This window comes from Lissotriton vulgaris, chromosome 9, assembly GCF_964263255.1.
Source record: "Lissotriton vulgaris chromosome 9, aLisVul1.2, whole genome shotgun sequence".
NCBI lineage: Eukaryota > Metazoa > Chordata > Amphibia > Caudata > Salamandridae > Lissotriton > Lissotriton vulgaris.
The window spans coordinates 1,048,936,155-1,049,080,333 of record NC_141697.1 but is presented as its reverse complement, the minus strand read 5'-3'; the positions used below and the strand labels follow the sequence as shown (position 1 = coordinate 1,049,080,333).

Genomic DNA, 144,179 nt, shown 5'->3' with positions numbered 1-144,179 from the left:
ATGATTTGGGAGGAATTGTGCGTTGATCGCCCTTTCATCGAGGAAACTAATTCTCACCTACAAATGTTGGATGATAAATGTATCCTCGTTGGAATTAGAGATCTCTCAGCTCAAAAGAGCGTCCGAGGACTTGGAAAACAGAAATCGTCGTAATAATCTGCGTATTTATGGGCTTCCCGAGGGTCTTGAGGGGGAGGATTCCGTCACATACTTTACGTTTTTTTACCTCCGTTTTTGGACCTACCTGCCACCACCAAATTAAACATTCAGCGTGCTCATAGACTAGGTCCTCGTCTCTCCTCCTCATCTGCACCTGCTAAGCCTGTGGCATAATTATTTTTTTTGCAATTCACTGACCTTCTCTTGGTTCTTAATGCAGCTAAAACCAAAAAGAACCTATCCTGGCATGGTACCAAAGTTTTTATTTCTCAAGATGACACTCTACATTGACTGCTAAACGTCGCAAAGAATTTCTGGATATTCGTCCTCCTCTTCGTTCCTTAGGTGCAAGATATCAGATATGGTTTATTCCATCCATGTCTCTTCAAAGTCACCTTTCTCAACAAGACTTCTACCTTTGAGGACCCAGCTGAACTTCGAAAATGTATTCAATCCTACTCTTCTATGTCAATGGAGGCTTCTACTTCTTTGTCTGGTTCTTGACTTTCCTATTGTATTTTGATTGCACTACTTCATTGGTCTAATTAGCTCATATTATTTTTACTAATTATATTGTTATCTTTTTAAGTCCGTTTTAATTAACTTATTCTTTCCTTTGCAGGTACACCGGTGTTATTTTCATCCTTGTCTTCTATATATTTATCTCTTTATTTTATTTCTATTAAGTATTCTATTATCGTATATGCATCCTTGTATTTGATTTAATTTATGTTATTCACTCCTATTTACAGGCTTAATGTATTCTCCAGCTTCCATCCGTGTTCCGTGTTCCCCCTCCGGCTCCTAGTTCTTTTTTATGGATGTCCTGACGTGTTGTGTCGCCCCTTGTTGGATGTGCTGTCTTTATTGTCCTTTGCCACTTCCCATTCTCTCTCTGCTCCTTAAGGTACGTACTGCAGTGATCGTTTGACATGTACTGTCTGCTTTGTTTCTCCTCTTTCTTTCCTCTCTTCCTTTTTTCCGTTTTCTTTCCTCTTTCCTTGTCTACCTCACGGTTTTTGTATCTCTTTGGTTTTCTACTGGTGTTTTTATCTCTTTGCTCTGTTTATTTTTTTATTCACTTCATTCTTTCATTTCACATATATGTTTAATATGTTTTCTTGATACCTTGAGTTCAGAGTTATTTTTTGGAACGTAAAAGAAATTATTAATCCCATTAAAATACAAAGAATATTGTCTCATCTTGCCTCTTACAACCCTCACTTGGTCCTTTTACAAGACACCCATCTTACAGAACCTGAGGCATTAAAGTTAAAGCGTGGTTGGGTGGGCTCAGTTTTATACTCCCCTTCCCTAAACAAGAAAAATGGTGTTATCATTTTATGTCACAAAAATTTGAATTGCAAAGTTTTATCGCAAGAGACTGATTCTGAAGGGAGATGGTTATTAGCTAAGTTGTTAATAAATACAATTTCTTTAACAGTTTTTAATGTTTATGGGCCTACACATTCAGATTCTTCTTTCTGGCCCTTAATTACACAGAAATGCATTCAATTCAAAGACCAAATATTTTATTTTAGGAGGTGATTGTAATCAAGTTGTTGACCCCTTTGTTGACTGCCAATCACAAGTTCGCTTCACTCCCCACAAAGCACATAAACAATTTCGTCATACCATTTCTAAAGTTCATCTTGTGGATTCTTGGAGACTCTCCCAACCTGATTCTCTGGACTTCCCCTTCTTTTCAACTCCTCACAATTCCCTCTCTCATTTAGACTACATCTTTCTCTCTCAATCCTTGTCTCAAAATCTTTTATCTCCCTCTCTTGAACCTATTGTTATCTCTGATCATGCTCCACTCATAACTGATCTTGATTTCCTTCCACCACACCCCAGACCCTCCCGTTGGCGTTTTAATAATTCTCTCCTTCAAGATCTTGTTTTTTCCTCCTCCTTTATTACTTTTGCTAATGACTTATTTGATTTAAACACCAATACGTCTTCTTCTCCCCATATTCTATAGGGACTCCTTTAAAGCCACTGTAAGAGACTTTATTATAGACCATGTTTCGAAAAAGAAGAAACGCTTCCTTCAGCAACATAAAACTACCCTAGCCCATATTAAATCTTTAGAGCATGAGTTCTATACGTCATCGACAGATTCCGTACTTCCAGCCTTGATACGTGCCAAGTTAGCGTTTAACAAAACGTCCACTGATAATGCTTCTTCTATCCATTTACGCAGCAGCGCTCGTTGCTATGGAGGTCGAAATAAAGTTGGGAAGCTTTTAGCAAACTATTTAAAAACACGTAGGGATCGTACTCTGATTGACTCTATTTACTCTCCAGATGGTTCCCTGCTGCACAAAGATCAAGATATTCTTGACACATTCAAATTGTTTTATATGAATCTTTATACTCCGGAGTCCCCTCCCCTGAACTCCCTTGTCCAATACTATCTAGATACTATACCACCACCTTCTACCTCCCATCTTAATCTAAAAGATCTTGAGACTGACTTATCTTTAACTTAGTTGTCCTCTGCTCTAAGACTTTTAAAAAAAGGCAAAACTCCTGGGCCAGATTGCTTCTCTGTTGAATTTTATTTACATTTTTCTACATTGTTGCTCCCTAAACTTTTAAATCTTTTTCATTGTTTTTATCTTTCTGGGAAAACGGAGGGCACTTTTCAGGAAGCCACCATATGCCTTATTCACAAGGACGGACGAGACCCCATGTTTTGTAAAAACTATCGTCCGATCTCTTTGGTTAATGTAGATTATAAACTCTTTGCCAAAATACTTGCACTAAGTTTAGACCCTCTTATGCCACACTTGGTCGGTAAAGAGCAGTGTGGTTTTGTCAAAGGTAGATTCACTTTGGATAACTCTCGCCTTTTTCTTAATGTTTTAAATATGGTTCCCTCCCTCTCCGCATCTTTAGCGGCTATTTCTGTCGATGCCGAGAAGGCATTTGATAGAGTGGATTGGTCTTTTTTATTTGCGGCTCTCAAGTGGCATGGTTTTGCTCCCAAATGTATCTTGCTTATTTCCCTATTATACTCCGCCCCTAGAGTATTAATCAATGGTTCCGTTTCCTCCTATTTTCCCCTTCAGCGTGGAGTTCGTCAAGGTTGTCCCCTTTCCCCTCCGCTCTTTGTCCTTACTCTTGAACCTTTCTTATCTTCCATTCGTAATAATACTTCTATTTCTGGCTTTTCTTACGGTGATCAACATTTAAAACTTTCCGCTTATGCAGATGATATTTTACTTTTTATTTCTGACCTGGATATCTCTATCCCCTCGCTATTGTGTGAATTCGCTTCTTTTTCCCTTGTCTCTGGATATAAAATTAACTTGGATAAGACAGAAATACTCCCTCTCACAAACGAATGCCTTCCACATTCAATTTCTTCTACTGGTTTTGCTTGGAGTGGTTCCAAAATCAAATATTTAGGTATGTGGATCTCTTATTCCATTTCTTCTACCGTCAAATTAAATATGTCCGGGATTCTATCCCTAATTGATCAACTCCTGGTTTCTTGGAATCTTCTTTTTCTTTCATGGTGGGGCCGTTTAGACTCAATCAAGATGATTATTACCCCTATTTTAATCTCTGCCCTCTCTATGCTTCCTGTCCATATCCCTGCCTGCTATTTTAAAAAGATTGACTCCCGTTTATCCAAATTCCTTTGGAAAGGTAAAAGGGCCAGAATATCCCTATCTTTCTTACGTAAATCAAAAACTAATGGAGGTGTTAACTTTCCTGATTGCCGTCTTTATCACAAATCATTTACCCTTCGCCAATCCTCAAAATGGCTTATCTCCGAAACCTCCCCTTTCACTCCCCTCTGGCTTTCCATCGAACATACCCTCTTGTTGCCTTTTTCCTTTAAGGATGTTATCACTTTTTCTGTAAAAACCTCTTACACTTCTTCACCTATTTTCTGGAAGGCTTGGCGACTGAAAGGTATAATTTGGGTTAAACATATTTTTAATGGCACATCTCCTTATTCCTTTCCACAATTCCAATATACTTTTCAATGTCCTCGCACATTCTTCTCTCTTTCCTCCTGTTGCTCCAAATCCTCTTTTACATATCCTCCTTTTGCTCCCCAAGGCTTCTCTTATTTATAAATTCTTTGTGGCCCCCAACCCAAAAGGTCTTATGACTAAAATGGAACTCTCATGGGAATCTGACCTGGGATGTGAGTGGAGTATTTCCTTTTGGGATCAACTTTGGTTCCCTTCCCTTAAAATTTCTCGCTCTGCTTCTCTTACTCAATGTTCTTTCTTTATCACAGATTTTATCTCACCCCTATCTCCTAGCTTGTTTTTTTCTGTCCACTGATAATAATTGCTGGTCTTGTGGTTCCTCTAATGCTGATTTTAAGCATCTTCGTTTCGTTTGTTCTTCAGTTTCTATTTTCTGGGAGAAAGTTTGGTCCTATATCTCTCGTATATTTAACATTTCTGTTCCTTATTCTATCCCTATTCTTTTTTCTGGTAGTCTGTTGGATTCTTTAGATCTTTTCCCTCACACAAGGTCTCTTTGACCTCATGCTTGCTTTAGCCTTCCAGGATATCACACTTACCTGGAAAACACTCAACAAGTTTTCTATACAGCATTGGTTGAACAGTCTCTGTCACTTTCATCGACTTGATATTGCTTTCGCCTCCTCTTGCAAACCAACTCTAAACAGAGACCTCTTCTGGTCACCACTTACTACTTATTTAGACAGCTTAACGTCAACACTTAATTGCCGTTCAAATGTTGCGAATTTTAAACCTCCTTGAATCTCCGCTCAGTTCTTTTGATTCCTATAGTCTAATGCTTTAGTAGATATATTAATTTGTTGAGACTTCTTCTCATCTTCTCTGAAGTATGCATTTATTTGTTCATCTCAAGTTATATGCCTTATTGGTTTATGAATTTTCCTTCTTCCTCCCTTCCCCTCTTTCCCTTCTGCTTTCCCCTTAAAATATTGAAATAGCTTTCTCTTCTGTTTTTAAATTCCAGTTTGTTAGCGTTATAATGCTTGTTTTGCATTTTTTCTCTGTATTGCTGGTTTGCTGTAATATCTGCAATTCTTTCAATAAAGCTTCTTAAACAAAAAAAGAAAAAGAAACCAATTCAAGCTCCCTTTAGAAAACAACATTGACCACGTCGCTCCTTCCCTGTACCCATAATTAAATGATGTGAAAAGTACTAAAATCATTGTGAAAATGCACTGTGCAGGGAGACTGCTCCATTTAAGATATCTGAATCAAAAAGTGCTCGGAGAGCTCTTAAAACAGAAAAGCAAACAAGTAAATGGTGCATGATGACACAAGAGAATGAAATGCAAAACACAAAACGCACATTCACATCTTCAAGGAAAGACGAGGAAAACAATTCAACCCGAGTGGCGGAAGTTTCAATACACCTCATTCACAGGAATTGCTCTCCATAGATTAAGGGGTGAACGTTTGGGCAACAATTGAGAGAAACAGCCCAGGTCTCCCTGAAATTGAGCGAGTCTCCTTCGCACTAATGTCAAATCTCATTAAAACTCGACCAGTCACCTTCAAAATTACCCTGAAGCCTACTGCATTTTTGCAAGAGATAATAAATTAAGGGTGGGCAGAACTCCACAGAATCTCACAGAGTTTTTATGAAACTCTGCAGAATTCCGCTGAGTAAAACTTTGAGAGTTCCACCCTGCCCTAATCTGTAAATGGAGGAGGTCTAGAGTTCAAAAGCTCACTTATAAATGTATCATCATCATCAAATTAATCTGCATGTTCTCTTTTCCTTTTCGTTTTATCTTTATCCCACTCTTCTTTTTTTGTATCTCTATGTAATGTTTTTGCAGTCACTCATTTCTTCTCTCCAACATTCCTCTTGTCTATCCCTTTTACTCTCAAGCCAGTATCTAAATTGTCTCTTCACCTGCTTTGATGCTTTCTTTCTCTCATTTTCTATTGCCACATATTCCCACTTATTAAGCGCTTGACACTTTGCAGCTCTAGGCATCCGATTCATGTCATACATGGTTGGCCTAAATAAATCGAACTTTCTGACATTAATGGTACTCTTTAATGGAAATTGTAAAGCTTCATCATGTGCAGTGTATTTATTCCAGTCGGAAATCCCGGCACATGTGTAATACACAATCTCTTTAATCATTTCATAGGCTGGCATTCCATCCACAGGTAATTTCTGGCCCTCGCTAGATCCTACAGTAACATTAGGTTTTATTAACAAAATTCCCATCCTTTTTTCTACTCGAACAACCTGAAAATCAATTCAAAATCACAACAACCAACCTAGTGAGCAATGATCAATTGCAGTGCAGCTATGTCAAAGGTCAACCTATCACAGCACAGCTACCCACCAACCAGAACATTGCTTTGTGGGGATGTCTCATCAATCCTAGTGTGGCTCCCTAGCTGGGCAACCAATCACAGCACGACTTATGCATGACCAGGAAAACATCCACTAAATCTCTTTAACCTCAAATAACAAAATAATCCCTCATCTGTTTGCTCTAGAATGGAAGAAAAAGCTAATAAATCAAATACAACAATTCAATTGAAACAATGAGACTTCAGAAGCAAGAGTGAAACTCCTAATCAAGAACAGAAAACGGAAAGTTCAGTTTAAACCAAGTTCCATACTAGGTACACTCCATTCCAGTAGGAATCTGCCCTAGGCAATGCGCTTGCTCTGTGCACAAGAACAAAATACATCATCAAGAATTAGACATACAACCTAGAAAAAGAAATGTGTTAATTCAGAATCTCTACCAATGTGTAAGCGGCACCTCGCTCTACAGTCCACAATTACAGACAAGTAATATGAATGTATCTCGAGATCTAGGATTTCAATGAATCCGATAACCAAATTAATCAATAAACCAATAAAACCACAAATGAGTTTACAAATATAAATAATACATCTACCCAACAGTGATCAATCCACCAATTGAACCCACACTCATCATCTCATACCCAAACAACTGACAACAGAAACAGAAATCTACCTCTCAAACTCACACTTCAATATGCCTTGATAAAATCAATTCCCTCTATTCATACTTACATTCTAAATTGTACAGGAACGCTCAGCACTTCTTAGGAGTCTCTACAACACCGGACTTTGGGCACAATTCCAAAAACTCTTTTCTCCCTCGGACCAGGCATTAAGACTCGAAAACCCATGGGAAAATCTCTGGACATACCTTGGGATCCCCACAAGTAAGGAGGTGCTTTTATGCACCCATCCTCTGCAACCAAATTTGTGGGAACCTAAACCCAAATATTTTGATCATCCCAAAATTTGCCTCTGGCACCCTTGATCTAGCATTAAGAGACACCACCCTGCCTGATATCAGACCAAGCAATATAGCAGAGTAAATTCAATAGTGATTGGGACCACTCAAGAGCTGATTCTAGATCAATAAAAAGTAAAAGACTTGTATTATAAAAAATTGGACTTGCAATGAAAAATAATGAAAGCTGCTCACCATGAAAACAAAATCAGAAATCAGTATCAATAAATGTTAGGTCCATAAAGAACAGGTAGCATTTTCTAATTAAGAAGGAATACTTTTAATAAAATAACAGAGCTGTGAGGAAATATTAAAGTCTTGTTCAAAAAGACATAGTTCTGTGAAAAATAAAACTCATCCCTATCCACATAAAACCAGGGAGTTTTATACACATTTTAAGCATAAATAATGAAGAAGAATTGTAAATTCATCATGGCATTATTATCATATGTAATCACAAACAAGAGGGGCGCCTGTGCACCCCAATCCGCTGGCACAGCCACAGTTGCAATTTGCAATATTCTTTCTTCCAATTTAGCTTTTACTCCTCTTAACACAATGTGTACTCAATTTTTTATCATGCTTTGCCACTTTCCAAACTTTCATGCAAGCGAAAGCAATTTTCATAGGCTTCTCATGCTCAAAACGGGTCATCCGAACCTCAAATTCAGAACACGTACAAATGCTGTATTCTTCAAAAGAAGTTTAATGTACCCCAATGCATTTCGGGCCGGACTTGGCCCTTCGTCAGGGGAAACTGAAATATACAATAACATGAATTTAGACTCATTTCATGTATGTGACAATAGACTTATTTCAATATTGGTGACTAATTCATAATCATGCTTGTATTGCCTTGATTGACCAGTGCTATTTGAAATCTATGTGAGGGGGGCTATGGGTAAACAACCATATTTACTGCATTATGCTTGAAGCATTAAACTTTTCTATATGTCTAAGTTACAAATCAGGAATTGGTTCGTCACAATAAAGATTATAACACTATCCTAATACTAAGAATAATCAAGAATCCCCCATTACCTTCAACTGCAACAGAAATATAGAGATTTAAAACACAATATTAAACATTCTCTAACAAAGAACAACACACTAATACATTAGCAGGCTGGCATCGGGACATCAAGTGGAAGTGTCTTTTAAAACGTTATACCAGGAACATGATGACAGTTTTCATTCACACTACATGTTCTTTTAACGTCAGCTATGTCACGTTGCTTTGTGTTCCTCGAAGATTGTGGGGAGAGAAGATTTGCAGGGAGACATTGACTGGGGGGAATGAGTAGGAGCAGAATGAACAAAACTTTAGAAACTGCATCCATTTTAAAATAATGGTGTCTTCACAAACAATGTGGCATATCAAAACTACATTATTAATCACACTTTTAAACATTACCATTAATTTGTTTTATGTGTAACATCATTAGTCCATCGTTTATGGCCATATAAATTATAAAAATCATCATTTCGCACACTTTCATTATTATTCAAAACAGCACACAGAAAAAAACGCTAACATGTGTAGTAAACGGACAGTTGCTGTTACTTGTTGGCCTGGGAACATGATCACAAGGTTAACGCCTGAATAAAGCATTTTCAATCCACAGAAAATTGTGTGGATCTCATTACAGAATGTTTGAGGAGAAGTCCCATAGACATTGGAGATGCTCCTAGAATGGGGAGAGGATACCACAGGCAATGTAAACGCTTCCTTAGGATCATAGTTGAAACCACAACCCCTTAGCTGAGCCCCATTGAATTGTACAGTATTACATTTTGCTGTTATTTTCATTTTTACTAAGATAAGCACTGGTCTGGACAATGCATTAGTTTGTTAGTTTACTGTTGATGTATGAGGTTTCCTTCCCCCAACATACTGCTTCCTGTGAAAGTCTTTGACTGCTCACCCTTGTTACCTTGAGTCAAGTGTGGAAATGGTGTAGGCGTAAAGTACCCCAACATTTTAGACACCTCAAAATTTTACCTCAAACAGAATGTCCATATTCACTGGATCAGCGACGGTGTTCAATCTCAATTTCATGAGGCAATGTGTCCCCACATTAAGACACTTCTCAATGCATCAAATATGAGCAATACAACTTAATAAATAAGGGCCATATGTATCAAGTCTTTTTCCCATTTGCAAACAGGCAGATTCTCAGATTCGGCCCGTTTGCGAATTGGAAAAAGCCTTTTGGGATGTATCATTCCAAAAGCTGGGTATGCGAGCGCTGTACAAATGTTTTTAAATTCAAATTCAAATTCAAATCATCCCAAAAGGCCATAGCAAAATAGAGAATTGCAAAATTTGCGAATCTCTATTTTTCCAATGCAATTAAGGAATTGCAAATTGCGATTCATTAAATCACCAAAAATTTGCTATTTAACCTTAAGGAATTGCAAATTACCATCAACTTCAAGATGGTGGTAATTTGCGATTTTCTTTAAAAAAGCACTTTTTGGATTTTTTAAAAGTGCCATATGTCGCACATACATGCCCTTAGGGTATGTATGTGTGCAAAATGTGCACACATGCATATTTCAGGGGTGCAACAGGGTGTCCTTTTGACACCCTTGCAACTTGCATTCTCAATTTGCGATTCTCTAATTGGTAATCGCAAATTGAGAATGTCTTCCCATTCATTCCTAAGGGCCTCCTAGCCCATAGGAATGACTGGGAAGGTATTCCTTAAATGCGAATTGCAATTTGTGATTTGCAAATAAGGAATATGTAGGACTCGCAAAAATTTTTGCAAATCCTACATACATTGCATTTTGTGATTTTCTAACTGCGATTAGGTAAAAATCACAATTTGAGAATCACAAAACTCTTTTTTGATACATATGGCCCTAGATGGGCCCACTCAATAACTTAGTTCTAGATCAATAATACAAAATTCAAAAGTAAAGTGGTACAAAGTCAAAGCCATGAAAGCTATTAATGAAGGGGCTATATCAGAAATTATTCTTAAGTCCAAAGTGGACAGCAAATTCAGGAGAATAATGGACAGCGTCCCTAGAAGAATAGGAAATTCTTCTGGCTCCTCCCCAAATTCAACAGTTTTTATACAATATTTTTGCAAATAAATTACAGAAACAGCATAATCACTGTGGTGTGAGAAAATGTATATTTCATTAGCTAATCAGAGCACATGAAAAACAAAAGTGTGATTGCCTTAACACCTTAGACCTATCCCACTATATGAATAATTATTCAGCACCTTCTATGCTTATGTCATGCAAAGATGCTAGAACATACTAGATAAATTAACATGATACGGGGATTCCTAAATCTCAAACGTCTGGTTTAATCATTATACAAACCCGCCACTGGTTGTATGGACATTTTTTCATCTACATAAAGACAGATCTAGGAGCAATCATTTACATTCATTTACATAAACAGTGAACCCCGATGGGGCTCCACAGGAAATGACAAAGAGAATTACTGTAAGTATTACAAAAATTTAATAACAAATTTAGTTAAATTACATTCAGTAATTCATTAGGTATTCAGATGTAAGCATCAAAAGACAAGGGAAATAGAACATTAACAATATTTATGCAAATAAAATAAAATGTGGAAAAAAGTGTGTTCCATAAACGAAAACACAAATCTGAATTAAGTTGGAATAAATTGGGAAAAGGCATTTGGTTAGAAAATATAAGGTAAAGTACCAGCTTCAGAAAACCAAACAAAGGTTTCTGATGAGAGAATATGAATGCCTAGGCATAAAGCGTTTGAACTCGGGAAGTGGAGATTAGCAGTAGTAAGAAGGATCTTCTCAGTTCGAAGTCAGCGAGCATTTCCTCTCCAATCTAAGGAATATAGACTATTATTATTCAACATGGTACTAGATTTCAACATTACAGCTTGCTCGCACTCTCAGGAGCCAATCATATTACTCCAGACTCCGGGAGCAGGTAAAAAAAAATACATACCAGCACTCTCACCTTTGGGGAGAGGATATGACCGCTAGGGCGGTCGACTTTAACTCTGGGAAACTGGGTTCGAGACTTGGCAAGGAAGCACAACATCCTGTGATTCTGAGCAAATCACTAAATCTCCCCGTGCTTAACAAAAATGTATGTGTCCTCATGTAACGCAACTGGTGCTTATGTAAAGCACTCCGATACCTTTGCGTCAAGTTTGCGCTATATAAAACTTTGTAAAGAAAAATGTAACTCCCCTCTTTCTTAGGGCAATACAATGTCCCATTCACGGCTATGCCCTAGAATTCTTACACTGGGCAGACTGTTGGGTACAGTCAGCTTTTCCCTCAAATCTCTCTACCATCCTGGCATTTTCTTCTTTCGATGAGAACCATCCTATCAGTTGTCTAATACATAACAATAAACTATTTACTAGCTAGCAAAAGGCATCTAAAAAAACATCTGCAGTGGAAAAACACACCATGGGCAAAACAAACGGAAATGAAATGTGCAGGCCTCTTAGCTTTAACATGTAAAAAATGGCACTACAAATGTTGCTAACTTTAAATTTACACTTCATGTTTACTTGGGTGCTGCTCATATTGGCTAAATGTGGTCACCTACTGCAAATTATATCATTAATATGCACACTATTTAACAATGTAATCACATGTGTTAATTATGAACATTTAATAATGCGCTCCTCCCACAATAACGATATATATGAACGAATAGTGCATAGTGTACCAGAGGACAGACCTTGAAACTAAAGTTCCAGGTTGTCACTAAGCCGGGGAAGCTTCATCGAGAGCAGAATAAACAATGATAGTAAAATAAACCAGTACATCTCAGCTTCACAGTGTACTGCAGAACTTTGCGAGGACTGACATGGCTGGGGGGTGGGGTGAGGGTGGAAACATGAGTGACATGGAAGACTTTAATCGTAGACAAGATTGCATTTATACCTAAATTGAGGCCTAGTTAACACCAACTCACATGGTGCCACAGTGTGTCACGATATTGGCTCCCTTCCCTCAGTCACCAGGTGAGTAGCCGACATCACACAGTAGCAGACAAGGCAAGATGGAAACCACTGCATATAGTGGATTTTCAGCAGCGGATGTCCTTTATGAGGTGTGAAAACATCAGTAGCAGCTGCTACCGGCCAGGAGTGGTGAGGCGGGGTGGGTGAGGGAAGAGGAGGGGGAACGAGGCAGGGGGAATAATAAAAACAAATTGTACTTATCTCTTTACCGCCTACCGCCGCCTTTTTTCTCCATTCTCCTCTCTTCAGGAAGCACACGGCCTCGCAGAATCCCCTGACCAATCATTGGTCTGAACACCGTGGTTCGGCACTCAGACAAGGGCTGGCAGGCTGTGCATGTTCTCCACCCAGGCTATAATACAGCCTGGGTGGAGAACATGCAGAGTGCGCATGATGCTTTGGCTGGCCAGAGACAGCCGGCAAAGTGTCATGCGCACTTTAGGTGCTGCCACCATTCCCCCCCCCCCCCCGTGACATAGGGAACCCAGCCCCGCCCACCTGGCTTCAGCTGCAAGCTGAATACAAAAAACAAAATGATAATAAAGAACGCCATTATAATTTTATTTTTTTATTCAGCTTGCAGGTTCAGCAGTGGGGCGACGCTCCTCCAGCTTAGCGGAGGAGCTGACACTGGACGACTGCCCAGGACATCGGCAGCCATTTGTTTATTTTTTAGGGTGGGCAGGGTATTTCTTAAGTAGGCACCACCTCATCCAAGGCTCCAGCCATCCTCACACAGTGAAATTTATTTACAGGTTGGCAGGTCAGTTAACATATATAAGAAAAACGCATTTCTACAATCATAGAAAATATGTTCCATAAGCAACAATAATATGTCAGTTGTATAGGTGTGTAATCAAGTATAAAAACACATTCTACATGATACAAAAAATATATATAAATGCATAAAAATATTTTACAATGGTGTACTTGCCACAGATTACAGAGCCATTTCGGGCTGTCACAGACCAAGTACCCAATTTCCTTGAAGTTGATGGAATCTGTAGTTTCAAGGAGGAGGAGGAAATGAAAGGTATGCTGAGATTTCTATTCAAGATCTTTGACTTAATCTAAGCTTTTGCCTGGCTTAGGGGGAAATCACTCCCCTGACTCCTTTATATTTGGATTTTGCACACCGGCATACATGCTTGATTATAAATGATTAATGTTTTGGCATCGCTTGAAGTCCGTTAAAGAGCTAGCTCCATATCGAACATCAGTGATTGGCCTTCTGTATCATCCCCAGGTAACCTCAATCCCCTGGTTTAGTTCTTTGAGAGGTCTACTTCGGCGATTAGGGTTTTAGGCCTTTTGGTCAAATCCTGAAAGCCTATCTTCAAAACCAAAGGCAAGAGCCAAATTGATCTATTGGGGAACAATTGTTGAGAAGGAAGCACTGTACCCGGCGGGTACCCTGACTGGGGATTTTATAGATTTTAAGCCTGCCGCTAGTTATGAAGAAACAATCGATGAAATGGTTTCTCCACTGGCTCAGAAAATGTTTATAGAGTTTTGTTACAAGACTCTGCCAACCAAAGTGTTTTACAGTAAATGGAGCTGTAATGCTTCCTCAGACATCCTCTGCCCATTTTGTAAAGCCAGTACAGAATCTATAGTCCACCTGCCATTTTTTTGCCCCTACTAAAAAAACTTGAGGCGCAAGTGGATTATTCCATTGTGCAGACTGGTTGGTCGGGGCCACTATCTTGAGGTGCTCAGAATTCTGTCTACTGATACTAGCAGGACAACTGTATTCTGCCTGGCCAAATATTGGCATGCACTTTGGATTAAGCGCGCCAAAAATATTGAATGAATTGCTTTTACATTTTTATTCTACATATTGTATTTTATGACTGATATGTCTTTTATTATATTAATCTTGTGAGGTGTTTTGTACTTTTTAAGATCAAGGTGATCGAAATAAAGTTTTAATGATGATGATGATGATGAAATCATACCACACAAAAAAGAGCCTGAGGAGGTTTCAGGACCTGTATGGGGCAAATCACCAAATTCAAAGTCACAAAACATAGCAAGGCCACCTAGGTCTACATAAAGAGATAGGAAATGAAAAGATGTGCAGGGATATCCCTTTCAAATGGCGCTTCCCCTCACCCACCCATAGGTGGCATGCTTCATCATAGGGAAACATCCTCGCATTGCAAACCTAGTTGCAATGCGGGCTAGTACCCTCCTCTCTGAGAGGGAGGAGCTAATGGATGTTTTCAATGTGCTCAAGAGAGTTCTCCTAAAACCAATGAGTTGAACAGGATGTGGTGAGGTAAAGGAAGGAAGTGTGTGAGATAAATCTAACTCTAGGGTAGGCCAAATAAGTTTTATTGGGGCATCCGTAGGTTAGGAGTAAAAACGGAATACTATGAGAGGAGGGGATACAACCTGTCATATATAGGTGATGTTCAACATGTTTCGGGCGGCTTATGGCCTGTGTCCGTGGAGGTGCAGTAGCTTTTGTCAGGACCAAACGGAAATATTTGTGAAAAACAAAAAGAAAAAAAAGAGGGGCGGGTGGTTGGTATGCGAATGTCCCAACCAACCTTAAACATGAAATACTACACAAGCGGTTGGAGTGAATCTTCACAGACAGAGGTCGACTGGTGATTGTGTTTTACCTGCAAAGGAATATTGAAAACACATATCACTAAAGTCATTTATACTTTCCGATCTATGAGATCAATTTCATATTCAACCAAATTAATTGACTCAACATGTGAGGAGTATGTATGTTTATTGTTTACCCGCTGAGTCAGGTAATCAATACCACCTCTACATTGGCCAATATCCTTATTCTTTGGTAGGCAGGTCAGCCAAGAGAGCCAGAAACAATCATTGTGAATCTCTCCTGGAAATTACACCTGCTAATGAATCTACTGAAAGAATGGTATGTGTGAACACCTTCAGTAACAAATCGACCCTTATCCAAAAATGTATCAACAAAAACTGGAACTTTCTGAATAAAGAACGCTAACTTTATCTAAACCCATGTTCGCCTTCAAACGAAGTACAAACCTTCATAATAAACTGGTACATACTAGACCCTGTACCCCAGACAACAGCAAACAAGACACTCTTTTTTTTGTTATTTAAAGAGTTTTATGTAGTGCTGGCTAGACCCAAAGGTATCAGAGCGCTTTACATAAGGTTCAACAATGTAACAAAAAAAGATCAACAATTACACATGACGTCAAAAAATAAGCAATACATTAAGAGAGGAGAGAAAGGAGAGAGAAAAGTAGTGGAGGGGCGATGGGGAGGTGAGAAAGGGAGGATGAGGGAAGAGACAACAGGAGAGACGAAAGGAAGTCTGTCTAAAGACCGACTGGGTAGGTGACGTCCAAGGAGGGAATCCACGGCCCGTCTCCCCTTTAGCTAAACCAGGTAGCTCCATCGGGCATTGGACAAAATAGTTCGGTCTCAAGTGGCGAGGGAAGAAGTTCACAGAAAAAGAGGGTGGGGACAAAGGGCAAGGGTAGGTGAGGGCAAAGGTCAGAAGCTGGAAAGAATAAGAGCGGAGAGGGGTGAGGGGCGGGGGAAGGGAGAGGGGGAGATAAGTTCAGGAGAGACGCAAAGAGTTTGCTGGGTAGGTGATGGTCAAGGAGGGAGTACAAAGTCCATCTCCCCTTTAGCTCGCGAGGTAGCTCTACCGGGCATCAGACAAAAATAGCTAGGTCTCAGCTGTCTAGGGAAGTTAGCGGGGTAAACGTCCTGGTGGGTGGGCGGGGACAGGACTTGGTGAAGGCTGGTTGAGGACCCGACAGTGATCAATGATTAAAGACCAGGGGAGGAAAGAGCATGGCAGAGGGTCTCACTGAGTCGGCCATCTAGAACTCAGGCAGGGGGTACGAGCCATTGCGAGTTCAGGTGCAGTCAGTCCCCATGAATATCTATGGCCCAGAAGCGAAGTGTTAGGGCGGCCATCTTAAGATCCGGTTGAAAACGCTGGGGCAGAGAAAATTAGAGCCATTTGCAATATAAAGTTTGTCTGGGAGACAAAAGCGGCCCCACATTGATAGGCATCTCCCAATCAGTGGGCACAGGTACAGCAACGATCATCCAGCATGCCCAGGTCACCTCGCGCAGCACCCCAGGAGAGGATGAGACGCCATTTTAGGGTCAGGCATCATCCACGAGGAGATCATCGAGGAGACAAAAAATGGCCTCACAATGAAGCGCACCTCACAGCCAACAGGCAGCGTCAGCGCAACTGACCAAAATCGCCCTGACTTCAGCGACAGTACAGTGATAGCGTGCCCCTCCCCCCCATCCCCACCCCCGGGGGAGATCTCACCTCAGTTAGGACTCGGTGTAACCTCGAGGTGTCCCGCTCGTCATTCAGGCAGTTGGCCGCAGTGAGTAGCCCCCCGATCCAGAGGTGGACCCAGGGAGAGGGAATTGATAGATGGGCGAACACGGAAGACAGCAGCCACACGGTGCAGCTCCCATGCACTGGGCAAGACCTCACTTTTCTTTGGGGCTTTCCACCCATTAAAGGTCACTTTTCCTGTGGATTGTGCAATGTATGTCCCCAAACAGCTCAGACTTCACACGTCAATATAGGCACAGATACACCGTGGCACTTGAGACATCCTACAAATTGTAATTCAGGCCACCTCATCTACCAGATCATCTGCCCATGCGGTTTAAAATACGTTGGCATGACAACTCGAAAAATTAAAACACGGATCATGGAACATAAAGTACTATCCAGTGCAAAAGACAAGTTATAAACTGACTCCGCACTTACTGGAAAAAGGGCATGAGGCCGAGGAACTAAAAAAGTTGGTGGTTCTAGATAAACCAACAATTTCACAAACCAGGAACACTACTTGGTACCTCTTCATGATTGAACAAAGTTGGGTCTTTAGACTACATTCTGCTAGGCAAGGTCTTAACAATGACATCCCTTGGTTCAGTCTATCCTCTTCCTAGACCATGTACTGTCTACAGGTCTCACTCCGACTAACAAACTTTCTGACCACGACGCTCATATGACGCATTGACTCCCATCATGAAGATCGTATTACTTTTTAGAAACTCCTTGAGACTATCATTTGCTGTGTTTGGTTCAGCATTCTTCTAAACGACATCTTGCAGTATGCACCTTATTTTTCAGTATAATATAAAATGACACACACCTAAATCTGTCTCCATTGGACAGTACTACCTCTGCTTTTAGGCCTTTCAATGGACACCTGTATATAAATACAGGTTGCATTTTCGCATGTTTAGGAAACAAGTCAGTCTACATGATTATTTGAATTTGAAGTATTGACCAATACACAGCATTCTTACACCCATACACATCATAACCCATATGCTTGATATTCCTGTATTAAAACAAGAGTATTAACTGCAGGTTCAATGACCGTCATTTCACGTTCTCTCCCCCCCTCCAAAATATTTCCCTTTAAAATGGAGGTTTGTTATATACTGATTGTATTTAGGATGCTTCCCAGCCTAGCTGTTTCCTAGCTGCTCAGCCAGAGTGAGAGTTAGTATTGTAATGTTGGTGTGACTGTGATGCGTGGAATGCTTGGGTGCCTGTGTGGATGAGTGGTGACAGTTGGAGATGGGCTGAGGAGCAGGGAGGCTGCTCCTGGTGGGGCTGGCGTATGAGCTGAAGAAGCTGGAGTATAAGGATTGGCAGACATATAGACAGATGTATATATATACCATCCTGCAACTAAGAAGTTAATAAAGAAATACTTGAAAGACAACTCGACTACGATTGGTAAGCCACAACAAGGTTCATCCAGCTTTAACCGTGACCCCGGTGCCACGTTTCGCAATCGCACTCCCTGCACGTTGATGGACAAACAAACTACAATGTCCATCAACCGTTGTAGTTGTAGTTTTCCACACCCAACACTGCCCTTGGCTGGGCATAGAGGTTTGTGAGGTCAATGCCTTGACTCCTGTAGTTTAACTTCCAGAGCACGGATTTCTTTCCTGTCCTACCGAGGCACAAGCAAGCGCCCAAGGCAGTCTCCTCAAGGAAGGTACGTGTTTGCGCTGTCTTTCACTGGCATTTTGTGTTTTTGATTAGTCACTGTGGCTTAACAATAGACCATATGGTTTTGTCCGCTTTGGACATGTATATTTACTTTGTGATGCCGCAGTTCTCTGATTAACCATTCGCTTGACATGATTCCATTCTAGATGCTATTAAGTTTTGATGACTAGAGATACCTGATCCAAATTAGAATTATTTTACATTCATTTCCTATAAATGGCACATTCGTTTTCATGAGTATAGATAATGCCTCATTTGTAGGTCTCACCTACGCAGCGCGCATACGCTGCTTAGGAAAAAGACCTTTTGCAATTGATTCGCTTTTCAGGTCAAAAACGTGCACGTGTTGCATTGCTTTGAATGCAAGGCGTGCACGTTTGCGATTCCCTTGTGGGAGCGAGCTTTATCATATGATACCTGCTTGCTCCCGCAAGGAAAACAGCCATAGGCCCCCTCCTCTCTCCTCTCTCCTCTCCCCCTGCTGCCTCCTCCTCCCCCATCTCATTTTTTTTTTTAACTTTCAGCGCGAGGCCCGCACTGGTTCTTTTTTGGATCCATTTCACAGGGAAGCAATTAAATGAAAGAAGGAAAAAGATGTTGTGAACCGTTTCTTAAAGTCACGGTTTTCAGTAAGTTATGATTAAATATGGAACACAAATGATTTTTTTCCGTATGCAGTGCATGTAGGCAGGTTCAAACCCAGGTCTTGCTGAACAAGAGGTACGTACATGTAAGTGACTAAAAACACATATCTAAGTGGCTCAACAGAAGACAACTGTTGCTTGCTCGTACCCCTCAAGAAGTAGTTTGCACGTTATCACGATGTTTGTTTTCGGAGGCGCCTGTGGGATTTCAGCTGGTAAAACAAGCTTTTTTGTGCTTAGAACGTCTGGGAAAGTGTCCGCCGGTCTCTGGGAGAGGTGCAAGCACAGTCACCCCGTTCAAAGGCAGTTTGGGGGTTTCATTGAGTGAGAAATGTTCTCGGCGTAAAGACTTCCGGCGCTGACACTCATTTCATGTGCACGGCTGGTGACAACGACGAAAAATATTCAAAGAAGGTTTTGTATGAATTTATTGAGGTTATGAACGGTGTCTGCAGGGCTCTGTAGGACGAACTCGGAAAAAATAGTGAACTGCAGACTGTAAAGACTGCTGGATGAGGCACAGAGCCTGGGCCCGGGCCACCAGAGCTGGCATTGCAACTGGCCCGGGGGCAGGAAGGATGCTAGTGGCTTGGGCCGCGTAGGCAGGCTTAGTTACTGGGCAGCAGTGGTGCAACATAAGCCAGCGGTGCGAGACGGGGCGAACTCCAGCCCCCCCCTCCCTCAGGGGAGGACGGCGGCCTCCGTACACTTTTTGGAGGGAGAGGGGTGCTCCAGTTTCGTTACGTAACTTGTCAGGTGCACGGGTGCGAGTACAGTGGCTGCACCTTGGGTCTCGTCAACACTCCTGGTGACTGAGCTCACCTCTGTGCCAATGGAGAAGGGATATTGACAAAGCGCTCTGCGCGGATGCAGCCAGAGTAACTAGGCCAGGGGTTCACTCGAGCAGGCACCGCGACTGGGCGACTGTGCCCTGTGTGTGCGGAGCAGGTATAGTGCCTGTGCAGGCAGCGTGACTGGGCGTTGCGTTGAGCCTCTTAAGGTAGCATGGTGACTGTGCCCTGTGCCTCTGGAGCAGGCTCAGCGATTGGGCACTCTGCACTGGTGCACGCACGGTGATTGGGCGTTGGGCCTCTTGAGCAGGCACTGCGACTCTGCCCTCTGCTATTGGAACAGCCACACTCGGGCAGGCCCCGAGAATGGACCTTGCACCACTTAGGTAGGCATGGTGACTAATCAGTCTGCTGGATCAGTCAGAGTGACACTATACAGCGAACCAGCACAGTGATTGGATGACTCTGCACCACTGCGGCAGGCAGAGCAGAGAGCTGGTGTTGGACAACAGTTGTAACATTTATAGAGTGCCAACCAGGGTTTTAAGAGATATGAAACAAGCATTTGCAATGCAATACGTCTCGCATTTACGCTAATTTGAGCCATTGAGATTGTAAATGACAATGCCTTTTTTTTGTTTTAGTTTTTTAAAACATAAATATAAGGTATTGTCATTTATAATGCCAATAGCTCAAACTCGCGTAATTGCGAGACCTATTGCATTGCAAATGCTTGTTTTTTTCTCTTTTTGCTTTTCACAAAAATGTCCTTCGGGGCCTAACGAAAGCCGCTGCACTTCCCCGGAGGGCATAAGGCAGAAACCCGTGGACCATCACCTATCTATCACTGGTTGAATCCTCTCCTCTCAAAGTATTCAGTTTTTAGTCCTAACCTTTGTAGGGCCCCAATAAAACGTATTCAGACTACCTTAGAGTTAGTTTTATCTCACCCACTTCCTTCCTTTTCCTCACCCCACCCTGCTCACATAATTGGTTTTAGGAGACCTCTCTTGAACACACTGAAAACATCCTTGAGCTCCTTCCTCACAGAGAGGGGGTTGTAGCCCGTATTGCAGCTAGGTTTGCATTGGGAGAAGGTTCCCCTATAATGAAGCATGCCAACTACGGGTAGCTGAGGGGAACCCTACTATAAAAAGGATATCCCAGCACAAATTTTCATCTTCTAGCTCTCCATGTAGTCCCGGGTGGCCTTGCTGTGTTTTGTGTTGTTACCGTGAAATCATACTGCTTTTTTTAGTAATTTGAACTGAAGCTGTTTTACAATGCTTTTTTTAGTAATTTGAACTGAAGCTGTTTTACAAGCCAAGTAAAAACAGTTCGCACATCAATAGAATACGTATTAACCACCTCTTTTGAATTTTGTGTCTACAGCTGGTCATCGTATATTCCGCAGTGCACCTGAAGGGCAGACATCTGAGTCATTGCTTTGTTTCTTAACATTTTATTGGAGCCCAAGAAGACAGGTCAGACAAGTTTGGAAACACCCCTGTTGTGTTCTAGTGTTCCTACGCCAGTGATGCAACGGGCTTAGTACGTCAGGACAAGTGATGTGTTACAATAAAAAGGGTCTCTGCCCCCGCGTACGCCAGTTGGTGATGCCGGGCAGACCAGTAACCCGAGGCCCTGTGTCCGTGTCATTATTGTGGATCTCCACGTGTAGTGCCACTCGTCAACAGTGTGTCGCCCACCCACAACACAACAGCTGGCGACAAGGGTGGGATCGCCCTCGCTGCATGGTGGACCGGCATCAGGGCGGACGCGAGCGTGAACGTCCGCTCGAGGTGCTTGTGCCCTGGAGGCCTATAGTGATGCCGCATCGACGGCAAACGGGAGAGGTGAGCCGCTGTGCCCCTGAGACCTGCCACGACCCTCATCTCGGCCAGGCACACATCGCGCACTCATTGCCCCGAGCCGCGGTGCCGAGCAGAAGACAATCGCCGAGCCTCCGGGCGGTGGACACACCCCCAGACGTTGTGCATGATACAGGGAGCCGCGGAGCACTCACCCAGCCTGCAGGAGCGGGCAGCCACGTGGGAGCACGTGCCCCGGGACCCAGAGGCAACCCCAGACTGCCGAAGGGGCAGGAAAGCGCGTCGAGATCCTAGTCAGCCCCAACACAGCTTAGAAGGCGGGCCACAGGAGGCGAGAGGGCAGCAAAGGGAGAAAAAAAAAACAGCAGCCAAAAGGCATTGTCAAACCCAAGCACAGGACATAACCACCAACTAGCCTTGGCACAACCAAGTGCAGAATCGGCTTAACAGCACAGTGGAAACACCATACGACCACCAGCACGCACATGTGAACGGTGCGCTGCTTCAAGAGACATGGCCACCATACCCCCGATCGAACCATTCATTGCGGAAGGCTCTCCATCGTCCTTGGCCCCGAAGTGGAAGGACTGGGTAGATCGCCTGTTAATATTTTTCGAAGCTACCAAAGTGCACAAGGACCAAAAAGGTGCCATGGTCCTTCACTTGGGAGGGAAAGATATCCACAACATAGCGAAGACCTTAGTGGAAGTGCCACCAAAGAACCACCACTCGCTGATTAATGCTTTGAACGCGCACTTTGAGCCCATGGCCAATCAGGACTATGAGCGATTCATATTCCGTCAGGCAAGGCAACTACCGGAAGAGTCGCTAGACACGTATCACACCCGGTTAAAGAACCTAGCCTCCACATGTGGATTCGCAGACACCACCGAGGAAATACGCGGCCAGATAATACAGCCTCTGCCAAGCTCAGGGAGCGCATTCTCGAAGAATCCGGCGTTCGCTAGCGGACATCCTGACCTTGGGGCGCACCAAGGAGATATCAAAGGCCCGAGTGGCCCACATTGAAGCGGCACTGCAAGCGCCAGTGAAGGCTGAGCCGGTCAACAAGGTAACCGTCAGGTCCCTGACAAAATGGACTAAGAAAGGTACAGGTGCCGCCAAAGAGACATCGCCGAAGATGTGTGGATACTGCGAGGGAACACCACACCCCGCGACAGAGTGCCCAGCCTTGGGAAGAAGGTGCTCCGGGTGTGGGCGCTTTAACCACTTCGAAAAGGTTTGTCGGTCGAAGAAGTTTCGCAGGCCTCGACAGGTGGTAAACGCTGTGCCGGAGGGGGATCCCAGCCAAAGTGACATGGACGATGACGAGGAGGAAGAGAGGACAGTGCAGAAGGTGCACATGATTGGCAACACCACCCAAAGAGCCCGACGACCGCCGCAGTGCAGTATCCGGGTAGGTGCTCAGGAAACCATGCCCATCGTCGACACTGGAGCGACCATAAATCTCATGGCCTCCACCCTACATCAGACGCTAGATCCACCGCCGGTGCTGAGTCCCTCGAACATTACTGTATTCACATATGGGCAGGACACCCCACTGAAAATTCATGGAAAGTTCAAGACATCCATTTCACATGGTGAAAGGGCCGTCACCGCCAACGTGTTTGTGTCCGCGGATGGGCAAGGAATGCTCCTGGGCTGCCGAGCAACGGAAGACCTCGGGGTGGTTACATTCGCCTTTGGGGTGCATCAGGAATCAATCCAGCAGCTGATAACGGAATTCTCTGATGTGTTCAAAGGAATCAGGAAGTTCACCGGGAAGGAGGTGCATCTCCACGTTGATCCGACCGTGCAGCCTGTAGCCCTGAGACATCGCCGAATTGCGTTCCACCTGAGACCGTTGGTTGAAAAAGAACTTAAAAAGCCGGAGGCGGCCGGGATCATAGAGAAAGTGTATGGCCCCACTCCATGGGTATCGCCCATTGTGGTCACGAGAAAACCCAAACAACCAGGAGCAGTGCGAATTTGTGTAGACATGCGTCTCCCCAACGCCGCCATCAAGAGGGAGGGACACATAACACCCACCATCGACGACTTGATTATGGAGATGGCTGGAGCCAGCTGGTTCTCCAAATTGGATATGCGGTCTGGCTACCATCAGCTAGTGCTGGATGAGGAGTCACGCAACATCACTACTTTTTCCACACACCTGGGGCTCCGCCGATACACACGTCTCAGCTTCCGAGTATCCAGTGTGGCCGAGGTATTCCAAAACGTGATACAAGAACTCATTGATGACATACCAGGCGTGATCAATGTCAGCGATGACATCACGGTGCACGCCAGGACCATACCGGAGCACACCAGTTGCTTGACCCAGGTACTTCGGAGATTGCGGGAAGCGGGCCTCACGCTACATCGCGAGAAGTGTGAATTCCTGTAGCGAAAATTACAGTTCTTTGGATATAACTTCTCCATCAACGGCCTCAATCCGGATACGGACAAGGTCAAGGACATTAAGGAAGCCGCAGCCCCCACCTCAGTCACGGAGGTCCGGAGCTTCCTGGGCATGGTAAACTACTGTGGACGATTCATCCGGGATCTGGCTAACCTAACACTGCCGTTGAGAGACTCACGAAAGACGCCGTGCCCTGGAAGTGGGGACCGGAGCAATCCAAAGCTTTTCAGAAAATAAAAGACGCACTCTCCGAAGCCACAACATTGGCCTTCTTCGATCCCCGGAAGCTGGCGCTGGTGGCAGTAGATGCTGGACTTGTGGGACTAGGAGCCGTTTTGATGCAAAGGCAGAGGGCAGATGAAGACTGGACCCCGGTAGCGTTCGCCAGCCGGTCCCTCACAGACTATGAAAGAAGATCTTCCCAAATTGAAAAGGAGACGATAGCCGTCCACTGGGGGTGCCGACACTTCCATCTGTACATTTATGGGAAGCCTTTCTTAGTTGCCACAGACCACAAGTCCCTAGTGGCTCTATTTTTGGGGACCTCCACAAAACCTCCACCCCGCATCGAAACATGGATGCTACAATTACAAGAGTACAACTGTAAAGTAGAGTACCAACCGGGATCTCGAAACCCGGCTGATTACTTGTCCCGACATCCCCGAGCAGCTACCCCCGGAGAAATGGAGGAGACCGCCGACACAGAAGAATACGTAAGATGTGTCACTGCCAGGTCGTGCCCCCTGCCAATGTCCATAGAGAGCATTGCGGAAGCTACCCGGAGGGATGAGTGCCTACAAAGGGCCAGGACAGCGCTTGGGAGCAGAAACTGGCACAATGCCAGGGAAGGATGGAAAATTCTGACCCCTGAGGCACAGAGAATCATGGACAGCCTCTACCAGGTGCGAGGAGAGCTCAATGAAGACAACACTGGGTGTCTATTGCGCGGTCACCGGCTGGTGATCCCGTCCGCCATGACTGCCCAGGTGGTGCAGCTAGCTCATGTAGGCCACCAAGGAATGGTCAAGACCAAATCGAGACTGCGAACAAAGGTATCGTTCCCCCTAAGGACGACCTCGTAGAAGCCACGGTGAGATCCTGTTCGGCCTGCCAGGTGATGGGGGAAGGGCCTCGAGCAACACCGGTAATCGTGGAGCCTCGGCCGCACTCTCCCTGGGAGTGCGTCAGCCTCGACTTTGGCCGCCTTCCAGATGGCAGACACACCCTGGTAGCCATCGACGACCACTCCAAGTACCCCGAGGTGGAAATAGTATCCACCACGAGCGCCACAGAAGTCATCCCCAAGTTGGAGAAAATCATGGCTGCCCACGGGTTGATGAGAGAACTACGAATGAACAACGGTCCTCCTTTTCAGGGACAAAGCGCTAGGTATTCAACATTGCCGAATAACCCCGAGATGGCCCCAAGCCAATGGCGAAGTGGAGAGGTTCATGCGAACACTCAACAAAGTCATCCGCATTGCCCAAGACAAAGGGCAGTCACTGGAGCTGGCCATATTCACATTCTTGAGGAGCAATCGGCAGACTCCCCACACCACTATGGGGGTCGCCCCTGGACACCTCCTCATGGGACGGGTTGTCACCGACTCCATACCCCATCACCCACAGTGGCGCACTGATGCCGCAAATGAATGCCAAATCAAAGCACACCGGAGGAAAGCTTACGCCTAAGTCAGCCAGTGGAGAAGGGCCAGAGCTCCGCAGATCACACAAGGCGACGTAGTACTACTAAAGGATCGCGCCATGGGCGGGAAGTTCAGACTGCCCTATGAGACAAGGCCATGGACAGTGATTAACGTGAAGGGAACCCGGGTCATTGCCGCCAGGGGCCGAGAGACGGTGACTCGCAACGTATCGCACTTCAAGAAGTACTACCCTGAAGAAGACACTATCGCTGCCCCAGCGGCTCAAGAACTTTAGACACCACCTGGCCCAGAACAGGGAAGCTCGCCCACGACCCAGAACCTGGTGTGCTTCCGAGAAAGTCCGGAGGCGCCGGCCGGTGAGGATACCTGTCCAGCTGAAGCGGAGAGCCCTGAGGGGGACCGACTGGTGGGCGATCCTGAGCCCGTTCTCCAAGAGGTTCCATCCCCGGCTGGGGCTGGCCGCACCCCGGGCCGAGGGGCCTCTCACCACCGGCTAAGAAGAAACCCCGCGCCCTTGTGTCGATTCCGAGATCATTTCACGTAAGACTGTTCTTTTACATAATTGAATTATTGTATGGTATTCGTTTGTCAAAGCAGAACTGAGAACTCTGGGACTGCCAATTTAAAAGAGTAAGGTCCGAAAGCGTCAATGTTAATTTTTGTTTGGTTGGGGAGGAATGTTGTGCTCTAGTGTTCCTATGCCAGTGATGCAACGGGCGTAGTACATCAGGACACATGATGTGTTACAATAAAAAGGGTCTCCGCCCCTGCGTACGCCAGTTGGGGACGCCGGGCCGACCAGTAACCAGAGGCCCTGTGTCCGTGTCATTATTGTGGATCTCCACGTGTAGGGCCTAGCGTCAACAGTGTGTCGCCCAACTACGACACAACAGCACACAACACCCCCCAAAGTTGCAGTGTCACGCACACCTCGTGATCTTTTTATACACAAAACACACCAGGTAAACAAGAAACTGAAGCCACCGACAACAGCGACGTTTAAAAAAAGTATTTGATGAAGGTCTTTTGACATGTTTATCATTATGTAGGTTAAACTTGTCATTGATCACCAACCAACGAGACTGATTTATAAGCGGTTCCACTCGCACAATTGTAAGATGTCTATCCACAGCTGAGAATCAGCCGACCCAACAATTTAGCTGCTGCCTCGAAGGCAGATTGTATTTCTGCTTTGGCTTTTTTATTTTCAAAAAAACATAAAAGCCTGTGTTGTATCTTACTTATGCCACCCCCCCTGTACCCCAGCGCATGGTACCTTCCACTCCCCAGCGCGTGAGCTCCCTCTGAGTTCTCCTCTTCCCCATTGGTTCCCCCCACATTCCATTCCCTCCCAGCTGATCCCCGGTGACACCAACTGTCATTACTGATGTTCCGCTGACCCACGCACCACCACAAGTGTGGGGCTGTTCTAATAAACCTATCTTGGTACTACTACTGCATCCAGTCTGCTTTGTAACAGTGGCGACGAGCGGTTACCAGCGGAACTACAGCCTCCCACCGTGGTACAGCTGACGGACATTAACTTTGCTGAGATCAGTAATCGATCGACAGATCGGAACAATTCCTCATACCTTGGGAATTCCGGTGTCTTCTCATCATAAGCGGATGAAGATGAGGACCACATAGCTGTGTGCCTTGATCCGAGATTTGAGTGTCTCAGAACGGCCAGTTGCAGCGCCACACGGAGGTAGGGCCTCTACGTCACTTGAGGGATCTCCTCCACGTGTGCACCCTGAAGGTGTTCGACGTTCTTCCCTGGCAGCGGCTGTCCTTGCGCGCACCAACTCCTGTCAGCTGTGTATGCGCTTGCCGTGCGCATTCGTAAAAGGAAATTCCTGTCAGCTGTTTTCGCGCTTCTGATTCTTCACATCTGCGCATGCTTGGTGACGCGTGACGTCACTGAAACGCAGCGCTGGGGGCCATTTTAAGAAAAAAATTCATGTGAAATTGATCGTATTTTTCAAGCCCAGTGTTCGAGCCTGGCCCAAGCTCTGCATTCATATAACATTGCGCAATGTGTTTATAAGGGACAAATAAGGATACAAGTGTAACTTAATGAAGCAAGCACTGTCCTAAGGACTATTCTGAATGAATGAAGGTGACAGCTGTTAACACATAAAAAAGAGGTGTATAAAGTGACATTCACTACTACATTAGAACCTATCACAGTGAGGACTTGAGCCAACAGTTTGTCCACCGTTATGTGTGCTCTCAGTTCCTTGAATCTTTCGCAACCTCAGGCGTTTCTACCTCTCAAAGGTGCACCATGCATGCCTTGGAAAGAGTGGAAAGAGTATTTTATTAATTATATTGAGACAGTTGAGGATGATGATTTCACTGCTGTAAAGAAGAAAAAAGTACTTTTGTACTGTTTGGGTCCTGGCGGAGTTATGACCTACAACAACATAGAGAAGAAAGTGAGAACAGGTGATGATGTTTACCAACATGCCTTAGATGATCTGGACGATCACTTCTCGCCAATTGTGTGTGTCGCTGTTGACCGGTACAAATTCTCTAGAAGGAAGCAAGGGAAAGAAGAAAGCATTAAAGATTACGTTGCTGCCTTGAACAACTTAGCCTTAACCTGCAGATTTGGAGCACTGCAAGAAGAGTTTGTGCGTGGTCAAATAATTATGCACGCGAGCAACCCCAATATCCAGGACAAACTTTGGGTCAATGGCGAGGCTTCTTTGAAGGAGGTTGTTGCCCTTGTCAAGAAAGCTGAACTTACAGGCAGATGTGCCAAAGCAGTTATGGATGAACCAACGGAAATTAAAGCTATAAGGTCCTCCAATGCAAGCAAACTAAAACAGAAAGGAAACAAAAAAGAAACGAGTCATGATTATCACAAATGAAGTGAACCAAGCAGATCAAAGCATAGCAGTGATAGACGTGGTAATACAAGGGACAATGATCTTCCTGAACTTAAATGTTATCGCTGTGGGTCTCCAACCCATCTAGCTGATTCAAGAAGGTGTCCAGCTATACATCAAAAATGCTTGTCATGCGGAATGACTGAACACATTGCTACGGTTTGCAATAGGAAGTTGTACAAACAAAGCAGACAGGTCCGACAAATTCAAGAAGAGAGTGATTCCACAGAAGAGGATTCGGAGTATTCTGACTCCGACAGCGTCAGTTATGTTTTCTCAATTGAATATGACGTGTTAGAACTCACGCCAACAAAGAAGAAAAAACCCATGTGTGATGTAAATTTGGGAGGTGTGACAGTCAATCTGATGGCAGACTCTGGGTCTCCCTTCACGATTATCAACGAGAATGTTTGGAAGCAATTCACGGATAAAATTGGCTCAACTCTTGAAAAACCTAAGGTTATTGCTAGAAGCTACACGGGAAACAACATAGAATTCCTAGGAACACGTGATCTGGAATTTGAATTTAAAAACAGGAGAGCATTTTGCCGACTTTATGTTGCTAAAAAAGGCCCCTCTGTCCTTGGCTGGAGTGACCAGGCTGATCTAGGCATCATGCTTGATCCCAACAGTGATGATCCGGTCTTGTCCATAAATGATTCCAGTAAACTGGCGATACAAAAAGATTTTCCTGAAGTGTTCTCAGGTAAAGTTGGTCTTCTCAACAGTTTCGAACATAACATTGAACTAAAGGACTCAGCTGTTCCTTGCATTCACAAGGTAAGACATCTACCAGTGTCAGTGAGATGTGATGTTCAAGCAGAATTAAACAGACTTGTCAAGGATGGCATTATAGAAGTGGTGGAATCGGCGGAGTGGGTTTCCCCCTTGGTAGTTGTGAAACGTCCCAATGGGAAAATTAGACTCTGCATCGATCTCAGGGACCTCAATAAAAACATTATTGTTGATCAATATCCTCTACCACGCATATGTGAAATGTTTAGTGCCACCAATGATATGTGTGTATTTTCCATAATAGACTTGAAATCCGAATATCACCAAATCCCTCTGCATGCGGACAGTAAAAAATTCACAACCTTTATCACACCCTTTGGTTGTTATCGGTTTACCAGGGTACCTTTTGGATTGGCCGCTGCCGCAGCACTTTTCCAAAGGGTCATGACATCCATCCTGGAAGGTGTTGATGGCATCAGGTTTTTCCAGGATGATATCCTGGTCATGGGCAGCAACCAATTGGAACATGACACACGCCTTAGGCAAGTATTTTGCAAACTGAAAATGCATGGTTTAACCGTAGAATTAGACAAATGTAAAATCTCACAAGACAAAGTGATTTACCTTGGGCACACCATCAGCCGAGAAGGAATTAAACCCAAACAAGGTTTAGTGGACGCAATCCTCAATGCCCCATGTCCCTCAAGCAAAGAAGATGTAAGAGCCTTTCTCGGCTTGACGGAGTATTACTCCAAATTTATAAGGAATTTCTCTGAAAAAACCTACAGTATAAGACAATTACTGAAAAATAAAACCAAATTTGTCTGGTCACCTGACTGTCAGAACACCTTTGATACCATCAAAAAGGAAATCAGCGAGGCGCCTTTCCTCAAAGGTTTTGACCCCAAAGCAGAAATCTACCTAACTACTGATGCTAGCAACAAAGGTATAGGAGCTGTGCTAGCACAGAAGGACTCATCGAACCAAGAATGGGTTGTAGCCTTTGCCTCCAGGTCGCTCACCTCTGCAGAGGAAAAGTACTCAGTCATTGAGCGCGAAATGCTGGCTTGTTCATGGGCGCTCAATTACTTCAGAGCATATGTGTGGGGATACAAAATCCATCTTCGCACAGACCACAAACCATTAATCAAGATACTATCTGCCTCTGGTCTACAAAATGCTTCACCAAGACTGAGCAAAATGTCAATCAAGTTATTGGATTACAACTACTCGGCGGAATATTGGCCTGGAGTGAAAAACAAAATTGCAGATTTCCTCAGCAGACTACCTCTGCCTCACACGGAAAGCATGGTCACACAAGAAGACGAGGAGAAGGTAGCTCTGCTCTTCAACACCGACCTGGATGGAATATCAGCGGAAGAATGGGGTCAACACATGTCGCGCGACTCTACACTGCATGAGGTATGCCAATTCGTCAACTCTGCATGGCCAGATAAGCGCAACCTACATGACAATGTCAAGGCGTACTGGGAAACAAGGAATGAACTCAGTTTGGAAAACGGTGTGTTGTACAGAATGGGTAAAGCCATAGCCCCTGCCACGCTCAGAGACAAAATCCTAAGTTTGTGTCACGTTGGCCACCTTGGCATCACCAAAACTAAGCAGAGAGTCAGGTCAAGTTATTGGTGGCCGGGTATTGACAAGCAAATTGAGGTCCAGGTCAGGAACTGTGTTGAATGCTGTGACTCAGACAAAACTCTCAAAACTTCAAAAGTCAGTCTCTCTCCAATTCAACCCCCTCAAATGGCATGGGAGAAATTGGGCTTAGACATTGTGGGGCCCATCGAAGGACATGACGGAGATATCAAGTACATCCTCGTGGCAATAGATCATTTCTCCAAGTGGCCGGAAATTAAAATTGTTGAGGAAATTGACAGCTCAAAATGTATTGATTTCTTGGACAAACTGTTTCTAAGTGAAGGATTACCCAAATCAGTGCTCCCCGATAATGGTCCGCAATTCTGTTCAGAGGCATTCAAGTCATTCCTAGCTAGGAACTGTATCACCCATCACACCACTTCAATTTATCATCCAGAAGGTAATGGCCTCACTGAACGTTTCAACCGTGTATTGAAGGGACACATACAACTATCCAGAAATGCAAACCTAAACTGGGAAGAAGAAGTATACAAACTTATCTGGGCATTCAGGATAGCTCCTTGTGCAAGCACACGCACAGCACCGTTTGTTCTCATGAGAAGCAGACAGCCTTTGAGCATTGACCTGGGGTGGATGTCTGAATCTAAACAAATTGAATGGTCACCAGAAAACATAAGGAATAACATTATCAAAGCACAGAAATACTACAAGGAATGGTATGATTCGAAACACAGCGCAAAGGATCATACATTTAAGGTTGGCGACCTTGTGAAAGTTCGTTTGGAAAAAAAAGTAAAGAAAGGAGAAAGCAGATTCACTGCCCCTCTTCACATTGATGAATTGTTTAACAATGCGGCAAGACTCAGCGATGGAAAAGTATGGCACATGAGCAGACTGGCAAATTATCATCCTGGAGGCAAGGCTCACAATCAACAGCAACATGTTACGGTTAGCAATGATTTGTGGGTGTATGTTGATAGGTCTTGTGTTGAAGAGAGTAATATGTCTAGAAATGACAGCACACATGATCTCCAACCTGACTCTGACTCTGATGATGGTCAATCGACAGATCGGTCTGTAGGTGTCAATCCCAGCACTTCGACATATAATCGGAGTTGTCACGATGACCCTCATTCTGATTCTGAAGTTGCGTCTGATGGTCACAGGCTCAGAGGTAGGTTCGGCAGACTAGCTATGATTCCCATTCTGACACCGAATGTGCACCTAACTTACCGTCGGTCTCTGGAAGGTTTGGTAGAACCATCCGTAGACCAAAACGTTTGGATGACTTTGTTTGTGACGAATTGCCCACCAGTTTATGTACCCACTTGTTAATGGTTACCACATTCCGTGGCACAGTTGTCAAAACTCTCAAGAGAGGAAGATGTGTTGTATCTTACTTATGCCACCCCCCCTGTACCCCAGCGCATGGTACCTTCCCCTCCCCAGCGCGTGAGCTCCCTCTGAGTTCTCCTCTTCCCCATTGGTTCCCCCCACATTCCATTCCCTCCCAGCTGATCCCCGGTGACACCAACTGTCATTACTGATGTTCCGCTGACCCACGCACCACCACCGGTGTGGGGCTGTTCTAATAAACCTATCTTGGTACTACTACTGCATCCAGTCTGCTTTGTAACAGCCTGGAGCCTGTTACTTCAATTTAGGGAGCCATTTTTAAAGAGATTGTTTTGCTTGTTTTCCTATGCATAGTGAGACTAAAAATGAAACAGTGACTCCTTGAAGCTATGGAACAACAACAATTGATCTTAATATTTTACAAAAGTTGAAGCTGTATTTTGATTTTCCATATAAACTTAGAAAGTGTTCCTTTTCTTATTGAAGCTTATCGAGAAATGTGTAATTTGAATTGTACTTTCTTTTGAATTCCATAAATGAGTTTTTCTCCAACATGGGTGACTTTGTTGGTTAGTGTAAAAAAGTGTTATTTTATAAGATTGGGGTCCCTCCTAGCCAACATTGAACGAAGACGCAAATAAAGCTTTCCGTTTCAGATTGACACATTTTATCATTCATTTCCTACGCATCTAAAAAGTAGACTAGTACATATAGCTTTAATGTGGGAGCAAACGATTTTAATACAAACAAATATAACATGTGGTTTCCAGTTTTCCCTTGGGATAATATATGTATTAGTACTTCAAGAAACTACATTAGAATATCGTCAAAGAACAATTTCACTCAATAAAGGGTTAATAAATACAGCTTTACATTTGCTTTTGTAATATATTATGGGAGAATGATTTATTCCAAGATGGCCGACATGCTGACGTTTGCAGACAGCTGTTTCCATTGAGTTACAGGGATCTAGTCCCTTTTCTCTGTCTCCGGCAGCACAGTTTCAGTGAATGTTTCGGAGTTCCGCGTTGTCAGTTCCGCAGGTGCAGGCATACTCCACGTCAGTGACAGCGGCAACGCTAGCGACTTTGCCCTCAGTTCCAAGACGACACAGTCACAGCATAAAAAGGATATCTGTAAAGAGTGCTTCTTCCGTCACAGAGTTCGCTCCAGAAAGATCTTTTCCTATTGAAACAGCTCAATACCTACTCCACATAAGTAACTTTAGATCCCCATGCTCCATAAGTGTACTCTGACAACTCCACATGTAACTTAGAAGTATTTTAGAAAGGAACCGGAATAGAAGCTTAACCGACAGAAGCCCTCGAAGTTCACTCAAACAGCTTCTGGAAGACATGGTGAGCTGTTCTATACTCAAAGCAGTATTTTCTGACCTCAGAAAGGCATCTCTAGTTCCATCTGTACTTCACCGAGGCTACTGCGAAGAGCCAGAACCGATTCGATATTAAGCAACAGAAGGAAACCTTCTACGACCCAAATGAATACTGCACTAAGCAGCCTTCCTCCGTAGAAAGTTGTGACTAGACATTGCAAAGCAGGTTATTCTTGAAACTATTGTGTGGATCCCAGTTAATTATCCTTCTATCATCTTCTGCGCCCTGAGGTAGTCCTTTTAGTTTGCTGATTATCTGTGTTATATACAGTGCAAGCATTAAGACAATATTTGGGCATGGCCGCCTCTCAGCCCTCCTCACCATCCCCTGCTGCCCTGGATCCTGACGATGGCTATGACTTCCTTTTCAAGATCGTACTGATTGGTGATGCTGGTGTGGGCAAGACCTGTATTGTCCAACGTTTCAAGACCGGCATCTTCGTGGAGCGTCAAGGAAGCACCATTGGTGTGGATTTCACAATGAAGACCCTAGAGATCCAGGGCAAGCGTGTCAAGGTAAGATATTGGAGGTAGGTGGGATAAGGGGTGCTCCAGTATCTTCCTATATCAGTTATACAGGTCCCAACTTTACTTGAATTTGCATTTACAACGTAGGAAATGTGGGGATCCTGCCTCATCCCAAATCTGACAGCTGTTATTGAGCTAGAACTGGGATCTATGCCTGCCCCTGTTAAATGTGGTAATTTCATCCCAGTGTAATTTGCCGAAACCAGGGCACATATTCATCCTTCGTCCACAAGTTATCTGCTTCCCATTCGGAGTACCCACCTGCGAGAGTTGGGGGGTCTTATTTCCACTTCCACCTGGACCCAACACAAAGGCATCAGTTACAGGGCCACCAGCCCTCTTTTTATTGGAACCTCATTTTGTCTAATAGCTGTCTAGAGCCAAATACCTAGATGCCTGCGCAATGGAGACAAACAAAGGGACTCAGCATGTTATCACTACCTTTAATTCAGAGATAATTGTTATTTTATTTTGTTCAATCTCTTAATATAAGCGAGATGAATGAATTGAAAGAAAGTCAGATGTTTCCGCCTGTTTGAGTAGTTGACTAACAGCAATATGAATAGCATTTAATATTGTTTTATTTAATTCAATTTGTTTTAGAACACTTTATTCTTATTTATGATGTGAGAACTCTACATAAGACACACACGTTATACAGAGTCTTCATACAAATATGTAACTCAGTGTACAAGAAGTGGTACATAAAACAATGAGGGTTACAAGGTGTAGGAGTCTCATATCCTCGGCACTTGGCACAGTATGTTAAGACTGCTTAGTCAGGAGCAACACAGATTCAGAATTTGAAACGTAATACAGTGGTTGGGTATGGTCGGTAATCCTAAATCCACTACACAAAGTACAAATCTGTGATCTGCATGTTCAACATTGTGGTTTGCAAAATGCACATCAACTGTCCATGCTACTTTGTGATGAGTCAAAACTATAACTAAACAAAACACATATGTGTCCAGTAGGTGCAATTACTGCCAGGTTTATTTTACCACGATTACTAGGCACCGAAAACATTTGGGCACACAAAGATCTCTGCAGCAGGAGCCTTAACCACCTCTCAAGCTTTTTGAAAATGCAGCCTGTTAAAGTGAGCTAGAACAGATTAACTGTCATATTTACCCCTGTTGCCAGTCTTTAGAAATTAAAGGTATAAGTTCAGACTGCGTTTTTCATGACTCTGTCCCAAGTAAGTCCACCACCTTTGTGTTGCCAAAGCTTAACTAGCAATTTATGGGATCCTGTAGTAATTTTATTTCCGTTTTCAGCGTTGGGCATTTACATGTAGCCCAGTGTGGTCAGTACGAGAGTATTTTGCCTCAGAAGGTTTAGTATGAGCAAAAACTGGACACATCATACCCTCGTGTAAAACTAGGACCACTTGGCAGTCTTCAAAACCCTTTCTGACTCACTTTGCAAATACTTACTTTTCGGACCGATTTTGCAAGTCCCGACTGTGGGAAATTGTTTAACAATTCTTTTTTATAGCATTGTTCCCAAAAGTAGAACGCACATTGAACCTGCAGTGCACTCTTCTAGTCTGTCTGACGCAGCTCCCTTGTAATAAAAGAACACTAGGCACATTTGGCTTCAAGAACAAGAGAACTTGAGTTATTTTGTTGTTTTTGGCACATCCTTCCTTTCCTCTGCCTTTCACTTAAAAAAACACAAGATCTCCGCTTCTTGTTCCTGCTTAAAGAATATCTTGGTTTGTGACCCTTTTTTCCTTTGAAATAGTCATTACCACCACGTGCACCTACCTGAATGCCTGCGCAGACAGGACTTTAGAGATTCAACAGGAAAAAATCTATTCGAAAAAATAGAACAGAGATGCGCGCACACGCTGAAATCTAATGGGTTTCATTCCTGAGCAGAGGAGGTTAGACCGCAATTTAGTTTATATTGCTGCTTACTTCACCCTTTCATTTCCTGGTAACTTTTATTTCCTCGCTATATGAGGACGAGACACGTTTACGCAGACGTTTTCCGTGTGTACCCGGTTTCCATACTTAAACTTGATTTGTTTACACGTTTTCTTAAGTTCCTGTAGTAAAGGTTCGACTTGAATTTTTTTTTCCTGTTGCTATAGAACGCAACCGACATAGAGGGAACAAGGTTTATCGTGATGTGTATTGAAGTGCCTTTGTTCTTGAACATCAATTTTATTTTTGTTTGAATAAAAAGCCAATAACATTAGAAGTGGACTGAGCAGGGTGTACTTATTATGGATGTCATTTTACTTTCTGTAAAAACAGATCATCATTGCATAACGTGCAACTGGTCTCGCGATAATATTCGAGCGCTCTGCCTTCAGTGTGATAGTGAGTTTCCCCACACCTTGTTACTTTTAGCCTCCTCCTCTCCGTCGATGGTATATTTAGATTGCGGGACAGTAGATAAGAAAGAAAAGTGAATGCAAAACAACTCAAGAGTCTATAATAAAAGTCGTGTTGAGGCCCTACTTCAAATCTGTATGCCCAAAAGCAATACACGCCTTGTTTAATTATCCAAGGTAAATGAGTCATCTAATTCGACTCGCTATTACATTTAATCATCTGACAAGTTCCAGAAGCTGCCTCTCGGTCATATTTCCCTTCATTAATCTGCCGTGAGTTTAACCGGTTAAACATTTAAGTTGCCCCTCTGCCCCAGTAGTGCGCTCATGCTTCTTCCTAGGGGTGAAGGTGTTCCAGCACGACTTGTAATTGTATTTTTGTACCTTACAAAGCACTTTATTTGCCTAAAAATGGCGCATACATAGAAGTTACATTTGTCCTTTTTTGGGGACGTGGACTAAATCTGAACATTTCGTAACCAAAGAGTAGAAAAGCATTACAGATATAAGTGACTTTTGTACGTCTCGTAATGCTTTTCAGGGTGGCAGGTGATGTCAGATACAAGGTCATGCCAGTGTTAAGCAAAATGACTACACTTATGATGTTGCAATTTAAATTGAAAACGCTGTAACCTATATTTCGTAAGAGAGATTCATGATTTTTCTTGAGCGAATTTCTATTCTATGATGCACAGAGAGTAGATAGCTTTTATTTTTAATTTGTGTTTATAGTTTGCTTCAAAAGTGGGTTGGGGAACCAGAATATGAGAAACGGAAAAATACCCAAATCACTCTTAACCGAGAAGGACCCCCCACAAGGCACAGTTTGTTTATTCTCTTCAATTGTCGCAGATACATGCAATAGCCCTGGATTATGTGGCAAGAGAGGGCCAAATTATGCAGCAAAATTGACTAAATTATGTGGCAAGAAAAGCCAAATTATGCGGGCTATCATTGAAAGAAGTGATCCAAGCACTACAAGTGCCGTAATGATCTGCCTGCATTGGTTTTCTCAGGCTTTGAAACTATCATCAATGGGATCCTGTCTGATCAATGTAATCCAGAAGGTGATGCAAAATTGGTTGAAGTTTAAGCATGATTTGGTTGTGGGATCTCAGATCTTTTGTGTACGGGCATTGGAGAACCTGGGTTATTCCTGATTAAATGAAGTTCAGACTTTTCCTTGGACCTAGGAGCACACATTTGTGCCAATCGCTGCGATTAAGGGTAGCAGCTGCCACCTTTGAATTGCGTCTTGGTACCTTTTGTCACTGACCTTGCCACCCCTACTCTAGAGATCATGAAGGCAATGCATAATCAAAGTAAATGGAGCTTGGTTTACTGTAGTTTACACTCTATTCCATAGACACCAAGTAGCAAATGGGGGGTATTTAAATGGCCAGGGGTGCAACAGAGGGTCAACATTGTCATGTAAGTGGGGGTTAAAGGGTGCATGATGCTATTTGTCTGCTACACCTGAAACTGATAAATTGAAGTCTATAGCAATGCTTCTCTAAGTTTTTGTATGTGGCGTAAGCCATGTGCTATATTGAGTCACAAAATTTGTGAACTTGTCGGACTCATGAAAATTACTGATTTTCTGTTCAGTTCACAGGGTAGTGCTTTCTCACTTCAGAAATGACATCTAATGCCTAATGTACAGGCCGTCTGTGTAGTGTCAAAGGTGCGTAGCCCCCTTTTTCTAGAAGTATGATGCATACTTTTTTGTTGTGGTTTTTCCCTATATGTTGATTTTACTTACTTTTCCTTTTTATTTATAAATACATAAAGTTATAAATATATAACGTTTTCTACAAGAATAGTTCAGTTCTGCTGTTGATTTATAAAAGGTTAAAAAGAAAGAGTGTGAGGGGGAACAAACAGCTATCCGTTCATTAATATCTATCCGGTAGCTAGACCTTGAAATTCCACCAAAACACAGCTTTGCAGTAGCCTGAACTGAAGTAGAGCTTGTTCCATACTGTTGTGGGCACTATAAACATCCCCTAATAATGGCAAGTCTACTTCTCTTCTCTGCTCACGCATTGCGCCCACATCCGCACCTGCATCCGCAAGTCTACCAAGGGCTTGAGGACTCTGGATTTAGCATGTTGGCCCGCTGGGATGCCTGAGGCCCAGGTTGCTTGATACATAAATTAGCGGCGACAAATTGGAAGCGGCACCAGTGACCTAAGGTGAGGGGAGAAGGCGTGGGAAAGGAAGTGGTGTAGCACGCTGGCCCGGTAGGGCTCCCTTGCTCCCCCGCGCCCGCCCGAACCCCTGCCATCACACACGTCCCTACATACAAGTTGGAAGTGCCTCTTTAAGCAGACTACATACAGCGGGTTCTTCAGCCCGCCGTTCGCTCACATGCCCTCCGAGAGCTCCGGTGTCTGGTCCTTTGAAGCCACCTGGGGCTCGGGGGTTCCGGGCGTGCTTGCTCGTTTCTTTCACAGTGGTTTAGTGGTACAGTGCTTAGAGAGGAAGCAAGGAGGACGAAAGTAGGATGTATGGAAGACACCTTCTCGTCTTCATCACTCAGCGGGGTTAGAGCAAAGTCAGCATAAATCCAAGCCTCGCTACAGCTCTGTGTGCATGGTCAAGCGCGTTGACTCCATCGACAAATGCAGCAAAAGAATAAACAAAAGAATAATAAAAGAATAAAACTGCATAAAACTGCGTCTACTACTGGTGCCCAACAATAGTACACTCAATCATACTTGTGCATACTTAATATTCCCAAACTATTATTCAAACCAGCAAAACAGGCCCAAATCGAAGACTATGATTGGAATTCTTCAATCTGGGTAGACCGGTCAGCGGGAGCAGCAAGCGCCTGACCAAAAAGCCACCCTCAATTGCCACAGGCATAGCCAAACGAGGCAACAAAAATCACATGAGCGGGCTAAAGACTGGGCACGCGGGTTAAGGTTTTATGCCTCAGCATTTCACACTAATTGGAATCTCTCATATAAAGTATTCACAGCAGGTAGGAATCAGACAACCATCGAGATCCCCGTGAGAAAAATGAGGGGTACCGGATCTGCCTACAAGGGAACAAGAGCAAGGCAACAACAGGGTACCACAAAAGGCCCAAAGAACATGCCAGACTCAGGCAATCCCCCAATTGGGTTCGCACAATACATAAATACTTCACAAGGTTAAAGTCTGAATCCAAAACCGATTGCCCCTGGTATAGGGGGGAAGAGGAGATCACCATCGGCCCAGGGCTTAGCCAGGAAGTAGCAACTTAAGGGGAAGAGCCCCCCCCCCCTCGTCTCAAATCAAGCCGAGATTAGCCTGGGTGAATCAATAGTACTTGAGATCGAGGGACTAGCAGAGTTAGTAGCATCCGCCATGGATAGGAACGACTCCTCAAATACCAACTACCAACTCAAAGGCTATAATAAAAATCACAACATAGTAGAACATTGGGTTGAGCAAACTGAGATCATCGAGATTTCATAGGCCTTAAACAACGGCGAATCCTCAACTAATTTACAGGGTCCATCAACATCGGCAGACACCCGTATCAAAAACGCGATTGAAATAGAGGCTCTTATCCATCATACAAATGAACATCACCGGGAAACACTGGAAGGTGCTATAAATCTATGTGGCCAGGGGTCAAAAAAGAACTGCTCCACACCTATTAAGTAATTCGCAAATAACAGGAATTCCTGGGATTTGTATCAGGCCAACATCCCGAAATACAGTACGACCTGCAAGATTTAGTAAATAAAGATGGCTCTGAATCCATTCTAAATACAATATATACATCACTTCTGGCAGCAGTAAAGGTCCTCACATGACAATCGCACAAACTAGAGATACAGATGGACTTGATACATATGCTTGTGCAAAGTGGCTGGACAATCAACCAAAAGGTGGGCTCGATAAATTCAAAAATGGACCAGTGGTCCTCCAGAGAAACAGGCCAAGGGGGGATCACAAGCCCACTAAAAAATCTTAATGAGGCAGTAGTGGAAAAATTAGCCTCACTGCCTGACCTATTAAAAACCATAATAATAGAATGCAACGAAATAGGATTAAGCAAAACACAAAGCAAAATAAAGACAGAAAAGGGAACTCGCACTCCGGACAAGAAATAACATCCAATAAATCAGAAATTAAAGAGGGCATATCAAGTACAATCAATAAAAAACTATCGGACAAATGCTGGAGCTCAACACCCAGCTTAGAGGCCAGAGATGATGGCGGGATATCAGATCAAAGACCAATTGAAGGGCAACTATCCAGATGGCAAAAGAAAAAACTTCGTAAATCTCTGAAAACAAACAAAAGCAAAAGTGCAATGGCACTCCTACAGAAAATGAATGAAAAGCCGTCCGTACTCAGACCAAACAGACAGGGAGACAAGGGTGCAACTAGCCCTGACAAGGGCCTAATGTACTGTCCCATCTTTAAATAGAAAAATAGTACCACATTTGAGGCCCCGTCAGTAAACCCTAGCCAGGAAACCTCATCACCAAACCATTTAAATGGAAACCCAACAGAGGGTCCCGCCAAGGTGACCACCATGCAGCATAAAACAGAGACTGACCTTCACACAGCCAAGTAAATGCGCCACAGCCCAAATCAAAAAGGTTAATACTCTAGCCCTCTCGGAATCTTACGTTCAACAAAAGCTAAGGATGACCGCTCCATTCGCTACTGTGCAGCTAGTAGGACTGGAAAAAAGAGTAGACTATATGGCAAGTCTTGGGCAGAATGGGCAGTGCACTGTCCTCTATGGTACGAGCTATCACGCTGCACTCTGATAAACTAGATGTAAATTACAATCTTGCAAACAATAACCTCTTTGATAACAGCAATTGATAGAGTATAACATGGTTTGCCTTTCCAGTTTTCTGAGCCCAAGGCTCTGCGATAATGAGGCAAGAGAGGTGAACATGTGTATGTAGCCCTTTGACTAAGAAACTACCGTCCCACCTGTCATTATGACAACCCTGATGAACAACCTGAAAGGAAAAAGCAGCAAGGGTAAGAGGCTTGCAGAATCCTTTTCAATGCAGTGAGAGACAAAAAGAACTACAACCTACATGAGAGCCCAATCTAGTGAGCCCTTCATGAGTCGCATCAATGGATGGGTGGGGGCACGTCACCAACCCACTGCCCCCTTCGGATCAACACAGTCCACAGGCAGTCCACAGCGAACTCCAGATATCAGGTGGTCGGACAACTGATGACGCCAGAATTGGGAGGATACCCCATAACCTGGACAGGGAACTACTCCCTGACTTGGAACTATTTCTGTCAAGGAAAAATAACAGCCTTAGAAGCTGAATAAAAGCAGGGGTAAAAACGTCATTCTAAACCAGCAAAGGATCAAATTCTTTGCTCCACATACTCACCTGGGCCCATATATCTATATATTAACTACACACTCTATTCAATTGGGGTTTCTTACCATTAGGAGTTTTATACCATTTATCATACCAATCCAAGTCACCAATACCTAGAGTCCTAAAGGATCAAGGGAGTTGGAGAGAAATAGATGGCAATAATGACATTTAGCATTTCATAAATAACCACAAACTCAGAAAGGTTTTAAAATCTTTATCTAAGTAAATCTCTGAAAGACTTATAAAACATGAAACTCAAATTAATTTCTTATTATGTTTTAGACTAATGCAGATTTAAAACAAACATTGCAATAACTTTGGAGAGAAATTGTTATTAAACACTTGAACAGAGGGTGGGTAAGAGAAAAAGGAAAACAGTACAATGACAAACCCACACTTAATAGTTACCTATTCCGGTGTGATGACCAACCCTGGTCATAGGCTGAGACAAATAAATTAGATCCCAAAGTACAGCTGCCCGCAGAAAAGAACAGGTGCAAGCCAGAATCATAGCCAGGACAGGATACGGACCAATTTGGATCAAGACAGGACCACCACAGGTTAAGACTTGCACCAGAGTCAAATTTTAAAACGCCAGCGTTAAAAAACCCTCTCTGCAGCTAACAGTCGAACCCCGATTGGGTCATCGATCTTTTTCCCAATAACCCCGATTGGATTATCAAATCTTCTGACAGAGTGCTCCGCCAGCAACTCTGCTCTCGATCACCTATTGAGTGCGTTGGGTCAGTGACAGGTCAGCTATTCGGACAAGTCGGTCAATCTAGCTAGCTAAGTCTACCCTTGTTATACTATTTTTCAGGTCAGTGTACCATCCCAAAATGTGGCAAATGTGTTAATCCCACAATTTTATTGGCCAAGAACGAGGAGTAGCCATCACACCATATTTTTTTCTAGAGGCAACTTGTCAATCATTTATTCATGACATCCCCTCCCATAACTTTATCAACCCATGTTCTTTTTATTCCTCCGGGTAATGAAATGTATCAAATGTTTTATTCTAATAAACAATTTTTAGCAATTCAGCTTCCTCTGTCAAGGCAAGAAGTTTATTCTTCTCTGCCTTCCATGTCCGTCTTGGCCATGATTCAAGGCTACAGCTTCTGTAACTTCAGGACTTGTCGCGCAGTCGCAGTTTCTCCAAAGATGGACTTCAGCAAAGCATTTAGGCCCATTCAGTTTATCATGTAAAAATAGAAAAGAACAGTTTTAGAGACACAGAATAAATGAATACACTGTATACCACTGCTTTCTACTCTACTCCCATTATTTTATTTTATACTATTGCGTTAGAGATTATGCGAAACAGACAGCTTAGCAAGGCAGTGGTGCAAGCTTCTTGCACGTTAGGACACATAACGGCCATCTTAGTTCTATTGCGCAGAAGCAGAAGTTTTCCCTCAAAGCATACCACATGGGCATGACAGACGTATGCGCAGTAGAAAATCCAGCGTAGCAGCAGCCACTTTAGTGCAAGCGGGCCGAAGACAGCTGTAATGCCAGAAACCGGTCCCTGGAAGCCTGTTTCCTTTCCAGTTAAAGAATTGGCTTGGTAGTTTCGTCTGCCCTGTTCCCATGATGCATGTAGCCAGGTTCTGAGCTGGGATGGTGCAGTGAGCTAAAAAACGGTGATGGATTAAGCCCTGATCTGTTGACTTGGTACGAGTATTCTGCTTAATTCAGATGCTCTGTCCATCACCAACCCCTTTTTCTTACTAGAAAAGGATGGCAAAAAAAAGGCAATAACTTACTTAAGGTCAGTTGATACTGTATCATTACAAGAGATTCGGTCACTCTAATCGGCCCCTTGGCCTGATTTCACGGCCTATGAATACTCCATAATATCAAAATCGGGTGCCCATATTTCAGGGAAAGTTTCAATTCAAGTGAGATGAGCTGGCCATAGCGACTGCTATATCCACAGTGGGAATGGTGATTACATCATCATCATATTAACTTAATCCAACAGCCATAGTTATAGCAGTGTTTCATTAATGGTCACAGGGAGCGTTTACTTACACACCACAAAGGATAAAATGGCAGAGATTCTAATTTGTTTACTCCCCGTATTTGGGGATCTAAAAATGGCTTACCAAAGTTTATATGGCTAATAATGGGCAGCTTTAATGCCACTTTAATTAATGTCAGGCAAGCAATATGTGGTAGGAGTTCGACATTCAAATTTGGAACGTCCCCGAACTTCAGATGTAATTCCAAACATGGGTCATGCATGGTCAAGAAGTCAGTACTGTCATCAATGACATGGGCCTGCACCTCCTGAATGGCAGATTCAAATCAGACTTGCCTGCCGCTTTCATGCACTTCTCGCCCAACAGGATGGCAATGCTTGATTATATTTGGGCATCAATAGCCCACTTCCATCAAATAAGTTAATTTGAAGTCCACCCATCAGTGGCTAGTGATAATGCCAAGTTGAAATGCGGAGTGGCTCCCTCTGGGTGCTCTCCGCCCGAAGCTAAGCCGCAACGATGGCCAGGAGAAACTGGAGCACATTAGGTAAATCAAATGGCTCAGGTCTTTATTGGTGCAGATTTTAGAGGAGTCCCTTAGTAAAGCATTAGGTCTCAGCCAGGAACCATGGAAAGCCCTGAAATTGTCCCTCCAGGAGGCAGATGAAGATGGCAAGAAACCAGACAGGTCAAGCAACAAATGGCAAAACAGCATTATGCAGTCAGGTAGGCTTGAAGAGGAAATATGCCAGCTGAAAACAAAACTGAACAGAGCCCTCATAGCCCAATGCTGGAGTAAAGGTGGCAATCTGTCTGTAAAAACAAAGTTAAATGCTGGGTAACAACCTACAGGAAAATGATACAGGTCAACAAAATGGAAGAGAAAGCAAATATATGGCTGCAACTCCATGAGATAATTAAATCAAACGACCAGAAGAAATTGTGGTTATGGATCAACAATATGGTGGCTGCCAAATTTCACCTAGGCGTGACCGCCATTCCCTTCCCTTATCCTCCCCTCCCACCAGCTTACTGGGAAGCATGCATTAAGAACCTATATACCTACCCTGCGGCAATTAGTTTTATTTTAACAATGTCTATTAATGGCGAAAAAGATACAATCCCTGAAGTAGCAAGCAAACGGGTGGAAAAAGTGATCCGCACCATGCGTTTAAATGGTGCCCCTGGACTAAATGGTCTGCCCGCAACAGTATTCAAATGGTTTCCTAGTAAATGGGCATAGGTCTTGTCCCCAGTATTCCAATCATGTATTTTTGACTGCTCAATCCGGGCAGTTGGAGTGGATTGTTGTTAGTACTCTTTCATAAACAAGCATTGGCATAGCCAATGGGTCCCGCTTTTGGAACCTTCTAAGTATATAGTTATGCAGCACAATATCCTTGGTGCAACAACATCAACTGTTGCGTGGCTAAACACTTATAAGGGCCCAAAGGCGAGACCTATTGGCTATGCCAATGTTTGTTATTTTTTGTTCTTGGGGGAAACCGGGCTAGTGCCAGGAGGGTCAAGGGTGAGTGGCAGGGAGGTGAGGAGTGAATGCCAAGAGGTACAAGGGTGACTGTCAAGCCATGGGGGTGAAGGGTGAGTGCCAGAGAGGTGAGGAATGAGTGCCAGGGAGATGAGACGTAAGAGTCAGGAGGATCAAGAGTGAGTGCCAGGTAGGGGAAGGGTGAGTGCAGAGAAGGGGGACGTATGAGTGTCAGGGTTGAGGGGTAGCTGCCAGGCCAGGGGGGGTGAAGGGCTAGTGCCACGGAGGTGAAGGTTGAGTGCCAGGTCAGGGGATGAAGGGTGAGAGTTAGGGAGATGAAGGTTGAGTGCCATGGAGGTGAGACGTAAGAGTCAGGAGGGTCAAGGGTGAGTCCCAGGGAGGGGAAAGGTGAGTGCAAGGGGTGAAGGGTAGCTGACGGGCCAGGGGGATGAAGGGCTCGTGCCATGGAGGTGACGGGTGAGTAAAAATAAATAACAATGGAGGGAGGGAGAGAAAACGTGGATTCGGTCTCCACGGATATATTTCATAAACAAAATAGAATCCACTAAGACAGTGGGGGTGGTGGTCCCTACTATAGGCGGGAGCACACAGTGTTGTTTAAATGCCCCTCACACACCAACAGGCCCCTTGGTGTCATACTTCATCATCGGGGTCTTTGCACCCCGGTGCTACGACCGACGACTACGTGGGAGCACTAACTGTGGACTATATGTGAATGTGTGTGCCCTCTTCCCCTCAACGCGGCTCCGCTGGTTGTTTCGCTGAACGTAGCCAGCCGGGGCTTAATAAAAGTTTATTTTTCACCCCAAGAACCAGGTATTTTTTAACTCTCACCACTCCACCACTCACATTCATTACCCCACACACATTCACACATAGCCCACAGATAGTGCTCCCACGTAGTCGTCGGTCATAGCACGCCGCATCCCGTAGAGGGGTGTGAAGACCCCGATGATGAAGCATGACACCAAGAGGCCTGTTGGTGTGTGAGGGGTATTTAAACAACACTGTGTGCTCCCCACCATAGTAGGGACCACCACCCCCACTGTCTTAGTGGATTCTATTTTGTTTATGAAAAAGGTGAAGGGTGAGTGCCAAGGGGGCGAGTAGTGAATGCCAAGAGGGACCTGGGTGAGTGTCAGGGAGGTGACAGTTGAGTGTCACGCAGAGTCAATGCTGAGTGCCAGAGCGGGAGAAGTGTGAGTGACAGGTGCATGGAGTGACTGCCAGGCCTGAGGGGTGAAGGGTGAGTGCCAGGGAGGAGAGGGGTGAGTGACAGACTGCAAACAGTAGTGAGCTTGGGTCTAGAAGGAGATGGGGTCTAGAAGGAGGTGCGGAGATCATCACCCGGTGTGTGCCAGACTGGGACGCACCAGTGCCAGGCCAGACTTGTGTGGATGCAAGAACCTCTTAAAGGCAGGTGCCAGGTCACTCGTAACCTTAGTACAGGAGTGGGGTGCGCAGGAGAGAGTAACATCTTAAAACAAGAAACTGAATACTCCACTTTATGGTCTTGCAACCTTATGTGGACAATAATTAGCAAATTAATGGGATTCCGTAGCGGACTTGCAGCTTGTTAAAGCAACTTATTGAGATAAAGTTTCCATTACAAATAAGCCAAAGCTAACCCAATTTGAATTAGTAACGGTTAGATTCGCAATGAACTAGAGACAAGTTAAAAAAGCACCCAGAATTAACCAGGAATATAGAATAATAAAAAATGGGGGCAATACTGGTCTCCTTTTCACAGCTGACAGCCAAAAAAACAGGGTGTTGTGTAGGACTCGGATTCTGGTGGAATAACATTTTTAAAAAGTCAATTTTTCATAAAACCTTTTGTTGTGGTTGTGTGGGTGTTTGTGGGTGGTTGTAGTTGTGTGTATGTGGTTGCGTGGTTGTGTGTGTGTGGTTGTGTGGTTGTATGTGTGTGGTTGTATGTGTGTGGTTGTATGTGTGTGGTTGTATGTGTGTGGTTGTATGTGTGTGGTTGTATGTGTGTGGTTTTGTGTGTGTGGTTTTGTGTCTACTTTAAATCTTATTCTGATTCTGTCATCAGCAGAGCATCTACAATTTGTAAGGTAGCTTTTACTGTGCAGTAGCATGATCAGATGCGCGATTGGTAGTCTTGCAGGAGATAGCTGGTGTTAATGGAATCTTGGAGTTGAGCACAGACTGTTTTTCTGATGATCTTGCAGATGAAGGGTAAGTGGGCAAATGACCTGTAATCGGTAAGGTCATCAGGGACTGGTGTAAGTTTCTGTTGCAGAGCTTGTCTTTGGAGCTTCTAGAAAGATGCCTTGAATGAGGGCGGTGTTGACAAGGTTGAGAGAGCTTCTACGGACATAGCTTTGATGAAGGACAATGGTAAGACATATGAGGAGGTTGAGTATGTGACCAAGATAGTGCCTTGAATTATGACCATTGCTAGGGTGGTTGTGTCTAAGAGAAGAAGTAGGCTTGATGTTGTCTTGTGTTCTTGACTGTTTTCAGTTTTTTCACTGCAGAAGATGTTAATGTCATTACAGTTGCCTGTGGAGAGTGGGATAGGAGGGTCAGAAAGGGAGCTGATGCAGTGTATGAATGTCTTCAACAGTGTTCTGTTTCTGTTGGCAGCTTTATTGATGGTGTTGCTCTTAATGCAAGAAATGTGATATTTGTCGACCTATTACTATGTCATACGTGTACCTTATTAACCGCTTCGCTGTGTCCGGAATTCCCTCTCGGTGCTGAAGAATTCCACGTGTGCGCAGTTTGAACGGCCCTTGGCTGTCCTCCGCACATGCCCAATGTGACGTCAGACGGCCAGGGGCCGTCCGACGCTCGGAAGAGGTTAATATATCTCTGTGTGTGCCACAACTGATTTTAAATTAACTGTAGCCGGTTGTATGTTTTAAAAAAAAAAAAGTCTTAATTCCAATGTGTTCTGATTTGTACGTATATTCACGGATTCATCAGGTCAGGCAGGTATGCAGACAGTGCCATAAAGGATCCGTTAGCATTTACTTGTCTGCTGTTTTTAGGTCTGATTTCTGTGTTTTTCTGAGTGGGCTTCCCACTGTTGACCTTTTAACCATCTCATAAACGAGGCAATGTGAACATGCCCAGCAGCTTTCAAAGTCTTGTGAATAAATGCATTTCTGATGAGACACTAGATCTTCAGAAATATATTAATCACTGTAATGTTATGTCTGTGTATTTGTTGCATGCATGTAGATGGTGGAATGTAAGAATGTGAGTAGAGTTGGAATGTGGAATTTGGATCCTGGTGACTGGTATTGAAGTTGGATCTTGATACTGGAATAGAAAGACCATTGAAAATGAATGATGTCCTGTATCCCAGAGCTCCTGAATACCCATAAGCATTCACTCTTCATCACTGCGCTGGATAAAGCTGAAGCCACCTACTGTCAAAACCTCATCTCTTCTCTCCAACTTTATCCCTAAATCTGTCACAAATCACCCAGTCGCTAATTTCCCTACCTTGTACCACAGTCACTTCGTCCACTTTCACAGCCAACGACTTTGTTATTTTTACTGAAAATTCCACACTGTCTAAACTCCCACTCTTGAACTGTATCCCATTTCACCCGACTCAGAGAGTCAGAGTGCACCTCCTTCACATTACAGCGGACAAAATCTCCTACTGATGTCCTCCATATTCTGAAATCGGACCTTCACTTTTCCAGTTATAAAATCTCTTCCCCTCTGGTGCCACCCCCCCCCTTCCCACCTTTCTCATCCTTTTCCTTCTCAGTGGGGTACACCCGCTGTTGCATCAATTCTGTGATGATACTAAGGGGCCCATTAGGATGACGGGCGGACTTTAACCGCCCGTCATCCTACCACACCACTGGAGTCAAGCTATCCAGGTTGATGAAGGCTGATAGCCAGAAACCGGTCCTTGGATGCTTGATTCCGGTCTGGGAAAGACATGGCTTGGTAGTTCGGACTGGACTGTTCCCATGAGGCACAGGGTCAGAGCTGATTTGCATATAGCCAGTGTCTAACCCAGAGTGGTGTGGAGTGCAAAAAAACGATGGATGTAGGCCCAGATCCTTGCACTGGGGTGAATGTATGACATTGTTCTACATTTTGTCCATCAACTGTGTTTTTTGCAATGGTAATAAATGTGGCACCAATTAAAAAGTTCCTCTTTTTAGAGCAACATCAACGTGGACTGAACATGTGCTAAGAAAAAAAATAATTTTTTCACTGAGAAGAGTAAAGACATTAAGTTAGCCATGGAACTCACCTTTGCACTGCTGATAATGTGAGCTGATTTCCTTGCTGTTATTAATCTCAAATTTTACACCTGGACTTCCAACATCATACTTTGTCACCTTTAGAATATGGCTAAAATTTATGGTCTGCCCGTTATTTGGTGAGGTCATCAAGCATTTTGAGTGCAATCTCGTGGCAAGCTTGCCAAATTACAGTGAAGGTCAAGGCGAACTCAGCAAGAAATTCTGAAGTCTCTGACGTTGCTTTAATAAAGGAGAAACTTGTGTTACGCTAGAGGTCGTAGTTGCCTCTTAGTCGTGAAGCATAGTTCTATCAGCAATAATTGTTATCTGTAGTAGGGGTAAACCTCTGCACACACATTTTTTTATGCTGATCTAGAAGATTCCAAAATAGAACAACTAGGGGTGCACCTATACCTCGAATTTTTAGAAAGCACAATTGATTTCAGATCTATAGACAAACACCTAAGATTTTTGTTTATCATGGTATTTTTATTTTACCTTTTCTTCTTTTATTTAGAATTTGTTTATGTATTAACACATGGAGAGTGAAAACATTGTCAAATCATACCCACATAACAGAATGTTTCATAAAACATTTCGAATATACAAATGATTAATTGTGCTCTACAAAAGACATCACAGAATTTTTGATTAACATTTGTGACTAAAACAATATACAAAAACAAGCATCTACTGCTTATATCATATCTCAATAGGTCATCTAATTTTTACAAATTTTCCTTAATGTTTTTCAATAAAGTTTGAACAAGAAGGGATTTAGTCCTTATTTGAACAGTGGAATTTAACCACAATCCCTCGATATTTCCTGTATCAAATGCTCTGAGATACTAAACATGTACTAAAGCTGTAACTACCTGTAAAGAAAAATAACTTGTATTCCTGCGAATCAATCTTTGATGTAGATATCTTATCAGTGGCTCTTTATATGCAAAAAGAAGAAATGAACACATCATGGGCACGCACCTCACACGCACTTTTCTCAAGCCACACGTTACCCACCACAATGTTTGAAGGAACTTGCGTCACATGGGGGTTTGCTACCCGACACACCATAAGCCCCTGCTAGGAAGAAAGAATCACAAGAACCACATGAAGTCTTCAGGAATAAGTATCACCATAAATGAATAAACTGTACTGGCATTAACCTCTCATGCCTTGTACTTAGTTAGCTGTTTACTCACAGCAATTGTCACAAGTGGAGAATCCCATAAGGAATCGCATCTCTGCTTAATCGATATGTAACTGATATTACACACACTGGAAAACATTGGAGGTATGAGAGTTCCTCCACCTGGTTATAAGATTCAAAATAAAGAGCAAATTGTTCCCAGATAGCTTTCACTTGAAGTAGTATTGCATGCTCACGAGTGGTGACAACGTTAACCTCTACCACACGTAGCGTACGTCCAAAATGCCAAGGATTACTTCCAGCGTTGCTCTCTCCCTATCCAGCGTCTGCTAGTCCAGAATTAGCAGCACCGCACTGCCGCTGCTCGGATTAAGAGGCTTCCAGGTGGGTGCGTCTTCATTGCACGCGCGCGCCTACCCGAAAGTAGGGATCATGGGGATTGTATTTCGGGCGTGAAATGAGACGCTTCAACCTCGTTTGTTTCACGCCAGAGAATTATTTGGTGTTCTGGTGCAGGGGAAGTGTGACAATATTATAGTCTGGTATCTCTACCAAGTATTTATATTTCTTCTTGTTTTGGATCCTCAAGTTACGCATGCTGTCAACTTAAAGCTTCATGCCGAGAACATTTGAAAGGAGACCTATTGTGTTAAAGCAAGCACCGCAGTTACTGTTTCTAGCCACTACCATGGTGTGATTTTATAGATCAGCATGACACAAAATAACACAGCTAAATGCGGTAATTATGACAAAGCGGTTAAACATAGCTTTGCGGTATTCTTTTTACCAGAATTCTTTAAAAAAAATCTTTTATCTTGAATTTTTTGTTGGTTCTCAAATAATTATAATTAATGCCAAAAAATTCATTACATAACCAACACATTGCATGTTTTTATTTCATATCATGCCATTCACATTTCTAGATATTCATCTCTTTAATCAAATTATTAGCTGGTGCATTGGGGAACATGCCTCTATTTTCAGGTTCATGATACTGTTCACGTAACTAGAGGTATTACTGTAGTTGTCTTCTATATATTGTCATTTCATAAACGTATTATTATCGGGGCTACCAAACCTATATAGGTTAATTGCCTGCTCTGAAATGTTGTGTCTTTCTTAGAAGCCAGTTTTTTAAATTTTGATTGTCTGGACCTTTTCATGTGTTCTGTATCTCTTAGTGAGACTCTTTGTATTCAGCCGCACAATCTTCCTTAATCCTAGCCAATAAACCATTGGTTTGTAATAACCAGGTTTTGTGGTCACTACTATATACTGATGACTTCCATAACCTCTGTTGTATACTAGTTTAGCACAAGACCTTACCATTTACAGACATTTCTGCATTTGCCTGTCAATTTTCAACATCCCATACCAGCCACAAGTTATTAGCACTCTTTTCCATTGAGTTAGTGTGTTCTGTTACTTTGATTATCTCGAATTTCTCCTCCGTATCTTCTTATCCTTTGGCGTGTGCACAGTATGTTCTATGTTGCAGTGTTTCTCTGGGCGTTATCGGGGTTTTGCATTATACTTCAAAACTGTTGTTTTAAATCTTTTGGTGTCCAGTTGTATTGGTCCGTTATCCTTTATTGCGCATATTTCAAGTCTGTTCCTGTGACACATATTCTTGTCCTTCTACGTTACTGTCAGTCTGTAAGTTCTGCACCCAATCTTGCATCTGATTGTTTCTTCCGCTTTCTCTTAATGCCATGATATTTTTAATGCCTGTGAACGTGCTTTACTGTGTGGATGAAAAGTCACCTGTAACTCCACCTTATATCTCTGTCTTTGTATAGGTAGGAGCAGAGTTTCCAGTCTCTTATCCTTTTCTCTATTCCTTCTGTATCAGGTAATGTTTTAGTTGCATGTTTCTGTGTCTTGCTAATATGTATTGCAAACTTTTTTTGTGTCTGCTGAGATGTAGCTATCCTTCCTTGCCTGTTTATTCCTTATATTCCAATGTCAATAACCTTTTCCTTTCCTGACTATTATATTTTGTTGTTTGCTAACCTTCTGTTTAATAAACCACATATTTTTCATATACTTGATATCACCCAAACCCTTTGCAGTATATTAGTTCGGACCTCAATTTGAAAGATCCTGAAATACTTAACTGTCATTTCCCTTTTTTAGGGCGAGCCTAGTGGCAGCGCGCATGCTCTGTGTGGCATGCTGTTGTAGGGAATGCTGTGGAAGCCTTGTCCACTCTCCGCCCATATTTGTCATTGGCTTTGTGTCATTGTCCTTCGAAAATGCTGGCTATTGATTGATTATGAGGCTTGTTAGTCCCGCCTTGTTACCGCCTTGAATCCATTTGTAAACGCCCTGGACCTTTTACTTGGCTTGCTACATGGTGGGCTTTATCTGGTGGGTGAGCACTATTTTGAGAATGGACACTGATGGGGACAATGGCGAGTGCAGTACTATGCGCTCTAAATTGTGTGCTTTTTACTTTGAGTGCAGGGCCCGCTTGAAGGACACCGCGCTTGCTTAATTTATTTATATTTAACATTTATGTTGAACGCGGCGTCCACTTCTGGGACATAGCGCTCTTGTTTGTTTTTTGTTTTTCTTACTTTTAAACTGTTTGCAGCGCCGCTTCAAAGACACCGCGCCTGGTTTCTTTATATTTTTTTTAACTTTAACACTGGGCGCTGCACCAGCTTCAAGGACACCGCACTCAGTGTTAAAGTTTAAAAGCACGGTGTTCTTGAAGCGGCGCTGCACTCAGTTTTAAACGTAACCACTTGCAATGCAATAGGTCTCGCATTTACGCAAGTTTAAGCTATTGGCATTGTATATGACAATGCCTTTTATTTATGTTTTAAAAATCAAAAATAATAGGCATTGTCATTTACAATGCCAATAGCTTAAACTCGTGTAAATGTGAGACCTATTGCATTGCAAATTCTTGGTTTTTTTCTGCCTGCCTTACAAGGAAGCACATAAAACAGACTTTCCGGATGCATAAAGGGCTGCCGCAAATTTTGTTGTCCCTTTTTCTGCACCACTTACAATATTTCTTTGCACACTGCTTTTATTTACATTATCTTGTGTCTCTTATTTATTCCATTTATATAACATATCTATCAAAAGGACTTAACATGATTAAATCAGTTGGTTGTTTTGACATTGGGATATGCGAGTAAGTACTAATAAGATGCTTTTCAATATTTAGGACAAGTCAGGATGTAAGAAAAGTTAATAATGATCAAACACAGTAAGGGAAGTTAAGAAGCAAATGAATAAAGAAAAGTCCATTGCAGAGTCTCAAGCATTGAAAAGGTGGATGCAGGGAAAACAGAGGTTGATAATGGGATACAAATGAAGAACTCTAAAATATGCAGGCATTGGAGACCTTTAAAACCCATAAATGGCCATTGAAATTGAAAATTACAAGAACCAGCGAGGCCAGTGTTCAATGAAAGCAGGTGTGATTTGAGAAGGATAAAAGTGCCACCAGAACAAGGACCGCAGAATGAAGAAAAGATTGAAAGGGAAAATAGTGTAAGCTTGAAGAATAACACAGACGTAGCAGTAATGGTTGAGCCAAAAGGTACAAGAGTTTGAATTTTAAGGTTGAATGTTCTTAATGTTGTGTAGCTTGATGTGAAGTGTCTATAACACAATACTTTAATTCATTACAGGAACAATAGTGTTAAAAAAGTCTCGCTTTGCAGAATGAATATTATAGGTTCCCCCCTTTTGCAGTATTCTGCAACCTAGTGGTTCAGTTTGGATTTGTGAGATGTATTTTTTATAGAAAATAAATGTGGGCATTGGCTATGGCCAAGCCTGTAATTTGACCCCTGCATGACTTCAACCAAAAAGGGTACACACTTTGGTTCTAGTTTTAGATAGTTGATTCCACTATTGTGTTCTGTCCAGTTGTTTTGTTGAAACAAAAACTAAAAATATTTACCTAAGGGTAGATTGAAAATATTTTTTTCAGAATTCAGTAGAAAATTCTAGGAAGGTTAAAAAAAATCTTTTCAATGATAACATCATATTCTGAAGCAGAAGGTGTGCAGAAACGTCAGGTGCGTGGAACTCTCTTGTCTTAGTTGTGTAACCGATTTGTGGCCATTTTCTTTTCTAAACTTTACCAACACACTCTGCACCATACACCAAGACCCTAGTGTTGTCAACATTTGAGGTAAATAATGGAGCAAATGTTTAGTGCCTGGTGTGTTCAAGGTCAACAGCTTCCCTTCTCATGTCACACAAATATAAAATCAAAAAATCTTTTTGAGGCACCAAAAAGCTATCAATTCCTATTTATTATTTAGCATAAACTAGTTATTATGTACTGTATTGAAATACCCATAGTGAAGAAACTTTTTCATGATTTTTATTTTTATTTTACATTAAACTAATTTAAAAGACAATCCGAATTCCAAAATCTGTTCCACATATCTTTATAAATAATAAGTATTTCACTAGTATACATATGTTTAAGAAATCAGTAACTTCCGACAGCATGCTTCCCAGCACATAGCTGCTTTTTCAAGGCTCTTATTCAGGATAAGTTTGTTCTCCAAATACAATATATTTTAAAGTAAGGTTAATCCAGTTATCAATTTCCAATGTGGTCCAATCCTTCTATATATCAGCTTCACGGTGACTTGATCCTTGTCCGTAAAATCCAGGTTGGACTGATAAAAAATTACTATCTGATTGAACCTCTACCAATGTTAACATCATTTTAAAAGGAAGTAAACCACTGATGCAGTCCAACAGAGGTTCCCCTTCTTCCCTAAACAGGCAAGGGAGACTGGATACTTGGCAAATCAAGATTATTGTCCCAAAGAATTTGAGTCCCAGTAGATACTGAAATGATAACCAGGCACTGATGAGTACCCGACTCCGTACCTAACTCAAAACGTGAATATGGTAATGCTCATTTTCCAGAGAGACCAATCACAAACATTGTCATAGGTGTGACTGCCAATTCCAGGACAAAAAAACACACAAGTGTAATTCTATAAAATGCATGCAGTGAGACAGCAGATTGGTTGAGCGCAAGGGTTTATGGCTCAGTTAGTAAAGCCTAAGTATCACAGTTCTACTGACTTACACAAAGGCCCTCCACTGAGGCTCCCCATTTAAGATACCAGTGATATGTTAATTTTTAGAACAGATTAAAGAACGTTCCCACTAAATGCAAAATCAGCACCAAAATGGGCAATGAAAGTGATTCTCATTAGGTTGTGGGGGTCACTGTTGGAGCCATGACACAACTGTAGTAGCAAACAGTTGTCATGCACATTTTATTTAATAGACTGAATCATTTCTGCAAAAGAATGTGTGAACATCAACCACCTTGAGTGTAGCCCTTGAGATCATTCCACAAGAAGGAATTCAGCTAAGCTGGCTTACCATGGACATATTACAAGAGATTTGCACATATCAAATGTGGATTCAAATTGTAGGAATATGCACCCCAGTTAAGCAGTGCTTAAATATTATATTTAATATTGCAACAATCTCAACAGCCTTTCTTACCTTTTTGCAGATTAATTTGCACTTGATGAACAGCATGTGAATTTGTAATGGATTCACAACTCAAAAGAAACAAATTATTTAACTGTCATATTATCTGTGCAGCTCAGTGTTGGCCATAAACAGGTGTGCAACCCACCAGATCTCCCCAGAAGGTTCAGAGGCTTATTGGATGTTTTCTAAGACATCTTCAGGAGACCAGTGGCTTGAGGTTTGTAATAATGCCTTTCAAATCATACAGGATGTTTGTTATAGACACACCCATAGTTCACATTTTCTATGGATGCAGGGAATAATTATATAAGGACAGGCAGAAGAGAAAACCTGATGTCAAGGGAAGACCTGAAGGCCCTTTTTCTGTCAAACTCCAAATTGATCAAAGACTGTTCGGCTACATTAGCTCTAGAGGACAACATTGTAAACCATGGTCTATGTGAACCCCAGCTAAGCACTATTAAGGAGGTTCAAGAAAAAAATGGGGACACGTTAAAGATCCAAAGAATCCCTTAAAGCCTACAAAAAAGTTCACAGGAATATGCTTCTGTTTGCAAAAGGCTGATCGTGAACTCAAGGAACCACAAATTAGTCCTGTTTGTTACTCTCAAGCACACTGTGTCCTCTTCCACCATTCCTTCAGTAGGAATAGTCAACAGCACTGCCACATTTATTGCTGAGATCAAAGTTTAACTTCAAACCATCAAGAGCATGAGCTCTTGAACTGCCTAACACTGCATGTATTTTCTTTGTTGTTAGCCTTCTGTCAAATTGATCTTCTCATCAACACCCTGTCAACCAAATATTATTAATTCCTAGATAGTGCTACTGTAACTGCGCAGGTCAAATTCTGTTGTTCAGAGACATGGAGTCTTGACCTTAAAATCCTCAATGCATTCCTCTCTCAATGCATCTTCTCCCATCTGAAACTCTGCAAAAAAGCTCAACCCTAATAAGCACAACCTGCAAAAGATTAGCTGGTTCCCTTCTGCTGTTGTTTCATTTATTAGACCTATTGACTGGCCTTTTAACACCTTCTGGAGGCAAGATTAGTCTCAAATGTTGTTATTGTATATACACTCGGCGATAGATTTTCTATAATATTTCTTACAGGGCAATATTATCCTGAGTGGCTGCATGCATACAAACTCTGATAACTTCCACACCCTTCAAATTTACTAATGGGGTTACTTGCAAAGTCTGTGTTTGTGATACAAAGGTGCCAGACAAAATTAATATTGTGTGGGAACTTTTTTATTTGTCTGCCGCTGTCCTTCCTTCGTTCCTATCCCTGCATTCAACTCTGAATAACTCTGTTGGCTGATGCCATAGATATAGAGTTTCCAGTTCAGAAATAGTAAAACAATTCCTCGCTCCCAAAACAACAACTTCCTAAACAGCATTTCCCACCCCAGACTCAGTGTATGTAGAATGAGAAGACTCTTGATGTCTATTCCGATATCCACCAGAAACCAGTATTCAGTCAAAAACACCGTTCAGTTTTCAAGACTAATTAAAGACCCAGCTGCTTTTTAGTGGTGACGGATGTAGTTGATAAGTACAAACTTGTAGAGACCATATCTCAAAAGGCCACTGATGGTGAATACTTTTTAGTTCCAGCAGCATCATTCACAGGACTGCAGCTTCCAAGTGGAACCCAAACGGTATGTCAGTTTCTTAAGGCTAACTGAACTTTAGGGTTATGAACTTCAAGTGGTGATCTCTCTAGAAAGGTAAATGCTAGAAACACAGTTCAAATAGCTCTGGAATTGGGCAGCCTACTGAAGCCAACAGCATCACATTATATGCCCATGTATCAAGGTATTGATCCTCCAGTTCCATCCTTCCCCTCGTAAGGCGGATATGGCAGGCCTAAAGGTACAACAGGGAGGATGTAAGGTGATTAGTATTGATATATGAAAGTATCTCTGTAGTTACACGATCCAGTTCATGCAGGTCTGTGTCTTTGTCTTGCTTCCAAGCTTGCCAGGCTACATAAATAAAGTTAAGATTACTTTATGATCTCTTTACTACTGCAATCCACTTCGAATAATCCCCAAATATATAATGTATTACTGCCCCTAAAGCTTTTATTCGAATTCCAACAGTCATGAGATACTCACCTTCACATTCTTTATATTCTATATTGCAGCAGTAGGTTACACATTAAATAATTCATTCCATTCCATATGTTCTTTGTATTCTTGCATTCTTAATTTGGAAATGCACCCATTTTCTTTGAAGGTTAGAGCTCTGCAATGTATATGTACTTGCATAATTCATCACTTAAATAAATACGTTGCTAAAAGTATAAAAGCAGCTCAAGCCCATTGGAATCATATTCCACAGCCAAATGTGCTGAGAAGCATGTCCATTCTGTAATGATTGATTGGATGCTTTGTTTCTAGGGCACACTAATACTAGAAATACATCCTGGTTTATTTTCTTCAAGAGACAAAGAAAACGCTTAAACCTATAGGATGCATGTTTACTCCATGACTAGCTATATAGAAAGGTTTTTAAAGTGTTTATGAAAGAAGAATGGCGTTCAGTACTTCGAAGAGGCAAAAGAAACACAGCCTTATTTTTTGTCCCCTCAACACGCAGGCTTAACATGTGGGAGTTGGAGATAGAATTACCTGCATGAGCAGAGAGCTCTTGCAGGTGTTTTATACAAAATTCTCAGATAGACTGACTGGACCATTCCTATAGAGTGTCTGCCTGCTCAGTCGATGACAAGAGAAGTCCTCTCTGTCCTGTGGACACATGAACAAACTTACTCAAGTGAGTAACTATTCTAACTGCAGAATTTTTAATTCTGGGAATAGGAGACCTGGTCCTTATACACGCTGTTGAAGTAATCTAATCTGGAAAGCACACAGAAAGGTATCCCAGTGCATGTTGCTATCTTGGTAGAAAAGGTAGAGCCTTGAGGAGCCAAAGTATTTGCATGCAGGAGTGGGCCACCATATCCCTATGAGCTTTGAGGGAAAGGACTCGCAGGGATTTGACACTCAACACAAGGTTCAGTTGGTCACGAGTGCTAGAAGGATAGAGATTATGCCAATAAACAACCCCTCGCCTGTACGACAGAACCAAAGGCCTATTTGTACAGATGAATGACTAGCTGCGTGTTATAAGTATAAATTAGAGCAAAACCCTAGAACAACCTTGTCATTTAATTTATAGGCCTCAATGGTATATGACTCTTTCGGATTGGAACGGGAACTTTGAGAGAAAGAATGCATTTGATCTTTGTGAAGAGAAATAAACAACCAAGACACTGTCTTAAATCCTACCTTTCTCTGGTCTCTCAATGCAGTTAGTGTAAGTACAGTGTTGGGAGCAGTGAATTGATGTAAATGAATAACTTCTGTAGTGTCTCCCATATCTAAGATGGGCACACATTTTATCCACAGCGACAGTTAGGTCATTTTCCCTCCTACTGCCAATGTAAAAAACAGGTTGCCTTGTTAAGAGGTTTAAATAAACACAATTACCAATAGTAGTCACACAAGGTCTATCCGAGACACAGACAAAGAGTGATACACAATTGTTGAAACATGAGTAATGAAGGAGGGAGGAAGGAGAAAAAATAAAGGCTGAGGGGAGGTGATGTGAGAGAAAAAGAGAATTTAACCCAAAAATGGGAGAGGGGAAGAAAGGGAAATAAAACATGGTAGAAGATAACTAAACTGTATTCAGTTTACTGAACACAGACCACACCTTCTCATATTCACCTTCTCAAGTTCACAGAATGTTTTATTCACTGGTGCATACATAATGTTATGGCATTTTTCAAATACTAGTACATCTAGAATGTAATCCATTGATGATCAAGATTTCTAAACATCCAGTATTTGTTTTTAACCGTAACTAAAGCTTCAGGTACCCTTGTTTTCTGAGCAATGGTAAGCGCATGAAGTTTACCGATCAAAATGAAATAAGACCGTCATCAGTGCTCTTGCTAACCTTGTAGCAAGTTCCAGGTCCCTTTCACAAAGTACCTAAACCTAGAACATATCATCCTTTGATATGCCGAAAACATTTGTTAAAAAATACCTGGAAACAGCCTGCATCCCTACACATCTGAATCCCTCAATTCAAGCCTGGCTCTGCGGATAGGTTGCAGGCAGAGTCTGTATAAAACTACACATTGATTCAACTTATGGTAAACCATATCATTACATCTCTTACCCTATTGAGTCATGTCACTGTTCATCCCAATTTCCTCACTCCTGTGAATTTTGATTTTTTCCAAATTAACTTTATCCGTATAGTCAACTTTTAAAGATCGTTTGTAAAGGGCATATGCCGGAAGTAACCTTTTCTGTTGCTGTAGGAAACAGGGTAGGCCAACTGCTGTGCTACCAAAAGGAGACCACAAAGGATGAGCCAGCACTCCATCAAGTCCACATTTCCTGTGACAACACTTTAATTCATGTATTCAAAGGTATCAGATAGATTCCCCCCTCTGTAAGAGCTAAACCTTTTCAGTATCCAACCTTTCGTACAATGATTCCAACTTAGCATTTTATTGTTGAGTTGCAAAGATGCATTTCGAAAGTGTAAATGAGAACATATCACATTTCACAGGCATTCTTTCCAGTTCTTAACTATATGCCTCAATGACAATATAATCACATTTGTTTACTTAACATAACCTATTTTGCTATTTTATCGTGACCTATATCTCCAGGAATAAAACTTTAAAGTTTCTGTATGGAATTTGGAAGTTAAGACAGCACTGGAGACAGCAGCACTTTGAAGCGATCTAGGGATTCAGGCGGCAAAGCCATTTCCAAAGCACTTTCCTTAGCCAAAACGTCAGCACAGTGATCATTTTTAATGTTCAACTCCATCTTCTCCAGTATTGTTATAATATTGGTCTATGTCAAGCGCTTCGCTGCAGCTTTACACCCAGATATCTCAACCCCTTCATAGCCCATTTCAAATGTCATTGTGAAATTGCTCCTTCTGGCAACCTAAGGAATAGGGAGCACAACTGTTTTTTTCATCTTGAGAGCAGATAAAGTACCGTAGTTGGTCTTGTGCGCATTATGGATCCAAAAGATTAATTTGGTATTGAGTTATAAGCTCAAGAATTTAGTGCTACGGGTGAGTTGCTGTGTGAAGCCATCCAGTACCTCATCATACCATGTTTAGTTTATCTTCAGATAGGCCTTGAACCTCTTGCTGGTAGGCTTGCAAGACCTTTTCAGCTGTGTAGTGTTTTTGCTGGATAAGGCTTTCGGGTAAAATTGAGTCTCACTGGTGTGGGAGAATGCTAAGGTTCTTGTTTTCTGGTAGAGATCCTCTTGCTCCCTATCTACCAGTACAATTTCCAGGGGCTCCATGTACACTTCAAATATTACGGGTGAGAGGAGGGGGTTTTTGAGGATTCTGCAAATTCTGGGCATGAGCTTCAACCTGGAAGAGCCCATAATGAAGGCACCATTCTTTAAATACATTGCAGGAACAGGCTGTTAAAACCCGTTATTGGTGCAGGTATGCCAGTTATGGCTTGATGATCTACTCTGTTGAAGGCTATGGAGAGGAGAGGATTTTGACCCGATTGCTATATGGAACGTTTAAACACTCTGGAGGAACTGGCTTTTAAAGAGTTGTTAAAGTATACTTTAGTGTGTATGGCAGGGGATGAGCAATGAGTTTTGCACACCATGGCAGGCATGTTGAAGTGGTGAGAACAGCGGAGTAATACGTAAATAGAAATCAAGTCTTGATTATAAACCAAGTTATAATATATATAGTTATCATATGGCAGCTTATGTTCTGAAAATCATTTGATTACTTATTTTTTTCTATACAATGAATCACCAGTAAAATTCGAAAGATTTAGACCCAGTTGGCATTTGGGATGTTTATACACTCTGGAGTGACATCCTAGTCAAGAGTTATTTAAACAGTATATTTTAGTGTATATGGCAAGTAACACTCTGGAGTGACATTCTAATTAAGGGGTATTATACAGTAAATTTTAGGGCATATGGCACGGGACGAGCAATGACAAGTTCTGCAATACGAGGTCGCCCTGTAGAAACAGAAAGAGCTATTGAGAGATACATCAGTTGGAACAAATCCTTAATTGATGATGGCCATTGCTGTTAGTGGTTATGAATCTGATATGATCTTTCTTTGTTGAACTTGTGTCTTTCTTTGTTGAACTTGTGTCTTAACTGTTAGGTTATAGTAGCAGTGTCTGGGGTATTTTTGAAACTTTTCTGCTTTTTCTTTTATATTTTGTCTGTGGCCTCTTTTCTTTAAACAGTGTTAAATTTTTCTTTTGTTAAATTTTTAACTCTTTTTCTTTACCCCTCCCCTGCTGGTGGCGGAACCGCTCCGTCACCAGCCGCGGTCGCACTGTGCTGATGACGGAGCGGTTCCGTCACGGCCCGCTCGGCACGCCTGCGCGGCGCGGATTCCGCGCATGCGCTGAGCGTTCCATTAAGTGGGCGGGGCCGTGACGGAACCGCTCCGTCATGAGCACAGCGCGACCGCTGCGGGTGACGGAGCGGTTCCGTCACCAGCATGGGCGCGCCGCGCGGCCCCCCCGCCCCCTTAGCGCTGCGGCGGAATAGCCGCAGCAGCGAAGGGGTTAATACAGTTTCTATACTTCCATCTCAATTCGCCTTTTGGGATGTTTTGTATTGTTTTAAATGGGTGACAACTCTTTGCATGAAATATTAAATTCAGTGTTGTGTATTTCCTATGGGTTTCACACTGTCCTTAATTATTCTCAATGTAGATGTTGAGATCAAGGAACTCACCATAATGTTTTTAAATAGACAATGTTATTTGGATTTCTCATCAGTAATCCTCTGGGTCCCTAGGAGTCCTTGCGATCCCAGCCAGGTGACGAGAATGTCTGTGTCCCCAGTATATTGTATTGTATTATAATTGCATTTATATAGCGCTTACTACCACTGACGTGGCATCAAAGCGCTTTTTCGGTGGGTAGCACGCTACTCCGGGATCCATAGAGGATTAGTGTTGCATTAGTATAGTGAAACATGCAAGTACATTTTAAGTGGTGGATAGGTTAGTCAGTTATTTGGATTTGGAATGATAGCAGAAGAATAGAGGAAGAAAAAAAGTTTGTATTTATATAGCGCTTGTTAGCCCTGATGGGGTGTTGAAACATGCTATTCAGGAAGCCCATAAAGGATTAGTGGTGAATTAATATGGTGAAATATGAAAGTAATTTCAGTGCTGGATATTAGTTATTTGGAGTGAGAAGGATAGCGGAGGGATAACAGGGGAAGAAAGGTTTGCATTCATATAGCACTTGTTACCCCTGATGGATGTTGAAACACTTTTCTGACGAGTAGCACGCCACTCCGGAACTCATAAAGGATTAGTGTTGAAAATTAGTATAGTAAAATATGAAGTAATTTGAGTAGTGGATATGTTATTCAGTTCTTTGGGTAGAGCAGGATAGGTGGCTGGATAGTGAAGGGAAAGAGGTGTGTATTTATATAGCGCTTGCTACCCCTATTGGGGTTTTGAAGCGCAAGTAGCACGCTACTCTGGAACCCATCAGGATTAGTGTTGAATTAGTATGGTGAAACATGAAAGTAATTTTAGTTGTGGATATGTTAGTTATTTGGATTGAGAAGGATTGGAGAGGGGTAGAAAAGAGGGAAGAGTTTAGAAAGGTTTGTTTTGGGGGATCGGTACAGTAAAAGAGATGTAAGATGATGCAAGGAGGGGTAGAGTAGGAGAGAGTCTAGAAAGGGTAATTTTGGGGATCATAGTAGTGGTATGGGGTTAAATGAGAGTGGATGTAGAGGATATATTGAGCGAAGTATAGGCTGAGAAATAGGGAAGTGCATTGGAAATGCTAAATTAGAAGAAAGTGATAAATATATAGATCCATAAGTACATTGAAAGTATATAGATGCATAATGGAGGTATGTATATTTGGCAGCATTTCTGGCCCTGGCCCTGGTCAGGCTCAAACAGGAAACTGCCCTTGTCCTCTCCGCCCTTAAGAGGCTCAAACAGGCAACTGCCCTTGTCCTCTCTGCCCTTAACAGGCTCAAATAGGCAACTGCCTTTCTCCTCTCCACCTTTAGTCTCAACGCCTGGGCTGAGATGCCCTAAGCCTGGCCTTTTATAGCCCTAGTAATCAGGTGACCCCGTCAGTCAATGGGAACCCTAGCCCTGACACTATCCAATCACAACACTAGCCCTAAAATTCAAGAACCAATAGGAGACCAGGACCTTACAGCCAATCTTAGCCCTAGTCCAAGCATCCAATTAGTTCAAAAACCCTAATCTCTACGTGCAATAGAGGCCCTAGCCCTACCAGTAGTCCCACCCCAAGTCCAAGCAACCAATTGCACTGGAAGCCCTTGTCACTACTTCCAATAGAAAGCCTAACCCAACTCTTAGTCCCACAACCAGTCCAGCAACCAATCAAACCAGAAGCCCTAATCGCTACTTCCAATTAAAAGTCTAACCGTAGCCCTAGTCCCACCCTAGTCCCAACAACCAATAACACAGGAAACCCTAGTTCCTACTTCCAATAGAATTCATAACCCTTACCCTAGTCCCAACCCTACATTGATTGAATCAACGACCCAGAAACCAACCAGAACACTCAAATACCCAACCAATGAGGACACTAACCCTAATCCAATAGAAACATCAGATACAACCACCAATCAGTGTACACATGTACCAAATAATATCAGACCATAAAAGGTCCCAGCGACCTCAGACAAGGTTTGCTGGCCAGGGAGTTGGAAGCTGCTTTTCCTGTTCAGAATCTCCTATGAGACCGACAGGCTCAATCCACACTTTAGACTTCTGCAGGTAAAGGCCTCACTAACTTGAAATCTAACAATACTGTTTGAATGAAACTTTACTCCCTCTACTGGCCAAAAAACGAAGTGCACAGTCCCTAGTAAACACAGTCAGACCCCCCAGCTTTTCGCGATGTCGCGATTCACGAAAAAATCGCGAAATCAGCTGAAAAGCGCGATTGCCGCGATATTTACCATTTCGGCCGCGAAATAGGTGTCCCAGCTGCAATTTAAAAAAATGGTGGCTTCTCATTGGATGTACGCAAATACGTCATTACGTGTTTCCGTACACCATTCGGCAAATGGGGTCCACAAACATCAGTGGAGAAAAGAGGGGCAGAGTAGTTGGGAGCTGAGAGAATGAAAGGTAGCGCCGATTGCTGTATTTAATTTAAATGAAATGATCGTTTATTTTGCCCTCTTGATAATGCTGTTTTTGTGATGCAAGTTATCAGGTAGCGCCACCTGCTGGAATGTTGCTAGAAACAGTGAAATGAACGCATGTTCGTCGTCATATTTCTCCTTCCTCCATCTACACTGCCACAAGCACATTCAACGCAACCAGTCTCTGGCTGTGCGTGTGGTAAGCCTGCTCATCACAAAGAGCAGGCAGGTCATATTTTTTAGGCACGTCACTTTGGCTTTGGCTTCAGTGACCTTTGAAATCCCAGGCCCCTTCTCATCCTCTGCTCCCTTTCTGTAGGTAGAGGGGCCAGTGAGGAGAGGTGCTGGAGAGGGGAGCGGTGAAAGAAGGTGCTGGAGAGGAGAGCTGGAGAGGAGGGGGGAGCTGTGAGGGCCTTGTGTGAGAGGGGGACAAGTAGATAGGGAGGCAAGTGAAGAGGAGAGATGCAATAAAAGGGTCTGTAAAAGCGAGAGAAACTGCTTCTACAGGAGGGGGTAATGAATGTAGACAGGTGGGGAGCGGAGGTTAAGCGGAGGTGATGGCAGAGGAGGAAGTGAAGGTAGTGCCCAGGGTGACGGAGGAGACGAAGCAGGGAGAAGGTCTGGCAGGTGGATGAGGCTAGAAAAAGGAAAGCTCACCAGGAGAGGCTTACTACTGCTGGGCGTAGGCCTTGTTAGTCGCTCATTGCAGTATTTAGGTGTCAAACTGATAGTATTAAGATGACACCTTTGCCCAGAGAGTTAAAAAGTAAAAATTACAAAACTACTGTCACAATGTCACGTTACGCCACATATTTTGCTTGTGTTGATGAATAATTTAGACAGTGCACCTGCTAATTTGTGCCTACCTTGCGAATAATTCCAGTGCCCTTGCATAAAATGGACGCAAAACCTCTGTCAACTTTTAAAGTTAATATGCACAGTACGCCTGAAAGTATCGAAGTACTGTATTAAATTGCATTTCTGCAACGTAATGAAGTTGTGCAGGATATGTAGCATATTACAATATTTACTAACAGTGAACAAAACATTACATGTTTTCCCATCTATTGGACTCAGTATGTCCACCATGGCGTTGAGCAATATTTAACATTCTTACATTAGCCGTGGCAATGCGCCTCCACCCACTAAGACCCTGAGCCCTAGGGCACCTGAGGAAGAGGAGTCGTGCCTCATGGGTCCAGGAGGCAGCGGTACCCCCAGCGGGGGTGCGTACAAGGGTGCTAGAACATCACGGGGAGAAATAGGACACCCCTTAAACGAGGTTAGGATTGGATCTGTGCTTCCGTAGAGCGGCAGAACTTTAAACATACCTATTTTAAGTGTAATATTCTGCTAAAACATTTTCTATTGATTTAAGGCTGAAAATAAATGCTTATGAGTAAAATACAGTGCCGCAAAAATGCCGCTAAATTTCCATATTTGTGCCGCTAAATTTCCATATTTGTGCCGCTAAATTTGCTAATCCATGCCGCAATATCCTGGGGGGTCTGCACAGTTTAAACAGCTCACAGTAGCACCCTCTGATGTAGAATATCCCTGTTGCTGGGGGACGGGGGGCAGGGGGGCTGGTTTCACTGGCTTGTGAACACAAAATGGTGGCTCGGGGTGCACTGTTTTAACATACAGGTCTTAGCACAGAGTAAAGGAGAAATTTGGAGGGAAAACTGAAAGTCATCAGCAATGAGAGGGGAAAAACTACAGAGTTTGGACTGCAAATCACACAATTCAAGAAGTTAAATGGAAGCAATCATGGGCAGGAATCCCCAGTCCTGGGTCTGCAGGAAAAACACAAGTTTAAAACACAAAACAGGTGATAAAATATCCAATCACAAGCAGGTTAAAACTACAATTTTTAAACTGTAACAACCACAGGCAAAGACAGAAATCACAGAAAGGGAAAATCGTTTTTTTTTAAACTTTTGTTTTGGGGAAGAGACACGTATTAATTACAAACAGATTACATCTTTCATCAAACAGAGCTGAACTGATGCAAAATGGGCAGCTCTGGTTGAGGCATCAAAAGACAAGGATTCGCAGACCTTCTGGCACATCTTTGCACATCGTGCCCTCCTATTGAACTCTCTGTGCAACCGCAGCAGTGGATGGATCATTCTCAAAAAAGTATGCTGAACCATGTGCACAAGGGCTGATGCAAGAATGACTAAAGTCCAGACTTCTGGGCCAACTGATGATAACAACTCCATTCAATTTACAATGAACGAAACTCAGAGTCCCTGCAATCTGGGAAAGCACAGGGCCCATATAAAGTTCCAGGTGATCTGTTTCACTCCGAACCCACTGAATGGGGTCCGTACAAAAATTCACTGCCATATAGGATTTTGGCAGGTGGTAAAATTCCTGATTCTTGGTGCTGCGCTGAGATCATCCCCATGTACAAAAAAAGGAGATAGAACAGTCGCTGACAACTACGAAAGCATCAATTAATTTGCATAAGGTGTTCTGCCGCAAAGTTCTTGATAGCATACTCAAGTGGATTGATGAGGCCGACATTCTCTCTCTTTTTCAGGCAGGCTTTCGCTCTATGGTGAGCACGACTGACTAGATTTAACCTTATTGTTTAGAAATACCATAGTTTTTCTCAGGACCACTTATACCAGGCATTCGTGGACTTTATGGCGGTCTATGGTCTCGTTTGGAGACAGTAATTGTGGTCACCTTGGTTAAATAGGAATTAATCCTGCTCTATTAGATTTACTCATTAGATACCATGAGAGTAACTGTATGCAAGCAAGATGGGGTGGGAGGAGTGAGTTGACTAATCGTATACCAGTCAAAAGAGGAGAGTGCCAGGGATGCATACTCGGCCCAACCTTGTTCTCATTCTACGTAAATGATGTAGTCAGACAATTGAGTGCCTGCATTCATTAGTGCCTCCACTAGTCCGGCTGGTTCCGCCATCCCAGTGTTGCTAATTGCAAACGACACCCTTCTCCTACCACGTGCTCCGTCTGGGCTTCAAATTTTGCTCAACGAATTAGTACATTTTTGTAACCTCATATATTTTTGTAATCCTCGTGGCCTAGAAATGAACACCATAAAAACCAAGATCATGGTGTTCAAACCCCATAGAACATATAGTGCCGGGTTTCAGATGATGGGGTAGAATCTGCAAATTTGCGATAAATTTGACTACTTGGGGGTCAGGATTGACAAAACCTGTACGTGGAAATACCACATCCAAAAATGTGAACTAACCTTACTAAATAGTGCGTTGACACTAACGAAGATACAAAGCCACCACCCCCAAAACTCTTTCTCCTGCAATTGAAGTGTACAGAGTAATGGTCCAGGCAGCTTCCCTGAGAGGGGCAGAAATCTGCGGGGGTTGAGAATTCTAGCTGCTTGACTATTACAGAAAACAAGTTTTGGGAGTTTCCTATCGGGCTTACCCAATAGCACCCTTTTGATCCCGCTATTCTTTGATACAGGGCTTGAAAGGATTAGTGAAGTAGCCTCTCTGAAACCTCTTTATTATTGGGACAGGTTGTGGTCCACTCTCCAATTACAGCATCATATACACTTGCTGCTGCAGATGTCCTGAGCACGGGCAAATACCATCTTAACCCTTGGTTTTCGCACATTAAATCCGACCTAAATAGCCTAGGACTAAACATTTATTGGAGCAACCCCTCTCTAATTGATAAAAGTATCAAGGCCATAAAAAAGCTGCCTTTTGGAATAACAAGATCAATGCCTACTACCAAAACCCAACATCTGGGGTCCTGGTGGGAGAATGTTTATCCATCAAACCTGTTTCGGCCTTGGAACCTAATGTGGATGTAATCCAATCTGAACAGGCCTGCATTTCGCAAAATTTAGGCTGGGAACATTATTGGTAATTTATTGGTAGTATACAAGCAACTGGAAATCAAACTGTACCGAATCGTCACTTTGCAACAACATGACTGAGGATGTTGAACAGGTTTTATTTTTTTTGTCTCATGTATTAAAAACTAAGGAGGATATGGATCAAGCCAATTAGCATTGCCCTCGGCATGCACCATTTTAAAGAAGCCTTCCGCATTTCAAGATATGTTACTATCTCCATCATAGTTTTTGGACTCAGCCGTTACTTGTAAAGAGTTTGGTTAGTAAGGAAAGGGTTCTTGCTATGACACACAAATGATCTGTATCCTTTAAATCTCTTTTTTAACAATTGATCAATTCATTAGTATGTTGGCATGCCAAAATTAATTTGGTTCCACACAAGTTGAATACAGCACTTACTGTATCTAATTAACAGAGTTTATGAACCACTCGGGCCTAGCACCTATATGCTCATAAATTGAAATGTCGCAATATTTTTTATATTTTCTTATGCGCTCTGTCCAATCGACTGTGTATGAAACCTGGCCATTGTACAGCTTAGACCTGCAGCGCTTTATGTTATGTTATACTATCTCTTATACTTCTCTGCATTATTGGCTGCTTTAAACATTTTAATGTTAAAAACAATTAAACAAGCTATCTTATGTATTAATAATTTTTCTAAATGTGATCAATTTTTATCTTATGATGTACGATATGTTTTATGTGCTTGTTCCCAAAATAAACACTATTTAACCAAAAACACTATGCTTTCTTCACAAGACTGGACTCCTCTTCCTATCCAATTCATTGGCCCTTAAGTTCTAAGGAGAATTGTAAGGTCTGATGCTCCCATCTTCTGAAAATGTCCTGCTTTAAGCAATACCTTCTTGAGGTGGGTAATATAGCATCTCAAGTTGTAGGCTTAAAACTATGGAATGCTTTCCTGTTCGTACTGCTCCAGTTTCACAGATGATCTTCAGTTCTTCACAGCCAGTATTTTTCCACTTCTTCCATTGGGATGCATGCATAAAGGTGGTGCAAATGTTGCAACCTTGCAGTGCCTTGCTTCTTTAGGTATATATCCCCATTAAAAGAAAATACATTGTTTGAAAAACAGAGGCCCAACATTTCTGTAATCCTTTTGTTTGCTTCCCAAAAGTGGGCGGATCTTGTTGAGAGCACTTAATTGCATCTTGATGTTTTATGTATGAAGACTCACCCTGTCAGTTAAGGCCAGGATGAAGTCTTCTTGCCAAGCCACTTGTTTCTCGAATGTAGGAGAGTAAGCTCCTCATATATGGGTCTGTCCAGTTGTTGTTGTTGTCCTATTTCTCTGATGTAATCATCTGTATGAAATATACCAATATTGTCTCTTTTGTAAGCTTCCTTAATGGCAATCTTGGCATTCGAATTCAATTGGTTTATTGTTTGTCTCTCTTGTTTACTTGTATTTGATAGAATGTATTTTTTCTTCTTATAGTATTTGGTAAATTCTTTCCAGGTCCGGTAGGACTGCTGCATATAATAAATCTGTGGTATTCCTGGGTGGTAATGTTGGTGTGAAGGTCAATTGGTGTTTTAGTCCACTATCTAATGCAATGTCTATTTCAAGTTCCTCTGTTGTAGTGGTTTCATTGTCGAGGTCATCTGTTTGTCCTGTGATAACGTTGTCTGATAGAGTAGACATGACTTGTACCGTCTTGAAGAAGACTGCCTTAACCTCTGTAATTATCAGGATGTGATAGGTGTGGAGTTCTTTCAGTGAGATTAGATCATTTATTAAGTATATATGTGTGTCTCTACATCTTTTTCTTGAGACTGGGTTTTTTTGGCTGGCAAACTGCTACCTGTACTAAGGTGAGTTATTTGGCTTTCACGGAGGAGAGTTTTATTGGGGCATAAAAATCCAGTGTTGTCTGTCAGGGACTGCTGATGTCCGCTAGCAGGGTTTCAGCATCTTTCCTGCTGTCAAATGAGGCTGCCAGGGCTTTTGTTTCAGAATAGAGAGACTATTGTGGTTAGGTCCGGAAGAAACTACTGATATTCTTTATCAGTTTTGGTTATACTTATGGAGTATTGGAGGTAAAGTCTAGGATAATATGAGTGGTCCAGTTGATATGCAGTAGGGTCTGTCATGTAATGTTGGTGAGGGCTGTGCAGAATGTGTTTATGTTAATGTGGACGAAAAGTGTGACAATACATTATGCTTGCTATGCCTATCAGGTTTAAGAAGACCCCCTTGATGACCTTGTTAGCTGCACCATTTGGAAGTTCAGACTCATTGAGGATGTTGTTGTTTTTTTGGCTTTTGGGGGCCTCTTTGATGTGGCTGTATATATATGTGTTATATGCTAGATTGGAGCCGACTAGTAGGCGAGATGGATTGTGATTTTCTGTGTAGCTGTCTAAAAGAGGCATGTGAGAAGTTCAAACGGGCTAAACATAAGTTGCTTCTAAAATGTACAGTGACTCAGTATGGATTCACCTCTTCCTGGCGGATTTATCAAGTTGCTGTGCTGGGTCTTGTAGTTTTGTGAGCTGGATACATCTATAATTTAGGTTGTGTTTGAAGTGAACCATTTAAAAACATTTTTTTTTTAAAGATGGTATTGAATTTATTAGCAGTAATGTATTTAGATCTGTTGGCTCTATGCAGGACAATTGAGCGTTCGTTCATGAGCATGAGAAGTTGAGTTTGTTTGCTGTGTTTGGCAGTGAGAGGAGTGTCGATGAGGTTGTTTAGTTCTCAGATGAAAGGTTTATTTTGTGAGAGTTTGTGGGGTGGCAGTGTTTGTAGTAGTAGTAGTAGTAGCTTTATTCGATAAAAACATATCATAAAAGCATTTACACATCATATTTAAAAAAAACATTTTTACAACAATCATCAACATAAAAACATTTCATATCCAGAACAGCATATTAGGTAAATAGGCCCATTTACTGGATTAACAGTTTTCTTGCAGTTCTTAGACGCCAAGCCCACCCCAAGAATTTTGCCAAGCAAATGGCGAATAAGGGTCTAGCATCTGTCCGTAAAATACGGAGGGCTTCCAAGTGAGAGCGAGTTCCCAAACTTCTGCAGAGGGGCTTCAACCACCTACGCCTCGGGGCTACATAGACACTGCATTCGAACAGCATGTGGGGCACAGACTCTACCCTTAGATCGCAAAAGGGGCAATAGGGTACAGTTTGGGCGGGCGGTTTCCATGTAGAAGTAAACTCACATAATGGAAGCACCCCCAACCTGAACTTGATGTACAATGCCCTGTCCCTCGGGTTTTGAATGGTGTCTAAATAAGGTTCCCTTAGCGGTAACTCCTTGGCTGACAAAAACAAAACTACAGATTTACAATGGGTTGTGGATCGTGCCCTCTCACTGTCTACCCATGCCCAATAGACCTTCTTTAGCTGTTGTTTCGTGGGTACAGATTTAGTAGACCAAGCCTCTCCTAGGCCTAGTTTGTGAAGCAGCTTTTTAACCTCCCTAAGCCAGGTGATCTTATGAGAGCCCGGTAATGACAAAATGTCGGATAAGGCATCTGCGTAACTACTTAATTCCTGCACATTCCAGATTCTGGACCATAACAGGAGTGGGCGTAGTTTCGCTTGGTCGCAGATTGCCCGGGTACCTGCATCTATCAGCAATGGAATTGTTGGTGTGCTGTGGGGCAAACCCATTGGATCTTTGTGAAAGTTGTTTTCAAGGTGGGCCAGAGTGTCAACTTTTTGAGTGCCCCACAGCTCAGCACCGTAAAGTGCCGCACTTACAACCCTTGCCCTATAGATATCTAGGGGAGCCCCAATAGGTTTTAATGATGATGCTCGCTGCTCCTTGAGCAGCGCACCTGCCACCCTTTTGTGGGTAAGGAAGACTTTTTGGTGGTGTGACTTCCAGCTCATAGTATCACTGATGCGTATACCCAAGTAATCAAATTCTTTCACGCGATCAAGTGGAACGGAATCCAGGACCGGGGGATAAACAGATTTTTTTGGCGGGTTAAGAACTAAAAACTTAGTTTTGCCTATATTTATTGCCAAACCCCTTTCGTTGCAGAAGGTTTGAAACCTAGAAAGCAACGATTGGATGCCCATCGGTGATTTTGAAATTAGGAGGGTATCGTCGGCGAACAGAAGCGTTGGGATCTTCCTTCCAGCCAGGGTGGGTGCATCTGATGGTTGTTGTAGGAGATGCTCCACCACTCCGTTAATGTAAAGAGAAAACAGAGTGGGGGCAAGCACACACCCCTGGCGGACGCCTCTGTCCACGGGGATACGATATGTTTTCTCTCCCTGTCTACCCCATCTAATTTGGGCAAAATTCCTATCGTGGAATTTAACAAGCAATGACAGCAAATAGGGGGGGAGGCCTAACCCGTCGAGGACGTTCCATAGGAGCGTGCGTGGTAACAGGTCGAAGGCAGTCCGCAGGTCAATGAAGACTAGATACAAACTGCCCCCTCCCAGCACCACCACTTTCCAATAGATCATAAGAAGGCGGAACGTCTGCTCGATTGTGCCTGTTCCTGTTCTGAAGCCTGCTTGGAGATCTGACAGGATATGATTTTCATCTGCCCACTCAATGATCCTGCCCAGTACCACCTTCCCTGCTACCTTTTGAGAAGAATCCAATAAGCTAATTGGGCGGTAGTTTGCTGGGTCGTCCCTAGAGCCTTTTTTAAAAATCGGTACGACCTCAGCGCCCCTCCAAGAGTCAGGAAAGACTCCACCCAACATCACTTCATTCAGAAGCAAGGCGATTAGTCTACTCCAAGGAGATGGGTAGTTCTTAATTAGGTCTCCTGGGATTCCATCCGGACCCGCTGCCTTGTTCGGGACAATGCATTGGATTGCTTTTTCTACTTCTAAGTTGGTAAATAGGCCATCATGGCACGGGAGGTTAGTTGTAAGACCCATAAATGGGCAAGCTACCTGGGCTGGACCTGAGGGAGCAGAGTACAGTTGTGAAAAATGTTCGAACCATGCACCCCCTGTAATGTTGCATGTTAGCTGCTGGTCTATGGGCTTTTCCCTAGATCTTAATAGGTCCCAAAACCTCTTGGCATCCTTGCTAGCGCTGGCCTCTACTAGATCTCCCCAGAAATTGGAATCATAAATCTGTTTGGCTTCAGTTACGATTTTTTTATAAAATTTTCTAGCAGCCCTAATAGCAACCGCATCTTTAGACTTTAATGTCACAACAAGTTCCTTCTTGGCCTCGCGACATTTTGGAGTATACCACTTGTCTGACTGTTTAGGCAATGATTTTGGGATACCCCTTCGTGTGGTTTGGGGAACAATAAATAAGTCACTTAGCGCCAGAACAGTCCTATTGAATAGAGGTAGGATCTTGTTATCATTTTGGTTAGGAGTGATCATCCGGGACTCCACCTCTTCCAAAATTGTTCCTGCTTGGGCAATTCTTGTATCATCTGCTAAGACTTTGGCCCACTTTAACCGCCTGCTGCAATTTGTAGGGACTATTTCATGGGAGGATTTCCACTTATGACCGGTTAGGCCTTACCTTTCAGCCTGCCAAGGGGATGAAATAGATAGCGATAAGGCGTTGTGGTCGCTATCACCCGACGCTATAACCTCCATATCTAGATGGTGTTGCCAGAGGTTGTAATTAAGCATGATATAGTCAATCCTAGACGTGTGATCTTGTCTGTTATAGGTGTGGGCTCCCATATGGTCAGATTTGGATCGTCCATTTGTCGGTCGCAAGTTATGCTCCATGCACAGAGCGTTGATCTCTATTGCATTTTGCGACCATTTGGGGATCGGGGCAAGATTCAAAATGGGAATGCCTCTCCTACTGTCCTCCTCAAAAGTGTCCAAGATATCTTCATTGGCCAAGGGCTCAAAACAGCAGTTGAAATCCCCAGCAAGCAATATATGGGAATCCGCATCACAGGCGGCCAGGTTGCAGTTTAGGCCTGTGGATGGTAAATGGGATGCACCGCCTTTGGCACCCCTCAGGTAGATGTTAAAGACTTCCAGTCTTTTTCCCCCTTTGTGTGTTACCGTTAGCCACTGGAGATCCGAAGATTGGGTGTTTCTTTCTTTTACCCTAAAGCCTAAAGCAATACTAATCCATATTATAAGGCCGCCTGACGGACGACCTTTGGATCCTTGTTCCTGGACTGCGGGGATAAAAAAAGTGGAGAATCCCACTCGGTGTCTTGGCTCCGGACACCAGGTTTCCTGCAAAAGGCAGATGTGGAAGGGTTCCAGGAAGTCGCTCCATTCAGGGATGTCAAAGTTGCGACCAAGACCAGCCACATTCCAAGATAGAATTTTTAGGGCAGAGTCAGCTGGTGGAGAAGCCCTGATGTGGTCGATAGTCATCGGCGTAGGAGAAACAGTCGCACCCACAGATTTTGAAGACCTCACAAGCGGCTCGATTTGCGGGAGATTGGAGGGCACATAGGGGGCAGGGCAGGAAGGATCCAATTGATCAAGAGAAGTGGATGCAGGGAGGGTCGTGCAAAGCGGATTTGGCCAGTCTTCCCTGTTACAATTTGCTATTATGTCCGATGACATTGTCACACCATCAACCCTTGCGTTGCTGGATCGTCCTACTCGGCTTGTTGCAGATTCAGGGGCGGCACAATCAGTGGAATGATGCCTTCGCGAAGTTAAGAATACCTTACGAGATTGCTTGGCTGCTTGCACACAGTCAATCCACCTCCTCCAGACCACCAAATCTGTTGTAGGTAGAGAGGCCATTCCAGTGTAGCAAGGTCTCCCTGTGGCCCCGGGACTTATTCAGCCGTTGATGGTGCTTGACCAATGTCCAATTGTCCCCCTGATTACCGCTAGGTCGGGGAGGATAGAAAAAGGATAATGGCTTGGGTTTGACTAAGGAGTCATCATTACTGGGCCAACTGCAAATGTAGTGCGCCGTGTGTGGATCTTCGAAGGTCACTACTATGCAGTCCCCCGGACTAGATTTCAAAGTTGGCCCTACCCAAGGGGTTCTACGAACCATCAATACCCTACTTTTTCTGCCATTGGGGATAGGTCTGTTGACATCTAACCAGTGCATTATTTTATTTTTGAGTGACCAGTGGTTTTCAGATTGGCCATTACCTAACGTTGGAACACCCGTCAATACAACGACATAGTCGTTTGCCTCTGGGGGGAGGTCAATATAGCCACCTCTAAAGTTGTCTTTAACTGGGGGGACCTGAGTGTCACTAGGAACCGGTCTAGTTGATGTTTCGTGTTTGGGGTTTTGCGAGTTGCGTGTGGAGCCTCGTGGAGGTGCTTTTGGTTTAACACGAGCTTGCTCCACCGTGACTGTCCTTGGTTTGGGAACAGGTTTTATAGTAGGTGGTGCTGAAGGGGGAGCTAGATTGATTTGGGGTGCGGTAGGTTGTGGCATTGGGTCAGCTGCAATAATGCCCTGGTTTTCCAGACTTTTCAACCCAAGAGTGGCCAACGCAATAATGCTCTTCTCCATTTCTAACAAATTATTTTCTATCCTTGATAGTCTTAGGTCCAGGGGTGACAAGAGTTTTTTAAGTGTGTCCCAAACCACCTCTATAAATTCTTTATTGTTGTTGGTTAGCCCATCTACTTCAGGGTCCTCGCCTGTTGTGGTATTAGGGAGGGGAATAGATGCATTGTTTCCCTGTCCCTCACTACAAGACTGGGTATTAGGGGTAGACTCAGCTCCAGCATTGGATGCTGTGATGCTATTCGTGGGCAAATCTTTGGGAACAGCAATTTTCGCTTTCTTACGAAAATAAGCTGAGCGAGAATTGCGTTTCCTCTTTGGTTGTTTGCCACTGGAGATGTTATCGGGCAGGTTCGGGAAAGATACAATGGGAGTAGGGATTTGCACACTAAGAGGTGTCAGTGGAATATCCTCAACCTTACTTCCTGATGCAGATATGGGATTGGCCGGGGTCGGTGAATGATGGATATCTGCCTGAGCGACTATGCAATGCGGGCGAGCTGGGCGCTCAGGGGTAACAGAAGTTGCTATGTGGCCTAGGGAGGATTTTTTGGTAAGTGCAATTACTTGGGACACTCTTCTTGCGGCGTCTAGTTCTAGCGACACCCGGGTTTGGAGCTTAGATATTTCCTTATCTACAGCTATGTTAGTGCGGGTTATAAAGTCATCCATGGGGCCACTAACTAGTGACCCACGTTTAGAGGACTTGCTACGGGTTACCCTTGGATCCATTGTACTGGGGCACTGGGACGAGAGTAGATCTATTCCCCCTCAGGTAATGATTTAGTTATCAAAATATTGAGCCAAGGGGGGTGGGCCAGTCCAGTCCTCGAACGGCCTCAAACGGTCCCGCCCTTGTCCCGGGCTTCTCCCGGCGCCCTCCCGCGCGGCTGAACACTTGGCTCTAAAAATACTGACTGGAGGTAAGGGGGAGGAGCCGTTGAAAGTCAGGTGGGGCTGGGCGGGGCGGTCAGGGAGAGCGGGCCAGCTGGAAACGGCCTGGGCAACCCGGGACTCCTGGGATACTGAGTCTGGGTTGCTGCTCGCAGCCCTGTCGCACACTCACCGCCCAGCAGCAGAGCGGAGCACAGCCTCGGGTTACCCCCTCCTGCGACGCGGGACCCGCGAAGCGGGTTCCGCTAGGTGTAAGGCAAAGTCCGTGGGGCACCAACAGAGAAACGGCAGCAGCAAGGAAACGGCGTCCGTGTGAATCCCAAGGCTGAAGGGAAACACTGCCGCTTTTGAGTCAGGTGGGGCTGGGCGGGGCGGTCAGGGAGAGCGGGCCAGCTGGAAACGGCCTGGGCAACCCGGGACTCCTGGGATACTGAGTCCGGGTTGCTGCTCGCAGCCCTGTCGCACACTCACCGCCCAGCAGCAGAGCAGAGCACAGCCTCGGGTTACCCCCTCCTGCGACGCGGGACCCGCGAAGCGGGTTCCGCTAGGTGTAAGGCAAAGTCCGTGGGGCACCAACTGAGAAACGGCAGCAGCAAGGAAACGGCGTCCGTGTGAATCCCAAGGCTGAAGGGAAACACTGCCGCTTTTGAGTCAGGTGGGGCTGGGCGGGGCGGTCTGGGAGAGCGGGCTAGCTGGAAACGGCCTGGGCAACCCGGGACTCCTGGGATACTGAGTCCGGGTTGCTGCTCGCAGCCCTGTCGCACACTCACCGCCCAGCAGCAGAGCAGAGCACAGCCTCGGGTTACCCCCTCCTGCGACGCGGGACCCGCGAAGCGGGTTCCGCTAGGTGTAAGGCAAAGTCCATGGGGCACCAACAGAGAAACGGCAGCAGCAAGGAAACGGCGTCCGTGTGAATCCCCAGTGTTTGTGATGTGGAGCTGTCTGGAAGATGAGAAGTATTTCTTCTATCCCACAGGCCCTTATCCTATAAACAAAGGACTCGACTTGTGGTACCCTTGTCTTCTATTTAATGTGGACACCGGATGAGGTTGCAGATAAACAAGGAAATAGAGCAGGTGGTCGGGACCTTTAGGTACGCAGAGCCTGTGCTCTAGGACCATCATGTGCCCTGACTCCCATCAGGGACACGCACTGCTTTTATACTACAGTGGCATTAAGGGTTTATTCCTGGTAGTTAATCAGTCAGTCAATTGATCATTGTTCGGCAAATATGCCATAAAATAGAGTAAATAAATACATCAATTCATCATAGCCATTAAAAAACCTCATATAATTCAGACAGCTATTTCCTATTAATGTTATGAACACTATTTATTAAATAGGTTGGATAACCATGTTCCTAATTCAAGCAGATAATTAATCTCCATAGTGCTTCCTGATGCTAATAGCCATTCTAATAAAGTTAATCACAGCATTGCAGATAAGTGTGGAACATAAAAACTGTAAATAGGGTTATATGCGTAATATGGGGACTAAAAAGGATTTCCAGGGCTGCATATAATGGGCAAAACATTATCAAATGTACAGTGCTTTGGTCTGACAACATATCGCAAAGGCATTCTGGGAGTGTATTTGACCATGATACCTTGAAATGTAGAATACCCAGACGTTATCAGGTACGATAGTATCTATAATGGGGACTGGGTATTAAAATAGGTAAAGTTTGCTCCCAAGTTTTGAGGAAACGGGCAGGTGACAGCAAACAGATTTCATGGTTTGTGCCTTCTTGATAGATTCATTGTAACACCACTGATGATAAAGAGTTTTTTCAAGTTTCTTTGATCTAGCGTCAATTCTGGCAGGGTTCTGAAAAAGCTCAGGTATGCCCAACTTGATAAAGGTTTGTTTTACATAGGTTATCCAGGGTATACAGTCCTTGTTGTTTAGGCCCAGGCAGTCAGTCAAGAATAAGCAAGCTAAACCTGCCTTAGGCTTAAGCCATATGTTAATCCACAGCAGCAAGGGGACCAAGGCCACTGTATCAGCAATAAATGTTGAGCCTAGCTCGGTGTGGCCAATAAAGGTAGCCGTGCTGTGTGGCATTGTGAGGAGTCTACAGATAAATCTATTCTCAAACCTTTGTAATAACAATTATTGTAGCCCTATAGTCCTGCTCCATAAAGATCCCTGATACACATTGCCTTTTATAAACCTGTACCAGTTCACGCACTGGTTTGGCTCCAAACCTAGAAGTTAAAGGAAATGGAGCCTCAGTAGCATCTTCAAATTGTTGGGATCTTAACTTTAAGAGTGATTTCCACCTTATCTCCGAGTTAAAAATAATACCCAGGTAATCAAAAGATTTTATTTTAGCCACCGAGGTTTCCGCTATAAAGTACATTTTAGTTTTGTTTTGTGAGGGCCACATGTCATAATAAATGATTTAGAGAAATTACCCTTTACATCCAAGTCTTCCATAAATATTACAAACAAGTCTAAAAGCAATTGAAGATCCTTAGCTCTCCTTGCAATAAGGACAGCAGCATTAACATATAGCAAAATTGGTATATGGCGATTTCCCCTCTTGGGCAAATCCTTGCCTATAGACGATAAAAAGCTCTCAACAAGGTGAAAGGCGCAGGAGAGGTCCATAAAAGCTCAATTTAGCCCCTCTACTAGGCTAAACATATTTACCAGTTAGTAAGTATAGATTAAAACACTGGTCCACTGTGCCTTTTACTGAGCAGAAGTGGAACTGGACTTAGAATATGATATTCTGTTTTTCCGCCCACGATTCCAGGAAGGATAACACACACCCATGAATTTGGAGATAGAGTCTAAAAGTGAGGTGGGGGTGATAACAAAAAGGTTGGGACCTTATTTAAAAATGTGGACTATTGTTGCATCTTTCCTTGAGTTTTTATATGGGACTTACCACAGCTGATTTCAATGTATTAGTGATCGGAGGGGCCCAAAAAGAGATTTTACATTTGAAAATGTTGACTGGGACCCCGTTGTGACCATGAGGCCTTGTCTGAGGGGCTCTGTTTTATTGTGTTCGTGACCTCAGAAATAGAAATATAGAGTTGCCATGTTGATTCTGAGGCTCTTACGAGACTTCGCCTAGGTAGGCGAAGTACGCCCCAAGCTAATCGGGGGGAGAAAATGTCTGAGAAGAGTTATACCCAATCTTCCATGGGATTTAAGGCTTCTATATTCGATGTCTGTGAAAAGATAATACATTTCCAGAACTTTGAGCTATCCTTTAAGTTTGCTGCCTCCATGAGCTCATTTTGCTTTCCACTCTGATACGATTTATTTACACTCCCTAAGTGCAATATTCCCCTCTGATGTAGAGCTAGAGTAAGAGTGTAAACGTTTTTCCAGTTTCTATGAGTTGCAGAGCAAATTGAATTGAACCATCTATGTAAATGGATAGGAGTTCCGGATGGTTCTGCAGATAGTTTAGTGTCTACAAAGTGACATAACTAGGCAATAATAGTGCATGAATCAACATCAGAGTCTAAGCAAGCCAGTCGAGAGGATATTTGTAACTAATTCATGAAAAAAGAGATCCCAGCTAATTTTGTCCGACCTTGTTCTTACTCACTTATTAGGGAAGAATCAAAAATTTGCTAGCATTCGCGACAAGAATTTTCAATTCTATTAAGGACACGGAGGCGAGGATTATGCTTCTCAAACTTTACTGCATCAACACAGCAGCCACTGAAAATATATTATTTTCTCAAGTAAACAATAAATAACTACATTTCCCATGAACACCATGGTTATAGGCACGCCCCCACAGTCCATAAGAACCCCTTGCGTGCACATCACTTCCTCTTTCTTTGAGGCGATAAGTCCATAACGTGAACCAAACAATCAGTCCATAACTTGAACTAAACAAATCCTCCAACGTGGAAGAAGAACTTCAGGTTGTCATCTCAACGCCAGTCGTCTGTCAGTCCGACTTTTTCTCAGCTCCTGAAATAAAGGAATAACACCACCGTAAACACTGAAAATATGGGTGGGTAAGCGTTTGATATACAATACAGTACGCCGGGTGGGATAATCCTCGCCTCCGTGTCCTTAATAGAATTGAAAATTCTTGTCGCGAATGCTAGCAAATTTTTGATTCTATTACAGGACCGGAGGCTTCAGATTATGCTTGGTTTAACGCTGAGTAAACACAACAGAAGTAATGTCACCCACCGGCTTATAATAAAAGGTTTTAAATGTCGATTCAGACGACCAATCTGCACAACGCATGATATCCTGGATACTTGATCCCAAACTATATGATTTAGACGCCATAGCGCCTCTCACAGAAAGAGCACCAAAAAGTTGCGTATCTATACCAGCTTCTTTCATCACATCACAAAGCCACCTCGCTATAGTGGCTGCCACCACTGGTTTAAAGGGTTTTTTAACAGCAATTAATAATTGATTACAACCCTGCGGCCGCAAGGCCTTAGTACATTCCTTGTAACATTTTAAGCATTGAACCACACATAATTTTTCATTTGCAGGAAAAGCATTGTATGAAATATGTCTCGATAAAGTTTTTGTGCAACCTGTAATATGAAAAGAAACCCCTTCCGGGGAAAACACTCTACCTGTAACGTCGAGCGCTCTCACATCAGAAGTCCGTCTGCAAGATGATAAGCACAGCAACATAGCTAACTTTGCCGACAATTGTTTTCTAGAAAGAAGATTATTGACCGGCCATTTGTTGAATAGATCCAGAACCAATGAAACATCCCATAACCCAGTGTACTTGGGTTTGGGCGGGTTGGCGACCCTGACGCCTTTTAGGAGTTTGCATACCATTGGATGCATACCCACCGGTTTGCCGTCAATCTGCTTATGACCCGCAGAAATTGCTGAACGGAAGTTGTTCACCGACCTGTACGCCAGGCCGCCCCCCGCCTTTTCGGTTAGAAAATTCAAAACGTGGGACAACTCTGCCCCCACGGGATCCAGGTGTCGTCCCAAGCACCAATCCACCCAGCCTTTCCAGGCCGAGGAATAACGCTTCCTGGTGGAAGGTGCCCATGCCTGCTTGATGAGCTCGGCAGCCTGTCCCGAAATGCCTGGCAACTGCCACTGTTGCCTGAAAGCCTCCATGCCATCAGCGACATCCTGCCCTCTACTAGTAACGGATGCTGTTCCTGTTGAGGGCCCTGCAATAACCAACTCGAGTCCGGGAGCATCCTCGGACTGTCGCAGCTCCATTGAAGGAGCTTGGGAAACCACGCTTGTGACGACCACCACGGCGTCACCATGACAATTTCCGCCTTCTGTTTGATCACTTGCGTCATCACCCTGGGGATCAATAAGAACGGGGGAAAGGCATATTGGGTCCCCCGAGACCGGTCTTGAAGAAAGGCATCCGTCGCCGCTGCCAATGGATCCGGTCTCCAGCTGAAGAACCGGGGAATCTGAAAAGTCAGCCTGGAGGCAAACAGGTCCGTCTGAAACGGTCCCCATGTCTCCTGCAGCCAATGGAAGACACGAGGGAACAGCTTCCAATCGCTGTAATCCCTCAAGTGCCTGGAATTCCAGTCCGCCACCTGATTGGCCTGGCCCGGAATATATTCCGCTATTACCGAAATTTGATTCTGCAGACAATAGTGCCAAAAATCCTTGGCTATCTGAACAAGCATGGATGACCTCGTGCCGCCCAACTTGTTGATATACCTCACCGCCGACACATTGTCCAGGCGGAGGAGGATGCAACAGGATGTCCGCTTCGGGGATAACGTGCGAATCGCGAACGACCCCGCCAGCAGTTCCAAACAGTTGATGTGCATCTCGAGCTCTTGAGCCGACCATCTGCCGCCTGTAGAAACCTCTCCACAGCGCGCGCCCCAGCCCCACCGGCTGGCGTCGGACTCGATTACTACTTCCGGTAGGGATCCAAAGATCGCCCTGCTGTTCCATGCGTCTACGTGACTGAGCCACCACTGTAGTTCCGTCCGAACCTCTTCCGACAGAGGAACCGAATCGGTATAAGAAAGGCCTCTTTGTAGATGCTGGATCTTGAGGCGTTGGAGCGCCCTGTAGTGCAACGGCCCCGGGAATATGGCCTGGATGGACGATGCCAGTATACCCACAACTCTGGCCAGCGTCCTGAGGGTCACTACTTGCCTGTCTAGCAACTTCCTTATTTCCTGTTTTAAGTCCCGTAACTTGGTCTGAGGAAGACGTAGTTGCGAGGTCTGGGAATCGATCATGAATCCCAAGAAGTCTATCATTTGTGTCGGAGACATCACTGATTTCTTCAGATTGATCACAAACCCTAAACTTTGCAGCAAGGCTGTAGTCATGTTCAGATGTCGTGAAAGACTGACCTGGTCTTGCGCCATGATTAAGATGTCATCCAGATATATAATTAGTCTTATACCTCGTTCCCTGAGGAATGCTACCACCGGCTTCATCACCTTTGTAAAGCACCATGGAGCCGAGGAAAGACCGAAGGGAAGAGCCGAGTACTCGTAACACTGGTTCTCCCACATGAATTGTAGAAACCTGCGATGAGGTGGAAAAATCGGTATAGATAGATATGCATCCTTGAGGTCTAGGCGTACGAACCAATCCCCTGCTTGCAGCAAGTCTGCCAGGAGGTGAATACCCTCCATCTTGAAATGGTTGTACGTCAAGTATTGGTTGAACTCCCCCAGGTTTAGCACCAACCTGTTGCCGCCCCCTTTTTTCTGGACAAGGAAGACGTTGCTGAGGAAAGTACGGGGGCCCTGTCTGCAACGAGAGATCGCCCCTTTCTTCAGTAAATCTTCCACCTGCTCGCTTATTAAACTGCGCTCTTGTAGGGAAAAATGGAGAGGTGGAGGGGGAAACGCCTGCGCTGGGCTGGAGTAGAACTCTAGGCGAAACCCCTGAACCGTCTGTAGCACCCACGCATCCTGCGTCAATGTCCGCCACTGCGCCATGCAATGCTGCGTGCGCCCCCCCAAAGGAAGAAGGGAAACATCTGAGGCACTCACCGGTATTCTGGTGTGATTTGAAGCTGGCTCTATTGTTTCCCGACTGGAAACGTCCGCGGTTGAACTTCCTCTTGGACGGGTAGAAAGTGCCACCACGGGTGGAGTCCCACTCCCCACGTCCGCGGCCAAAGTCACCACGTTGGGAGCCTTGCTGGTATCCTCGGCCTGACGAGCGACCCCCGCCTCGTCCGGCCCTGGTGAAAACCCCTTGTGTAAGGGCTCTCTTTATTCCACTTTGGGCTTTGTCTAGGGCAGTAAAAGTACCGACGTACTTTGTGACGTCTTTGACAAACCTATCTCCAAAAAGGAAACCTCCGGCCAGAGGTCCCGGCTCCGCATCTGCCAGCTCCGTCAAATTGCTGTCCATCCGGAGCAATAGGGATTTGCGCCTCTCCGAGGAGATTGCGCAGTTGGCGTTGCCAATCAGGCAAATGGCACGCTGAGCCCAGCCCGCCAAGATATCCGGGTTTACTGTTCCTTGACCTTCCTTGGCCTTCAAGGCCGTTTCCAAGATTTTAGCCAGGGGCCCCACTACGTCCAACATTTTGTCTTGGCAGCCCCGCCAAGCCCTGTCTAATCCCCTTTTGGGGTCCTTGGAGAATTTTCTCAAGAAGGTAACCATACTTGCGTCGATCTCGGGAGTGTCTGCCACTCCGTCCGGGAGCTCAGGGCGTGGACATTCTGACCGTAAGCGGTTTCGAACTTCTCTACCAAAGCCCTTCCGTAGGTTTTCGTGCAAATACTCAGAGACCGCCGAATCCAATCCGAAGATCGGGGGTGGACTATCTCTGAGGGGTCAAAATTAAATGTCCTGATCCTGTCCTCAGCCGGCTTAGGATCAACTCTGGCTTTCTTCGGGGGAGGAGGGAGTTCCTCCGATGTATCAGTATCGGTCCCTGTGTCCGTGTTAGTAGTGGTAGTGTCAGTGTCCACAGGGATAGGGCGTTTAGCCTTGGCCTTGCCACCCATATACTGGGAACTATATGACTCTTTCGGCGGCAGAGAAGCCAACGATTGAGCGTGCGGCCATTGAACTGCGTCTGCTGAGTTTGCTGCGGAAGAAGTGGCTGCCTGCTTCTTCTTCTTCTTATCCCCATAACCGTGACGCTTAGCAAACCCTTCCAGTTGCTTTCGAATGGGTCGTAGTGCCTCCGCCAGTGCCTGCTGCACAGTCTGTGGGACCTTAGTCTCCATAGCTTTATTTACTGAAGCCTGGACCGAGGCATCCAAGGCTTCGACAATGTTGTCTTCAAGGACAGCCTCCTGCTGTCCATCCATAATTTCCTCCCCATCATTGTATTCCTCATCAGGATATTTCACCCAACCTTCCATGGTGAAGGCACACAATCTGCAAAGCAGTCCAAGAAATAACACTGGGTGTATAGGGGGTATTGGGGGGGGGTCAGCCCAAGCACACAGAATAATGAGGCAATGTTTCCCAAACCCCCTCAGCAATGCTGTAATCAAAGGGATCAAAGATCCTGGCCCTGAAATACCTAGAGCGTGTGCGCACTCTGGGCCTAATATTTTACTACCAGTCGATCAATTGAGGCTGGCGGTCACACAGGGTATCCTACCGGAATGCGGAGAGCGCGAAAATGCGCTCTCTGAATGCCGAGGAGTCGGAGCGAGGCGCGCCGCCCAAACGCTACCAAAAACCTACTAAAATATAGCCCAAATTGGCAGCGTTTGGGCGCGCGCGTCGACCGAGAGCCACCCGGCCTGAGCGTCAGGGCCGACTAGGGAAGCCTCTGCGTGCCTCTAAGGCTGCCGGTACCGGGCTCCGTGGACAACGCGGTGGACCCCTGCCGGTCAAAGGACCGTAACAAATCGGCACTCCTTAGGCGCGATGTCAAGCGGGCAGAGCCCGATCGGCGGTAAGGAAAAGTGGTTCTGAAAGGAAAAACGAGCTAAGTGCTATAGCGCTCGCAAGCGCCCACAGATAAACACTAGAAACAACAGCACAAAACACATGAAACGGAGCGTTTGGCTCCAAGTAAATAAACGCCCTGAACGGGACAATCAGCAATATATAAACCCCACAGGTAAGAACCCAAACACAAACAGAGTGAGGGGACCCCAGGGGAGGTGCACTTAACTCTGGCTTGAGCAGCAAAGAAAGAGGAAGTGATGTGCACGCAAGGGGTTCTTATGGACTGTGGGGGCGTGCCTATAACCATGGTGTTCATGGGAAATGTAGTTATTTATTGTTTACTTGAGAAAATAATATATTTTCATTGGCTGCTGTGTTGATGCAGTAGAGTTTGAGAAGCATAATCTGAAGCCTCCGGTCCTGTAATAGAATCTAATTGATCCAGACCTTTTTATGTTGTGAGGCACCTGTGAAGTAATGTTCCGCTCAAGGCCGATGGGGTTATGATTGCTAATTCAGTTACTAATAACTGAGAAGTTCAAAACCTTTGTATAACAGTGTGTGGAAACTAAGACGTTATCAATTGTGCTTGCTATCCCATTGCCAATATAGGTTGGGCGAGTGGGATCTTGTGGGGACCATAGTCCGCAACGAATGATAAATTATATTTTAAAATTAAATCATTTAATAACTCGGCTTTCGTATAGTATTGGGAGTTGTTAATATCCTCGGAACTTATGGCTTTGAAGCCACATACTGATTTATCACAAAGCTTGCAGATTTGGATGTTAAAATCACCACCTCAAATTATATACATGTTCTATTTACAAGTCGAAAAAAACTTTCTAAAAAGGTAGCAAAGTTGACAATAGCATCGGTGTTTCTGATTAAAAATGTTGTCATAAAAATTTACAAGTTACCTAGCGTGAGGCGAGAAGACTTTATTTGAAGTAAGCATAGCCAAACTTCCCTTTGCTCTACTTGATAATGAATTTGTAACTTGATGAATAAAAGAAGAGTAGCCTTCCACATATAGGTTATCCTTAGTCCATGTTTCTTGTAAAAAAAATGTATTTCTTAATAAATAGCAGCCAGTGTGTATTTAATAATTTGTTGTGGGCACCAGCAATATTCCATGAAAGGATCATAAGATGTACCGCTTGTGGGTGGGCCCTATAGGTTGTTGATTAAGTGTGAGGGTGCAGTGTTGGGCTCCTTATGTTAAGGGCTGGTGGAGAAGATGTATAAGAAGGAGTAAGACGGTAAATAAATAAATCGTAAATCATACGTTCTTATATAGCGCCTTTCACCGTAAGGTCTCAAGGCGCTTGCTTTGGGAACCCGTCCTGGCCTTTCCCTGCGAGATTACCCCTACTGGGCATCCCCAAGGTGAAGACCAGGCATCCCATCGCGGTGGGGCCGTAGTGGAGATTAAGCAAGCTATTGCCCAGAGTTGCAGAGTGTGAACCCACGATTTGAGTAGGCACCGAGGCGAGAATTATCGAGTCCGTGGACATTTTGAGCTCAAGGCCCTGCCTCGTCGGGGATTGAACCCTGGTCCCGGGTCTGACCTCTGCATCATGGACTGCCTCCTCTAACCGGTGAGCCATACTTCTCCAGTAAGACAGGTTAGGTCAGATGAATCATTATCATAGCTGGGCAGTCCATCTACTTCATTTAAGGACGTTATCTATCAAATCTGTTATAAGTTGCCACATTGTGTATAGCTTGCTTTTCCAGTGACTGTCTATTAAGGTAGTCTTTTTGAGGGGTGTGGTCGGTTCGATTCGGGTGAGGTCTATAAAAATACCCCAGAGGGTTGAGCATGGATGGCTTTTCCGTCATCTACTAGGTACCTTTATGAGGATAACAAAAACATGCAGGGATTTCATAGGTTAATCACAATACAATCTCTTGGAATTTTGGTGGTGTAGGCCAACCCACCCCACCCTATGGGCGAAAAGAACTTAGTTTCCGAAATCACCCCAACACCCGAGGATTTCTTCAGCCAATAGGTAGTTTTGCGTTTATGGGGCATACCATCTTCCTTGTTACTATGATGTATAGGTGCTAATTTTCTAAAACAATAACCTATGGGTTACAAGTAGGACAGCTGTGTGAAGTTGCAGTGTTCACATGATAGGCCTGATAGCCTGGTATAAGAGACCTTTTTTCCTGTAAAGCAGGCCGAATGTGCCCAATAATACCCGGGTCAGTACTTCCAGTGTTCTTGCTATTACCATAATTTGAAACAGTTATAGCCTGGGATGATGGGGATGTAGTAGTAGGCAATGTGGTGGAAGGGAATGTGGTCTTTCGGGAGGTCACCTGCTGTGTTGACTGATTTTTCTATCCTCAAGGACAATTTCAACTCCAACTTTTCTTTAAATAGAGACAGCATTAGATTCTCAAGATACTGCAATCATCCATGAGTTCCTTGTTTATGGCTTTTATCACGTCTTCACAAAAATGTGGCTACTTTGGTCATTATTGTGATGACCCCTTGTTAAAACGTCGCAGGAATGAGTTATCTAACAATTTCATGCAAACACAAGATGCTGTCTCCCTCTTCTTTTTATTTGGGGGGAAGGGGCAAGGTGATATTTTCTTCCTCAATATTTTTCAGGAGACTTGTTTGGGTCACTGTCACCCCTATTATCCTCATTAGACTGTGAAGTCCCTTGGTGGTAGCTTGAAGTAGTATTTTTAATGTTGCTCCTCTCTTCTCCCAATACACAGCCTCCATCATTTACCTCTGTGACTGTATAATCTGTTTGTGATTGCTGGGATTAACGTTGACTGCCTCACTCCACTCTTCAACGTTTTCAATGTCCAAACTAATAATAGCCCCCATTACAGTTGACAAGTAGTTTGTGATAGAAGATGTAGCCTTCGAGGTGCCCACTTAATGCGCTCTCGAAGGGGTCGCCTTTATCTTCTGCATATCAAAGATAGCCTACCTTAAGTCAATGAGGAAAAAACGGTGGAACAACGGTGGAAAAACAGTGGAAAAAAGGCCCAAAGGTGGGGGATGGGGGGGTTCTGGGGAGGGGGTTGTAGGGTGCAGACTTGGACAGGCAAAGATGGATCTGCTGCATGTCCGTGCACGTCTCGCGGTGAGGCCTTGGTGCTTGACAGCCCCATTTGTGAGAATCCGTGTAGCCCCACCTCCTGGAAGCAGAGAGAGTTCTAGGGCTTGAGGTCCTGCCGGGGCACTGCGTGAAAGCACTTTCCGTGCCGCGGTGAAACCTTGGTGATTTTAAGTGCCCGCTCAGCTTGAATCCGGGTGGCTCACCTCCTGGAAGCAGAGATAGGTCTGTGGGACAGCCCTGGCACTGAAAGTCCTTATCCTACCTCGCAGCCAAGACCTAGAACGGTCTCTCCCTTCATCTCCGGCGAAGCCTGACTCTGCACCAATTCAGGAATGACCTCAAGACCTGCCTCTTCCAACGACCCCAACAGGCTGCTCACACCAACCCCTCAACGCCTTGAGACCCTAACGGGTGAGCAGTGCTCTCTACAAAACTCTGATTGATTGATTGATTGATTGAGTGAAGGCACATCCTGCGTTTCGGTGAGGCCTTGGTGCTTAAAAGCGCCGCCTTGGCGGGAATCCGGGTCACCCCACCTCCTGGAAGCAGAGCAAATTCTGGGGCTTGTGGTCCAGTCCCGACACTGAGTGAAGATGCGTCCCGGTGAGGCCTTGGTGCTTAAAAGTGTCTGCTCAGTGTGAATCTGGGTGGCCCGCCTCCTGGAAGAGTTCTGGAGGCTGTGGTCCAGCCCCGACATTGAGTTTTTGATGTGGTAGTTTTTTTGGTAGCCTTAATGTGGTGGAAGGAACAGCCGAGCCAGGCCTTGAGTGGCTGACTGATAGTGGAGTCAGAGACCTGGTTGTTCGTCCTTGATCAGACCAATATAAATCTCAGATGTTTGTTGAATAATTTTAGTGTCTGTTCTTTTCACAGCTGGTTTAAGGTTAATGTACAATAATACAAAATCTTTGTCCTCTTCCAGTATACCAAGATGCCTCCTTATTTTGAAAGAATCCAAAAATAGAAGTATTACTCTTGATTGATTCTCTAATTGACCCATTTGAATGTAATATGTGATGGACTTTTCATATACAAATCAACTACAGAATAGAGACTGTGGAACAGACTATCCTCCGCTTTAAGCCAGCAGATGAGTTATGCTGGGAACATTGTTCAAGGAGCAGAACGGTCAAAATAGTGTCTTAACTTATCTGCTCAGCCCCTGTATTTGGGCATGTGTATCGTCTAGATCTAAAAAGGACAGCATTAAAGTACAGTTTTGTAAAGCAATTTTCTTCCTGTAACGTCTACCTCTGGAATCCATGAACTTAAAGTTATTCCCAAAATAGGCCTTCCAGTGATTGATACCACAGTACATCTCAAAACCCAAGCAGACATCAAACAAAGAAACATTCTAGAATGTGGCCTTAAAGCCCTCCAAAGCGGGCTATACCGACCATTAAAGGCCTGCTCCAGCTTTCGGCCCCGGCCTTTAACAAGGGAGCGACCCTGGTCAGTATAGCCCAGCTACTACAGGCTGTTAGAATATTCCTCCACTAGAGGGCAGAATGTTCTAACAAATAAAACAAAGACCTCAGTGCGCCCGAGGGGATTTAATTTCTCTCCGGCTCATGAGGCCTTTGTTCTCAGCAATAGCTGTGAATGACAAAGATTATAATGTTGGAGCTCCAGACGTTTACCAGCCATTGTCTTCAGTGGAGCTCCCAACATTTCTTTTTTAATTTTTTTATTATATACCTATAAAGCCAATTACAGTACATTGATTCATTAATTCATACAGAGTAAGGCAGTGTGTTATATCTATGAAGAATATATATATATATATATATATATATATATATATATATATATATATCCTACTCGCGGTCGCCAGTAGGTAGTTATAGTTAGGATCTACTTTCCATAGGAAATCCGCAACATTCTATTGGGAATAACTTCGGCGCCGGTGGACGAATGAAAGCAAATTTCTCCAAGAAAATGGCCCGCTCCGCTCCTTCCCTGAAAGTTTGGGGGGGATTCGTCAAGCGGGGGCCGAGATAAAAGGGGGGTCCCAAAACGTGTTTTCCCCATGTTAATTTCCATAGGGCGGTCGAACTCACTTTTAGCCCGAACGGTTGAATGGATTTCCACCAAACTTGGCAAAATTGTAGGGACTGGTAGCCCGATGTGCCTTTGCTGTGTCTCAAGATATGTGCTCCAGTGGATTTTGAGTAATTTAGGTCCAAAAAAATATATATATCTATGGCAGCGCCCCGGTACGCGCACCGGTCGCGCCACGCGACTTGCGCACGGAAAGCTGATTGGCTCTCGGGTGTCTGTAAACATTCGAAACAGTCCGGAGCGGCCGCCATCTTGTGTCTCGGTAGAATCGAGACACAAGAGGTGGGTAAAACAAAGGGGGAAATGACCATAAGGGGGAAGAGTAGACCCCCCTTGACCCCCTAGGTTTGATGTGGGGGCTATAAAAGGGCCCCACGGGCAAAAAAATATATTTTTTTTTTTTGATTTGCGCAGGGGGGGCGCCCGGGACGCGCACCGGGGAGCGGACCGGGGAGCGTCCCATGGGGAAAAAAGAATGATAGAGTTTTTAAAAAATGTTGCCTTTTTTTAGAAATTGGAGGTAGTTCTAAAAAGAACTTTTTCTTTTCTTTGTTTTGTTTTATATTTTTTTTGGTTTTTTGAACATTTTGTAATTTTTTTGGCTTTTATGAACTATTTTGTATTTTTTTTGGTATTTTTTTATGAGGAGAAACAAAAAACAGGGAATTCAAAATGGCTCAACAGGAGCAAAAAAAAATCAGGAAAAAATTAGGGTTTCTTGGGACATTTGTGGTTGTCACCACAAAGGAGGATCAGCTTTATGCTCTGTTCACCATACGAGATGGTCTTTCCACAAAAAATACAGGTGACCCTAAATTCTCCGAAACGTGGTTGAATGCAAGGGATTGTCTCCCTTGTTTCTGGTCCCGATGGAGTTGGTTGTTTTTGTTTGGAGGTGCTGGGTGTAGATTGGGGAAGGTTGCTGGCCAGTTCTCTCATTTCTGCAGCTGAATAGTTAATAGGATGCTTGCGCTGCATATGCCTTATCATGGTATTGTTCCCAAATGAATATTTTTTATTTGGGTTCCCCCTTGAGAGTTCCATGCTACAGATATACAGTCATGAGTGATGTCACTGACCATGTCATGAGTGATGTAATATGTGATGTCATCAGCAGTGCATTACACGCGCAAGTTATAGTGAGTCCAACTAACTATAACGTGGGAATTTCAATGGTTTTATGTCAGTAAAATTTCCAGCTAACTATAACTGGTGTGAAACCTATGTTTTTTTCAGTGAATTTAATAGGTTTTTTAAATGCTAATTCCTAACTATAACTGGTGTGAAACCTATGGTTTTTTCAGTGAATATATATATATATATATATATACACACAGATAATTCTTAAAAATATTTAGTTCAGCCTTGAAAGGGAGTTTATCATTCATATTACAAACATAATAAATACAGTACGAAATAGACACTCGGTAAAAAACATTTGAGTAGGTAGGACTGGATAATAGCAGATCCTGAATGTATATAATCACTTAGTATATCATAGTTTGTCACATCCCAGATTCCTCTGCTGCTTCTTCTATCGGGGCAACCCACGTTCTTTCTCCACCTTGCGATGGGTGACCAAATTTGCTCACCCAAGTTTCCTTGACTCACTCTTACCCCTGCACGAATATAGTGTGGTCTCTTGGTTATAGAACCCCAGGAGGCGTGTTAGCCACATTTGAAAGGTGGGGGGATCCACATTCTTCCCATTCCATGTTCTAATATCTTTTATTGGTGATTGTTACAAATGCAGGTCTGATTAAAGAGAACTGTTTTTGTCTCTGCACTTGGTGGTGTCTGCAATTGGATCACAAACCACATTAAAATAGCCTACATCTTATTGATTAAGAATTAACCATCTTGCGTTCTTAATATATTCTCCTAGAAGTTGATTCTGGAAAAAAAGAAAACACTGCAGAGGAATGGCATGTCGCAGTTTCATAGCTGTGATTCTGATTAAGGTAGCTACAGTAAAATGACATTTCCTTGCAGCCAAGCTCACTATCTTTGTAATTCTTTGCACACTCGCAGCCAGAACACCATCCGACTGGTGACTTAGAAGAATAAAAAGGAAAAAACAAGGCAGCAGTCCTTTTGCATCTGTGCACCCAGAATCTTGAACAGCATTTGTGTATCCATCAAGACGTTCCCAATGCTGCTTTAATTTTGGAAAGAGGTGAATACTCACCACTTTAAAGAACTGTACATCACAATGCAATATACCCTTTACAACGCCGCTACCTCTCCTACCATTCGTTGACTTTATGCTTGTCTCTGACCGTTGCCTTTTGCAAAGATTTACACTATAGAAATACCATTTAAATACATAAATTGACATTTTAACAAGTTAGACATACCAGACAGTATAGAGTACTGTGTGATTTCGTTGGTGTTAAAAAAGATATGTGTAATTGAACGTAAGATTTGGTCCAATAGGAACATAGAAAGGATACCTTACTACAGAAATATGCAGGAAATACATAACTTGTTATAAGTAAAAGGGAGCATAATTGAAAAAGACAATTTCCAAATATGATGCTTGTGCTGAAAGGATTACTTCTGAACTTTATGATAACTCCTTTATGCAAATAAATATTTTGTATTTGTTTACAATTAAATATAGCCTTGGGCTATACTGGTCATTAAAGACCTGGGGCCAGATGTAGGTCGACATTTACCGACCGGTAACTGCCGATTCGGCCGTTACTGACCGGTAAATGGCTATTCGAGATGTAGGTGGCATATTTTACAGATTCGGTAAATTTACCGAATCGGTAAATTTACCGAATCTGTAAAATACTGATTTGGTATTATTACCGATTCGGTAATTTTGAGATGTAGGTGGGACTCTTCTGAGTCCCACAGGCCTTACCGAATCGGTATTTTACCACCCAATCCAATTGGGTGGTAAAATACTGATTCCAGGTGTGCATGCACATGTGTGCATGCACACCTATGGCATGTGACAGACAGACGTGCCCTTAGGGCATGTCTGTGTGCCACATGCCACACATGCCTTAAATCAGGGTGCTAGAGGGTGTCAAAGTGACACCCCCTGCACCCTTGCAAAAATCGGTATTTACCGAATCGGTAAATACCGATTCGGTAATGCCCATTGATTCCTATGGGCATTGAAGCCCATAGGAATCAATGGGCATTACCGAATCGGTATTTACCGATTCGGTAAATACCGATTCTTACAGAATCGGTAATTCAATTACCGATTCTTTCTACATCTCCCCCCTCCTATTTTACCGATTCATAAATACCGAATCGGTAAAATTCGGTATTTATGATTCGGTAAAATTACCTTACCTACATCTGGGCCCTGGTCCTCAGCGGGACTTTAATGGCCTTATTAGCCCAGCTATGGAGGGCTCTAAAGCTAATAAAACATTCCGCCACTAGATGGCAGAATGTTCGAAAAAATAAAAACAAAGGCCTCAGGCACCCTGAGGTCTTTGTTCACTGCAACAGCTGTGAACGACAACATTGGAATGTTGGAGCTTCGTGATTTTACTGGCCATTAGAAGCCTGGAGCACTCCATTGTTTTCAATTGAGCTCCCAATATTTAAATGTTCTAATGTATTGTAATACGTTTACAGTTTGCATTACAAGATAGCAATGTTTTAAAAGATGTGAACTTTTATGATACAAGGCTAATAACCTATAGTGCATGTGTGGTATCTTCATGTCTATGCCATGTATTCTGTCCTTAGATGTATGTTCAGCCACTGTGAGTTTGAGGTAATAGAATGGTGATGTGTGCCTGATGGAGTGAATGAGAGTTGGAGTGTGTTGGCTGAGCAGCAAGGATGCTACTCCCTGTAGGGCTTTCCTGAAACCTTCTTACCATCTGTACCCGTAACCTGAGACTCGTACTTTGAGAATAAACTTTATCCTGTTTTACCATTACTACTGGCTACCCTGCATCTTCATTTACCACAATGGCAACTAGCAGAAAAAGGACCTAGCATTAATACTACAGAGCTACTGCAGAAACATGAGAGTTGGGGAGATTACATCAGAAGATTACCTGAAACGAAACAAGAGACCTAATACTAAAACCAGTGCAAACTGAAGGAATTGAAGTGCCCTGAAGGCCCCACCGATGTCTCTAGCATCTGATCGACCACAGTTTGGGGTGTTTACCCTTATGTTCATTTATTTCATTAACAAGCAAAGACTGTTTCTGTGGACATTTTTTACCAACATCAGTTAGGTTGGCGACAGTCCTGCTAATGAAAGGAGTGCAGGAAGTGCGGCAGGCGAAGTGAGCAGGTGGCAGCACTTTACTGAACTGGCAGCATTTAATTAGATTCTCTTTGGAGTGGACTGGCGGCGTGCTTTGATGTCAATCAGCAGCCTGCTTTCAACATACATTTTATGGTCTGCAACTGCAGAAGATTTGGCCTGCTGAACCCTCATTGTACTCCTGTGATTTATGGCAGTTATCAGCGATGAGTCTGCATCTGCAGCACTGTAAGGTGAATGTCTAGGTAATTAAATCACTACGGACTGTGTCCCCAAGCGCAGCTGGACATGTAATGAGTCCCGTATCTCGAGAGCGTGAGTTCTATTTCAATCGACATGGCCAAAATTTCTACCATTGCACCGCGTGATCAGCGCAAAACTGATATTGCAGAAGCGCTTACCAGGTGGCCAGTTACTAGAAGCGTCTTCTGAAACTGTGAGCGCGCTCTACCTTCTGTTCTAAAGCAGCCAGAACGACGGCTGTAGAGCGTCAAAGGAAAGCAGCCACTTTCTTCATGCTCCTCGTTTCCCTGGTGATGGTGTCGTGTAGTTCCTATAAATCTATGTAGGATCTACACGTTTAGACAACATAAACTGTGGCACTAGTGTCCAGACTGATTTCAAACACGATGCTAACCCTCACTAGATGTACCTAAATGTACCTGGAATGTACGTAGGTGTATAGCCAAGAATCCCCCTAGGATGGAGCCAACCCCATTACCTGAAGTGAGATAACAGAGGACACTGTCTTCCTCTCGAGATGGACACCCCGTGAGGGATGTCAGTGCACTGCGTGCAGGAACCTCAGTGTCTCGTGTCAGCATGTAAATCTTTCTCCTCTCTCTGTCCCAACAAAGATATGGTTCTTATATACCCAAAAGATGCCCTCAAGGGTTCTACTTTGCTGTGTCATGTCAGCCGAGGATGACGATACGGATGACCCTTATACATAGTTATTATGCAGAAGATGGTACTTCTGCTGTGATTCTGAGAAACCTTGTGCATAATAAATTAGGCTAGTTTTCGGAAAACAAAATTGCACAACATTCATGTAGCACCTAACTAGGTAAAAGGTCAGCACATACCCTTTATTTAGGACACTGGTACTGTAAATGTAGGTGAATGGTTAATTGACTACCCAGGCCTATATTGGGGTACATTACATGGGGTCATAACAATGGCTCACTCTACTGTGCACCCGCCTCTGCTCGTGATGTTGCGGCGTTTGTGACTTGTGTGGCCTCTCGTCAGTGGTAGCCCTGCTTGTGACGCTTATGACTTATTCTTTTGATTATGTGCATTGATGGTAACCTTGGTAAGCATGGCTTGTTAGGACTCTGGATAGTGAGTTGTGAGAAATTTACAGCTGAAGTGCTTTGTGCTGCCATGTTGCAGGCAGACTTAAATGGCACTTTTCAGTTTGGGTCTAGCGTGATCATGGGTTTTACACAGTTATCATTCATGACAATATTACTGACAAAGTGTGCATGCTGCCAGCATGGATAACGATGAACACATGAACACAAGAATACAATATATCAATTCATTGGACATATAATTAAATCATGATTAATGGCATTGGAGAGGGGTCAGCATATCAGTTCATTACTGTCACGAAATTATACCATTCTTCAGCTGTATTTAAACCATTTTTGTAGCATCACAGGTGTCTATCCATTTGTATTCCAGTCTTTGTAGGAGGTATTTGATGTCTCCTCCTCTGGGTGGTAGAGCCTCTTGCTCCAGAACTTTCCATTTGATGTTATCTACTGTGTGCTTTTTCTCCAGGAAATGGGCAACCACAGGTGCGATGACGACAGAGCATGGGATTCTGCTTATGTGTTGGGAAATCCTTGCTCTGATTTGTTGAATTGTCTGGCAAATATAGATTAATTCACAAGGAGACCATGTGCAGTATACACGATTAGTGGACACACAATTCATATGTTGTTGTAACGTTGTTTTGGCACACCCATGTGTGAACGTTTTAGTGTTCAAAGTGAAATCACCTGAGGTACAGCCCCCACATCTGTAGTTGCCTTTGATAGGTTCAAGGCCCCTTGTGGACAGGATGGTGTTGTTCTGTTTGATCTTGTCTGTGTTGACATTAACCAGAGATTGTTTGCTATTTCTTCCCTTTCCCTTCCCTTTTGTGAGAAAAGAGGGAAGTTAATTAAAGGTCTCCATTGTGTTGAGTATAGACCAGTGCTTCTTGATGATTTTCACTATCTTATTGGTCTCTGGGCAAAATGTGGTAACGCAGACAACTTTTTCCATTTTAGGTTTGGGCTGTGTCTAAAGAATCTGTTCCCTTGGTCTATACTAAGCTCTTTTCATAGAGTTCCGCACGAGGCATTTGGGTAGCCTCTTACACAAAGTTTGTAACTAACGATGGTCCATTCACTGAAGAAATCTTCCTTAAGGGTACAATTCCTGCACAGTCTAAGGAACTGTCCATAAGGAAGATCATCTTTCTAGGCTGTAGGGTGAAGGCTTCTATATTGGAATATGGTATTACGTTCTTTAGGCTTCCTATAGAGTGAGACAATGAGATGGTTTTCTTAGTATCTTATCTCCAAATCAAGTAAAGAAATATTCTGATTGCTACGGTTAGATGTAAATTTAAAAAAGGGTTGACTTTTGTTAAGATATTGTATGAATGCGCACAAGTCAGATTGGGTGCCTTTCCATACCAGAAAAATATCTCAACATACCTCTTCCAGCATTGGATATTGGTTAGGAACGGGTTTTGCTCATTCGTGACAAACTCCTTTTCAAATTGGCCTACATGAAGATTGGCTAGATTTGGAGCAACAATTGCTCCGATAGAAGTGCCTGGGCACTGCTGGTTATAATCTTGGTTAAACAGAAAGTAGTTTGTCGTGAGAGCTATCTAAAGAATTTCTCTGATGAAGTCAGTGGGTACATTAACCCTGAGCTGGTTGGGTTTTGAGGATCTTTTTTTATTACCTCAATACACTCTTGTTGTATAATGTTATTGTCGGCCCATTCTATGTCTAGAGTCACTAATATTTCTTGTGTGGCATCAAATGCCTGATCCTCAATGAGGTTAATCATGAAGGTACTGTCACGTACATACGTGTTAAGGAGGGACACAGAATCTTTGATGAAGACATTTATATTTTCTCCCAGTGGTTCGACTATCAAGCCACACCCTGATAACATCAGTCTCCCCAGTGGGGAGCTAGAATCTCTCTGTATTTTTGGATGTGTATAAAGAACAGGGGTCCGGGGAGATTTTTTATTAAAAACGTCAAATTCATGCTTCGTGAGAAAACCTGAGTCTAAGGCTTGGGTTGCGGATTCTAGTAGTCTAGTCCTTATCTCCGGAATAGGTTCTGAGAGCAATTATTTATAGTGGTTGATATTAGACAGTTGTCTCATTATTTAAGCCTCATAGCTTTCTCTATCTTGAATAACGATTCCACCACCTTTGGCTGCTGGATTAATAATAATAGAGTCCTCTTTTTTAAAGTTTATTCAGTGCCTGTCTTTCTGGCAATGTGATGTTGTATGGTGTGAAAGATCTTGCTGTTCTTAGGGTATTAATGTCATTAAGGTCTGATTTCTCAAACGCCTGTATTTCTGCTGGCATTGTTGCATTGGGAGGAATGAGGCCTAAGGAGGTATGCAGAAACAGGAGGAGGGGTATCTTTGTCAGAAAAGAATTGTTTAAGTCTGACTGTTCTGAAGACTCTATATATTTGAGATTGTAGTTTAAAGTAGTCTGTTGTTTTCTGTAGGGATAAAGGATATGCCTTTGCTAAATAAGGATACTGCCTCTGTGCTAAGTATGTGAAGGGATAGATTAAAGATAGGGACACACTGGGAGGTGTCGATTGTCTCTGTAACATCTACAGCTTGTCGTCTGGACCGCATCTGTGGTGTTATCTCTGTGCTATCTTCTACTGGCCTTCCAGACCCCATTTGTAGAATCACCTACAAGTCTGGCAATCCCCTGAATATTGGTTCTAGGTCCTGTCTCTTTTCCCCTTGCCTCTTTCTGTACCTTTCGGGGTTTAGCCTAAAAAAAGATTAGGGCCCTGGTTGATAACGTCTTCGCTGGTTCCTTCTCCTAGGTCCTCTGAGCTCTCTGTACCCCCGAGTACTCTGAAAAGGTAATGAACTTGTTGCCTTTATATCTGCCCCAAGACACTTGTCTGCATGGTGGTTGGGCATGATGTCTAGTTGGCTGATGTGTAGATGCTTTTCATTGATGTGAATGCACTACTAACCAAGCATTTGCAATGCAATGGTCTCGGCATCATTAAAGGTAGAGCTATTGGCATTGCTCATGACATTTCTTTTTTTTTCTTTAAATCATAAATAAATGGCATTGTCATTTACATTGCCAATACACAGCACTCTGCACTCAACAGCACACACCACTCTGCACCTGCACTCACTGCTCTGCACACTCACTCTGCACTCACTACTCTGCACTCACTATTCTGCATTCTGCACACTCACTCTGCACTCACTACTCTGCACTCACTACTCTGCACTCACTACTCTGCACTCACTATTCTGCATTCTGCACACTCACTCTGCACTCACTACTCTGCACTCTGCACTCACTACTCTGCACTCTGCACTCACTACTCTGCACTCACTACTCTTCACTCTGCACTCACTACTCTGCACTTTGCACACTCACTCTGCACTCACTACTCTGCACTCACTACTCTGCACTCACTACTCTGCACTCACTACTCTGCACTCACTACTCTGCACTCACTACTCTGCACTCTGCACTCACTACTCTGCACTCACTACTCTGCACTCACTACTCACTACTCTGCACTCACTACTCTGCACTCACTACTCACTACTCTGCACTCACTACTCTGCACTCACTACTCACTACTCTGCACTCTCTACTCTGCACTCACTACTCACTACTCTGCACTCACTACTCACTACTCTGCACTCACTACTCACTACTCTGCACTCACTACTCACTACTCTGCACTCACTACTCTGCACTCACTACTCACTACTCTGCACTCACTACTCACTACTCTGCACTCACTACTCACTACTCTGCACTCACTACTCTGCACTCACTATTCTGCACTCACTACTCTGCACTCACTACTCTGCACTCACTATTCTGCATTCTGCACACTCACTCTGCACTCACTACTCTGCACTCACTACTCTGCACTCACTACTCTGCACTCACTATTCTGCATTCTGCACACTCACTCTGCACTCACTACTCTGCACTCTGCACTCACTACTCTGCACTCTGCACTCACTACTCTGCACTCACTACTCTGCACTCTGCACTCACTATTCTGCACTTTGCACACTCTGCACTCACTACTCTGCACTGTAAGTTTACGTTTTAGGAGAGAATTATTCTGTCCTGCAATTTCCTGGAAAACAGCAGTGTTTACAAAAGCTTGTCAGTGAAAAAGCGGTCCGTTTGTTGGTTATCATAGTTCTGTAGCCTGTGCTCCCAGCCAAAACCAGCCTAGCAACTCAGAGGTGAAAAACAAAGGAAGCCGACCACCTCCGACCCAGACAAAACAAGATAGAGACTCAAGCACTGGCACACACTAAACATAAAATCACACAGTGAGGGCATGCCAAGAGCTAGGCGAACCGGCGCGGCTGCGAAATAGTTTACAAACCTAAAATCTGCCCACTTCATGACCCTATCGGTTCCCACAGAATGGCGCCTGCGTCCTATTTTCATGTCAAAAACAAATACTTCGCAATGTCACGCTTTTTGGCTCTCATTTTGAGGAGAATGCCCGGCCTACTTTCGGATGTCGAACTGCACCGACGAGTCATGTCCCTTGCGGTAAAATAGATTAGGGAGCATTAGGGTCATGCGGGGCGCCATAGAGCTTTCATCACCGCCACAGAAACTCACCTAGGCCGGTTTAAATTGCGTTGCGCAATATACCACTCTGATCGGAGACCGGTAACACATCACTAGTGTCTCACCCAGGTTTCACGAAGCCTCAAATATTTGTGTCTCCTTGGAAACTGATACCTAAAATGAATGTTCTGTAAAGCCACCAGGTGGGGGGGGGTGGGGATGGGCGTCAGTCAGGCAGCTATGCCTCTGAACAGAGCAGTGTCTGCTGACTTGCACGTGTGTGTGTGTGTGTGTGTATGAGTGGGGGGGGTTCTGTATGTATGTGCGTGCGTGTGCGATTCTGTGTGTGTTTCTATGTATGCGCATGCGTGTGTTGTGTGGGAGCTTCGCGCAGCGCTCGTACTTATGCGCGTGCCAGTTTAGAATCGCCTGCGCGCGGCCAGGAGTGTCTCCTGGGAAGCACACTCGCCGACAAAAGATCTCGGCGGAGACGCGCTTCCGTGCGGCTAGCCGAGACCTAATAAAAACATTTCATGTGCCTGTGGCCATTTTAGCAATGTTTACTGCTGTTTTAAATTACTTGGGATTTCGAGCCTGAGGACAGGGAATTATTCATGCATGTGAATCTATGAAAGATGCCAACATTGGAGACCTATTGTATAGGTATGTAACTTCTTTATTCTGGCTAAAGTCTTGCATCTTCTACAGTTTCATAACATTAAAAAACTATAGTTGATAGCCGGCATGATGGTTCAGCGAGTTAAGTGCTTGCCACTAACATCTGAGAGAGAAGCAGATCAGAAGTTCAAATCCCTACAAGTCCACCTCCTACTTCCATCCCTGCTTGGATGATCATTTGAGTAATAGTAACATCTGTCATGTAATGTGCTTAGAAACCGCTAAAGTGCAATGTGAAGTACTATATAAAAACAAGCTAAAATAATAATGATCATCATTATTTTATAAACGAAATTAGGTGCAATTGCCATCAGTAACACAAACCAATACTAAGAGTGCATGAGTTATGCATGTATGATAAAATAGAACTAGGTGCTCAAATGCTGTTGTTTACCAATTGTATTAGAGAAATGGCTAAAAATGATGGAACTTACATATGTATAGTTGTATAAGATATATGTATATATTAAGGTTAAGAAAATTTCATAAAAAAAATAAATTCATGATTACAACACACTGGTGACCTGTTGGAACGCATCAAATGCAGGAGATGTGGTACTAGAGTAACCAAATGACAAGATTGAAGTAAAAAAGACTTATGTCTGTCAAGTTGATCACAGTTTTTCACCAAACAGAACAAACTCAATCAGTAGTAAAATAACTCAACTGACTTTTGGGCACTCTCTCAGTTGCAGATCTGGGACACAGCGGGCCAGGAAAGATTTCGAACCATCACACAGAGTTATTACAGAAGCGCCAATGGAGCTATTATAGCATATGATATAACCAAGCGAGGAACATTTAATTCGATTCCTCGTTGGATTGAAGATGTGAGAAAGTATGCTGGTTCCAACATAGTACAGCTGCTGATTGGTGAGTTCAAACCTTTATAATGTTAGCTCAATTGTGACTGTTATTGTGGTTCCAAGCAGTATGTTGTGTAGGTTACCAAACCCAAACGGCAAAGAATGCCTTGGGTTTGGTAACCTAAAAGTATGCTATAGATATTAATTAGACATGTCTTTTAGAATGTTCCATGGTTCACAGATCTTTAGAACTTCAGACTCCTTCAAAGTACAATGAAGAAGCAGCCTGTACGACTCAAGCATTTTAAAAAACAACTAACATTCTGAAAGTTTACTTTTCGTTAAGCTCTTTCTGTTGAACATTCTTAACTAAGCATTCCACTGTATGTGAATGGTTCATATGCGTTGTTTGTCTCCTTTTCCACATGTCCTAAAAGTGTAAAGTAAAAGTAACCGCTACAGTAGATTTCTAGTGACATGTAATTCTGATGAAACCCAATTATAATTAATGCAGTTGTGACAGATCTTGCCCGTTTCACCCATTTTTGCAAACCAAATCCAACATGATTAATTCCTTTCATGACTAGAATTGTTTACTGAGTGTGTGTTGACGTGTACCACTGATATACAACATCCTCTTTACATTTTGGGGGCTTGATTTGCAATGCACCCATCCCAGATTATCTTCTACCTCTTATTGAATCCTCTATGGCTTTTCTGCAGTTCCACCCTTCCTTCCTCCTCCACCCATGTTAACATTTTGTTTCTTGGGGTGTGGGGGAAGTGTGGAGCTTCTCATTGTCTTAAATTTGCCTTCCTCAAATCTCCCCTTTGTTTTCGTCTCACGTATTTATCTACTTAGATATCCCCTCTTGTTATTTCCTGTTGTATTCACAATAACATATCATGTGTTTTAAATCAAGCACTCAAAAGCCATTACCCTACTTTTGCCTACCTTTGTCTGACCCGCTTCACCTTCTGTCCCTCACTGACGCCCTACTCAATCTCTTTTGCTGTTTTCCCCTTCAGTGTGTGTTCACACTCAAATAGAAGGAAGACTACCACACCTCTATGGATTTGAATAACACCTATTTTCTTTCCCCTATAAGATTCTACCTTATTCAGTTACATATGTTTTTTGGAAAATCAGCTGTCATTACAGGACACTACCTTTCAACCACATTGTGGTCCCAATTCTCTTCACCACAAGCACCAGTGGCCAAATTCCTGCAGCTGTAAGAGGTTCACATGTATCATTGTGTGTCTGACTGGCTCATTTGGCTCACCCTTCGGAGATATTAAGTTAGCCAGGCGGCAATGTCTACACAATATTTTGAACTCCAGTTTTGATTTGGGATTCTCACCTTTGAGTCATGCCTTTTTTCCATTCTAGAGGATCTAGATCAGGGGTCTCCAAACCGGTCCTGGAGGGCCGGATCCATGCCAGATTTTTTGGATATCCCCATTGAGATACATGTAGTTATTTTAAAAATTTGGCATGGATCCGGCCCTCCAGGACCGGTTTGGAGACCCCTGATCTAGATCATTTATCCTGTGTGCTGCATATATCACTAGAGCAAGCCTTTCCATATAGTATAGTTTTCATACAGGACACAATACTGTCTTATACCAGGCCTAACATGAACTGACTTAATTTGCACCTGACAGCTCATTGAAAACAGATTAGGAATCCACAGAACAAATATTTATCATTTCGGATCCAAGCAAGGCACTTCATTTGGTATAATTGACCAATAAACCTTGTGATATGAGCTACCATTACACCGAACAGACATATATTTTTGTGGCCTTAGACTCCAGAGCATGTGTAGGTGAAGTACATTTTTGGACCCTTAAAACCTTCCTACCTATATTTTCAAGGACGTTGATGCAAAGCAACATAGAAAAATACTGCTCTTTTCTGTGAAATGAGGCACACGTCACTTTCTCTTGTGCAGACTGGATATGCAAGTAGGAAGTATATCACCAAAATAATTTTCTTCAGCAAAAACACTTGGCGCAGTCTTCTTTTATTCTCTTAACCTTTTCAGCTATCTTACATAATCAATATTCTACCAGAAGAATATTGTTTTTGTATTTCAAAGTTGGGGCTATTGCCCCATGCATCCTTTTAGCACAATTCTCAACAGTTTTGGAAAAGATAGTGAGCAGCAAAGTCCCAATTGTGGACTAATGTAGTTTGGTTATACAGAGGGTACCATACAGTCACAGCCTCTTGTTGCTATCTAACTTAATCTCCATCAATATTTGAATACGTTTTGGTTTTCCTTGGTTCATAAGTACTCTGTAATTAATCTAGTTTCAATCTTTATTTCGATCAGTTAGACCATCAAAGATATACAAAAAAATCACAGTCATTTAAAAAAATTAATTAAAAAAAGGGCTGGCAATATAAAAGTAGTCCATGAGCAGTAAGCCGAGAAACCTGAATGAGATAAAGATAAAAATAAAATAAAATGAAATTGTTAAGGGCCCAGCTCCGCTTTCAGGATGCGGGTACGGATAAACCACATGGCTGTGAGGTATTTCGCCAGTGCAAAAATAGTTAGGGGTGAGACATCGGATTTTAAAATTCTATACATGGGGGAGAACTGTCTGCAACCAAAGTTTTGATAAGGGGGACAAGCCAGTATTTTCTGATGTCTTGATAGGCCTTGCAAAATAGGACCACATGTAAATCACTTTCCACAGCGAGAGCACATGCCGGGCATTGCTTAGTAGTTGGTGGCGATGTCCAGGAGCTGGTGAAAGACCTAAGGGGCAGTGTGCCGTATCTCCACTGGAGAAATAGCTTCCTGGTTAACACAGGGGTCATCCCATCCAGTACACTCTCCAGGCAGTAGGAGTCTTTACTTTGAGTAAATAGTCGTCAGTGAACCCTCACGCTTGCTGTCTAAAGCAATTGTAAGTTTTAGATCATAATAAACCTTTGACAGAACTTTACGTGGTATCCTGGCAGATGCGTTCGCTGGGTCAGTCCATAATTCTGAGAAACCTTGACTCTCACACGATGTTTTTATGTATTTTAGCCAAGGAATCTGGATAGCTTTTGGATGGATTAGAAACTCCTTGAGCTCTGACCTGTAGTTGGTAAGTTCCTCGCTGCTCCATAGCTTTCGCCAAAATGTTAAAGGTTTAAGACCCAGTTCCTCTGTAATTGGTCTGAGTCCCAGGTCTAGTCTCAAGGGGAGTAGCGGCGTGCTTGATGGAATTGTCTGATGAATTTGTTTTCAGTTGTCATCAAATTTAGGGCTGAAGTGTGACCCCAAAGTTCAGCCCCGTAGGTTCCAGCACCCCGTGCCTGGGCTTTATAGATCTGGATAACTGGGCCCAGTGGACGATGTGTTGATTTGGTCAACATCCTTGTGATACCTTCTGCGATCTGCACCAATTTCAAGTTTGCCTTGGTCTGGTGTGTTCCCATGTCATGTTCTCGTTTAAGGTTACACCTAGATATTCAAATGTGGAAACCCTCTCTAAGCGTGATGAGCCAAGCCGTGGATTGGGACGTGTCTTCGAGGTGGGATTTAGGATCATATATTTTGTTTTTAGAACATTGATCTCTAAGCCCCTCTCCGTACAGAATACCAAGAAAGAGTCCAGAATTCGCTGAATCCCCATTGGGGTTTTGGACAGCAGCGGGGTGTCGTCCGCGAACATGATTGCGGGCACCCTGCTGCCATTCAATTTGGGGGCATCGGTGTGTTCAATCCCATTCAGGTGGGCGATTACCCTGTTGACAAAGAGGCAGAAAAGGGTCGGTGCGAGCACACATCCCTGTCTCACCCCTCTGTCAACAGGGAATCTATCTGTTAGTTTGCCATTTCTTCCACACCTGACACGTGCAAAGTTGTTTCGAGGCAGTCTCTGTAGAATTTCAAGGATATCAGATGGAACCCCCATCTCAGCGAGCACACTCAACAATTTCATTCTAGGCACCAAGTCGAAGGAGGCTCGCAAGTCCACGAAAACCGTGTACAAGCTGCCCCCCTCGAATAGCGCCGTCCTCCAATAGATGAGGTTTAGGCGGAAAATCTGATCTATTGTGGACACCCCCTTCTAAATCCTGCCTGGTAAGGGCTAAGAGTGTCAGTTTCTTCTAACCAAGCCTGAAGGCGATCTAACATAAGCCTGCCAAAAAGCTTCTGGGACACGTCTATTAAGCTGATGGGCCTGTAGTTCGCTGGGAGCAGAGGCAAGCCCTTCTTGAATATAGGAACCACCTCTGCCCCCAGCCAAGTACTAGGGATCTCCATGCCCAACAGGACAGCATTAAATATTGTGGCAAGATAGGGGGCCCATACGTCAGGCTCCTGTTTGAACAGGTCACCTGGGAGACCGTCCAATCCAGGGGCCTTACCAGATGCCAGTCCCGGGTGGCTGCTCGCACCTCCTTTAATGTAAACAAGTCGCCCTTGCGGTGCATGGGCGTACTTGGGAGTGGATTACAAGTGTCCCCAGCATCCGAGGTGTAGAGCGATTGGAAGTGCGCCTGCCACACCCCTGGTGCAATATTTGGTTCACTTGCTGAAAGTAAGTGCCCAGAGCCCCCATTGACAATTCACCAAAACTTGCGATAATCCCTGGTAGCTAGGGAACTAGAGAGTTCCTCCCACTGGCCCTCCTCCCATTCAATCTTAGCCTGGGCGACCAGTTTCTTGTATGCCCGTCTACTGGCCTGTATCTCCCCTCTGCCTTTGCCCTCCTTAATACATAAGAGGAGTTCTCCCTTTGCCTTGCGGCATGCGGCATTATACCATGAGGACTTGCAATGTGGTCCCCCACTTTTGCATTGGGCTTCGGTAAAAAGATCATCCGCCATGGTCCTAATAAGATCCTCGTGAGCCAGATATATTAATTTGTGGGTGTCCTCATTGTGGATTTCATCAAATAATTTACCCACTTTTTCCAAGGTCGGAATTATTCCAGCATAAAGCTTTGGAAGCTTCTCTCGGCTTGCAGCTAGTTTTTCCCACCTAATTCTCCTTCTGTTGTTTTCAAGGAGGAGCTCAGGTTTGGTCACCGCCATGCTTTGATCACTGACCTCCATACCAGGGTGGGCAAAATCTAGTTCTAGGGCATTATGGTCGCTGTCAGCTCTTTTTGCTACCCTAAAGTCAATGATATGCGACCATGCAGAAAGTTGTACAAGGACATAGTCCAAGCGCGACACCCTTCCCACTCTGTTGTAGGTGTGTCTGCTCGGTATATCAGATTTGATATGCCCATTGCAGGCTCTAACTCCGTGCTTGAGGGTTAGGGCAGTAATCTGTAAGGCTAGAGGTGTCCAAGCTCTGGGAGGGGGTGCCCCTGCGAGGGGAACCGCCCACCTTACATCCTCTTCCATCAAAAAACCATCCAAGAGGCCTGCTAGGGTCTCAAAATGTGAATTCAAGTCCCCACCAACCAAGAATGGGGTGCCCCTAGGAATTTCACTAAGGAAAGCTTAACGTTCCTCGATGGTGGGCGATTTGCATGTTATGTTGACCGGCCTTGAATAAACATTTATTACGGCAAGTCTGGCTGAGTTAGGCCATTCTAACAAGACCACTAGTATGTCCTCAGATGCCAGGGGAAGGCGTGCTGCCTGTCAGCCCAAATGGGTCGCCACCCATGTTGTGAGTCCGCCAGAGGGACGGCCCCTTCCCGCCCACTTTGCGGGAATGTAAAATGCCAGGTAACCCCGTCGGGAATATTCTTCCCTCTCCCAGGTCTCCTGGAACATACATACATCCCCGGTATCCACAAAAGCGGTCCATTCCTGTAGGTCTAGCTTATTGCCTAGGCCAGCCACATTCCACGAAATTAGCTTCATGGATGGTGTTTTTGAAGTCGGGACCAGTTTTGGTGACATAACATTGTTACTTAAATTGACCACGAATGTTACCACGGGAGTCCGATCACCACTAGGGGACCGAGCATCCCTAGGTACCCTTGTCTCCGAGTTTATAGGGGGGGTGTCTGCATTAATTTGATTTTTGTCGACAAACTGGCCCAAGTCTAGCATTGGGTTAGATGTGTATCCAGGGAGAATAAAATCTGCCTCCGCACCCTCCCTTGGGTACAAGTTATCCCCTGTGACATTCTGCCTGGACTGTCAATCTATCATATCCAAGTGACTGAACCTGTTAGACAGGGGGATATATGTATGGTGTTGGAATCTGGGGTGGCGATAATCAGCTCTCTCTCTTCTCCTCCAACCGCCTCCCCCTCTTTGACAGATTTCCCATCCCTCTTCTTCGATGTTTGGAGGATAATACACTTGTTGGTGGCGACTTGGATAGTAGAAGTCCCCTCTCCCACCTGCCTCAGGGGGACTCCCCCATTTCTCCTCCTCCTCGTAGGCATATGTCAGCCGGGGATAAAAAAAGGAGAGAGGTAGGGACTGAATGTTGGTTCCCTGGTCCTCGTAATGCCAGCCACAGATGTGAGAAATGGTCATAGGGTCTCTGAAGCTGACCAGGACACAATCTCCTTTGATAGTTTTTCTAGTAGTGCCCACCCACGGGACCCTTCTTACCATAAGGACATCACTAGTTATACCCTGCGGTAGAGGTCTATACTTGGATAGCCAGTCCAACACCTTGTGCTTAAGAGAAGCGGTGGATTCTATCAGTGTTGTTTTTAACTCTGGCACCCCTGCTAAGAGTACTGTGTACTGGCTGGCCTCCGGCGGCAAGTTCACTGCTCTTGGCTTTTTTTTGTTCACTGGAGACTCATCTGTCAGTGTGGCTGCTTTTTGAGGTAAGCTAGGGGCAGGAATGTTAGCCTTAGGCTGGATAGAAATGGTTTTGGGAGGTGGGACCTGTGGATGGTTGGGAGTAGCTATGTTAGTACTAGGTTGCATGATCTTATTTGAGGTGGCAGTTGGTTTGTCCTGCTGTACTAAAGGGCCTGTGCTATTCCCCGTGTTGCTGTTAGCTAGGGCACCCCTCTTAATCCTAGTCACTGTTCCTGGTCTGCCACACTTGTCCTCTGTTTTATTGTCTGTTTTGGGATTATCGACTAATAGGGCCGTAAATTTCTCTATATTCACTAGCCTGGCTTCCATTTTAATTAGCCGTGCTTCTAAAGGGCACAATAAGGTTCTCAGGAGTGATCCTATGTCGGCCAAAGTAATATCTTCGCCCAAAATGTCATGAGGATTAATAGTGGTATATTCTAAGGACACAGCAGTCTGAGACTCTGATAGGGTTGCCTCAGCTCCCTCAATAGGCGTAATCCCCGTTATGCTTGGTCCATGACTATTTATCTTCGGGTTAGGGTTCTTCTTTGTGGTTTTTGTCTTCCTCCCGCCACTTTTCTGTGCCCTATTTTTCACTTTAGGTACCGCTCCTTCCCTTAACCCCTGCAGTATAGCTCTGTCATTAGTAATTACCACGTCTAAATCGTGGTCGGGGTTGGAAATTTGGGCTGGCTGGAGTTGGACTGGTGGGAGGTTTAACAAACTCATGTCATCAAGGTCACTTGCTTCCTTTAGACTAGTGTGGGAGCTAGAGATGGACAAGTCTAAGTTCATAGCGTGCTTGCTATTCCTAGTTGCCCCGTTGCTAGTGCCAGATGGCTCAGTGCAATTGAGTCTGTTAGTTGGAGTCTTGGCTTGTGCAAGGGGCCCATGGAGGACCTTCTCACCCAGTCAATTTCTTGGGAAATGCGCCTTTCGAGAATTGTGATTTTGTCGATCAATAATGACCCCGCTTTTACAAAGTAATTGTCCAGAATACCTTTAGTGGCTCCTGTGGCTGCCTGCGTGCTTTTGCTCCTTGTTTCCATCGTTGTCATCCTTGGTCACAATAAGAAGCAATGGATTCCTGGTAAATGGTTGAAAGGGAGGTGGCCCGGTCTGGTCTCTGCCGACCTCTAACGGCCTCAAACGGCCCGCCCTTTGCCCGGCCTTCGCCCCGTGCTCCGTCCCGCGATCCGTGGGTTAGGGCTTGTTACTATATTGGGAGGGTGCAGGGGCGGGAATAGACACCAGCTGCGCTGAGTTGTGAAAGCGCTTGGTATGCTGGATCTCGCAGTCCCGACCCCTGCTGCTGCTGTTCTCCGTTTCCCCTCGGCGCTCCCCGCCTGCGTAGATTGCTCTCATGGCGATTTTAACAAAGTCCGTGATGGGCAGAAGTTCCCAGCAGAAAGTACCAGCAAGGAAAAACAGCTGCGAGCGGCTCCCGCGGAGCGGGGGCCGTGAGCCGTAAATAGCCTGGGGAGGGGCAGGGGCGGGAAGAGACACCAGCTGCGCTGAGTTGTGAAAGCGCTTGGTATGCTGGATCTCGCAGTCCCGACCCCTGCTGCTGCTGTTCTGTTTCCCCTCAGCGTTCCCCGCCTGCGTAGGTTGCTCTCCTGACGATTTTAACAAAGTCCGTGATGGGCAGAAGTTCCCAGCAGAAAGTACCAGCAAGGAAAAACGGCTATTGATGTTTTTTATTCTTTTATTCTTCTTTACAATCTTTTCTCCACAATTCCATATTAGTATATACAATTACAAACAAATATGTGGGGCTCCCTTACATGTAGTGCTAGGCACAAGACATTGTTCTTTACCGAAAATGTATAGTTTCCTGAAGGAGGGTAATTTAACCTATAGAATAATCACTTTCTCATTTCAATCATATAAACATCGCATAGTACTTTCCTAATTCTTATATCTTAGAAATATTTCCTCCTTTCCTGTTGATGTGTTTTAGCCTAATAGCAATTACGAGGCATCCTCGCGACAACTGAAGGACCTAAAGTAAAACCAAATAGAACTGATCATCCTCATTTATCAGCACAACTAATTATTTACACATTCACAATGTTGCAGAGGAAACTTCTCTTGTTCTCTAGACTGTTAAGTCCGTAAGTGTTTACCATTTGTGCTATACTCTTCCAATTGCATTCGAAAGAGACCCTTTGACTACGTATTATTTTTGTTGTGTCCTCGTACTTGCCTTGCACTGATGATGACCCATTTAGTAATTTCTTGGGTCAAACCACTTTCTTCATCAATGCATTTAGACTTGGTACTGGATGTTCCAAAATAAATACATTTGTTTTGATTATCCTAAAGATTCGGTACCTAACAGATGATGTCCCATGGACATAAATTTTCCTTGTATATACACAATTTGCACTTTTATTTTCCTGCACTATGTGATCACCATGAGTACTTCATACAAAGTAGTTGTAGTAAAAAAGTGACGTAAAATTCCTTCACACTTATTCTTGTGGGCTGTTTCTATACATTACCACATTAAAAGTAAGTAAGTAAAGTATTTCTAAAGTGCACAAATAGCGAGGGGTCTTAGCGATAAGACAATGCTGCCACTGATCTAAGAAAAGAAGAGACTTACTTTGACTTGGGGGCAAAGAGCTGATCTTGAGAGATTTTCTAAAACAGAGCCTATTTGGTTGAGACCTAAGGGAGTAAGGCAAGGAATTCCATAGTTTGCCCACCAAGCAGTAGAGGCTTCTACCACCCCACTTGGCCTTCCTCACCCTAGGGATGACCACCAGCTGAGCATTGGAAGATCTTAGATCGTGTCGAGGGACATACCAGACAAACATTTTCTGGAAACCCTTGAGTCCGAGTCCATGCAATGCCTTGTGCACAATGCCTTGAATTTGACTCTGTCTTGAATGTGCAAACTATGATGAACCTTGATGCTGTTAGATATGGAGCTGAATTGGTGGATTTTCAATAACCGCTGAGCTGCTATGTTCTGCAGAGACTGAAGCTTTGATTGAAGACTTTTTTCTGTTCCTAGATAGAGAGCATTGCAATAATCTATCTTGGGGACGTTTTTTGCATAGCAAATGGAATGAAGGAAAAGATCTTCTTTAGTATCTTTAGAAGATAAAAGCACAAAGATGTAACATGGTTGGGGCGCTAGGTGGCGCGCGACCAAGATGGCCGCGCACCAATGAGGCTCGCGCCGGACCGGGCGGACAAACTCACTTCTACCCCATCCTGAATCGGATATACATCCCCAAGGGCATCCTATCGAGGAGCGGACTGCTGGCTGATTGCGGCGACACCACAGACATGTAGCAGCGCCGCGCCGTTCAGCACCATCAAAGCGCAACTACTGCGAGTGTCCGACGGGAGGGGCGGACTGGAGTGCTGAGCCGGCTGCAGCCACTGGGAAAGGCCGTGGCGGACTGGGCCCCAGTGCATACGAGAGACGCCAGAGGGCCCCCAGCGCCCCGAGACACTGATAGCAAAGACGCGAAACACCCGTAATCAACAAGAGAGACCCCGAGGCCGCCGGAGCACCAGCGTGACACGCCCCCAGTGGTGAGTGTGCATACGAAGGCAGAGAACCGGACGGGAATCGCGCAGGACACACCAGCGAGGCGTCCGGACGGCAGGGGGCACGCACCCACACCTCGCAGACAGAGACACAGCAAGGAGCGGGAGGGCGCCATTACAAACGGTCAGTGACGGCAGTGAGGCGGAGAGGAGAGGACGCCATTTTGTGCACACACGCAGCGTCTTCCCCAAAGAGGTCGGGATCTGGCGGGCAGAAAGCCTCACAGCACGGCACAGAGCCCAGCCCTGGCATCATACAAAAGTACACCCAGTGGACAGAGGGAAAAGACTGGCACACTCAATAGCTGGAGGCAGGCAGAGAAACTATCGCTATCAGGCGGCCATTGTATGGCAGAAGTCTGATTTACCAGAGCGGCACCTCAGTGCCACGCGAACAGAGAGCGGTGTATAGTCCTCATCAGGGATAGGGGACTAGGACGGAGTATACTGAGAGGGCAACAAATACAGGGGAAAGGGACTCACAGCCTCACGGATTGACATCATGGGCAAAACGGATGCTAGACAGGCAAAACTGACGTTTGATCCCCGCAAGGCGGCCTGCTCGAAATCAATGGACCCGGTGGACTCAGACTCAGCAGAGCAACAGGAGGAGGGCTGGAAGGCCTTGCTAGTGTGTATGAAGCGGAGCCTGGCATCCATCGACGCGAAGATGGATACCATGAGCACCAGGCTGGGGACGGTGGTAACCAAGCTTGACCAGCATGACGGACGAATCAAGGATGCGGAATAAAACACATATACAACAAATGGATAAATTACTCAAAATAATAGCGAACAAAAATGAAGAATTGGAAGCTCGCTCCAGGCGAAATAATGTTTGCATTTTAGGGCTGGCCGAAACAACAAACACAGGGCGAATGGAGGATTTTGTGGAAAATCTGCTGCAGGAACTATTTGGCAAAGACTCTTTCTCAGCCCACATGACGGTTGAGAGGGCCCACAGGTCGTTGGCGCTGCGCACTCCTCCGGGAGAGCAGCCACGCCCGGTAATAGCAAGATTCTTGATCTACCGTGACCGGGACACAGTGCTACGCCTTGCCCGAGAGAAAAAACAAGTGAAGTACCAAAATACCACGATGGCCTTTTACCCCGATTTTACACAAACGGTACAGGAGGCCCGTCGCAAATTCTCAGCCGTAAAGAAAAAGCTACAAAGCACAGAACGTATCATATGCCATGCTGTACCCTGCGAAACTGCGGATCCATCATGGTGGGAAGCAACATTTTTTTTTACTACCCCCCAGCAGGCAGAGGATTACCTCCGTCACACACCACGAGCAGCATCCCAAGAGGAGACGGCGCGCAGAAGATCCAGATCGCATTCACCTTTGTCGGATCCGGGATGATGACAGGAAACTACAGACTGGCATGCAGGACTACTGATATGATGAGACTTGCGGAACACTACCCCAAGTTGGTGATGTATTCAGTTTGATTACGGACAAGTTACCAGTTCCGCCCGGGCGCTCACCTCCACCCCCACTGAAGCAGCCTGCTTAGTAAAGCGGTGCAGCGGGTGGGTGAAATACGGAGGTTGAGTGGGTACGGTTTGAGCCCCTGGCGACATCCCCAAACGGGCGAACCCCCTTTTACTGTTGTTACTTTAGCGCAAGGTAAAGGGACTGACTGTTTGAGGACATAGGGTTTGGGGGCGGACACATTACGTTTGGGGAGCCGGAGTGGGAGGGGGGGAAGGGGACTCTGCAAGTTGGAGGAGCCAGAGTGGGTGGGGGGGGGGTTAGGGGAGTAAGGTTAAGCCGTATGTTTGAGCAAGACCAGCATGACCACTATAGAAGTCAGAATGAAATAGATAGTACATATGTCTGCTGACACGAGCAGCAGGAATGATCTACACATCATTTCCTGGAATGTGAGAGGCTTGAATGATCCGAGGAAATGGAGGCAGGTACTAGGATATCTAGATCGCCACCACGTTCAAGTAGCTCTGTTGAAAGAGACCCACCTACCGCACTGTAGCATTCCCCAATTTGCAACACGATGGGTCTCCCATAGATGCTTCGCATCGTACTGAAACTACTCCAGAGGGGTGGCTATACTTATTAAACGGGGTGTCAGGTTTGTGCCGGGCGGGACGGAGGTGGACCCCGAAGGGAGGTAATGTCTGCTCTGGGGGAAGCTGAACTCACACGATGTTGTCATTGCGAACTACTATGGCCCCAACACGGATGATGTACATCCCTTGCTTATGCTGAGAGGCAAACTTCACACGCTCGGATCCAAGTATGTTCTCTGGGGAGGGGACTTTAACACCGTGATGGACCCCACACATGATCTCTCTCATGCTGTTACAGTACAGTACACCATTGCCATGCGCACCCTGCGTGACATAATAGAATCCGAGTACTTATTGGACACATGGCGGCACATGCACCCCTCACGGAAAGAGGGAACACATTATTTGACTGTGCATAACACATGGGCCAGATTGGATTATATACTGGTAACGGTGGGACTGACGCATTGGGTCAGCTGGGGGACATATCTGGCCCGTACGTATTAAGATCACTCCCCGTGCTGGTGACTCTTCAACCCCCAATAGATCAGTCCCTCTATCTTAACTGGCGGCTGAACCCACTACATTTGCAGGAGACTGAATTTAGGGAAGAAATGGAACAGGATATTCAAGATTTCTTCACTAGGAATATTGACTCGGTGGTCAGTTTAACAACGGTATGGGAAGCCTACAAGGTGACAGTGCGCAGATGGTGCATTTCCAAGGGAGGGGGTATACTGAGGGACCTCTGTCAGGAACTGCATAAACTGGAAGGAGAACTGAAATCACTGGATCGGGAAATAGGCGAGGGTGACGGGAACGTTGAGAGTTAGACTGAGAGAGAAAATGACAGAATATGAGGAGACGGCAGATAGAGAATGTAAGCTTCGGGGGAAGCACGGCCTGGCTAGAGTATACAGTGAGGATGACAGGCCGGGGAGGGCACTGGCCAATGCGATACGCCCGCCAGATTTCCTAACTACATCACTGAGCTGTAGGACGAGCAGGGACAACTGCACAGAACTCTCCCTGGACACATGTCTACCCTAGTAGCGTACTATACCAAGCTCTATACCTCACAGAGGGGAACTCCGTTAGACCTTCGGGGGTACTTTGAGGACACTCCATTGGCATGGCTAGGAGACACGCAACGTAATTTTCTGGCTTTAGACTTGGAGGTAGACTAGATATGGGAGGCCATTATGTACATGTCGTTGGGGAAGGCTCCAGGGTCCGATGGACTTCCCATAGAGTTTTACAAAACGTATGTGACTATATTAGCGCCCACATTGAAAGCAGTAAGCGCTGGAAGAAGGTAGTTTGCCTGCAACAATGAGGGAAGCTCAGACAATGTCTCTATTAAAACCCGGCAAGTCCCCAGTCTATTGTGGCTCGTATCGGCCTCTGTCGCTCCTTAACAGCGACACAAACATTTTGGCAAAAGTATTAGCGACGAGGCTCAATCTGCTCCTAGAGCGGTTGGTTCTGCCCGACCAAGCAGGCTTTGTGCCGAATCGAGCCACAGCCCATAATTTACGGACTCTCCTGGCTTTACTGCAGGATATTGACCCGAATAGCGCTGCAGTGGCTGTCTTTTTGGACGCCACCAAAGCGTTCGAAACCGTAGAATGGGACAACGTGATGGGGACGCTGAGCTATATGGGAATGCCGGCATCCTTTGTCAACTGGATTGAACTGCTATACACGCAGCCGTGTGCCAGAGTCCTTCTTAATGGCTCACGCTCTGAGGCCTTTTGGGTTACCAGGGGGACAAGGCAGGGATGCCCGATTTCCCCGTACTCTTTGCCATTGCAATAGAGCCACTGGCGGCGAAACTGAGGCAACATCATAATCACAGGGCCCTCATATATCCATCTAGGCAGGTATTAGTGTCCCTCTACGCAGAAAAAATCACGTTGTACATACATAAACCACAAGACAACCGTAACACAGTCTTGCGGGAGATCACGATGTTCGGGGCTATAGCCGGGGTGCAAATAAATTGGAACAAATCCGTAGTCTTCCCCTTAAGAGAACAAACTCTGCTTCATCCACTGGATTACCCCTTAACATGGGAGACCGAGGACTTTAAGTATCTAGGAATTCATGTCACTAAAGATATAAAGACGCACTAATGAGGACAAAATATGGGCGGGCCATGGACAGAGTGAAGGATAACATTTCCAAATGGATTAAATTGCCCCTCTCGATGGCGGGAAGGATATCTTTGATTAAGATGAATATACTGCCGAAATTTTTATATTTATATATATAAAATCCTTTACCATCCGGGTGCCTTCTTTTTTAATACGCTTAAAACGCAACTGGTGCCTCTCATATGGGGGGGTAAGCAAGCACGTTTGAAGCTTGCCAAGCTCATGTTGCCATATAATTTGGGCGGGTTTGAAATCCCTAATTTTGAACAGTATTATTATAGCGCGCAGGCACACTTCGCGGTATATTGGTTCCATCCACCCTTTTATGCCCCATCTAGCGGTGGAGGATGGGTATATGGCCCCGATCCCGCCATCAGGTTATGTGTTTACACCATCCAAGGAAAGGGAAATAGACCCTTCCACGGTCGACTGCACAGTTAAGGCGTGGAACTGGTTGGCGCGTGTGGAGGGGGTGCAACTGATGTACTCCCCTAAGGTGTCCTTGCGACACTGCCCATTACTGCCAGTTACAACTGAAAACATATGTCAAAACTTGCTAGACAGAGTGCAGTACAGGACCTGGGGAGATTTGTATACTGGGGGAGAATTCCGTACGAAGGACCAGTTTTTGGGGGAATGCGAACACTCATTCCTTTACACTAGACTTAGACAGAGTGTTGGGGCTACAACCCCGGAATTCCTGAAGGAACCGGAGACATTCACATTGCTTCACTTAATGCTACATACCGATGCTCCCACACATGTCATTTCTCTATTATATAAGCGGGTGCGTAGTGCAACCCCCCCCCCCCCCCCCCCTTAACCGGTGAGGGCTAGACGGGAGTCGGATGAGGATCTTGACAGTCCCCTAACTGACGACCAGTGGGAAGCGGCCTGCCTCCAAACGGACACGATATCCGGCAACAGCAGGCTGCGATTACTGCACTATAAGTTTTTACACCGGCTTTACCATACCCCAGCGAGGTAACATAAACTACACCTACGGGACGACGATAAATGTCTGCGCTAAGGTCAGGGTGGGGCGGACTTTTATGAATTTGGCATGGGGATGCCCCCGGGTGGCCACTTACTGGGAGGAAGTATTTATGAGACTGACTCGTATGCTGGGCACCCAGATTGAACCAACCGCCCTTAAAGCTCTATTGGGTCTGACTGGCGACATAAAGACACCACATCGAAAATTCTTGGCAATGGGCGTGCTGTTGGCACATAGACAGGTGGCCTGCAGGTGGGGCAGAGGCAGGGCGCCCAAATTTAAGGCTTGGATCCATGATATGTCCACTTGGCAGGAATACCTTCATGTATATGCAGAACAATTGCAGATGACATCCCGTCCCAAGGATATTTGGGGTCCCCTGACGACTTATCTACTGAGTCAGCATACAGATGATGAGAGTACAGAGGCAGCTGGGGGGGATTTACAGGGGATGTGAATCTGGTATGTGATGTTGTAGGGAATGGTGATGTTTAACCGGATGATGTGGGTTGGAGTTTCATGTGGGCCGTCGGTGAGAGAGTAAGCTCAGTGACAGATATTGAGCATTTGCTACTGCTCAAGAGACATTGCCTCGCTTGACGGGAGGACTTCCAAATTTTGAACTTCTATATGGCTATCTTGGTCGACCTTGTCTTCTCTTGGTTGGTGTTTGGGGAGTTTTGTGGGGTGGGTGGGAGGTGGGGGCGGGGAGGACTGGGGGAAAGTACATAATTGATACCGTATGTATGGCGTTGGTTTAACTTGACGATTGACAATTTGCACTGGTTTGTACAGCATGCTATATTTTGCAATAAAGAACCTTGAAACTTAAAAAAAAAAAAAAAAAAAGATGCAACATGGTTGATCTGCTCGGAGAAACAAACCTTGTTGTTCGAACATGACACAGAGATCTTTCACTTTACAGGCTGGGGCTGGACATGGGACAGAATCAACAGGCCACCAGAAGTCATTCCAGAAGGAGACATCATTCCCAAAAAGTATTCCATCTGTTTTCTCCTTGTTTAACTTCAGATGGTTCTCATGCATCCAGCTGATAATGTGCGCCAAACAGTTGTTAAATTGTCTAGCCACATTTTTTGCATCAGATGCAATTAATACGACTATCTGCGTATCATCCACATAAGATATGGCGGAGAACCCCATGAGATTGAATATGTTTGCCAAGGGGGTGACTTAGATGTTAAATAAAGTCGGGGATAATGACAATCCTTGAGGCACCCCACTAGGAAAAGAAAATGATTATAGCTGTGCTCTCTGAAAATCACAATCTGTTCTATATGTGAGAGAAAAGAAGAAAGTAGGGTTAGGGCTGCACCTTTTATTCCTACTGTCTCCAGACGGTTAACCAACACATGAAGATTAACCGTATCAAATGCGGCCGAGAGGTCCAGTAGGATTAGAGCAGCCTTGTCCACCTGCCTGCGGATCTCATCCGCGGCAATAACCAAAGCAGATACTGTGCAGTACTGTGCCTGAAACCATGTTATGTTGTTGGATAGATCCCAAAAATCATTGCAGTTCTGCGCGTTGGAATTTCCAAGGTGGCACTCGCTAGGCTACGCTTTTCGTCACAAGTGGAGTTCTATACGCCTGTCCGCCTATACCACTTCTGCCCAGAGTGCTGAAGAAGATCAAGCGCGACCGGGCCCAAGTCATTCTTGTGGTCCGGACTGGGCACGAAGAGTCTGGTATCCCGAGCTCTTGCACATGGCCATCGATCCTCCGATCAGACTGCCTCTTCGGGAGGATCTTCTGTTGCAGCAGCAGGGGACTGTCCTCCACCTGAACCTGTCCAGCCTCCACCTCCTTGCGTGTAGATTGAGTGGCGACCGCTTTTGACCTTCCTCCCGACGCGTGTAATGTCATCTTGGCAGCCAGGCGTTCCTCCACTAAAACGGTATACGCCTGTAGATGTAACAAATTTGTGGCATGGTGCACAGCAAAGGCTTTGGATCCCCTTTCTGCCCTTCTTTCAGAGGTTCTCCTCTTCATTCTTTCTTTGGCCCAGCAGGGCTCTGCTCTGGGCACTCTCAAGGGCTATCTTTCTGCCATTTCGCCCTTTCTTCGCCTTCTAGATCAACCTTCTCTTTTCAAGTCCCCTATTGTAAATCATTTCCTTAAGGGCATTACTCACTTGTTTCCTCCTATTCTTTTCGTAACGCCCCATTGGGACTTGAACCTTGTTCTGACCTACCTTTTTTGTGCTCCTTTTGAGCCGCCACATAACTGTCCTCTCAGACTTTTGACACTCAAAACTGCCTTTTTGGTTGCCATCACCTCTGCTTGCCGGGTAAGTGAGCTTCAGGCTCTTTCTTCCAAACCACCTTTTCTGGCTGTTCATCTGGACAAGGTTACGCTTCACACTAGGCCTTCCTTCCTTCCTTCCTAAAGTGATTACCTTTTTCCATATCGGACAGACCATCACTTTTGCCCACCTTCTTCCCGCCCCTGCATCCTTCTGAAGAGGAGGAGGGGCTCAACTGGATCCAGAACGTGCGCTTTCATTTTATCTGGATTGCACAAAACAATTCAGTGTGGATGATCAGCTCTTTGTTGGCTATGTGGGCGCCAAGAAAGGTCGGGCCGTGCAAAAGCGGACCATCTCTAGATGGGTGGTTCATTGCATCAAAATGTGTTATTCCTTAGCAAAAAAGGAACCTCCAGTAGGGCTGTGCATAAATTCCACCAGGACGACGGCAGTCACTACTCCTTTAGAACGTGGAGTTCCCCTTCATGACATCTGCCAGGCAGCCACGTGTGCTTCATTGCACACGTTCACCAAATACTAATGACTGGACAGCCAAGTCCGGAGAGACGGCTTCTTTGGCCGTTCAGTTCTCCAGGACTTTCTGGTGTGAACTTAATTCGTTGACCCACCTCCGGGGTTGGTATTGCTGGGGTATCTATTCTAAGGTGAGGAATCCATATCTAGTTAGTTATGGATTCCTCACCACCCCACCCATCCTCTCCATTCTGCGAACTAACTTCTAGGGTAAAGGACTCCCTTTCAGGGCCCTAGTTTTGTGCACCAGTGGTCGGTGTCTTGCATGGCTCTGCTCGTCTGGAGTGGATTGTCGTGTAAAGAACTGGCGTCAGCGCGCAGAGGCATTGTCTTATTAGATACGGCGACGTCATTCCGGCTGTCACGACGCCAACGAGTAACATTGAGTCGACCGACACCACCTACCGACGTGCAGGGGTAGTGCTGAAGAAAAATTCTCCGGCTCCAGTCTGACGCCTGGGGGTAATTCTAACGTAAGGAATTGATAACTAATATATGTCTCTTACAAATATATAGTTACCGAAGGTAAGTAACTTGTTCTTCTATACCATAAGGAACCCTTTACTTTTGTTCATTTCTAGAGCTAATGCTTTGTTTTACAGGTTTGAATCCATCAAGATGGCTTCAGGTGGGCCATATTGTTGTCTTAAATACAACATGTTAGCACTCTATTTGTTCATAAGGACACTGTGGGAAGATGCCGTTGAACACTGGGCAGTTACCTGACTGGCTACGCTTTTAGAAGTTCATATTTTATTCAGACTTGATTCTCATATGGCTGAGAAAGACAAGTGTGAACGTATAGAACATGGGCTCTCATTTTAGCCTTTGGCACACCTTCCATAACCTCTATAAGAAAATCATGAAACCCGTTTTCTCTCAAACATAGTTCATCAGAATTCCTAAAATGAGTATACCACTAACAAATTAGTTACAATATCACCGGGGAGTAAAAAAGTTAAGAAAAAATATATATATTTTAGAAATCAGCTTACTGCTATATAGTAATGTCTTGTGATTGAATGGTACTCTAGCTCTTTATGGATTAGTCACAATGTAGTGACATACCTCCATAGTGCTGGGGTAGTCGGGACCTCTGCCTTTACCAACTCCCACGGCCCATCTGCCTAGCCAGCTGTTTAAACAATCCTCATGAGGCAGCTGAGGTTTCCTGTGCAGCATTAGTAATATAGGTATACATAAGAACTACTAGACATGAATGCCTGCATAATCCTTTGAAAAGTTGTTCCTGACTCTGCCACAAGGTTGTAACACACACCACAACTTCATACCGGCTGAAAATCTGAGAATTAGGTGTAATGCAGGAAACGTGATCCGAAATGATGTCATGAAACCAAACTTGGGTACCTTAGACTTTTATAAACACAAACCATTTATAATTGAGTCCTTTTGCTAGATTTCATTTAAATGTCATTAGTATGCATCACATCCTCATACTTTCAAACTGTATTATATCCAATGATCCAAAACTGTTCACTCTCTGGTAGGTTGAAATATAGAAATTCACTATGCTTGTAATCATGAAAGTAACTAAATCCATTTAAAGTTCAACTAAGCTTAATTAAATGATCATATTGACAGGAAACAAGATGGATCTCAGTGAATTCAGAGAGGTACGGCTAATTGAAGCAGAGGCCATGGCTGAACACTGGGACGTCCTCAGTGCCATAGAGACATCGGCGAAAAACTCCAGCAATGTCGAGGAGGCCTTCGTCAAAATGGCCACAGAACTCATGATGCGACATGGAGGACCCATGTTCAGCGAAAAATCCACAGACGGCATAAAACTCGATAGCAAAGATGTAGAGGAAGGATGGGGATGTGGCTGTTGATGAGGGCCTTCTTCAAAACCCAAAACATGCTGGTTTCTAGGCAGTGCTCAGAATGTAGTCTCTAATTGCTTGTTTTAGAACTTCTTTAATGTTATTGGGACCAGTGTTCTTTTAGTAGCAGTTAGGCACGCTCCTGGATTTCAGGTTATTAACTTTTATAAAAATTATAAATTATTTTCAACAACATTCCGACATGGGCAGATGTAAGATTTGATTCCATATGGTAGCTGAGGTGGCAATAGATTGGGTGCATTAAACATTATATGGTGAACAGTTGCATTGGCACCCAAGGGGACCATGATTATGCTACAATACATATATGGTATTTTTTATTGGAGAATATGATAACTTGGCTGGCTCAAGTTCAGAGTAGAAGCTGCCTAGAACATAAACAATTCTTTAATTACCTTGATGACCACGAAATGCCTTCTTTTCCAGTAGGACATCTTTCCTATTGACTTCAAGAGCTGTGCTTAAAAGTCTTGCATGTTACACTTCCTACTTCGTTATTTAACCTTTTAGAAAGCTGGTTGGTAGTGGCTAGATAGATCTTCAATCCCCTGGCATGATGGGGAAGCATACTTGATTGTCTTAAAGAATGTCATGCTGTTTTGGATCTACTCTTCGTGGATTCCTGCACAGCTTTGTCTCTCCTTGAAGGCACGTTATCAATATGTGTGTGGAGCAGGCTGACTGTTGGACGTGCAGCTCCCAGACTTGAAAACAACTGGAATTTGTTAATTATACTTGCATAAAAATGTTTTGCATTTGAAAAACGTATCTTTCGACCTAAAGTCTAACCCAGCACAAACTGCAGCAGTTTCCACCTTCTTGAAGTTGTGGGTGGTTTGAAACACTGTTATTTTATAGAAGTGCAATCGTTGTTTTAGTTGATGATTTATCAATTTTGTATCTCGTTAGAACACAATTAAGCCATGAGGCAACAAGCCATTTATTTGTAATGTGTGTCATAAATTATCATTTTTACTGCTTTAAATCCATATTAATTTGTCCAGTACATAACGTAGTGTGGTACAGATAATTGATGGTTTAGTGCTATATTTATTACTCTTATGTAGTTAGTCCTTGTTAATAATGCCTACATTTACAGCTCAGCTAAAACATCAAATGCCAGAGGACTGTCTTTCTTCAATGTGCCATTACCTCACCAATTTAAGAATGAATTCCTATTATTGTACACCAGCAACATATAAACCACAAAATTGTAAATACTTTCTTTGAACAACAATCAACGGTTTACCAGATCGTGAAACCTTACTTATTACAACCGTCAACCATCTCTTCATTCTATTGTCTCCCTGTCTTGTACTGTTCCCCAAATCTATGTCGCTTCATTACCAAGCAGCTCTTGCCTTTTCAAATCGCCTTCTTTCTCAAAGCTTTCAGCTATCATCCCTGGGAGCAAAATTAAGGCGACCATCAGTTAAATTATTCAACTCTGGCTTAAGATGTGTATTGAAATCTGCAACACAGTTATGCTCTGAATGGAGGTGCAAGCACAGGCCTCATTGGAGCCAAAGACTACAAGTGTAATTGTTGAGCCTCTACATTGCTTTCTCACGAGGATAATCTTAAATAACGTATTGAATTTGCAAAATATACTTCCTGTCATTTCTTGGATGCTTTATTGTGTAGTATTAACCATAGAAAGTCAAGAGGCGCATGCACTGGAATGCATAGCAACGAAACATAATAGATGTAATCTATCTGAAGAGGTATACGTTCATATCTGTGAGCTTTTAGCAAAGGTTTTATATACTTTTCAGTAAAAGTCCTATCTCCCTTTATTGTGTACTACAGAATTGTGCTGAAACACTGGTACATGTCTTTCTCTCACACCAAGAGAGGAACTACCAGTAGGTCTCATTCTTCTAATCCCATTTCCACCTATCAGTTGGTTGTGGAAAACAAATTGTACGTAGTTCTTCAGTTTTTTCAGTTTTTTTGTTTCAGTTTTATATAGCGCAAATTTGACTTGAAGGTATCGAAGCGCTTTATATGAGTGCCAGTTGCATTCCAATGGACGCATTCATGTTTAGGCACGGGGAGATTAAAGGATTTGCCCAGAATCACAGGATGTTTGAGCCTCCTACCAGACTCGAATCTGGTTCCCCAGCTTCAAACTTGGCCACCCTAGCCATTAAGCCACACCCTCTCCCCAAGGGGTATATAATGTGCCCTTAGAAACTCTGGCACTGCCCACTACTTTCACATCCAGCCCCTGTACTGGTTATCCTTCTTCTCCCATTCCCAGATTTGTTTTTCTGCCCCTCCTACCCTGCAATCAGATTTATTACTCCGTAATAAATGTGAGTAGAAGGCTGTAAATTAAGTACCCCACCTGAGAAAGCTCTTTTCCGGGAAACAATGTAGTTTTTGTAGATTTAATCTGTTGTTTGTATCCTTTTTAGCATATAAAGTTTGATTCTCAAAAGGACCTTTTAAAGTGGAGATATCTTTTTTGGGAGAGAGTTTCCACACAGATATACAGTCCGATACAATTAGCTCATATTGAGAGACGTGTTTACAAAAGAGACTCGGTCTCTTCCCTTATTATTTCAAAACATATTTTTATTTTAGTTCTGTTTTTGTAGGTCGCCATATCTATCCAAAAAAGCAATCTTCTATGTTGGTTATTTTAGGGAATATCATTTGACTATACTGTGTAGCAACAGCATCATTGGATTAAAAGTCATTAAAACGGAATTTACAGCACACTATATTGTGAATGTGTTTGTATGCTGGAGTGTACTACATAACAGACAAGTGTGTCAACTGTGGTAGTTGAGTGTGATCTAAATCAAATTAGTCTGAAACTAATACAACTTGATGCTTCAATTAGGCCGAAGGAATCCTGTTTTTTATTTAGAGAATGTTTATTTCAGTGACAATAAACAGAATAATGAAAATTACAATCTTATTCAGATGTATGCTGATTTAAATATTGGGCCGTATTCACAAAGGTAAATTATCTCGTAATGCCATGTTTATGACCAAATGTGCCTTTTTCACGCTACCAGGAATTCACAAAGGGATTTCTGGTTGACCTAAAGTCATTTACATGTGCGAAGATCTCTTCACTCGTAAATCCCGCTCATAGAATGAGAAAATGGTTTTTCCAAGGCATGGTTAGCCGTTGAAGTTTTTGAACAATAGCAAACATGCACATTGATGGCTATTACCAAATACCTCTTATTCCCCTTAACACCCTGGAAACGAGGATTTTTACTCCACCCAAGGGCGAGTGTAAATACCTTTGCAGGATGGAAGAGAATGGATGAGTTTTCTCCCAGAAGAAAAAAAAAATCCAGGATGTATTTAAAAAAAATAATAATATGGTTTGCACAGGGGGATACAATTCTCCCGCGTTTGAGTTCTTCAGTATGGAGAGGTTTGAATAGATCTCGCTGCGAATGTCACATAACATTCGTAGGAATATGCCTGGATCTTGTCTGTGCCAGAAGCAGCCTTCAATTTAGAATTCTGGGAATGTTTGTGGATTCCAGAAAATAGTGAATCTATACTTGCATGCAGCAGTAAAGCTTCAAGTGTAGATTTACTACCCTTTTTGAATCGGGCACAATGTATTTAATCCTAATAAAATATTTGCAAATAAGATTCCTTAATTAAAAAAAAGTCCAGGGTTTTAATTACAGAGCACCAAAACGTGCAAAACCAATGTAAGGGTTACCAAGTTCTTCATTTGCATAAACCTTTATTTCTTAATCATCAGTAGTTACATTGTTTTAAAAGTGGCCAAAATATTGCTGACGTATCCCAGTGAAATATAGCACAGAGCACGCATTTTGTGCCCCTACTCTAGTTGTTCTTGACATACCTGTCCAAGCTCACTGCTCTAGATAGAGAATAAACATCCTTTGTTTTTCACTATCCGATATTTTTAGAAGAGGTCACAGAATTAACAGTAACATGCGTTTAATGTTTTCCAATAAAGCAGCAAACTCTGTCATTTAACTCCGCCAAGCATTATATTATTAACTGCTTTAAGCCGGCAGTGGTGATTGACAGATGATAAAAAAAGATTGTGCAAGGTTTAAATAGCCTACTATGCAAATATAATGCTCCATAAACTGATTTTGCAAATTTATTGGCCCTGGAGTGGGGTATAATTGTGAAATGCACGTACAAGACTGTCATTTGTAGGTAGTCAAACATGATAATAACCCAAATACAAGCTGAATCAACCACATTGGGGTGCTCTGCCTCACACCTAATAGTTTGCTTCAAATATGAGCTTAAACTCAGTAATTTTTAGTTGCAAACACCATTATAAATCAGATCAGAGTCAAGTTGTCAGCTGACCGTTCCAGAAGAGACCAAAAGGTAGTGCAGAATTTAACATGCTGTTATCGTAATTATTTTTCTGACAGAGAGAACATGTTATGATTACTGTATCAAAATAAAGAAGTAATATAAAAATGCCAAACAGGTAAGTTGTATTATCAGCTAACAGGCCGTCTGGACATGCTGATGTTGCATACAAACCTCATAACCTTCCACATTGTGGTTTACTATGTTGGCACACGGTTTGTTGCAAAATAGGACCATTATAGACAAACCCCAAGTATATAGCCATCTCTTTGCTTTCTCATACATATATTTATCTTTAATTATGCATAGTAGGATCCTCATTCAGAGAGGTATTTTCCATCATCTTGCAAGGGCCCCAGAACAATTATTTCATAAGTGTCAACTTGAACTGGATGGCCACACTTCAAACTTCCAAAAATAGGTTTCAGCTCCATAGTAAAAAAGAAAAGTCTGCTTTTACAGGTTGTTTTTCTCTCTGGAGTAGCCACTTTTAAACAATAGACTACATCGTAGCACTTAGTTGAAACGTTTGTCCCATTAGTAACTAGAACTTCTAGATCCTTGAATTATAGAAGAGAAAAATTAAGGAAAAGATTATTCGCTAGGTCGAGTGTATAAGGTTAAAAATGGTACACTGCTCCTTTAAGAAGCCAGCAACTTCCAGTTCCCATTCCCAACATCCAATGAACGTTTAGTTTTGTTGCTATTTTAATAAAAACATCTTCAAATGTGGTAAAGGCTTTCAGAGATGAGGTTTGCAATGGTGAGGCTGCTAGTGAAGTGGGTGTGTATGAAGAGTACGAGTCCTTCGAATGATGACTTGGTGGTGGTGGAGGGATGTATGGAGATCATCTCCTTTTTGGTCTCCCTGTTTCAAAGGAGGGGGCTGATGTGCTGGAACAGTCCGTTAAGATAGATGTGTCGTAAAGCAGACTTGTTCCATGTCGTAGAGATGGCGATGTTTTATTGCACCATGACTGACCCATGTGATATGTCCAGAGCAGCAAGAGGTACAAAAAAATTTATTCTGCAGTGATGGTCATTCTTGACATCTTTTCAGGTTAAGGTGATAGCAGTGTTGAAAAAGAGATTACCAGAAAAAGAGTCTTAAAGGCAAGAAGGTGAGATGTGTCTTAATGTCAGTCTGCTCAATTGCAACATAGTATGCCTTGAAGTCTATTGCATCGATACCAAATGTTTTGATGTCAACCTTGAATGTCGCTTTGATGGCAAATTGTTTGCCGGTGTGTGACGACCGGACCAGTGGGGAAGGCCCTAATGTCGTGGTGTTGATAGTGGCTGGATTGGAACTGAAGACTTACCTGCTGGTATTTCTCTTGACATTGATCCGTCACTTAACTGGACAGAAGTGCCTGAAGTCATTGTGATATTGTTGATGTTGCATCTGCTTAGATCTTCAGCTTCTGGTTTAAGATATTCAAGTTCTTTCCTCTTCTCTGTCCTTTTCTGTTCTGCAATAGTCTTTTATTTGTTTCTGAAAAAACTCAGTCTTTAACAGTCTTTAATAGTATTAAGGTACTTTGAGGCATCTGTGTCTGACTGCATGTGCATGGTAAACATGATGATTAAACAAACTAAATATAAAGTTCTACTTCTTCGCTAATGCTCCTTCCAGCTTAAATAAATTAGGATTTTTTCTGTTTTTACAGCCAGACATTATGTTGCAGTATTTCGTTGACTGATATCAATAACTTGTTTCATGCGTGGGAAAATAATACTTATCATGCAGAAATAGTCAAGTTACGCCTTGTAATACAAATCAATGAACACTTATCAAAAAGTCATAATTGCTAATCCATGTATTATATTCCAACAGTGCCATTTTGGGGTTCTGATGACCTTCTCAAACCACTTGACGTTTAGCCTTGCGACGTATTATCTCATGAAAACGTTCAGTGACATTTCAGAATTATAATAAATGGTTACCTCATTATGTATTCTATTGTTTATATTTTCTCACTCTTGTTTGTCCAGTTTTCTTTAGCTTTCTCTCCCACCCTTTTACCTCCCTTGTTTCCTTTCTCTGTTTCTCTTTTTATTTCAATCCACACTTTCCTGTTAACCAGGGGGAACATTTGATTCGTTATTAATTGAGTAACTCATTTAAAGTCAATTTCTGTCGCATTGAATCCAATATACTGACATTTTCCAAATAACACTGATGGCCTATGCAAAGCTAACATTGTGTATGATGTCCCTTCATTTTGTATCTGCTTCTTTACACTGCTTTTTAATAAGACAGTTGTTGCTTAAAAGGGATTGGGTGTTCTTGTCTGTTGGAGCCAAATACAGGAGCTCTGCAGCATATTGAATGAATAAACATTTTATCAGAGTTTCTTTTGTCTCCAGTTGGTCACAACATACCTTGAATGATCCTTAATCTGCTGCTCCTAATTCCTACCTGTTTTTTGGATTTATATGGATTTGACAGAAAGACTTCTCCTCCATGTAATATCAGATGGAGGTCATGAATGCTGCCTCCTAAAATGAAATGGAGAGATGGCAACTGATTGAGAAAGCTCTGCAACCTGGAAGCAAGCTGTATTATTCGTTTGCACACATTCTAACCGAAAGAGAAAAAAGGCCCAAGAGATATTTCTCTCTGTCGAGCAAATATACCAGTTGTATAAAGTTACACGATTTCCTGATGTCTATTTGCAGTTGGAGTCATCAGATGTGCCTCTTTGAATTGACTGGTTCCTACCAAACAATACTATAATAATAGAAAATATAGGCACATCTGGTTGCTTATGTGAAATACAGGTGATGTAAATTTACATTCTGTGAGCTCTTCAGAGGTACTTTTAATTTTTATAATGAGATTTAAATGATGCATGAGTAAGTGTAAGTTGGAGGGTCCATTCAAGGTTGTAACATAATTATGTTGCGGAATTGGTGTGGAACTTCCATTTTGAATTAAAAGAAACCTAGTAGATTGTTAATTATCTTGGTTTACAAGTTAGTGGGAAGTATGAACAGACAAAGATAATTGTGTGTGGGTATATTTATAAATATTTTTACGAAATCTCCTGTTCCCCTGACTCGCACAGGAAAGAAATACTCACACTCCAGGGTTTCTGTAACCAAATTATTTTACTGGCAACGCGTTTTGATCAAACGATCTTCTCCACAAGCCATATATATATATCACTGAAAAAGCAAAGGTTAAAGTAACGTTATAGTTAGGTGAAATGTTCAGTAACACATAACGTTTTAAACTCTAAAAACCACGGAAATTCAGGAGTTATAGTTATCTCAAGTAACTATATCTCATCAAAAAAACTCGCACTTAGGCATGCTGAGCGCCACTGGAGGCGGGGATACTGCTCTGCATCTAAATTGCAATACACTACTCTCCTCCAGGATTACAAGAAAACCATCCTCCTTGCAAAATCGGAACATTTCTCATCCAAGATTCTCCTTGCGGCAAACAAACCCAAGGAAATCTTTACCATTGTTCATGAGTTAGCCACTTCTGATAGAGCCACCCCCAAGCCAGTTCCCTCACAACTCCTCTGTAATTCCCTCAATCAATACTTCATTGAGAAAATCGCTACCATTAAGCTAAATATTCCCCTGCCTTCCCTATCTTTTTCATGTCCCCAACCCCCGACCAATCCTTTTTTCCTAGACCAATTTACCCTGATTTCCAAGGATGTTTTCTCTACCTTGCTCCTGAAGGTTGAATCCGGGTCCCCTTCCGACAGCTGCCCTACCGACATTCTGAGAGAGATATTTTTCAGTTTGTCCTGAGCCCTCTTTAACTCTCCTTAACAACTCTCTCACCCAGGGAATTGTCCCTGACCTGTTCAAATCAGCCAAAGTAATTCCTATTTTAAAAAACCAGGTGCTGATCCCACTTCCCTCTCCAACTTCCGCCCTATTTCTTTACTCCCATTCCTGGGAAAGATCTTGGAGAGCCACGTCACCACTTGCCTCAATGCTTTTATTGAGTAGAACCACTACCTGGCTCCTCACCAGGCAGGCTATCGCCCAGCTCACTCCACGGAATCTGTTGTTCTCTCCGTCCTGGATGAGCACAGACAGAGTGCTGATATCAAATCCCCTCTTCCATCCTTATCGACCGTGTCGAGGGTGCTGGCATCCGGGGATGCGCTCTGACCTGGCTCACCTTATTCTTGGGGAATCGTACTCAGGCTGTTCAGCTAGCGGGCTTTTCTGCTCCCACTTGCTCTGTCCTCTGTGGGGCCCCCCAGGGCTCCTCTCTCTCCCCCCTTCTTTTTAAGCTCTACATCTTCCCCCTTAATTCTGCTCTGCAAAAAATGGAGGTCACGGTATTCAACTATGCCGATGACCTCCAGCTCATCTTCAATCTTTCTCCCCTGTCTGACTCAATCCTAAACTTCAAAACCGTCTTGACCTTCATCAGTGATTGGATGAATGGCAACCATCTAAAGCTAAACCCCAATAAGACCGAACTGGTACTAACGGGCGGCTCTCCCAGTCCCTGGTCTTCTGCTTTCTGGCCTCCCTCCCTTGGTCTCCCCCGTCACCCTCTGTTTCTGTAAAAACTCTGGGCATTAAAGTTAGCCAGGACCTCACAATGCGCCCCCAGATTAGCACTGTGGTTTCATCATGCTTTTTGACTCTCCGAACCATATGCAAAATCTCCTGCTTTTTTTCCTGTACAGCTCTCAAACTCATTCTTCTTGCCATGATCTTGTCACGCCTCGATTATGGCAATGGCTTGTATGTAGGTGTTCCAGCATACGAACTCCGGCGACTACAACTAATTCAAAGCCAGGCGGCCCGCCTGATCTATAGACTTCCTAAATCCCATCATGTCACTCCACTGTTAAAAACTCTTCACTGGCTACCCATCTCTGATCGTTACTTATTCAAGATGGGCTGCATGATCTTCCTGGCTCTGGCTGGCATTGCGCCTGCCTTCATCAATTCCAAAATGAAAACTTATGTCCCCACTAGAGATTTGCGCTCCTCCACCCAGCTTCTCTTATGTGTTCCCCGCTTCAAGAGAAAAAAATTCGGAGGCATGAGGTTTTCCACCCTGGCCCCACCTTTCTGGAATGCCCTCCCTTTTTCTATTAGGTCTATCTCTGCCTCTCTGGATTTTCGTAAGGCCCTCAAAACCTTCCTTTTCTCTCACGCTGTCTCACTCTAAGCTGTCGCCTCGGTCCCCCCTGGAGCTTTCCGTCCTCAGCGCTAAGAAACCGCACGGTGATCGAGCGCTATATAAAACCCTTAACTTCAGCTTCCTTATGTCCTAGGATAATTATAACTCGCGCGCTCGCCATGCGCTGCTAACTACCCCACATATTAAATTATTTATGACATCTTATATTTATAATATCACTTAAACATTTGGAATGACGTTTATGATGAGAAAACTGCATGGCAGGGACACAAGTTATAGCTAATTTAGAGCACGCGTTATAATAGTGGGCAGAGAAATTAAAAAAGGAGAGGAACATACGTTGACCCCAACCTCTCCACTCCCTCAGGCCCTGGCCAACCCCAGAGGGGTTAGAAAAGAAGCTTCTTTTAATTAATGTATCTCCTTTTGCTGCAAATCCTAAACAAATATGTCTGTTTTTTACTTTAAAGGTTTTAGGACTCAGACGGAGTCGTAAGTCCTAAGAAGGTTGGCATAGTTTCCTGGTTGAGGTGGGGGCAGCCAATCAGATACAAGATTGAGATCTGTCGGCTCCACGGATCTTCTGCAGCATGATATACAACCCTATTTTAACCTTAATTTCTCCAAAACTATGGGACGGATTTACCACAAAAGATATTTTTTCTGCACCAGTGTGTGTGTACTTGTGTGTAAATTACACAAAGCTTCAAACCCAGTCAAATGAAGAATGTTGCACACAAATTGGTGCAAAAGTATATATATATATATATATATATATATATATATATATATATATACGTATTTGCATTTATGTATATGCATATATATATATGCGTATATGCATGTATATATATATATATATATATATGCGTATATGCATGTATATATATGTATATATATGTATATATATATATATATATATATATATCTCCAACAGTATGCTTCACAGCAAAAAATGCGCACTCAGGAATCCGGTATCAGCATATGGGTTTATTTTCAGTTATCACGCTACGCGTTTCGACACACTATGTGTCTTGATCACACGTGAACCACCCTGCACAGTGTGGCGTGTTATGCTCAGAAAAGGTAAACATGGAAGAGGTGACTACATATTGTAAACAGAGCATTTCCTTACTCGAACAACCCGCCATTTTGTAATGGGGTAATTCTCAATCACATTGTATTCTTATACAAAGGACATTTAATAACACTCTACTTTACACAATAAAAAAGTAGTAAAAAAGTAATAAGTGTCTAACATAAATGAGCACAATGCTGGTATGATACTATCTGGGCAAATATTAGAAGATCAGTGAAAAATCGGCATTTCTCAACTTTTCATATACATAATATCCAGAGTATGGACTGCATAGGATCACATAAAAGTGTTGTGAGGTACATGCAGGAGTGGTATCTAATATATACCAGCTAATAGTGACTTGCAAACGGTCTAGTGCCCGTAGTCATTGCATGTATTATTAGCAAGTGTAATTTGCCTCTTCCACAATTTATTGAAAGAGAAAATCTAATATATTTCTTTCGGTCTAGTGCCTAGGAACTATAATGAATTGTATCTAGCTCATCATGTATAATATGAATATCCATTACCATAGGCAGATTACTTTTTTACTACTTTTTTATTGTGTAAGGTAGAGTGTTATTAAATGTCCTTTGTATAAGAATACAATGTGATTGAGAATTACCCCATTACAAAATGGCGGGTTGTTCGAGTAAGGAAATGCTCTGTTTACAATATGTAGTCACCTCTTCCATGTTTACCTTTTATGAGCATAACACGCCACACTGTGCAGGGTGGTTCACGTGTGATCAAGACACATAGTGTGTCGAAACGCGTAGCGTGATAACTGAAAATAAACCCTTATGCTGATACCGGATTCCTGAGTGCGCCTTTTTTGCTGTGAAGCATACTGTTGGATTTTCAAATTAAAATCGGCCTTTGCGGTCCGCCGATTTCTGTGCGCCACCTGACCCGGGAGGAAGAATCCCAGCAGGACCCTGCTGTGTGTTTTTGGATATATATATATATATCCACACACTCTCCTTTGAAAAAAGAGACAGAAACCCAGGAGGACACGGTAGGAAGCCTTCATTTAATCACACAATGGCGAATGCATTTCAGCAGCCCTCTGTCTTCTTCAGCGCCCAAAGCATCCTGTGGTCACACGCGGTAGATAAGTCCCTCCTTTCAATCCCTTGCTGTTGCAAGCCCGCTCCACCCCTTGATGTTAAGTTCATGCACCTGTGTGAAGTCCCGACAGTAGGGCAAGACTTCATTTCCCAGAATGCAGCGTGATGAAGTCTGGGAACTGCGGTGCCGGGGTGGGACACAGAATATCAAAAATGTCATAGCGAGAAAGCAGGGAACAGCATGCGCCCCACAGAACACTCAATTAGATCTTCCCATGTGGATGTGCAATTTGCAGAGTGCCTCCTCCGGTCCCCCAACACTACCGCAACCACGATGTCCGAAGAGTCTATGCACCAGGGGCCGATCCACAAAGTGCTCAGCCCAACTTGGGATTAATAACCCCAAAACTGCTTGCTTGCTCCTCGGTGTTCGTGGCGGGATACTGGCCATCCAACTACCGCTGGTAAAACAAACACGAACTTCAACAGTTCAAATCCCAGTGAAGCCAGTGCCCAAACGAGGTAGGGATTTCTGAAGGCGCCTCTGGGTGACGCTATTATTGATCCACACACTCTCCTTTGAAAAAAGAGACAGAAACCCAGGAGGACACGGTAGGAAGCCTTCATTTAATCACACAATGGCGAATGAATTTCGGCAGCCCTCTGCCTTCTTCAGCGCCCAAAGCATCCTGTGGTCACACGCGGTAGATAAGTCCCTCCTTTCAATCCCTTGCTGTTGCAAGCCCGCTCCACCCCTTGATGTTAAGTTCATGCACCTGTGTGAAGTCCCGAAAGTAGGGCAAGACTTCATTTCCCAGAATGCAGCGTGATGAAGTCTGGGAACTGCGGTGCCGGGGTGGGACACGGAATATCAAAAATGTCATAGCGGGGAAGCAGGGAACAGCATGCGCCCCACAGAACACTCAATTAGATCTTCCCATGTGGATGTGCAATTTGCAGAGCGCCTCCTCCGGTCCCCCAACACTACCGCAACCACGATGTCCGAAGAGTCTATGCACCAGGGGCCGATCCACAATGTGCTCAGCCCAACTTGGGATTAATAACCCCAAAACTGCTTGCTTGCTCCTCGGTGTTCGTGGCGGGATACTGGCCATCCAACTAACGCTGGTAAAACAAACATGAACTTCAACAGTTCAAATCCCAGTGAAGCCACTGCCCAAACGAGGTAGGGATTTCTGAAGGCGCCTCTGGGTGACGCTATTATTATTATTATTTTTAATTTTTGGTAAACCTTTATTGTCAGTAGCACAGTTACAATCGCAGGCACGATACCATCACAGTCGGCCAGTAAATCAAAGGCGGTCAAAGCAAATCAATTAAGCAGCTAGCAAAGCAACATTCCGCCACCCAAACGCCCCGTTGTAACTCAGGATAATGTCCGTACCAAATTGGCACCAGGATTAATGAGGTTTCTTTTAAAGTTTTAAAGAAAAACAGGATCCATTGCCGCACAATCAAATAATACAAAAGCAAGGGGTTAGCAAAGGTCAGGATATACATGGTCAGGACTACTGCAGGCAGGACGATAACTCCGGTACACAATTATCAGGATAGTCAATAAGCTATACATTCCGCCCCCCCAACACAGCAGGTGCCCGCCTCAACACAAAACTTTATAAAAACATCCCCCCTTGCAAGTCGCGCCACCAGAACGTACGGAGAGTAGCCCGTTACTTGGTCCTAACAAAGACGAAAAGAAGAGAAGTGGAGAAAAGCTGAAAGAAACAGAGGAGAAAAAGAGGCCCTAGAAACAGAAAAAGGAAAGACAACATTACCCCCCCCCCCCCCCCTGCAAACCCCCCACCCTGCACCCCTGCCTCCGGCTACGGCCTCCCCCTTAGCATCGTGCCTGTTGCCCAATGTGAACCCGAAATATAGGAGAGAAGAGAAGTATAAAGAAGAAAAAACGTAGTGGGGGGTTCCCAGTCCAGGCCCCCGGCCCCCCCTCCCCGGCATAGTGCACGTCTAAAATGGCGTAGCCGCTGAATACTCAGAACACTCACCGATACAAAGTAACAATCGACACGCCAGAACACCCAGGCACCCAACCTCGATGGTGACCCTATCCCTTAGCAGCCCATAAAAACAACCCTCCCCCCGCAGCCCACGCGCACCCGGTCGAAACAATGCTGTGTCCCAGTCCAAACCTTTCGTCGCCATTTAATCAAAGTAGTGAAGGTACAATAATAATGAATGTCCAGGGGAAGACAGGAGATCTTGCAGCGTCCTAGAGCACAACACATTCCTGGAGCCGTCCGCCACCCTCGACAGCCTCCCGATCAGCCATGCAGGTACAGGTCAGTACAAATAGTCAGCGCAGTTTGAGTAGCATGACGACGCCAACCGCTGGTGAGAAGGCAGCACTGGAGTCACCCCATGCTTCACATCAACGGAGTTCCTGATGATTCCATGCGCCGGGGAGGAAGGCGCCGTTCCGAAGAAACCTTCCGTAGCGATCAGGGAGGTCTCACAGACCAATTCACACTTGCCAGCATCATACAAGGATGTACAAAAAACACCTGTCCGGGCCCTACCACGAACTGAAGGGGGAGTCACTGAGCCATAGGCACCCGGAAAAAATGTCAGCATCACATGCACTCGTGACACCGCAAACGTCGGGGTCCAAGTTCACAATTGATGTTGCCGTTGCATCAGGGTGGGTATCCAAACCCCCTGCTCCTCACCAGGTGTGCATCGCCGTCTGTGCCGGTGGGAGCAGCTCTGCAGGGACGACGCCATCAATCGGGGCCCACAGCATAAGTGCCGCCGGAGCCCTCACACAAGCCGCCATTTTGTCGACTATCAGGGCGTCTCTCCAATTGCAGACGGTGTAACTGCCGCCCCAGCCTTCGATCCGGTGGTCCCGCACATTGCGCACTGTGCATCCGAGCGATGCCAAATCATAACACATTGGCTGGCTCCGAACCCCAAAACACGAACACAGTCTACTGCAGCCGATGTGCTTTCATCTCCGTCAGGGGAAACAAAGAGCGATGCCGCAGTCCTCCATCAGCGAGGCAGCAATCAAGAGAGGAGGGAGGTCTATGCACCACGGGCAACCGGCACTCCACAGCAAGAGCAGGGGCTCCTCTCGGGGCAAGATAAACGCCCCAGCGGGTGTCTGGCGCCACTCAGGTCCTCCTGGCCGATGTCGTTGTGTCCATGGCGGCAGTGACTGTACGCGAGGCCCCGGCTCCGGGACCCGCGCAGGCCCTGCCGACCGAAGGGCATATCTCCGCCCTCCGAACTCGGAGAGCCGCCGGAGTCACTACTAGCGGGTCAGGGCACATTCCGCCGTTCGACAAACCGTCGGCGGCGCCGCCGCAACAGCTGGATCAAGTAGCCTCAGGAGAAGGTCGTCGGAGCCGGGAGCCCCGGCGACCATCTTGGTCGCCGGCCTGGCTCCGCCCACCGGTGACGCTATTATTGATCCACACACTCTCCTTTGAAAAAAGAGACAGAAACCCAGGAGGACACGGTAGGAAGCCTTCATTTAATCACACAATGGCGAATGCATTTCGGTAGCCCTCTGCCTTCTTCAGCGCCCAAAGCATCCTGTGGTCACACGCGGTAGATAAGTCCCTCCTTTCAATCCCTTGCTGTTGCAAGCCCGCTCCACCCCTTGATGTTAAGTTCATGCACCTGTGTGAAGTCCCGACAGTAGGGCAAGACTTCATTTCCCAGAATGCAGCGTGATGAAGTCTGGGAACTGCGGTGCCGGGGTGGGACACGGAATTTATGTATGTATGCATGTATGTATGTATGTGTGTATATATATATATATATATATATATATATATACATGCATTCGCCGCCACCTACCTGTGCATCCTGGCAATAAAGTATTTTCAAAGGTTCCCCCTCTGGCCTCCGCGCTTTTCTCTCGAGTGAAGTGGTGTTTGGATATATCTGCGCGATGCCAGAAGTGCAGTACGGATGGCCCTGTGACTGAAGCTGACCCGGACAGTAACTGGCAACACACTGCTTGCAGCGTACCTGTGTCTTGGGTTACCAAGAGTTCCGGTGTCCACCGGGAGCAAAGTGGAACATGTGCGGTAGGAGGTATTTTACCTCCGTTAGGGTGCTGTGAGCCTCATGGCTGCCCCTGCATCAATGCATCACGCTGCTTTCCGGTTGTCACAGTCCGAGGGGACCGGAGGAAGTACTTTAAATCTGGGCGGCAATAGCAGAAGTCTTACTAGCGGTGCTCATATCGCAGGATTCAGCAGCATTTGTTCTAGCTCCCCACACCACCGACCCGCATGCAGCTCTATGGCGCATTCTGGGAGCTGGAGTCTGCTTCATCGGGGGCGGTATCCAGCAGGTGAACGAGTCATTCGATGGGGAGAAGCACCTGTGACGTCACCACTACATAGGTGGAGCACCAATTACTGGACATTATTCGAGACTTTGGTGGGTGCAGGGCGCTGAGGAAGGCAAAAACGAGCCGAAATGCATTCGCCGCCACCTACCTGTGCATCCTGGCAATAAAGTATTTTTAAAGGTTCCCCCTCTGGCCTCCGCGCTTTTCTCTCGAGTGAAGTGGTGTTTGGATATATCTGCGCGATGCCAGAAGCGCAGTACGGATGGCCCTGTGACTGAAGCTGACCCGGACAGTAACTGGCAACACATTGCTTGCAGCGTACCTGTGTCTTGGGTTACCAAGAGTTCCGGTGGCCACCGGGAGCAAAGTGGAACATGTGCGGTAGGAGGTATTTTACCTCCGTTAGGGTGCTGTGAGCCTCATTGCTGCCCCTGCATCAATGCATCACGCTGCATTCCGGTTGTCACAGTCCGAGGGGACCGAAGGAAGTACTTTAAATCTGGGCGGCAATAGCAGAAGTCTTACCAGCGGTGCTCATATCGCAGGATTCAGCAGCATTTGTTCTAGCTCCCCACACCACCGACCCACATGCAGCTCTGTGGCGCATTCTGGGAGCTGGAGTCCGCTTCATCGGGGGCGGTATCCAGCAGGTGAACGAGTCATTCGATGGGGAGAAGCACCTGTGACGTCACCACTACATAGGTGGAGCACCAATTACTGGACATTATTCGAGACTTTGGTGGGTGCAGGGCACTGAGGAATGCAAAAACGAGCAGAAATGCATTCGCCACCACCTACCTGTGCATCCTGGCAATAAAGTATTTTCAAAGGTTCCCCCTCTGGCCTCCGCGCTTTTCTCTCGAGTGAAGTGGTGTTTGGATATATATATATATATATATATATATATATATATATATATATATATATATATATATATATGTAAATGCATGCATATATATGCATGCATATGTCTATATACATGCATATATATGCATGCATATATATGCATGCATATGTATATGCCTATATGCATGTGTATATATATATATATATATATATATATATATATATATATATAGACAGTAGGTAGTTATCACTGTTAACGGTCTGAAAGTGCGGTGTTGCTCAGAGTGGCATGGTGGTAATATGATATGGTGCTACACTCGGGTATGAGACCGAGAGTCTAAACCGTGAGGTCATTGCTGTAAAGTGATGTGGTCTGGTGTTTGTAGCATACATGTGCAAGTAGTGCTAGTAGGCGTTTATACCATACAGGGAGTGGGAAGCAAACTACTGACCGCTACTGTGTGTTGATAGTATACCGGAAGCGGGAAGCGAAGTAGTTACACCTACTGGTGTGAAGACTAGGGGATGTAACCAAGCTGATTGCTGTAAAGTGATGGGCTCTGGGCGCTGTTAGATACTAGCCACTGTACTATAAGTGTGTAAGTACTGTTAGTATACGTTTATAGTATATAGAGAGTGGGAAGCGAACTACTCATCCCTACTGGTGTGAAGACTCTGGGATTAAACAGTGAGCCTAAATTGTGAGCTCATTGCTGTAAAGTGATGTGCTCTGGGCGCTGTAGCATACCTGTGGAAGAAGTGTTAGTTTACGTTTATACAATATAGGGAGTGGGAAGAGAAAGACTTACCCCTACCGGTCTCAAGACTCGTGGATGAAACCATGAGCTCATTGCTGTAATGTCATGTGCTCTGTGTAGTATTCCATTGTAAGTCATAGTAGAATGTTAGTATGTGATTCTACTAGAATCTAAGAGGCACATTATCAAGGAACGGCGTTAAAATTATTGCCGCTTTAGCGGCAGGAAACTGCTGCTAAAACGGCGATAATGGGCTTGATAATATGCCTTAGAGAATTCCAATATGTAAATGTAAATGTTTTGTACTTGAATAGCGCACAGCTACCCGGGCCGGGTCTCCCGGCGCTTGCACTCATACCGCTAAGGAACCCTTCCTGGCTTTTCCCTGTGAAATGTCCACTCCAAGGCATCCCCAAGGTGAAGCCAGGCATCCCAGCGCTGTTGGGGCTGTTGTGGAGATTAAGCAAGCTATTGCCCAGAGCTGCAGCATGCGACCCATGATTAGAATAGGCACCGAGGCGAGAAATCCGGTCCGAGGAATTTAGAGCTCAAGACCCCGCCAAGACCGGCCGAGGCAGGAATTGAACCCTGGTCCCGGGCCAGACCTCTGCATCAGGGTCTGCCGCTCTAACCATTGAGCCACACTTCCCCACACATGGGCTTCTATTGGAATTCTCTACGGCATATTATCAAGCCCATTATTGCCGTTAAAGCGGCGATAATTTTAACGCCGTTCCTTTATGATATGGCCCTCAGTATTTAATGTTAGAATGTAGGGCTGTCATGAGGGGAACTTTGCGGAGTTTGTACACAGTGCTGGATTAGACGGTTGCCTTGCTGTCTGCTCCTGTTGGATGGTTGTTTCAGATGTTTTGTTTTCTTGTAATAAATCTACTTCTTGGATCCACTGCTGTCTGCCTCTTCACAACATAAATTTGGCGACGAGTGGGAGAAGGCAAAAAGAAGGCACCACTCACCAATATTTCAAAATTGCTTGCATTATGCTGAAGACCTGTTTTGTTTGTGTAGCTGTTTCTACTCATGCCAGGGTCGTCGGCTCATTGAACTATGTCATGAACTGAAATGAAATGAAATTTGATTTGTAGAGCGCATGGCTGCCCGAAAGCGTCCCAGCGCTTGCTTAGGGAACCCGTCCTGCTATTCCCCTGCGAGATAACCCATTACTGGGCATCCCCAAGGTGAAAGCCAGGCATCCCGCTGCGAGGGGCCGTTGTGGAGATTAAGCAAGCTATTGCCCAGAGTTACAGAGTGGGACTCAATGATTGGAATAGGCACCGAGGCGAGAATTGTCAGGTCCGGGGTAATTTGAGCCCAAGACCCGCCGAGGCGTGGAATTGAACCCTGGTCCGGGCCAGACCTCTGCATCAGGGTCTGCCGCTCTAACCACTTGAGCCACACTTCTCCTGACTTCTGGTAGGATTTATATTTTTAGATTTTGTGCTTCCTCTGCTTCTTCACTACATTCTGGTTGCTGCACTACACGTGTGTAAGTAGTGTTAGTATGCGTTTATACTAACAAATGCATCATGGTCCTAGGGAGGGCGACCTCTCAGGCGCAGCTCATAAAATGTCCCGGGGTGTGCATTCGCTGGACATTTGTGTTTGCTATTAGAGGGTGGTGCATGGCTTCCACCCTGTAATAGCAAATACTTGTTTGAGTACTTGAAGGGGGAGGAGGTAAACCTCGTATCGCTATAATAGAGGGGATGCGGATGGTAAAAATAGAGAGAAAAGAACAAAAAAAAATGAAGGGTCTCACCCTTTCTTTTAAATGAGGCCCTTGGTCGGTAATGTTCAGTGGTCAATCCAATTATTATAATGCGGGGTCTCTGTAGGGCTGAGGATCTTAATGTCACATGTAAATTAGGCGTGGAAGGGCACAGACGTTTTGCAGCCTAGTAGAGCGCCACCTTCCCGGGTATTGTTTACTAATTGTTCGGGGGGTTTGGGGCCAACTGAAGTCCGAGGATCGCCACACTCCGTGTCTTTATTTAAATATGCAGGGTGGGCCTTGGCAGTCCCTGAAGCCTCAGTGGTCCTAGGAAGTGCCTTATTTGTTCTGTAATCACATGGGCAGTGCTTATGGTGTTATAAAGTGATACACTCATAGACCTCTTGCAGCTGTACAATTACCCAGGCTTAATTTGTCTAATAGTCAGTTAGATTATGTTTGGTAGGTGCACTCTAATATTAAATAATGTCCTTAAAATCTCCTAAAAACAGATGATTTTCACAATAAATAATAGACAAGTGTTGTCAGGAAAAGAAGACCTATACACTCAATTATTTATTTGAATAAAAAAGTAACCTTTATTAAAACAGAAATAAATAGAAATGTATCTTTAATAGAACAGTATAATAAAAAAAAATGGGTTAGACTTCAGTGGAAGCAGCGTAGAAAACCTGCAAGACAAAAATTAAACAAGCATGTGTGCTACGTGGAAGAGGTAAAGAAATGTATTCCGAATGAAAGGACCATAGTGAGAATAGAAGGGAGGGGGAGTGAGTGGAAGGAGAAGGGGGGGGGGGGGGAGAGTCAAAAGAAGAGAGGGAGGAGGAGACAGAGCGTTGGCCTATTGCACCTAGCCCTTAGTGTTTACCCTCCATCACCCATTTGTCTAGGACGCTGGGGCATATTATCAACCCCTTATCGTCGCTTTAGCTGCAGTTTCCTGTCGCTAAAGTGGTGATAATGTTATGGCCGTTCTTTGATGATATAGTCCTACATTATTAGCTACGGGCAAATCGCTTGCATGCACCTGTGCACCCAGGGTGCTGCACCCCAACCCCTTCCCCCGCAATGTGCTCAATTGTAGGTTTTGCACACCTAGGCTTCACTGCTCACCTGCCACCACTGGCGTGTCACACGATGTGTATGTGCAAGCTCCTAGTCCGGGGTACGTTTGTACGGTAGACCAGGTCTACGGTTGGGGACGGTGTCTTGATACCATGATGGAAGGTGTCAGA

General features: G+C 44.1%; 1 protein-coding gene across 1 annotated transcript; it reads left to right on the top strand.

Moving 5' to 3' along the window:
• Positions 1–33,424: 33,424 nt before the first annotated feature.
• On the top strand, positions 33,425–126,535 carry RAB43 (RAB43, member RAS oncogene family). The gene is made up of 3 exons (XM_086938982.1): positions 33,425–34,328; positions 103,332–103,515; positions 123,354–126,535. Exons 1-3 carry the CDS (start codon positions 34,110–34,112, stop codon positions 123,602–123,604), a joined length of 654 nt encoding a protein of 217 aa, XP_086795108.1. The 5' UTR covers positions 33,425–34,109; the 3' UTR covers positions 123,605–126,535.
• Positions 126,536–144,179: the final 17,644 nt, after the last annotated feature.

What these genes read in the sequence shown, in the direction of transcription:
- RAB43 (XM_086938982.1), top strand. Translation starts at nt 34,110, where the DNA reads ATGGCCGCCTCTCAGCCCTCCTCACCATCCCCTGCTGCCCTGGATCCT. An exon ending in TCCAGGGCAAGCGTGTCAAG is followed by an intron (nt 34,329 to 103,331) that starts GTAAGATATTGG and finishes GCACTCTCTCAG; the next exon opens with TTGCAGATCTGGGACACAGC. An exon ending in CATAGTACAGCTGCTGATTG is followed by an intron (nt 103,516 to 123,353) that starts GTGAGTTCAAAC and finishes TCATATTGACAG; the next exon opens with GAAACAAGATGGATCTCAGT.